The 144,179-nt window shown below is 34.4% G+C and overlaps 6 protein-coding genes across 13 annotated transcripts; 1 reads left to right on the plus strand and 5 right to left on the minus strand.

Moving 5' to 3' along the window:
- The first annotated feature begins 9,957 nt into the window (after positions 1-9,957).
- Positions 9,958-19,086, plus strand: TIM10 (Tim10/DDP family zinc finger protein). Its single transcript, XM_011626393.3, has 6 exons — positions 9,958-10,070; positions 10,719-10,767; positions 13,084-13,136; positions 14,966-15,004; positions 15,235-15,304; positions 18,700-19,086. Exons 2-6 carry the CDS (start codon positions 10,732-10,734, stop codon positions 18,748-18,750), a joined length of 249 nt encoding a protein of 82 aa, XP_011624695.1. The 5' UTR covers positions 9,958-10,070; positions 10,719-10,731; the 3' UTR covers positions 18,751-19,086.
- Positions 19,087-22,320: 3,234 nt separating this feature from the next.
- Positions 22,321-32,123, minus strand: LOC18437769 (serine/threonine-protein kinase BSK5). Its single transcript, XM_006847968.4, has 10 exons — positions 31,527-32,123; positions 31,032-31,252; positions 29,562-29,697; positions 28,843-28,976; positions 28,651-28,756; positions 27,557-27,642; positions 25,885-26,073; positions 24,999-25,163; positions 24,215-24,328; positions 22,321-22,762 (listed from the first exon to the last, which is right to left on the minus strand). Exons 1-10 carry the CDS (start codon positions 31,606-31,608, stop codon positions 22,508-22,510), a joined length of 1,488 nt encoding a protein of 495 aa, XP_006848031.1. The 5' UTR covers positions 31,609-32,123; the 3' UTR covers positions 22,321-22,507.
- Positions 32,124-52,175: 20,052 nt separating this feature from the next.
- On the minus strand, positions 52,176-62,840 carry ATIPCS1 (Inositol phosphorylceramide synthase 1). 3 transcript variants are annotated; one of them, XR_016060366.1, is made up of 13 exons: positions 61,732-62,840; positions 61,401-61,650; positions 61,188-61,277; positions 60,216-60,302; positions 59,952-60,020; positions 56,921-57,001; positions 55,148-55,219; positions 54,869-54,929; positions 54,670-54,772; positions 54,420-54,515; positions 53,604-53,674; positions 52,880-53,007; positions 52,176-52,529 (listed from the first exon to the last, which is right to left on the minus strand). XR_016060366.1 is itself a non-coding variant. In XM_011626392.3 (13 exons), exons 2-13 carry the CDS (start codon positions 61,431-61,433, stop codon positions 52,446-52,448), a joined length of 954 nt encoding a protein of 317 aa, XP_011624694.1. In that variant the 5' UTR covers positions 61,434-61,650; positions 61,732-62,840; the 3' UTR covers positions 52,176-52,445. The 3 variants fall into 3 exon arrangements, 2 of the variants coding, with proteins under 2 accessions (XP_011624694.1, XP_006848030.1); XM_011626392.3 differs by having other exon boundaries at positions 53,625-53,674; XM_006847967.4 differs by having other exon boundaries at positions 53,625-53,674; positions 61,401-62,840.
- Positions 62,841-82,909: 20,069 nt separating this feature from the next.
- LOC18440238 (uncharacterized) lies at positions 82,910-92,734 on the minus strand. The gene is made up of 3 exons (XM_088873386.1): positions 92,251-92,734; positions 90,907-91,287; positions 82,910-83,964 (listed from the first exon to the last, which is right to left on the minus strand). The coding sequence occupies exons 1-3, from the start codon at positions 92,539-92,541 to the stop codon at positions 83,341-83,343; spliced, it is 1,296 nt and encodes a 431-aa protein (XP_088729512.1). The 5' UTR covers positions 92,542-92,734; the 3' UTR covers positions 82,910-83,340.
- A 3,893-nt stretch (positions 92,735-96,627) lies between these two features.
- Positions 96,628-112,994, minus strand: LOC18440187 (dihydrolipoyllysine-residue succinyltransferase component of 2-oxoglutarate dehydrogenase complex 1, mitochondrial). 3 transcript variants are annotated; one of them, XM_088873385.1, is made up of 14 exons: positions 112,675-112,994; positions 111,753-111,813; positions 111,600-111,633; positions 111,242-111,312; positions 111,072-111,146; positions 110,924-110,979; positions 110,402-110,446; positions 109,862-110,143; positions 109,332-109,426; positions 109,067-109,157; positions 108,875-108,985; positions 99,443-99,637; positions 97,845-98,058; positions 96,628-97,043 (listed from the first exon to the last, which is right to left on the minus strand). In XM_088873385.1, the coding sequence occupies exons 1-13, from the start codon at positions 112,711-112,713 to the stop codon at positions 97,867-97,869; spliced, it is 1,347 nt and encodes a 448-aa protein (XP_088729511.1). In that variant the 5' UTR covers positions 112,714-112,994; the 3' UTR covers positions 96,628-97,043; positions 97,845-97,866. The 3 variants fall into 3 exon arrangements, with proteins under 3 accessions (XP_088729511.1, XP_020526617.1, XP_011625581.1); XM_020670958.2 differs by lacking the exon at positions 96,628-97,043 and adding an exon at positions 97,539-97,612; XM_011627279.3 differs by lacking the exon at positions 96,628-97,043 and adding an exon at positions 97,539-97,615.
- Positions 112,995-135,351: 22,357 nt separating this feature from the next.
- On the minus strand, positions 135,352-140,760 carry LOC18440188 (uncharacterized). 4 transcript variants are annotated; one of them, XM_020670955.2, is made up of 4 exons: positions 140,326-140,618; positions 138,543-138,634; positions 136,093-138,400; positions 135,352-135,936 (listed from the first exon to the last, which is right to left on the minus strand). In XM_020670955.2, the coding sequence occupies exons 3-4, from the start codon at positions 138,241-138,243 to the stop codon at positions 135,640-135,642; spliced, it is 2,448 nt and encodes an 815-aa protein (XP_020526614.1). In that variant the 5' UTR covers positions 138,244-138,400; positions 138,543-138,634; positions 140,326-140,618; the 3' UTR covers positions 135,352-135,639. The 4 variants fall into 4 exon arrangements, with proteins under 4 accessions (XP_020526614.1, XP_020526613.1, XP_006850403.2 ...); XM_020670954.2 differs by having other exon boundaries at positions 138,536-138,634; XM_006850340.4 differs by lacking the exon at positions 138,543-138,634 and having other exon boundaries at positions 140,326-140,760.
- Between the last annotated feature and the right edge of the window lie 3,419 nt (positions 140,761-144,179).

The raw sequence follows: 144,179 nt of genomic DNA on the forward strand, positions 1-144,179 counted from the left end.
TCCACTTGGACTCCTATATACCCCTTATAACTGTGACAAATACAACATGTTGAAACGTCATGTCAACGTTCCAATAGGGAGAGTAGGTGATGAATTGTTATTAACATTTGACATCCATTTAAAAAGCTTTCGGTACCTTAGAGCTAGCAATGAGATTAATAAATCCAAATATTGTCAAATTTAATTCTTTGTGATTCTTATATTTTAAATTTGTCTTATTTTAATCCTTTTCACCTGAAGAAATGATAAAATAGCGAAGTCCGTTGGGGTTCAGTGGGTCTGAACCTAGTTCATTTCGACCATGATCTGGACAGTTCAATGAAGCATAGGCCTGGCAATGAGCAACACGGCCTAAAAACAACTAAGGCATGGGCCACAAAATGCAGCTCGAGGGATGGCCACTAGAGCCAGATGATAGGATTCAATCCAGATATAGGCCAAGTTTGCAAAGGCCAGGCAAAGCCAAGGCTAGGTTTGAGATGAGGGCAGCCCGCATTGGCGCAGCCGAGCCCTTTTTCTTCTTATTGTTTTTATTTTGGTTACTTGTATTATATTTGGCCTGACCCAGCCCGAATAGGGCCAAGTTGGCCTTGTAGGGACTAGGGCCAAGCCCGTTGCCACCCCTAAAACACCCCATGGAGAAATTTCATCTCTAACTCTCCATATGGTCCAGATCTTGCCCCACTCACCAATGCCCCCCACAAAACAGCACCCATATGAATTGGGTTTATCTAAGCCTTATAGAAACATGGCATCAGGTATTTTTTTTTTTTTTTTTTGTTTGTTTCAAATCACTTGTTTTTATATGTTTTTTGTTTTTTTCAAGGACTGCATAGAGTGAAACTGTTTATCTTTGATGCAAGGAGGTCACAATTACTTATAGTTATTCAATGTAAAATCAGATAGCTTTGGTGTGTCATAAAGTTCAATAAAATTTTTTTTAAAGTTTGAACTTGGTCAATGGAATAAATGCAGCCATTCAATTTCACATTCAATGATCAAGATTAATTGTGATCACTTTATACCAAAGGTAACTAGTCTTATTGTATATATTTTTTTTTTTCCATGAAAAATATCTGTCTTTATATACATATATTAATTTGTGTTTAGAGATCCAACGCCACATGATCTGATCTTAATTAGATAGTTGGAAGTGAGCCAAAAATAATAGCATACATGTTGTATTTGTCAAGTCATATATTGTATAATACCATTATTGTCTTACACTCATCCATTCAATCGAGGCAAGAAGGCTCCATATCTCAAGACAACTATAAATTATATCTGCCTCAAGATAGAAAGCTCGCCCTTTTGTGATAGGGATTAATTAATCACTCTTGACCTTAAGGTTGTTATTTTGAAATGAGATAGCTCTAGCTTAAATTGGGTTAACATAGTTAGCTTAGATATGGACTAATGTGAGTAAAAAAAGTATTGAGAGGAGCCTTGTAGGAGGAAATCTATGCCTAAGAGCTAAGACTGACACTAAAGAAATCCTAGACTCATTATTTCTTTCCATGAAGAAATTTTCAACAGTTTGTGGTCCTACATACGAGTGTTTCAAAAATCTTCGTGGACCAAATTGGGATGCTGGCTGTTCCAAGTATCTAGGATTTTCAAAAAACTGCTTGTTGTCTCGAGAGAAAGATTTCTATACTTCACCTATAACATAGAAGATATATATTTCAATGAATGAGCCCCTCCAACCTTTGAGCTTGATCTTCTAGTACATTTGGCACATGTATAATGAAATCGTTTCATCAAATTTCTATAGGGTTCTTCATGGCTAGAAGAATCATGTGAGCGCATATTGTCTATTTCACTCCATCAGGTCCATAAACATTTTTAGGGCCAAATTTTTGGGTAATCTCCCAACCAACAAAAGCAAAGGAAAAAAAAAAGATTGCAAATGCCAGTGTCTTAACATAAGTGTCTTAACATAGACCATCCAATTTTTGGTCAAATAAGTATTTATGGAACTCAAAATCATGTCCCTTCTTTCTTTTCTTTTTTTTTCTCTTTTTTTTTTTTTAGTATTAGTCTAGTGATTCTATTGTAAAGTAAATTCTTTCAAGTTCAAAAAATTATCCGAAGTGGCTTTTTAGCCCGACGGAGTAAATGTACAATTTATTTCCATGAGAGTACTTGTAGAAAAGGGGGCTGGGGTTGTGGTGGTAGCACCCCTATACCCTAATCACCACGTTGTAGTATCATTCTCACCACAAACACCACCTTACTAATAACTTCAAAAAGCTAACTCTTAATCTACTTAAAAAAATATATAAGAGCTCCCCATTGAATTACCGAAAAAAATAAATAAATAAATAACAAAGTACTTGCACTTGCTCTCTATGGGGTCCCCTTTCCCTTTGAAGATGAGCTCCTTTTTTCAGTATAGTCTTAGGGGGTGATTGGGAGCCTTTTGTCTATATGTGCTTGGAAAGGACTTTGCAGCTGCTGTGGTGTTGCTGTTTAAGAGATCCTTTTTCTCCTAGATAGTGGTGTCCTTATGAACGGAGCCAAGAGCCCATACATAAACAAGCCCTAGGGCGTCAGCTCATAGGTGATGAGTCCAATCAAACAGACATTGATGTTATGGAGCTCTAACCTTTGGCACATGGACAAGAGAGTTCTTGTAATTTTGGAGTGGATCTTTTGGTTTGTTGAATTTTGGACAATTTCCCACAATATTGTACTCTCAAAAGCTTGAGTTTTTTTAGGGACAAAAAGTATACAGTAAGATTATGACCTCTCTCTGGTACAAGAAGTGCGCAATCACTTTTAGTTTGACCATTGAATGAGAAATTAGGGAGCTGAAGGTGTACCGTTGGTCGGGTTGAAAGCCTGAGAAGAAATTTTTTGAAATGTGTTATGTACCCTTAAATCTCCCTTCGTTAAAAAAAGAAGAATCGTTTCAAAAAATATGGTGGGAAGGTGCATAGAGCCATTTTTTTTGTCATTACGATGAGGTTGTTTGGTTGTGCACCTAAAAAGGAAGAGAAAGTATAAAAGATTATTTACTTCCAATAAAAAAACAATCATCCTTAGTTGTTAAATGTAAAATGATAATTGAAGGTTTTAAATGACCATACTCAAAGTCTAAGAAAACAATTTCTCGAACTTTTTGACATTCCCTTCGATGTCAATTTTCTTATCTGACAAGTTGGGGTGCTTGTAATCTTCTTATAGCAAAGGTAAACGGTCTTGTACCATATAGTCTCAAAAAATGAATCATGAATAACTCATAGTATGTTACAACTTACAAGTAAAAGGTGGTGTTCTTGTTGAATGTGTGGCTTTACAAAGCCTGCTAAATTTGCACTTGAAACACTGCTAAAAATTTCAAAAAGTCTATGTTGCTCTCAAGGTCTTCCTCCTGAACAGTGATTTCGCTGTGGAATGGAGATAAAAGGTAGACGATGGTGCCGATTGGGAGACTGGTTCTAAAAGGGTTTACTCGATTGTGTTTTATCGAGGATTATAGAGGTAACTCTATGTCCAAAAATCTGTAATGTAACTTTCATTGGTATAGTAAATTTCAGTTTGTCATACCATGGATGTAGTCCTTCTGAGATGAATCACATAAATATATGTGTTATTGTGGTGTGTGTGTGTTTTATGCTTTTTTTATCATATTATAGCTCGTGCTCTCTCCTGTTTTGTTTCTAGCTAGATTAGTACATGATCTTGGTGGGATCCAACCTTTAGGATTCTTGTTTTCACATCTAAGAGGGTTCTTAAATACTAACATGAATGATGTATGGAGAATTGAAATATACAACTAAAAAAAATCATTGCATGTGTCATTTTTAAGGGTACGATTGTATAGAGCCTAGGCTCTAAACAATCAAATTAGAGCCTACCTTTAAAAAGTGTCGAGAAATGTAGTTTCAATATTGGAAATCGTTGTGATAGCATTGAATATATTGTCATATTTATTTATAATGTTTAAAGCTTCAAAAATAGTGTACATCGATGTATCTATGAAAACTTGAAAATATTGAAAATTAATGGTCCAAAAATGTCTTACAAAATACATTATTTCTAACTTGCAATCTATTTTATTTCTCATGTCCATGCGTCTTGATGTCGAGATGATTAATTTGAAGATATTTGGGCATCAAAACAACCTCTTCTAGTGAAACTTTTTAGATAGGCTCAAATTTGATTGTTTAGAGCCTCAGTTCTATATAAACTTTTCCGTATTTTTAAAGCTCAAAATACATTTTTTTTACCCATGAAAATAAAGGTAGAGAAGATAGATGTGTTGAGTTTTTGCTCTTCATTCCATCTCTCAGATAATTTTGAAAAGGTCGAGGTGTGCAATCACACTCCCTAATCTCATCCTTTTATAAAAGGGAAAAAGTTTGTATAAGGGTCAGGCCCTAAAATATCAAATTAAGGCGAACCTCAAAATTTCAAAAATTCACTAGAAGAGGTTGTTTTGATGTTGAAAGTCTCTCAATTTGATCATCTCGACATCAAAATTTATGGACATGAGAAAAACTAGATTTTAAGTCTTAGACCGTCAATTTTCAAGATTTTCAAGTGTTCATAGATCTACTTGATCTACACTATTTTTTAATCTTTAAATTTTATAACTAAAGATGAAAATAAATTCAGACCATCAAAAAGATTTATGAAGTTTTTTTTTTCGTGATGATGTCTGGAACAAACTTCTATTTCTTCATGCAAGTAGTCAGTGTAGAGATATGGTCCTAGAGAGCTGGTTGTTTGGGAGATCAAGTCCCTTAGTAATAAAGAGTTTTCCGCATTTAGTGGGGTTTTTTTATCTTCCTATTGGTAGAAGGAGGGGCCAAATCGACCCCACGGTAGTACGTATCCTATAAAAGCTGTTATAATCATTATAAGTAAAATGACAACTCCAAGACACCAAACTAATTCCCCGGGACTCGAAGAACTTCCATAATATACTAAACCAACATGTTACGGCACTATTTAAAGGTGTCTCAGCCTTATACAAACCACACCCTTCTAAAAGTGCACTATAGACAAATTAAAAGAGGATGTATATTGTGCTCTTGTAGAGCATATATTATAATTATATTCCCTCGGTCAAAAGACTTGCTTGTGAGACTTTATTAATCATAAATTTTGAGAACAACATAAGAATCACTATAGAATTACTTTCAAAGGGCAAATAAAATTGAATTTTGAGTTTTCTAAGTCTTGGATCTCACCTTTCAAAAATTAAATGGTCTCCGTGTAATCTTGAGAAGTTATTTTTTTCAAATGCATGCAGTTATGGATCCTTGTTTTTTATTGAGGTTACTCTTATGGGTTAAACGTGTTACATTTTTAAAATTTGGGATCCTAAAATTACTCCTTGATTAGGGTCACCTGAGGGAGTAAATGGAAAGTATAATCCGGCAGGAGCATAAAATCTATCGGCGATTAAAAAGGCCCTACTTGGACATTTGGGGCATGCGGACCATATTCCATGGCACATTGCTGAGGTAATGCACTCACTTTGAAAGGATCCCACCAGCCACAAAATTAGGGTTGGCGTTTGGCTTGGGTTTATGGTGGTTGAATTGACCCGGGTCGAGGACTGGATCTAACTTTTGGACGTGCAAGTTGGATTTGGGTCGATAAGTATGGACCCTAGGTTAGGTTATGTCTTGGTCCAACCTTTATAAGTCGTTCAAGGTGGGCCAAACCCAACCCAATATATGTGCGCATGCATGCACACACACCTATCGCGACCAACTGGCTCCACCCTCAAACACTGTCATTTCGAGTTTAGATTGGGCCCGACCCAACCCATTAATATCCTACACAAAATACAACACCCTTTACTTCTTTAAATTAATATATCTTGACAAGACTTAATATTGATCGTTAAAAAGGATTGGGCTAACGCAAGGCCTAGGCATTGCAGAAAGCAGTACTACTGTGCTTTAAAACTATGTAAAAAGATGAAGTTTCAGTGCAATAAACCCCCTATAGTGGCCTGAAAATTCATGTGTGCTCCGGTTATGAAATATGGAACCTGAAAAATGGTGCAGACCTAATAGTTATATAAATTATAGAAAAGTATACAAAGAGACTATTTATTTTTTGTACAAGGAGGTCATAGCTATTCTTGTCCATCAAATTTCAAATCAAATGGTTGTTAGTATATTTGTGGCTAAACTCAAAACCTAACAAAAAATATATTGAACTTCGTGACATACCTCAAGCCATCCAATTGAACATTTAATGGCTAGGATTAATTGTAACCTCCATATACTAAAAATAAATAATCTCATAATATACAATCCCATAACATATTTTCCTCTAAAATAATATCGTTCAAACAATACCAATAAATATGGAGGGGACGTTGTTGTTTGAAAGTAGTTCTCTAAGATTGATTGGCTCCATGAATTTTGAAAGATTAGGTTATCAACACCTATTAACACTGATTCAGTTATGTTCTCAAGTTTTATGCCCACCAATTTATTCTCATATTTTTATTTTAGGAGAGACAAATCCTATCCAAACAAATTTTCATGCTTTTTTTTTTTAAAAAAAAGGGAATTTTCGTACTTTTTTTCTCTACAAACCATTCCACAATTCCTTATAATTTTATGTTTACAACAGCCAAACCCCATCAAAACAAAATTTTCATGTTTTCTTTTTCCTTAGAAATTACACCGTAGCTCCAAGGGAATATGGTGCACGGTACGTCCCACAAGCCCTTCGCCTCTGTCCAAACCAAGGGAGTATAGTATACGGATAGGTTAAAAAAAACGGATAGGTTAAAAAAACGGATTGGTAACTTGGATCGGCTACCCAAAAAAATATATTAGAACAGCGGATCGGTGATCTGAATGGGAGAATTGAGTGTCAGCCCAATAAAATTTTAAAAAATCACTGAAGTTTCTTAAAAATGACCTAATTTTTTATGTTTCCAAATAAAATTGGGGTATTGCATTGTAGATTTTCACTATTTTATTGAAAATATATAAATACTGAAAAGATGTTTCATACACGAGTATTTGTTGATCACTACATCCATTCCATAGTCAAATTGTAGTTTAAAAGAAAACCTATTACAATAAAAATGGATCGCTCGAACATAAATCTTTTTATTTTTATTTTTATAATCTCTATTATCAATTGTGATTGTAAACATATGGGATCTTGCCTCCTCGTTTCTTATTGTAAAGAAAAAAAAGTAAAAAAATTACAGGTGACAAACTTTCAATCGCCTAACAATTTTTGATCCAGATATGGTGATCCGATTCGAATCGTCGAATTTTAAAACCTTGGTATATGGTATATGCCGCACTAGCCCTCCATCACCATCCAAACCAGTGTTTGAAAAAACAGATCAAAAACCAATATGGGTTGGCATATTGGCAGTGGATCAACGATATGGTAGAGTGAATCGGTACGTTGGATCGGCCGTTTCTTTTATAGAACTAACTTATTATGTCTGAGAACCGGTCAGTTCTTAGGAAAAACCAACATGATCCCAATAGATGGTGAGAACTAGATTGGCCCACTAATTCTCAATTCCGGTCAGTTCTTAGGAAAAACCAACATGATCCCAATATATGGTGAGAACTAGATTGGCCCACTAATTCTCAATTCCGATCGAGCGACCCTGTATGGATCAACTTTTTTTAACACCCTACTCCTGCCCATTGATTGGATGGTGATGATCTTTAAAGGTATATTGAGTGCTATATAGCTCCTTTGAGAGCACGTTATACATTTACTTTTTTAGATGAAAGAACTAGTTGGGAGTATTTTTTCCATCTAAAATTTAAATCTATTTTCACCATTGAGTATTTTTAAAGAAAAATAAACAACTATTGTGTTTTTAAACATTTATAACTGGGCATCAAAAAAATGGATGGTCTCCTATTCAATCTTAAAACATTGTTATTTCAAGCACATATAGAATGCACTCAAATCTTTTATTTTTATTTTCTCTTTTAAGAGGCCGGTCACACGGTTGTAAATACTACGTCCCCTGAATAAGATTTTTACTGGATGGATGCATAAGGTCTTTCCTATTATCTTTCTAATTTATTTTCTTGTTCTCTATGAATAAGTTCCTAAAAGATACAAAAAGGATGGCAAACTCCAATCCATACAATGATATTCCAAAGAAAACCTTCTATGGTCATATTTCATAAGAGAAGTATATTTACTAGTATTATAGCCATCCAATCACTTGATTAGCGGTTTATAGTGATGCCCACGAGAAATCTCTATCATCATTGTCCATTAATAATTTGGATCTAGCTTGCACATATGACCACATAGGTTCTACTATCATATGGATCATAGCGCAGCACAAAACTTATACCTTTCAAGGATAATTCTCTCTATTAGGCGTCATTGAGAGTATGACTTTTGATATTACAGAATGATGGACCAATATTCATATAGCCGATTCCAAATCGTTGGGAAAAGATTCTTATGATGATGATGATGATGTTTAATCGGTATTTTTTTGTTTTTTTGTTTGGTAGTTGTTCTTCATGGAGTTTATTTTTGTTGTCCTAGCATTTTCTTGTCTCCGATTTTTGTTTTTTTGTCTTTTGATTGAATTCTGGTTAAATTCGATCTACTCAGGTTAATTTTTTGCGGTGTTAATGTTGCGATTAGGTAAATTTGTTGGCCTGATTGAATGTAGAGGTGAGTGGTTTTCAATTATGACAAGTAATTCCTTTTTTTTTAAGCTTAATTTAGTTGATAATTGGTGCTAAATTCTACTCAGATTAATGCTATATAATATCTGAAATAAATTTCATTAAATAATTCCGAGCAAACTCCATTTCACATAGTTTTTTAATGAATAGACGAAATATTTTAGTGTTAGGGAACCATAGGGATTTGGATTAACAAACGCCATTTCATAATTATTTTATTATTTTGTAACCATGGAACATTGGATCATTTGCAGTTCGGTAGATATTCGATCACTATGACTGGCACATGAGAACATTTGGATTTGAGAAAACCCTTTTAATTTTATATACAAAAAATTAATCAGTTTATGTGCCTTTTTTAAGCTAAACAAACTAATGCATAAACATACTTAGAAACTCTTTACATTTGAGTAAGTTTGACATAACTAGTTAAAATTTTTACAGTTAAGTTTGATATAACTGCCAAATAAAAAAACAAAAAACAAGAAAAACAGTTTGATGTGATGTAAGAACCGGACCGGACTAACCGGATCAAACTGAAAACGTAGAATATGTCGTTAGTTTAGTTCAAACTGTAAAAAGATGAACGGATTACTAATAACCCGTTCATGTTTTTTACAATTTGATCTAGAGTTTGAACAATGAACTGTATGGTTCATTGCAGGTGGAGCAGCCTGTAAGAACAGGAGGGGCCCTCTGGTCGAGTGCCGAACCAGTTAGTCCAATATTTACCGATAAAGTTTCTATAAGGCCTAGCTCTATGTAAAAAAAAAATGAAGCTTTTGGATGCTTTTGTATAGTGCCGAGGCTCTAAACAATCAGAGTAAAGCACACCTTCAAATAGTATTGAGGAATGTAGTTTCAATGTTAAAAATATTTGCGATAGCTTTAAATAATATTTTTATTTTTAATTATATAATTTAAAACTTTTAAAATAATGTAGATCAAGTAGATCTATGAAAATTTGAAAATCTAAAAAATTAACGGTCCAAAAATGTATTACAAGATGCACTATTTCTTAAACTTGAAATCCATTTTTTTGTTATACCCATGCATCTAGATGTCAATTTGAAGATATTTGGACACCAAAATAACCTCTTCTAGGGATTTTTGATGTTGGCTCTAATTTGATTGTTTAGAGCCTCAGCAATATATAAACTTTTTCATGAAAATACCTTCTTGTTTTTTTCTCATTTGGTCCTGCGTAAATCGTTCAGGGGTACTTCTGTCAATTATAGACAGGGAAGATTAGGGCTTTTAGAAAACGTAATTTTAGAGAGAGAGAGAGAGGGACCGAGCTCATTTGCGCTCTACCTATACTCCACAATACCTAGCGCTTTTTTCCGGCAACTTTCCACGACGAATAAGCCCATCAATCCGCCTCTGTTCGAAACCCAAGTAAGCATATTCAATCACTATTTTTGTTGTTTGATTTATTGTCGAAAAAAAAGGAAAAAATTCGGATTTTTTTTGTGGGTTTTTGCAAGAAATCTTGTAATGTGCCTTGAGTCTTAATATCCATTATGTTGGGGTGGTTTTTCATAGGCTTTTGCACATGAAAAATGCTTTTTCGTGAGTTTTTACATTGTTTTTTTACTCTCTCTTTCTAAAAGTCATTGCCATTTCTTCCAAACAAGAATTTTCCGTTTTTTTTTTTTGTTTTTGTTTTTTGTTTTGTTTTGTTTGTTTTGTTTTGTTTGTTTTTTTTTTTTTTTTTTTTTGTGTGTGTTTTGAATGATTTGAGTTCATAGTATTAGGGATATTTTGATTTAGGGATAGTTGGATGGGTGCTCTAATTAATATTCAGGATATTTTCTTTTGAAGCTTACTATTACGAGATTATGCTATTTATCATACTGATTTTTGTCCATGATAGAGGGCCAAGTTGGAACCTTTTTGTTCGTTGAATGGTGGAGATGATTATTATGTTGACTGTTATTCTATTCATATTATTTGTATCTTCCTTTGAGGTCTCTTGATACGTTGAAATTTAAGCTTGACTGTTCGAAGCTTTGCGATGATTTAGTTGTATTCTCCTTTTTGCAGCTGAAATCTTGCAATGTCGACTAATCCCACTGCATTGGAGAAGGAACAGGTTTGCCTGTCTATTTACATTCCTCAGTCTTAATTTTGTTCTTTTTGTCGAATAATGAATTGTCGTTAACACCTAAATGATTACTCAGTTGTAGATGAAATGCATCGAAAGTTATTGATGATAAATTAAATCTATGGAGATCCCATTCAGTGTACTTTGGAGCTATAGGCATAAACATAGAGCCCTTTTGCTTTTCTTTTTGAATTCTAGTTAGTATGTTGAGGATTGCTATAAAGCCACATTACAAAATATAAAATGGTGATAAGTGGCAATTTTAAACCATTGTTTAGCAATGAGCACGAAATTTCAGGCTGGATCTTTAAGTGGTATCTTTAACATTGTAGCACGTGGGTCTTTTAGAGATGACCTTCATGGCAGAACGGATCTCAAGATAACAGTTCCATATAGTCTTGTGAACCCCAACCAGTATGCTATTCTCTTTGATGATGTGCTTTATTTATCTTGGTTTTGGGCAGTTTTGCTCCTCTTGACTTGTATTAAATTTGTACAGTGCTTGTGAGGCTTAAACCTTGCAAAGTACATGTCAAAACTTCAGGACTATTATGTGATCTCCTTGATCTCTCAAACGCTTCTCTACTTGCCATCTTTTCTAATACTCAAAATTATTTCAATCAAAGGTAAAAGTATAAAACGACTACTAGATGGATTACAGAAGATCAAAACCAGACTACTGTTTCTGATATGATGCTTAGGAGGAAAGGACATCTATTTCTAACCTATAGGACAAGTTCTTATTTTGAACATTGAGGATGGCATACTAAATAATTACAAAATTTCTCATAAGAATTGAGGATGGCATCCCACAAGTCGGGTGCTCTACATGGCAAATGTTTATTCTGGAAACAAAAAAGAAATAAAAAAATGATGAAGGCTATCCACAAAACCGGGAACTCAACACCTTGTGATAGTCTTTGGTGTAGTCAGCTAGAGAAAGAAGAATAAAAAACCTGCAGAAAGATAGGCAGCTCTTAAAAAGAAGACGAGATAGAATGAAAAAGTAGGGAAAAGGAGTGGCAGGGAGAATACGAGAGAGTAAATTCGAGGTAATTAAACGAAGAGAAAGAGAAAGTTTGGGGGTATAGATAGAGGAGAGTGGGGAAGTTAAACAGAGAATAAGCCAATGAGATAAATTGATTAGAGAGAAAGTTAGAGAGAGTGAGATAGGTTGGGAGAATGAGTTAGAGATAGAGAGGAAAAGAGAGGTGTGGAGTAGAGAGCGATGGTTTAAAGATAACGAGAGATAAAGAGGGGTAAGAGAGAGAAGGATAGGAGTTATAGATGGTGGGAGAGAAAGAATTAGAGAGAGGGAAAGAGGTAGAAAGGTAGAGTGTAACTTGGAGTGAGATTTCCAAAAAAGAGAAGATTCGGAAATGACATAAACTCAGCAAAAATACAAGCAGAAGTTCAGAGGCTTCTTCCAGTAATGCTTGTGGCTCCTCCCTTACCAGCCCTATAGTGTGTGTGCCCTATAGGACAAGTTGAAAGTCATTGGGAAATCAGTAGATTTTATGTGCTATGGCATGAAATGATGACCAGCGATGGGGAGATGGTTGAATCCACCGTTGAGGTTCTCTCCTTCTCTGGTAGGTCTAACCCTCTCTCTCTTCATCTCCATCTCTTCATTTCATTGGCCAGTGCCAACCGATCAGAATTAACATATTCCACTGGATTATATTATATTTGTGAATGTTTCAATCTTGCTGGGGGCATTCTCATGCTGGCCCCTTAGTGATGGATGGAACTGTGTTGCCCAAACAGAATAGACCAGAATAAAAAAAAATTTGTGTCGTGATATTGACTAGGACTTAGTGCAGCATTGTCGGATTCACTTCACTTTGGTTATACCCAAACATAAAAAAATTTGGCTTTACTTTGGCCCTATCGACCGAAGTCTTTGGTTTGGGCCTCCAAACCAAAGTGAAGAGAAGCACATGCTGGCATTACGTGATATTTTAAAAATATGAGAAATTTATTGAAAACTTGATAGAAATGGCAAAATTTTTAAAATACTGGATATTTATATTGGAATATCCAAAAATGTTTCAGGAATAACTTATAAATATCGTTGTTATTGTTGTTGTTATTATTAAGAATAATATTATTAACATTATTTTTAGTGTCTCTGATCGACTCTCGCTTCAAAGATGTACTATTATTTAGTAATGTGAAGATGTTAGATCATGATTATTTGGAGACTTATGATGACGTTTTTAACTTAACAGTATATGCTTGCATGTACTGCCAATGTCTTTTGCTTACGAATCACCGGCCAATAAATAATGTGTTTGTGTCCAGATTTTTGGAATGGCAGAGAAGGAAATGGAATACAGGGTAGATCTGTTCAACCGGTAGGCTATCTTTATTATGGGTGTTCTGCTAATGCGTTGGAGATTTTTTTTATTCGTTAGCATTGACATCCCTTGTAGTATTATATGTTCCACATCATTGGAAGTCTTTACCACCATAGCTATATAATGAAAGGTTATATATACTGGAATTTTTCATCATTTATTTAGGGAGGGAAGGAGAGAGATCTGTTTGTGTAGTGTGTTCATGTTTGTGATCATGTGTATCTTTTGAGAGAGAGAGAGAGAGAGAGAGAGCAATCCGTGTGTGTAGTATGTTCATGTTTCTGATCATGTGTATTTTCTGAAAGAAAATAATGTATTATTTTGGATGTTTTGGGGGGATTTTGTTTTTATCTTCTGTTTTTGTTACTTGGAGGCCATGAACACCTTTCATACCTTTTACAATACTTATCTTCTTTTATCACTTTTCTTACTTTTATAGTGCATTTTTGGGCTGATGCAACACCTTACATGAGATTCAGGTACAAATTTACAAAAAATGTGAAATTGAGAGCATCTGAACAGGCTTGGATGTTCCTCTCATGTAACCGTCTTACATAATGCTCATTGAACATCTGTTTACTGTGTCTGCATTGGGTCTGAATTTGATGTGAAATGCTAATGGGATCAATGCAATCCACCACTCTTACAGAAGTTTGGAAAACTTCTACTCATAGAACGTTAATAACTTAATTAGTTTCTCCACTGGCTACTATGCCCATCATAGAGTATTATTTTCCAGGCAATGTCCAGAATTACCTTTTTTTCAAAGTGAAGTTCCCCCTACACATGGAATTTCTATACATACCATAGCTTAACTTAAATTCTGATATTTTCAAAATTTAAAGTAAACTGGACTACTGACCTATTACCTTATTATATGTTTGAATAAGTTAATTTGTTAACTTCTAAAATTGGTGTTTTCCTAAATCTCAATCCCATTATTTCACTGCTTGACTTGAATATACTGTAGAATGTTGTTTTGGTTTCGTCTGCAAAATATGTGACATTATTTGATAAATACCTTGTTACATCAATGGCTATTTCCGTTTTACTGATGAGATTCTTTTGGGGGGATCCCCATCTGAACCATGTTTTTGCTAATCCCACCCAAAACATTTGTGAGATGTGCTCGCTAGAATTCCACATACATACTGGGTGCATATGGGCATATGGCAAATACATGGGCACAAATTGCAATCCCCTTGTTTTTCTTTTTTTGATTGGTAAATGGCAATCACGCTGTTGTTCCCCTTGCTTGTTTCATTGATTATTAAGGCCACTTCATAATTGTTATATATAAATAATCTGATAGTTCTTTTTTCCGTACTGTTTGTATTTATGTTCTAATGGTTCCTATGTGATGTTTACCCACAGGATCAAATTGTACATCGGGTCCCATAGGCTTCACACATAGTTAGGGGGGTTTTTATTTGATCTGAAACTTTTCAAATCATATTTGGTTCACCTTTTGATCAATTTCCAAAAGATAAAAACGAATTACACTATACAACTTGTTCGTATTTGTTATGTTGAAATCATAGACAAGCACTTCCACTAGATGGGAGAAAACACATAGTGAGGGATCCTGAAATTCTTATGCTTCGTTTGTATTTGTTACATTTCATTCCTTGCCTACAACAGGCGTGACAGCCGTACTTCATCTAGGATCAATTTTATTTTTGATTACATCCATTTTAAGTACTATCGGTGTCGGAATCAGTTATTATTATTATCTTTTTTTGCTAACATGCTGAGGAATGTTGTTCCACCACGAAAAGAACTTTTATAGGTCTGATGATCTGATCTTCTTTTCTTGGTCACTGCAGGCTTACCCAGACTTGTTTCCACAAATGTATTGAGAAGAGGTATGGTTATATGGTTATTTCTGTTTTGAAGAATCTTTCTTCTTTATATCTATTATACAATTCAAGCATTTGGCTTAATGTGTTACGCCATTTTATATTTTATAGGCATTACTGCCATTTCGGCATGCCGAGTTGAGTTTCCATCTGCATGACATCATGGTTGTTAGAATGATTGAAGCAATCTTATGAATAAAATTGTATAAAAAACCTGTGATGGTTTTCTTTCTCAGGTACAAGGACTCTGAGCTGAATATGGGTGAGAATAGTTGCATTGACCGATGTGTCTCAAAGTATTGGCAGGTATTGTGTATTTTCAGTTTGCTTGTAAGCCTTGTCTTATATCAATCTTTTGGCTGGAGTAAATACTCATAATCAAATAGCTAAAAGAACATTTAGCTGCCTTCTAGCTGAAGGAATTACTCAAATTAATATCATTTGACTTCTATTAGCTGCAGATTAGCTTCAATATTTACTGGTTGTCAATGTTTGTGAAAATCAAAAAAAAATTTGTTGGAGAATCAAGTATGAATAAAATCAAGGGAAATTTACATTGCACTGCCCCACACTCTTTCCCCACACCGCCAACAATAATAATCATCATCAGAGTCTTTTCCGAACTATTTGGGGTAGGCTACACGAATTCTAGTCCGCTATTCTGCTCAATCAAAGTCATACCCTCAACGAGGCCATAAGTCCCTATTTCTTTTTCATTACTTTTAACTATGCCCTTTTGGGCCTACCTCATGCCCTTTTGTAAGCCTCCACTAGAACCAACTCGCACCTCCTAACAGGTGTTGTACTATGTTTGCGCTATATGGGGTCAGCCCACCTCAGTCTATTTTCTCTCATCATAGTGCCTATTGGAGTCATGCCTAAGTTATCATGAATGTATTCATTTTGAATCCTATCCCTTCTTGTCTTACCACTCATTGACTCCAACATCCTCATCTCAGCTGCATTTATCCTATTGTTGTGTTGTTTCTTGACAGCCCAACATTCTGTCTCATAAAGCAAAACTGGTCTCACAGTTGTCCAACAGAACTTCCCTTTGAGCTTCATTTGTATGTGCCAATCACATAAAACTCCAGTTGCATATCTTCAATTCACATAACCAACTTTAATTCTATGTGCGACGTCTTCCTCAATCTCTCTATTTTCCTAGACTATCAACCCAAGATATCAAAAGTGCGTTTTTCTTAGTATTTTTTGATCGTCAATATTAACTACTTTCTTGTCTCTACTCTTATTATAATTAAAACTTACATTCCATATACCCTTAGTCCTGCTAATTTTTAAATTCTAGAGCATCCCTCCAAAGTTCTAACTTTGTGTTGATGCCGGTTTGGGTCTCATTGATCAAAAACTATGTCGTACGCGAACAACATACACATGTTAACTCATCTTGTAAGTGCCTAGTTAAGTCGTCACAAAGAAGTATGGGCTCAACACTGACCTCTGATATAAATCTATTGTCACTGAAAAGTCACTTGTGTCTCTACTAGTTGTTCACATACTAGTTAGCGCTCCCTCATATATCTATTTCACCAAGTCGATATAGTATTTAGAGACTTTTTTTTTTTTTAACACCCACCAAATTCAATCTCGAGCTACTATATAATAAGCTTTCTCTATATCAATAAAGATGTGGAAGTATTTTTCCGTCGCCCTAAACTGCTCAATCAGTTGGTTAAGTAGGAAAATAGCCTCAATTGTTGACCTCCCTACATAAAACTGAATTGGTTTTCTGATACATTCGTTTCATGCTTTAGTTGTTTTTCAATTACTCTCTCCCATAGCTTTATAGTGTGGCTCATAAGTTTGATCCCTCGATAATTTATAAATTCTGTATATCTCCTTTGTTCTTGTAAATGGGTACCACAATACTTTTTTTCCATTCGTCTGACATTTTCTTTGTTCTCAACAACTTGTTGAACAGCTTGGTCAGCCAATCAATGCAAATCTCCTCCATGCACTTCCAAACTTCTATCGGAATATCATCTGGTCCTAAAGTATTTCTTATCGCCGTCCTCTTCAAAGCTTTTTTTCACTTCTGATATCCTAGTCCTACGAATGTATCTACGACCTCCGCCCTCATTTATTCCAACAATTCCTTCTACAATTTTTCCCATTATGTTCGTTATTTAATAATTTTTTTAAATAAGCTCTCCACCTTAAATAACTTTTTAAAATAAGCTCTCCATCTTTCATTGACCTCTTCATCCTTCTTCAAGACCCTTTGATTCTTACCTTAATACATTTAATATGGTCTAGATCCATACACTTCTTCTCTAATAATAATAATTACTAAATAGAAAATAAAAAGTGTAAAAAATGAAGTGTCAAAAAAATACCTCACCTAAGACAGCTACTGGTGGCCCCCAAGAAATACCTCACCTAAGAAAGCTACTGGTGGCCCCCAACTTTCCTAAAAGTCCTGCATTTAACATTCTTTTGATATGCGTCTGCTGGATCACATTAGAAAGGTGTTGGATGTTTCATGTCGCTTAGGTGTGAGGTGTATTTGGCACCTTATTTTGGTGGAGGGCGTGCTATGTAATTTCCTTAAAATCTATAATGAAATATCTCCCTATGCTGTAGTCTTTGGGCCTGTTTGTATGGTCGCCTGAATGATATCTATCTTACAACAATTCTAGATTACAGGAAAAACAAGTTTTGTTCTTTTTCTTTCTTTTTTCTTTCTTCCTCCTGTTATTTTTTAGCCACTGTCTGGCTGCGTTTTTATCAAAACCTGATTCTCAAAATGGTATGAAAACAAACGTGTTAAGAAAATGTTACCGCACAAGCAAGGTAGAAAAATAGCACAGTTCCCATTTAGGGCTCAATCAAGCAGGATCTTGTATATCAGAAATATCTTATGACAATAGTGTCATATGTCCAAGATAGGCACAAATGGGTAAATTATATTTCCCATGCACTTTGGCCTTGAAGATGCCTGTTAGTGATTGGCTGTCACTGATCTTGTACTTCAGTATCACCTTAAGGAGAGCATACTTAGTGATGATAAACCAACTATCGATTCTCTTGTGCATCCTACTTTTATCACATCAGCACTCTCCCTGTAGGCTCACATGCACATGCGTGCACACATATCCATAGTTATACATGTGTAGACACACATATTTATGGTTATACATATATATTTAACCACAGGCATTTTTACACAAATAAATACATAAGCTCTCAGACATACACATCCCTCATCCCGTTGTCTGTGTGCACGTGCTTACGCGCACAAATATTTGGGTATTGTACTTATTTGTTACTGGCGATTGGGGCTTATTCTCATTCGCCTGTTGTACTTTTGTCTGGGAAAAATTGGTCTAAAATCAAATTGCCGTTCATTTCCCGTTAAGAGAAACATTAGAAAGGCAAAGTATGGTAGAGAGCAATATAGGAATGGTAAATAAGATGAACATGAATTATTAGTTATCCTATCAGGAAGATGGATCCCACAACAATTTATGAATTTATGTTGTTATGCTCTTGTGCGTTCGTGCGTGTGTAGAGAGAGAGAGAGAGAGAGAGAGCATTGTGATTTTTTGCAGAGAGAGAGAGAGCATTGATGTGATTATTTGCCCAGAGAGAGAGTGAGCATTGTGATTTTTTGCCATCTTTGCAACTTGTTGGGAAGGCCATTATGGGCCAAACTAAACCTCGGTTGCATACATTTTCAGGTAACCAATTTGATAGGACAGCTGCTTGGTTCAAACAAGCCACCACTGTGAGCAAACCGTTGGTAGTTATGTCTTCTATGTTTCTCAGTATTAAAAAAGGCGCCCAAAGAACTGTAAAGAAAGCTGATTCAGTTTTTTTTGTTGGGCGTACCTGACCAATACAACCAGGTGAACGTTTTTGAGTTTTCATGTATCGGTTTATTTTCCGCCCTTTTTGTTTATTCTTAATATGCGGCTTGCAATAGCCCAGATCTTTGTGAAAGTCCACCACACAGGAAAAGGCGTATTACTTTCTAATTTTTAGCAACTCTTCTTCTTTCCGTTCATTACGGATGAGAATCAATGTTTAGATGGAATGAGAATTTAACTTGTGATTTTACCTATCAATGGCTAATATCCAAAGTAAAAAATATGTCAAATTTGACTGCTGATCCATTCATAGAAGCCAATAAATAATTGACCTAAGAATTGATGCTTCAATTAAATGTGTGAATTTAATCTATAGTTTTAACAAATCATGGTTACTTATCTATTGAACAAAAACCGTACAATAAGTTCACTAACCAAGAACATGTGCGTGGATTAGTACTAAAGCGAATAAAGGACAGTAAAACTAAAAAATGTTCGTTGAAATCGTTCATTTTATGTGCAAAAAGGGGTTTGAGAGTTAATAGGAGTTGCACTATTAATCACTGATCTCATTTTGGAAAAGTACGTAATGAGTGGTCATAAGTGAACATTTCATGTGAAATTGGGTTGTTGCATTGATTCCACTGAACAAAGTTCAAACATCAAAAAATTTTCTCTAACTTTGTGACATACTCAAGTTATGAGATGAGATTTTACATCGGATGGTTATAAGTAATCAAGTTATTGTGATCTCTTTATAGTAAAGGTAAATGGTTTCATTGTATACAATCTTTTTCCTGATAAAACGGGATGAATGCACACATAGGTAGGTGTATATGTGAAAGACTTTTGGGCATCATGGAAGAGACCGTTGCCCCCGCTTTCGTGAAATATGGAAGCCGCTCCTTCTATCCTCTTAGCACATAAGGGGCGGCTTGTAAAAACATACCCCATTTGATTTCAAATTTAAACCCCATTGGAGCAGCACTTCCATCTTGCGGCTTCCATCGGAATGTAACAAATGTGGGAGGGTATTTGGTGGAACATACATCTCCCCACTCGACCACACAGCAAAGAATCCCTACGTGTATGCTGTAAATCTACATATTCACAGCATGGGAAAGCTTTCTTTTTTAAGATATGTATGGGCACCCTATTCTATATCCATGAATTTGCAGATTTTGTATGGAGCGGTTCTTAATATCCATGAATTTGCAGATTTTGTATGGAGCAGTTCTTAGGGCCATTGCTTGACAACCTTGCCAGAAAACGCAATTCTCGCCCAAGTGTATCATCTGGCTGATTACGTACTTAAAAATCTATTTTTGCTTGACTATAGAGTTTAAAGCTTGAAAATAGTGTAAAATTTGGCAGATTTTCAACCACATGGATAGTTTTGAAACAAATAAGGTTTGCCAAAAGACATTCTTCTCCCTCGGGAGTAGCTGTCCCTTTACTCCATCAAGTAAAACCTCACTTAGATTTAGTTTTAGGACCCCCACATTTTGGGGATATAACCTCTTTAACAAAGATTAATCTCAATAAAAAATTTCCTAATTGCACTCTCTAAGTATGTGAAAAAAAAATGCCTCAAGATTTAATAAAAACAGGTTAATTTTTAGAGTGAGATCGAAAATTCAAATTTGAATTTTTTTTTTTTTTTTTTTTTTTTGAAGAATAATCATCTAATGATTACTAAAAGCAGTTACTAAAATTTCAGATTGAAAAAATTCTCCCAAGTAGGTCATCTAATCGAGGAAGTAGAAGTAAACTATCCTTCCGCTATCATAATACATGATCATGAGTTTTTAATGTTTGATATCGGTTTCCTTTTCAAATAGATGATCGTCAAAGATCAATCCGCAAGTTCTTTTTTTTTTTCTTGGGGCTAGAATTGTACTCTCTTACAAAATATGAGTGCTGCTTTATATCCACAAATGGAAAAAATAACTGAAATTTCCAAACCGAATTTGTAGACCACCAATAACGAATGCGGTCAATAACGATCTTACATCCACGAACCAATTCTAGCTTCCTTAATCATGTTTCATTTATGGAGAAGTGCTTTACGCATGGGGGAACGCATAACCACATTTGTGTCTCCCAAAGCATCACACATGAATGTAAAGTACTGGTCCACAAAAATCTAACAGTATCATATTTTTCTCAAATTTTTTAAAAATATATATATCATTTTTAGTTTTTAAGATTTATTTATTTTACATATTAACGATCTTAATGATCTCCATATTAAAAATATGTGACTAGTCCAAAAGCCATCTCAAAAATAGACTAGGACACATCCACATATGTGCTCTCAAAAATAGACTAGGACACATCCACATATGTGCCCTAGGACTCGTAAAAAATACCTCCATTTATAGATGAAAAGCTATCATTTGAAGGTCCCTCTCTTCAATTAAAATTAAATTTGAAGACCACCAAGAAGAGACCAACGTTTATGTTCCCTACAAGGTCCAAATTTTAGCTTGCTGAAGTGTGTTTCATTTTACATGAGAAGGTATCACTTGAAGTTGTCCTCCTTCAATTAGTTCTTTAAAGAAACAGAGCTAACTAATAGGTGCTGCGTGCCTTCCGGGGAGTAGCCAGGCCAATAGCAAGATAGCTTAGTGTGTAGCTTCTCTTTTCTCTTCTTCCTCGGTTTCAGTGGTCGGTGAGGGTAGGAAGGATGCTACTTGTGTTGTACTGGCAGCATTCGAAAGCAGGTGTATGGATGATGTTTACTTCATCAACCTTGCATGAGTGTACTCTTTTTTTTTCCGGTCAGATTCAGTTCCCATTGAATTGATCCAGCTAAAGCTCAGGAAAGTCCAAATTCGGGCTCTCCTGAATTGGGGTTGGGATATGGGTTTCCTTTGCCCTCTCATTCTGATGATAGATGGAACAAATAAATTTCCTAAAGGCTCACTTAAAACCGCTTTATGAGTGAGCGCTAAACTCACTTCAAACCTGTCTAGAATACAGGAATCTGTGCCGGCTAAGGGACAATCGACTTCCCCCAGGTCCAAATAGGGGGACATCAGAATCAGACTGGGGAGTTCTAATAAGAAAAACAATTTTTCCCATGACACAAGTGGTTCTAGGGTTTTTCGCCCAAGATCACCAAGCTCCCGGATCCAGTCCAACTAGGTTGGAGTCCCTGAATCAGACATGCTATTTCTTGAACAATTCTTAAAGCGGCTCAAATAGAAAATTCATGACTTCCCGAGAAAATAAACTGGCCAACTCTCGATTGAAAATAGGGAGGAAATACGGAATTAGTGAAACCTCTGGTCTTTTAACCCACAGCCAACAAACAGAAAATGATGGGCAAGACTTGGACGTCAAAAGAGAGAGAGAGCTCCAAAATCCTCCTCCCACAGATAGTTTAATCAACATTATCACTCAATCACAAATGCATCATTCAACAATCCAAGCACACCCCAATCCTACCCATAAACTTAACAGGCCAAGTAAATCACTCACCACCCCTCGAAGAACCACCACCGTTGGATTAAATGATGATAGGGAACCACAGAAGTAGCCAAAAAAGCCAAAAGGAAAAAAAAAAAGAAAAAAAAAAAAAAAAGGAAAACAAAAAAGATCATCCTGCAAATACTTTAAAGGGAAGAAAATTGAGAAACGAATACACAAGGAAATACAGAGAAGAAATAGAGAATTATACAATTGTGTTTCTACTGTTCTTTTTGGCCTCGAGAGCTGCACCATCCTTTAGGGTATCTTGTGCATCAGAGTCCATACCGAGGCTGAAGAGAGCAGCTGCTTGGAGATAGAAGGCAGTGGGCCACTCTGGAGAGACCACTTGGGCCTGCATGGCATCACCTAGGGCTTCCTGTGGCATGTCACTCATGAGGTACGATAGACAGCGTCGAGCAAAGATTGTCGGTGAAACCATGGTCCCGACATCAATGAACTGCAATAGAACCACAATCACAGAGCAGTATGGCCATTTATACAAATAAACTACAGTAAACTAAGGAAGAAAGAATGATAATGCATTATAAGACATAACTATGCACATGTAGTACAAGTTCAGAATTCTTGCACAGAGGGAATGGAAAAAGAAAGCAACACTGGAAACTCTGGAAACCACACGTCAAATCAATGCTTGAAATCTTGAAAATGCTGGTTATCAGGTGGTCAATTTCATCCCCACCAAAATATCCAAGCACTGGTACAAAGAGTCACCCTATATATCTTGTGCAAACGAAATTTTGGTTGTTGCTAATTTCCATAATATTTTGTCTAATCCGATGGCTGGCAACCTATATAGTTTCTGTGCTTGGAAAACACAATTTAGGTACTCCAAAGTTTTAGGGACTACCATAAAATTTTGTAAAAGTTACAAGCAACCAAGGAGTTCTGGAAAATGCCACATCAATCACCTAAGGCGATGACTTACTATAGTAAGCTCACAATAGAATGATTTTACAGAAAACACTCCATGATTTAGACTCCCAAACCCAGGTATGCATGAGCTCAGAAAGTACGCAGATGTCCTAAGACATGTGCAGGCAAATCCCACAAACTCCTAAATAAATATATAGCATGTATACTATGTTCTATGCACACAAAGAGCACACTAGCTCCCCTGGGCAAAAGACCCACTTACGAGGATTTTTTCGATCTTACAGCTAGATATGGGCCCAGCATCCCGGCCCAGCCAAGCCCTGAATAAGTATGGTTTGGACCAAAAATTGTGGCCCGAGCAGCAGTTGAGCCTAGACCTGGGCCACGATAGGGCTGGTGGCCTGACCCTTTATTTTCTCCCTTTTTACCCTAGGTTTATTATGCCCAGCCCAGCCCGGCCTGCGCTAGGCACATGGCCTCTTCGCCCTAGGCTGGCTAAGGCGGACCCAGGCCAGCCCTATAGGGACCAGGGCCACGCTAGCCCAGCCCAGTCCCAGCCCGTTGCCAGGCCTTCTTGATCTGAAAATTAGGGATCCATTGTAGAGTCACCAAATGACTGTTTTTCAAAAAATAAGAAAAAGGATTTCGCATTCCTAAACACCTAGATCTGATGGCCCAAAAGTTGGATTGTCCCTGTTCAATACTAGGATGTGATTTTTTTCAGGCAGACACAATATTTGTACTCAACTTTTACATGACTCTTTTCAAGCAGAGAAAATATGCATCGTGCTCCTGTGGGAGCACGAAATCTTCTCTGATAAATAAATAATGCCACACACTTGAGATTCTCAAAAAAGCACGAGTCCAAATCACTTAATCTAATGAAGTTGAACTTAGTTATTAAGTATATCATGAGAACAAGCCGGTAAACAAATTTAAACAAATTACAATCATTCACATGCCTCTCAAAAAATAAAAATGAACCTATAGATTGTTTTGTAGTGAAGGATTGAACCTGGGTATAGCAATCTATTGCCGTTCCAAACTCTTTGCTTCTGAAAGCAGCATCTCCTTGTTTCTTAGAATTTAATGTTTCCTGCATTTGGTTTGTCCACATTTGAAATGACAACTGCAAAACAAACGTGACAGAATGAACTACAATAAAAACAGACTATCATCAAACCATAGAATCCTGAAGTGTATCATAAATCTGAAATCAAAGGTATCCATGAATCTTCAATTTCACTAGGAAGCCTGGGAGTACATTACACATTTTGTGCCAATCACTCATGACACCTGCACCCAACAGTATATACCCATTTCCTCAGCAATCGCATACAAATATGGTATCATCTCTTCTTTTTTTTTCTAAATTTTGGTATGATGATTAAAATCATCTCCCAGTGTACATGTAATTCATATCAATTATTAAACCTTTTGGTTGATTAAACTATTAAAAAGTCCTGAAGGTTACTTATTGTTTTAGAGAGACAAAGCATGCAAAAGAAATATAGTTGTTTAAAAACTGTAAGAGGAATAACACAACATTCAGAAATTGAATGCCATTCTCATTAAAATCTTGGGGAGGCTCTCGATGGATGCAACAAAATGGCTTAGAAAGGCTCCAATTGTGTAATGATGATGGTAGATTTCTCTCCTAATCTCCATTATATGATGCTTAACATGGATACAGATTTATGAAAAGACACTTATTTGTGTAAGTCAAAACAAAAAAAAAGACACAGTTAGAGGAGACAAGTAGACTTCTGCAATGAAAGAAGCATAACCAGAATTCTAACCTCATTTGCTATTCCTTCATCATCCTTGTACCCAACCTTGTCCAATATCTCATGTATGGCGGTGAGATCAACTCTTGAGCAAGCTTCTCCAAGTGGAGACAGGGACAATGCCTGCAATGGAGATGCAACCCCATTTGGCAAACCCATCAAAACATAGGATGGAACCTACAAGTGAAAAGGACGGGCGTTAATGCTTCACACTTTTTGGCTAAAATCAAATATGATGTAATTTACACTTTTCAACAACCGAAAATGCCACCTTCTAATCAAACCATAACACTTTGGAAATAAAAGCATCCCAATTGACTGAAAATTTCCAACGTTCTTTTTCTTTATGCATGCAAATGCAGCGCAAATATAGAATAAAAAACTATTATGGCCTTGTACCAAGCATGCTCAAAGTCTCATGTCCATATACGCAACAAAACTAAACACAATATCACCATGTTTCATTTCTAGTGGCCAGATTCGACTTGTCTACACCAGACCAAGATGAGACTACATGCACCTCACAGAAACAGGTCCAACCGAAAAACAGAAGTATTGAACAACAAGTAGGGAGGAAAAGCAAGAAACACGATGACATGCAGAAAATGTTTCAAGAATTCATTGTAGGCAGATTAAGAAGAGATGATTAAAAGATGAAATGTTTGTTTTCCTAAGCATTACCCAGAGTTCTTGGGCGAATAATGCAATTTCCAAGGAAAAAAATGCTGATAATTTATATTAGAGAAGTTAGGTGTTGGTGCACAGCTGTCTGAGGAAAATGTAGCACATCTACTTCTTGTTGCTTCAAACTTTTTAATGGGTAATCTGGGCGAAAAATAATCAACATCTTGTTATGATTGTTCTAGTATCCTTTCTTTTCTTGTTTTTTTTTCTTTACCTCGGTTTCCTTTTGAAGGCAAGCCAGAGAAGCAACTAGTGATTTTACATTTGGCCTCTCACGGGCTTCATGCTGCAAACATCGTGAAGCTAAACGAACTAACTCAGTTCCATCATCATTTGAGAAATGGCCTTCCAGACAAGAGTCCATCAGCATCAGAAAATTTCTTCCCCGTATCAGGTCAAGAGCCTGTAAATAATATGCAAGTTGCCATCCTTACATTCAGAGCAAAAAAACAGAACAAATGTTCTTCATAACTTCACATGACTAGTAAATAGTGCATACAAAAGGGAAACCTAGAGTGAAACAACTAAAGGTACCGTGTAGAAAATGCATGTCACTAAATTGGAAAATTTTGCAGATACGGACAAATATTCATCAACTTTATAAAGAAGACAACACAGGTGCTTGAAATTTACTAAATGTAATTATCCGAATGGTTGATGGAACAAAAACATTCACAATTTTACTGAAATTAAATTAATACAATATAATTATCAACACGGGTGAGCCATCTTAGTGCTTATTTAGGGATTTTTGTATGGTAAGTTCTCATTGAAGGATAAAGTACTAAAAACACAATTTGCTATCACACTAATAAAACTAGAAGCTTTCTATGTGCTTTTTATAGTGAACTTTTCATTTAACACTAAAAGAGTATATATCAAGTTGCAGTACATGCAGACATAAATGCATAGATGTAAGGAAAAATTAGAGGGTGTATATCACAAGTAATGAACTAGCGGATAGCCATCCCCAAGAAACAGAATATCTCTACTCATGGCCTGTCTTTCACAGGAATTGGCATCCATGTTAGCCTCTACACGGACATGGTCAAAGGCGACCCTGACACTTACTAATAGCTAAAAACCCAGCCATATAATCTACACTCCCAATGGAGACATCTTTCAATGAGGCAATCTAATAACATTAGGTGAGTTTGCTCCCTTGCCAAGGACCATAAAGGACAATAAGAACATTCTAGATTGAAAGACCTCCACTCTACACATTTATTGAATTGCACTTCTTAGCAGGGCCTAAAAACAGTAACAAACTCCTGCAAGGCATCCCCTAAGGATCACTCAGCAACACTGGCACCAGGGAGAGAAACTAACAGAAGCAAGCTTGAATTCCATTTTAAAGACATAACCGATCATGTAGCAGTTCTAATTCCGCTCTTTTTTGTTTTTTAATAATAAGTAGAGACCAAGTAGGCTTGTTCTGCTGATTCTTCATTATTTGCATGAAAACAAGTTTGCATCAGCATAGTGGTAAATAATCTCATCTGATACAATTGGGATTGATGACCAAAGTTCAAAAAATTTGAAACATTTAAGTTGATAAATGAAAAATATTACTGATTGTTAGCAGATGAAGCAGATCCATTGTCTACCAATAATGCTCAATTTTGCAAAAGCAACAAACCAACCATACTCCCTGACTAAGCCAAGAAAGACTTGTAGATTGGAAACAATTAAGTATAAAATAGGGTGAATCCATTGATTATGAAACTCCAGGTATGGCTCAGACCAAAGTCAGTTCATAAAGCACAAATATGATGGAAATCAAAGAATTCTTGGCATATCTCTCACTATCAAATAAAGACAGAACTTAGAGCACATTTCCTTCACATATTAAAGAATTAAAAAAAAAAAGAAAAATCAGAACTTACATGGCTAGGAGGGATATGTTTTCCACTTAAAATATCAAGCAAGAGGGTGCCAAAGCTGTAGATTACACTTTCTGCTGTTACTCTTCCTGGCAACAGAAACAAAAAAAGAATCACCGCAAGTTTAAGCTTATGTGCAAGAATATTGACCAGCTCATGAATAATTAAATCCAGAAACAAGCATACACCACAAACAGCCTAGGGTCTAAAAAAAGCTACTTTCTTGGAAAAGGCACAAGTCATATCACCATTACCTCCAAACAAACATAACCCACAAATAGTGACAAAACAAATAGAAGAACGGTCAGATCAATTTAAACTTTAAAGTTTCTCAAAGGGCATGAATCAGAAATATAACGTATTAGTTTAACAATATTGACAAATCTCATTCCGAGAATTTCGCCTGATATTCTTTAAAAATTAATTTTTTCAAACAAAACAACAACCCCAGAGAACATCAAACAAAACTCTCTCTCTCTCTCTCTCTCTCTCTCCATTTGAGGAAAGAGAAAATGGAATTAGATTAAGGCCTTAGGGAGATTGTAGACTGCCTCATCAAATTACAAGATGAACAATGTTTGCTACAAAAAGAAAATGATTTGAATGTTTACAGGTTCAGATCTAGCCACCCATTAAATGAACAGAGCGTGCATCGACTGAATTCTAAAAACCACCTTCTAGGGTTTTTCTTAATTTCTTTTATGACCCTCATTGCCAAGTACAAAAGTGTGTGCAAAATTTGGGGCCAAACAAATGCCCCTACGGCCCCAAAAAAATGAGAAGGGTGGAAACTAATAGAGGTCTGCCTCCTCATTATCAGAACAATTAAAGGGAAGTCCCTTAATTGCCAAGAAACTATGAAGACCCAATTTATCAATGATATCAATCCAGACACATGCACAAAAATGACTGCCAAAACAAAGCTTTATACATACTAAGTCACCAAGCGACTGTTCATTTCAATATAAGTCACTAGCAATTTCTTTGCAGCAAAATACATGTTAGTCAATGATGACCTTATAGTAAATAATCTTCAGTATACACATCTATTATAAGAATTTATAGAACTCAGATTCACTGCTCTAAATATAGTGTACCAGTTCTCATGTACTCTGGGGGGGTGAAAGCCAAATTTGTACTGTAACTTTTGCCATCTCTACTGTTCTTCATAAGACCAAAGCAAGAGAGCCTAGGGTTGCCATCCTGTCAAAAACTTATCCCCCATAAGAAACTATGAAGACAAAGCAAGAACAATAAAAAAAATGGAATGATGACAATGAAAAGTGCACCTGGTCAAATAAGATTCTGTAAGCATTTAAGTCATGATATAGAGCCCTCCCTTTACTGCTACAATATTCCAGAGCTTGTGCTAAATGAAGAGAAACTCTCAACCTCATTGCCCATTTCATAGGCTGCACCTCCCCTGAATCATTCAAATGCCAGCCAACTAACATAAGAACCCAAACACAATTGTAGTCAACATTTTTCAGCAATTATCAAGAAGAGCATAAAACCAAAACTGGTGTGTCATGACAAACAATCACACGACAGTGTTCAAATGTTTTTCAATACGGCAACATAATAAGCTTAACAATTATCAGAGATTCATTGACATGGATACAATAAACCATGTCATAATGGTATCATGAACACCATGGCAATCACTATTCCCGATGAGAAACCCAAATGATTCAGAAGGGATGTTTGCCATATCAAAATATTGGAAAGGGGTACAATTTATCATAGGTGAATATTTTTGTAAATGCAATGTAGGTTTGTGCTTCTTTTGAATGGGGTTTGTACTTCATATGACTGGTCTTTTTCAGAAACAAAAGGTGAAACCCTACAAGTATTACAATTACAAAGGGAGAAAGATAGAGCATTTCCTTTTGAAGGAAGCTTAACCTTCTCTTCATCAGAAATTGAATCATCAAAGCATCAACATATCCCAAATTAGCACAATAAATTGGGTAGTGAAAGCATCATTTTGAATAAATTTAGAACTCACAATGAAAAAGGTGCTTTGCGAGGGTATCATTGGGCATATACTCAGCCACAAGCAATCTCTCGTCACCTTCACAACAACAACCAATAAGATTCGCCAACCTTTCATTGCGAAGCTGGCCAACAGACCTTGCCTCCTCCTGCAATTCTTATAAACCTAGTGAGTCAAACGAGCATGTAAATTTACTAATTCAAAAAACCACAAGGAGATAAAATATGCAGATGGTGTAAAAGTATATTATTCATCAACTTCATGTGAAAATTTTCTTTATAGTTCCTTTTATGAGGTATGTTTTCCATGATATAAAACAAACTGGATAATGATCACGTACATTGGTCTTCCATTGAATCTCATCCAAAAACTCTGAAAAAATTCTATACATGCTATTTATTCTCAATAATATATGCACATAAAACTAGGAGTTTTGAAGTGCTATAATTCCTTCATTAGAAGAAGTGAATCCAGAAAAACATAGTTGAAAGACGTCTGCCAGAAATTCAGCAATGGGATAACTAGTTGCGGAAAACATACCCCACCAAAACAGATCCATGAATTATGGATCAATGGTTCCAATATTCAATTTATAATAGTTTGATATACAACTTTAGCATCCAATAGCTTCACCAAGCAATTCAAATTTAATTATATTCAGATTCAACTTCAACATACATTTGACTGCAACTTCAAGTGAGGTTCAACACACAGTGGTAAGCCTTCAAGGAGTTCGAAAGCACCAACTAGTGCGCAGTAAGACTAGATTTCTTTACAAGGCATGCCCTCCGACGCTCCTTATTTCACATTCAAGTAGTTCAAAACAACCTGATTTTCACCGAAGCACCTTCTACTCAGGTTTTACGATGACAACCTAAGTTTTAGCAATGATTCACCTGGAATTCTTCCTTGTTAAGCATCAACTTCTCAATTCACAATCCTTGGTGGTTTTACTATCTAGATTTTCAATAATTATCCATTTAAAACATAATTTCTCAGATTAGCAAAGAAGCAGGGCAGAGGAAAAAAAAGATCTCGAGTTTAAGCTTTTTAGGCAAGTATATTTATTATAATTTTTTATTATTAACTGAAATATAAAATTTTTATTGTTAAATGGAATAGAAACTATATAATTTCGAGTACTTTTGAAAAGACATTTAGATAATCACAGAAGCACGACATTGAACAACAAGGGATCTCAAATTATATTGCCATTAAAGCGAAATCGACTGCACATCAGTTCACACAGTTACTAAAATAGTACCAGTAATCAATAAAAAAAAAAAGACAATTACCAAAATAATTTCATGTCTTCAAGGGAACCACAAAACCAGGAATGATCCAAGAACAAAAGTATCGGATTAAAGAGTTATCAGAAATAACAGATGGTAACAAAAGATTTGAGGGATCATCTAAAGACAACGAGAGGAAGAAAGTAATGCCTAAATCCTATCAAAAGTACTAATTGGAGGTAAGACTTACCATGAATTGGCGAGAATCAGGCCATGCCATTCTATTGAACCTTTTAATGGCGATCAGCCTATTGTTCTCCAAAGTTCCTCGATAAACAATATTAGGAGCCTTCTCTCCATGCTCTGAAACTATATTATCGGCTGAAAAACCAGAAGTTGCAGCTCTAAGCTGCTCAAATGAGTACTCACTGAAGCTAGGCAAATATTCTGAGTCATTCTTTCCACCATTTTCTGCAAAGAAAGGAAAAAAATCCACAACAGTAAGAAGAAACACACTATGATAATAAGTGAAACCCTGGTTTCTCCACAACTAAACTTGAATTGGAAGTGAAACCATGAAATAAGAACAGGAAAAAGAAGTACACTCAAAAAACTCTCAGCTCCTTCATTTGAAGCTTGGAAGTAGGAGCTACATTAAAGTAAGAACAATGACATGACGATGAACTAAACCCTAGCTCCGCATGAAAGGAGGAGTGAAGCTAGACTAGGAATCCTGACTTGTTACCTATATCAGAGGTCTCGAGCACAGCTGATTTGAGGTGCGAATGCCACCAACAAAAAGCAAATTTCGAGCACCTGCCGCCCATTATCTTGGATCTAGAGAGACAATATCAGCTGTTACACTTGCCAGTCCCACTGTACAAGCTCCAGCAAGTGTTCATGTGTTTTAGAGAGAGAAGATCAGCTGGTTCCTCAGCCAGAGCCACTGTAAAGGTCACTGCAAGTGTTCATGGATCTAGAGAGAGAGAAACCTGCATCTCTGTAAAATGAAGCTGAAAGAGTTCACGGATGTTGATCCCTGTGTTAGAAATGGGTACAAAAGAAGTGACAGGAAAGGTCACAGGTCATGGATCTCTGGATCCAATGCTTTATTTATGGTTATGTATATCAAAGCAAAACTCCCTTTCTGCTTTCTCTTTTTTATATCAGCTTTCTCTCTCTGCTTTCTCTGCGTCTTTCTCATCATTCCCCCCTTCATTCTGCCATTTTCTCTCTCTAAAATGCACACTCTCACTCACACACACTCATCATTCTTATCTCGTTTTCTTCATTGTCCCCCCTCTCTCTCTCTCTCTCTCTCTCTCTCTCTCATCATTCTCACGTTTTGTTTCTCTCTCTCTCTTCTATTTTAAAACTTTTTAATTCCTCTCTCACCCCTCCTTTTGCCGCGTTCTCAGCACTAGCCCACTCTGTGTATTTTCCCTGAATTAAGAAAGCGGTAGCGCCGATTTTTTCAGGCACCCCAAATATCTTGATTATTTTTCATAATTCCTAAAATACCCCAGTTCCAAAATACGCCTTCCCCCTGATTTCCAATTTCCATTAGGAATCGGGCCCGGGCTTGAGTGGTTAATTGACGTTAAGTGCTAGATGAATTTTGATTTTTAATTAATTAAAAATAAACTTCTAATTTTTTCATTTGAAAATACCGATAATTTTTAGGGCCAAAATATATTATACTCCCATAAAAATATATTGTCCATTTATTCCTTCATGGAAAACCTCATTTATAATTAGCTTGAACCCCAATTTTAGGGCTATAACCTCTTCAACCTATATATTAACCTCAATCAGAATTTCATTGCACTTTTTATGTCCTTGAAAAAATACTGTTTCGAAATTAAACTCAACTTTCAATTTGTTTTTCTTTTGAGAATACTCTTCTAATGATTCTTAAGTGGTTCCTGAAATTTCAAATTGAAATAATCCTCCCAAATAGGTCTTCTTACCGAGGGAGTAGAAGTAAACCATGCTTTCGAAAGAGCATAATATATGTGCTCATCTTCAAGTATTGATTTCATTTGGATTTCACGAATTTCTGGATCAAGTGAAATGCGATTAACGAATTCATGTCTATTATCTATTAAGTTTCTAATATTGTATATCATGCGGTGTGACCATTTGTATATCAACTATTTCATCTTTTAATTGTGTATTTTGATTTAATTTTAAAATACTCATCAAAATATACATAACCATGAGTTGAAATAAATAAAAACGATAAATTATAAGTTAAGTATGTTTTGATGACTTTTCTAAAATATATTTACACATAAGTGGTCACAACTCCTTACGAACGTTGACAACATAACCATGATACAACCACGTGGTTGTCACCATATTGTCAATTATGAAGCGGCGAGAGAGAGTATAAAAGGTGCAATTTTGGTGAGGCTGGCTTTATTATATTTGGTAAAGTTGTAATTTAAAATTGTATTGGAAAATACAATTTTACAATAAAAGATTTTTATGATGGCATATAAGTATATTTACTTCTAGGAATCATAAGGTGGTCACATTTAAATTTGACTATTGGATGAGAAATTAGATGGTTGTATTAATTCTAATGACCGAACTCAAACTTCAAAATAATTTTTTTTGAACTTTGTTGCTCACCCAAGCTATCAAATTTCATATCGAATGATTATAAGTAATTGTGACCTTTTTTTATCGAATGTAAATGATCTCAATGTATATAATTTCTTATTTTTTATGAAATTTGAAACTCCAAAAATTAAAAAAATCTGTTCAATTAAGAAAATAATTTATATAGAGCCTAGACAATCAAATTAGAGTCCACATCAAAAATTTTGCTAGAAAAGGTTGTGTTGATGCTCAAATATCTCAAATTGATAATCTCGACATGAAGATGCATATACATGAGAAAAAAAAAAATTTCAAGTTTGAAAATAGTGCATCTTGTGATGCATTTTGGGACCATCAATATTCAAGTTTTTATAAATTTACCGGATCTACACTATTTTTGAAGCTTTAAATTATATAATTAAATATAAAAATATATTTTAAAGCTATTACAAAGATTTCCAGTATTAAAATATACTTTATTTGGAGTGTTTAGAGCCTCGGCTCGACACAAACCGCACCCTTTTAGTTAATGGATACTTGAAAGGGGAATGCAAATGGACTCTCCGATGTCCGAGCAACGTGTCATTATGATTTTTAGAGTTTGCGATCTTTTTTCTTTCAAATCCTTCACAAGTGAGTGAGATTTGAGATGTGATTTCATAAAACCTTTGCCTGCAAACTACTTCCCAGTATTTAAATTTATCGGAGGGACACACTTCCTTCCCCACCTATTGATGAAACGACGATGGCTTTCTCAGACGCAAAAATCTATCTAGGGTTTTTATGGTTTTATGATGTAAAATACATAGAAATATATTTCTGCCATTGATTTATCTTTTTGCAGCTCTAAAAATACCCTATCTCATGATATGTGAGATACAAAAACCACCATTTTAAAATTTTAAAAATTTACTTCTCGATCACATAGAATTTAGATTATCGACGTCTGAATTTTGATCCAATATAAATGGATTTTGGAAGAGGGACGCATCGATAGAGTGGGCATTAGACCGAGACTGGGCTAAGCCCGGTCTAGCCCTAGCCCTCTTTGGGCTGGGAAAGAAAAAAAAAAAAATTTAAAAAAAGAAATGAAAAATGAAGACCGGTCCTGTCATGTCCTTGGCCTTGGCTAGGGCCCGATCCTCAAGCTCTCGTGGACCACCCCCAGCCCAGCCATCAAGTCACATTTTGTGGTTCAATTCCAAAATTATTAGGATTGTACCAAAAGGACGTGCTACCCGCCCCATTGCCACCTTTACTCACCAAAACCTTGCCCATTATGGGAAAAGGGCTTGGGTGGTGGTGTTAGAACCTCCCATGCCTTAGCTGCACATATCTTACCATTTAAAAAAAAGGTGTGGCTTGTATAAGGTGTCAATCTTTTGCTATTGACGTAAGGTGCACCTCAAAACTATGCCGAAAATATAATTTTGGTGCTGCAAAATCTTGTAATAATATGAAAATTTATTGTAGCCCCAATTATGAAATTTAAAGTTCCATAAATAGTGACAATCAAACAGATCTATGAGCACTTAAAAATAAATGGTCGAGACAATGTATTAAAAGATGAACTATTTTTAGGACTAAACATCATTTTTTTTTCATAACTATAAAACTTGAGGTCGAGATGATCGATTTGAGGGTTTTACAACATAAAAAAAACCTTTTTCGGGATTTTTTTTTGATGAAATAAGGTTGACACCTTATATAAAGGTTTTCTCTAAGGGACTGTATTCCTCATTAATTATACCAAAAAAAAAAAACTTGCACATTTTCAAATTCTCAAGCAGGGCATTTTTCCAATTTTTACATAATAAAGAGATGAGGGCTTTTGCATCAGTTGCAATATTTTCGGCGCAATCCCATTCTTTCGTGAAATTTTGGGATCCAGTTCCCACTCTTTCAAAGAATATAAAATCGGGTCAAAGGTTTCAAAGGGTTAATGTTTCGGGATCCGAGCTGTACATTAAACAATATGTATACGTGTGGGCTTCATAATTATTAAATCCAAAAGATTTTGTGCTCCCACGGGAGTAATAGTTTTATCTACTCTTTGAGTGAAACTCAATGCAGAAGTAATTTTAAGACCCACATGTAGCGTCTTTAACTGATAGACTAACTTTAATAAATAAAAAATACAAAAATCTAATTTTGTTAAAAAATAATACTTTAAAATTAAACAAGGAGCAATCTAATTTTGGTAAAAAAAAAAAAATATATCTTTAAAATTGGATAGGGACCATCCAATTCATGAAGTGTAAGATCTAAGTAAGGTCAAGAAATTTTTATTTTAAAATAATGATGTACTGATTATTGGATCTGTCTATAAAGTTAAGATTGGAAAATATTCTGAAATAAGTATTTTATTTGAAGGAACAATTGTATAGTATGAATAGACAGGAGCATAATATAGTTCCTCATACAAAGGAATCTGGGGGGTGGAAGGTGAATTAAAAAGGTTGAGAGAGGAAAATGGTGGAGTCCCCGTTTTGGAATGATTAGAGGCACCAACCCCAATGGAAACCTCGTTAAAATAGAAGAGATTGAAAGGCTACGCCTACTTTACTTTCTCTCTCTCTAAAAGTTCATTAGGAATGTACCGCTTTGGTTCTATGTGGCTTGCACTCTCTTTCTCTCTCTAAAGTTGATAAGGATAGGTCATGGCCTTCTTCTAATCTTGCAACATGCTTTTTTTTTCTCTCTCCATCTATATATATATATATATATATATATATATATATTGTTCAAAAGGTTAAAATATGTGGCTATTTTGGATCGATGCACGAAAAATTCAATCCGAATGGTTAATCCGATATGGGGCGATCAATTTGTTTAAGCGGACAAGTTTTGAGCGGTCAAAAAATTGTTAAAAAAATATAAAATATAAAAAAAATCAAATAAAATATAACAAATACATTTAAAGCTTGATTAAGCAAACCACATCTAAATAAAATAGAAAATTAATGAAAAAATGGATTTTAAAGAATTGATTTGTGTCCAAAAATATTGTTAAATTTTTTTAAAAAATATGATAAAGCGTAAAAATAAATATTAAAGACCAAAATTATTTCCAATTTTTGTCAAAATGATGAAAAACATTAAAAAATACATTACAAACAAAATCACTTATTTTTTGGGATTTTATATAGTTGTTTTTAAATTTTTTTTTTAAAAGACCAGGCATGTTCATCAAAACCGACCGAAACCGTAACCGGCTAGGGCCCACTTCCGATGGGCTTAGAATTTGAACCGCCCTATTTTTCCTACAATATTGGACTCATATCAATTCACCCCATAATCATAATTTTTATGATTTTTTTTCTTTTGGAAGTTTGTGATTTGATGTTATTTAACATCAATCAAGGTTTTAAAAATCAACAAACCGGACCCGAACTGGAAAATGAATCAAGAATCGTCAAGGCCGCCTAGTTCTACCTAAATATTAGGAGCAGACAGATTCTCCTGAGTAACTGGTTAGTTCTATGACAGAATTAACTCTTTGACAAAACCCACCAATTCAAATTTTATTATTGGTATTGAAAATTAATTTTAGAGCCATCACGAAAATTTCCGAAACGAATAATACGTTTGGAATGAGGATTTGATGTGAGACTTTATTTTGTAAAACCTAAGCCCTATAAAACTTCATCCATTTTTTAAACACTAGTCTGGCCACCATGCCATTGTTCCAATGTTAGTGTTCCCTCCACTCTCTGTCTATAGGTCCTATTATCCTCGAGATACCATGCCATTATCGTTCTCTGTGCTCCCACACTATTGCTCTCTGGATTGCCATATTTTTATACTAAAATAATAGTAGAATGTTTTATAATCATGTGAGAGCATATTATTTATTTAATCTTTGGATATAATCTACAAGCAATTTTAGATCCTAAATGTTGGAGATGTAACCACTTAGACCAATAGACTGAGATGTAACCTCTCGGACCAATAGACTAATTCTCAATGTATTTGAAAAAAATGGTTTGACGGGGCTGCAGTCCCATTAAAATAAATAAAGCCTCATAACTTATTCAAAATTGTAGTTCTTGGAAAAACTTTTACATCGATCATCTCCTTTTGAACATTATGGATGTGAAGAAAAATAAAGATTTTAAGTTCTAAAAATAACATATATCGTAACAAATTATCCATATCGTTTTATTTCGCTCTAAAAATTAAGTGTTCATAGATCTGCAAGATTTGTAATTTATTTAGTTTCAAAATTTATTGTCACTATTGGAAATTAATTTTAAAACCATCATGGAGATTTCCGTTGTTGAAAGTGTTTTCCGAACGAGGATTTAAGATGAGCCTTTATTTTGTTTTCATAAAGCCTAGGCTTTATAAAAACTTCATCCTAAAGAAAAAATAAGTCTCAAGATTGAACAGAGGCCACCCAATTATTTGAAGGTGAGATCTCAATATTTGAAGTCGGCTTTATTTTGTTTTCATAAATCCTAGGCTTTATAGAAACTTTATCCTAAAAAAAAAGAAGGAAGTCTCAAGATCGAACAGAAACCACCCAATTCTTTGAAGGTGAGATCTCAATATTAGAAAACTTCAAATTCAAATTTTCTATCATGAAAATAATCATCTAGTGATTCTTAAATAGCTTCTAAAATTTTAAATTAAAATTTTTTCCCAAGTAGATTTTCTCTCTGAGGGAGTGGATGGAGAATAGATGCTCCCACATAATCGGTAATGGTTTTTGAAAGTATACAACAAGACCATTTATATTTGTAAATTAAAGTCACAATTGATCTTTACTATTGGATGTAAAATTGGGCCGTTGTATCTTCCAATGACCATGACTAAAGTTCAAAATATTTTTTTTCAAACTTTATAATACATCCAAGCTGTCAGATTTCACGTCGGATAGTTATAAACAATTGTAACCTCCTTGTACCTAAAGTAAATGGTCTTATAATATACAATCCATTGAATATTGCACAACATGTTACTCCACTTTTACCGTGTCAAACTTTATTTAGTTTTTGGAAAAGTAGTTTACGCGACATCTCTGTAGATTTATGTCAATGCATCCCCCGAGGCATAAACCGTCCATCTATAGATGGATTTATGTGATGATCCCTCCAAGACAAAAGTAAAATCAATGGCTCAAATATTTCCTTCTACAGAATATATCATTTTTAGTTTTATTTTTACACAATGATCTCCATGTTTGAGATTGTATATTCTTTAAAAATCAGAGTCAAAATCTATTTAAAAATTTAAGTCATTAAGGGGGGCACATTTCTAAATATGAGTCCAAAAACTCATACAAACCGTGTCCTCAGTTTTTTTCACTCAATTTAGATCCAAATCACTGTTCTAACAACAAGATAAAAAATTGGTAAAAAACAAATGGGTGAAAATAGCAGGGTTAAAATTGCACGGGTAATGTACACGATCCGGAAGGCTTAATGATAATAATAATAATAATATAAAAAACAATTAAAATTGGTAAAAATTAAAAAAAGTAAAAGAAATCTTCAAAAGACAATAGAAAAAATATACAAAAGATAGATCATTGAAAAACTTGATTTATATTTTATACCATTAATATTTCAGAATAAAATACAAATAAAAAATTGGATCATAAGATAAGAGAAGTTCCCCAACTTATCTAAAAACAAATTTCCAAATAATTTTTATTTTTAACAATACCATTAATGGTTGAACCACGAGATCTGAAGTTCAAATCATACTGCTTAGTAACCTTTTCTTCTTCTTTTTTTGGGGTAATTCGGAGGGAAGACAAGCCCCTACCTTTCTTTTAGATAGATTAAGGAGTTAGTTTTTTTTTTAAAAAAAAGGTTTCGGTAAGTGGTGTTAGCAGGATTGAAAACCACAACATGATAACTAGGTATGGGGGTACTATCACCACACCCCAGCCCCTTTCCTACTGCTTAGTTACCTGAAACTGAAAGGAAAAGAATTTTGACACACGCACATATATATATATATATATATATATATATATATATATATATGTGTGTGTGTTTGTGTGTGTGTGTGTGTGTGTGTATGTGTGTGTGTGAAAAAGATTAAGTAAACCCATTAGCTCACAGGAAAAAATAAGCCCAATGACCAAGATTGAATTTGAGCCGATTTGATAATCACAGATATCTGGTAGTGTTTGAATTTTAATTTATTTTCTACAAATCCAAATTATTTTAAATTTTAGGCGTGTATTATTCTCATCAAGATGCACCTAATAAATATATAAAAATAACAATTCGTGAAAAAATAATTGACCAAAATACCCCTAAAATTTTTTGGGGCTATTTTGGTCAATTTATTTCATATAAAATATTTTTTTTTATATTTTTCATGTACACACGCTCCAAATTTCAAGTGATTTGGATTTGTAGAAAAAAAAAAATTCAAATTCAAATACTACCGGACATTCGTTATTGAATCTGAGCCGTTGGATTCATTTTTTCCTGTGAGCTAGTGGGCTCACCTTAGCATCTTCCATATAGCTCACCCGAGCATATATATATATATATATATATATATATATATATATATATATATATGATCAATGATCCAATGCAACAGTTGTATCATAGTATAATGTAAAAATACTTCTAAAAAACCATATTTGTGGTATTTGTATGATCCCAAATTTTACACACACACTCTCTTCATCTCAATAATCAATCCCCCCCAAAAAAAAAAGTTCAATTTGAACCTTAGATATGGTCAAAATGAATCCCCTCCAAAAACGAATCTAGACCATTCATTTTGTGAATTTCAAGATTTTAGCCTTTATAAACACAAAATCATTTTTTTCGTTTTTAACATTGTTCATTTAATGATAATAAAACCATCCAAAAAATTAGAAATGAAAAAAATTCTTCTAAGGCCTAGATCTAAGCATCTCACCAAAATGAACAGCCTATGTTAATTGGGCTAAAAAATCATTTTCTAGATCGTGTTTTCAATTTTTTATTTTTTTGTGATTATTCATTGGAATAAAAATAGTGTATATTTTAAAATTTGGATCAAACAAATGGCTGTAAGATAGTTTTTTAATGTTATTGTATCATATTACTATACAACCGTTGTACGAAATTATTGTTCTATCCATATATATATATATATATATATATATATATATATATAGATAGATGGATCGAGAGAGAGATATTTCCTGGGAGTGAAGGCCCACTAGCCATCTATAGGATGCCACTTTTGGGAACAAGGTGTGCTTAGCAGTGGGGAAAAGCATGTATCTTTTGGTTGTAAAGATTTGACGTGTGCTATCTTTTACAACTTTGGCCTTTGGTCTTAGGAACATGAAATCTGAATCTCTCTTTCCATGGTAGAATATCAATGGACACCCCATGTGTGTACCCTCCATGCTTGTTTTCCAAGCTAATAACGGCCCCATCTTCATTTTTATTTTGAAGCAGTTTCTCCAACAATAAAAAGACCAAGATAGCTAGTTTACTTTTGGTATTCTCCAAATCAATTCAATTGCGTAGAAAATCAATTCTAAAAGAGGAATTGGCATGCTAGGGTTCACCTTTCTTTTTGTTACTTGGAGGGGGACACAATGTTTCAGAGAGTGACAACCATTGAACAAATTCAAAGCTTCTCTCTCTCTCTCTCTCTCTCTCTCTGTCACAGCCTAGGAACTATGTGCAATTCATTCTCCATATTGTGTTTTCGTATTTCGCTTCTCTAAAAAATATGAAGGGTGTGATTTTGCATAAGGTTGCAACCTTAAACAATCATATAAGGTGTACCACCAAGTTTTATCATAAGAATAAATTTGGTGTAAAAAATTTCTTATGATGACTTGAGAATCCATTTTCATCTCTAATTATACAATGTTATACTAAAAAAATAGTTCAAATTAAGTAGATTTATAAACATATGAAAATCTTGAAAATAGACGGTTAAAATAATGTATTGCAAGATGTACTAGTTTTGAAATTCAAAATCTTTTTTTTTTTCATATTCATACACTTTGATATCAAGAAGATCAATTAAAAGGTTTTTCAACATGAAAACAACTTTTTACAATGGATTTTTTGGATGCACCTTAATTCTCTATTTTAAACATATAAATTTTTTCCAAATATAAATGATCCCTATGTTCAAAATAATTGTCCAAGCCTAGGAGCCATGTGCAATCATTCCCCAAATTGTGTTTTTGGGAATTTGTTCTAAGAGAAATATAACATGATCCCCATGTTCACAATAACAACAATAACCATGTTGATTATCGCCGTCCAATCAATGGTGGACGGGTGGACGATGATGGTAGAAGAGATGGACATATAATTAAATTGATAACATTTTTTGTGGGACCCATTCCCTTCCACTGTCGTTGAATCCATTCATAATATAGTGATAACTTCATGCTCACAGAGTTAGTATGACCAATGGAAAGTATTTTTTAGTCCAATTAATGTTAGATCGTTTAGTTTAATGAGATGCTTATATTTAAATTTTAAAAGGATTTTTTCTTTTCCAAATTTTTTAAATAGTTTTACTATCATTAAATTAACATTGTTAACAATGGAAAACAAATTTTGAATTCACAAATGCCTAGATCTTGAAATTCACCAAATGAATGGCCGAGATTCATTTGTTGGAGGGCACTCATTTTGACCATTTCAAATGTAAAAATTGAATTTTATTTACATTTTAATTGATTATTGGAATGTAGAGAGTGTGTGTGCAATATTCTAAAAATGTGGTTTATTATATTACAATGCACGCTGATGTGGAAGCATTCCCACACACACACACACACTTGTGGGAATGGAGGTTGGGACGTTATGTTGAGGCATCAGCCTTCCTAATCATCAATGCCCTAACTCCAGTGTTTCAAAGGTCGGCGAGTCGAATCGGACTCACCCGGTTCAACTCGAGAACCGACACACGCGTGTCGGTTCCACTGAAATACCGGGAATCGCCCGTGTCTAGAGAGAACCGAGCTATTCCCAACAGTGAATCGCTGAGTCAAGCCGGTTCCCAATAGTAAAACACGGGCAGCACAGTGTTTTTCACAGGATCCATGGTTTTTTGTCATTTTTTTTTATCATTTTTTATCTTTTTTAGCTTTGTAATCGAATCTTTCGGCCTTTATTTTAATCTTTCAGCCATTTCAGTCAATAAATTGTAGTATAATCATCGATTTTGACCACAAATATTTGAATCTGTGAAGAACAAAGCGTGAGTTTTAGGGATCCGCCATTTCTCAGATTTCAAGCAAAATAGGGCATCATTTTTTGTAAAATCTAAGAGTGATTGATCTTAAGAGTGTTGTTTAGAAGTTGTTATTCATAATTTGTGAGTATTTTGGATGATTACATATCATATTTGAATTTGAAGCCACGGGTGCAGGAAAAACAGGTAAGAACTGCAAGTTTTTTTTTTTTTTTGCCCCATTTTAATAATTTTATTCAATATTTTGGAAATAATGTGTCAATATTATAGGGTTTTGATTCTTTATAGTATTTTTTATCATCACATGTATTCAATTTGATCTGATTTATTCAATTTAAGGTTGATTTTCGAGAAAAAATGACTGATGTCTGTGAAGAACTGCATTTTTTTTTTTTTTTCGGCCATTCAATCGATATTACTCAATTATTTGCAAATAATGTGTTAAATTTATAGGTTTTTGCTTCCTTATAGTGTTGTTTATCATCACATGTATTCAATTTGATTTGATTTATTCAATTTGAGCTTGATTTTTTAGAAAAAATGACTGATATCTGTGAAGAACTGCGTTTTTTTTTTTTTTCCCGCCATTCAATTGATTTTACTCAATTATTTGTAAATAATGTGTTAATTTTATAGGGTTTTGATTCCTTATAATGTTGCTTATCATCACATGTATTCAAATTGATTTGATTTATTCAATTTGAGCTTGATTTTTTAGATGAAATGACTTATGTTAGGTAGGTCGGTGAAGAACTGCGTTTTTTTTTTTCTTTTCCTCCATTCAATTGATTTTATTCAAATTTTTGATAATAATGTGTTAATATTATAGGGCTTTGATTCCTTATAGTATTTTTTATCTTAACATGTATTCAATTTGATGTAATTTATTCTATTTGATGCGGATTTTCGAGTTGGAACGACTGATGTCAGGTGGGTCCGTGAAGAACTGTGTGTTTTTTTTAAAAAAAAATTTGATAATCGATTTATTCGAGAAATCATGATTTTTCTGAAAATTTTTGAAAATCCTGACAAGGTTTTGATTATCATGATGAATTCAACTGTATTTTTTATTTTTATTGTAAAAAATTGCATGTTGATAAATTATTGATGCAAAAATATACACATTAAATTTTTAATGCAAAAGTGTATTTTTTTTAATTTTAATGCATAAAATGTATGTATATGATTGATAAAGATTTTCGATTTTGAGCCACAGTTTTATGAAGAACAGTTAGGTTTTTTTTTTGGGAAATATCTTATTATCCCTTATTTTTAACTTCTACATCTCATCAGACCCATGAATTGAAAATATTACTTGTAAGCAAAATGACTCTATCTTTTCTATCTTCCAACCCCCTAAACCTTTTTTACCATGTATTATTAACATCAACAACTTATGAAATGACTTTATCTCTCTCTATCTAAAACTCCATCTCTCTCACATCATTGTCGCTCTCTCTCAAAACTCCGTCTCTCTCTAAAATCCAAACTACATCTCTCTCTCACACACATCATCGTCTCTCTTTTTAAATCTCCATCTCTATCTCTAAATCTCCATCTCTCTCTAAAACCCAAACCCCACCTCTCTCTCTCACATCATCATCTCTTTCTTAAAACTCCATCTCTCTCTCTCTCTCTAAAACCCAAACCCCATCTCTCTCACACACATGAGAAGGTGTATTTGTGTTCGAGCTCAAACTAAACCCTTTGGCTGGTAAACTCACCAAGAAGCGAAGAGGAGAGAGATGCAGTTTGAATAGGGTGTCACTTTAATGCTTGTTTGGGTTAAAAATTTATAGTCAAAGGGATCCAGAGGGTTGTAAGATAAAAAAGATAGAGACCTTTTACGTACAAATAATATTTTCAATTATTGGGTTTCTTGAGCTATGAAAGTTAAAACTAGGGGATAAGGAGATATTTTTCCCTTTTTTTTTCCTTCCAAACTACAAACATGAGACGAATTAAAGTACTATTATAAATTATTTTAGAGGGTTTTTTAAGGTGATACTGTAATTCAATTAATTTTGGGTATAATATCATCAAATAATAATAATAATAATAATAATCTAAAGGAAAAAAAATAATGGCATCAATAAAAAAAAAAGAGGAAGAAAATAATGTTATAAAAAAAAGGAAAAAAAGAGTTTTATTTTTTTCTTTAAAAAAAATAATATCATCAAAAAAAATAAAAGATAAAAGTAAAATAAACGATAATGCAACCAGTATTTATTGTCAAAAAGCAATTTATCCTCTAAAAATAAAATAACAGGAAGAAAATAATGTCATAAAAAATTAAAAATAAAATAAAGGATAATACAATAATTCGATATTGTAGTAGCCATTTTTTCATTGATTTAATCCATTCTTTATTGTAGTCCTTATATGATTATATATTTTATCCCTGATGATTCTATGATTTTTCTTTTATGTAATGCAAATTTAATGTTAACATACGTTTAAGCAGGGAAAGAACATCTCAATATTCGTAAATTAATGAAAAAAATGAAATAATAATATAGTACCATCATTTCTTATTGGATTCCTAAAAAACTACAGTTATAATGAATTTTAATAATTTTTTCAGATTTTTTTTTAAGACTTAATCCGACCGATTCGGCCTATTCTTGATCCGGATCGCCGATTCACCGATCTGGATGAGTTTTTGTCTGATCAAGCTCACCGATCCATTTTTTTTTAAACCACATGGTTAGTCGTACATGTAATGGCAATGTATATCGCGAAACTAGAAAGCCAGTAATAGTTCAGTTTTGGTTGAAGTGAATCCTAACCGAAAAGGATTCACTTTTTTTTATTGGTTTGTATTTGACTAGGGATGGCGACGAGTATGATCGGATCCGGAGGGACCCATACCTGAACTCCAAAAAAATTATGGGACTCAGACCTAGATCCGAAATTGGACCCAGATTTGAACCCGTCGACCCGATTGTAACCCAAACCAAAATTATATATATATATATATATATATATATATATATATATATATATATATATATATATATATATATATATATATATATATATATATATATATATATATGAGTAATGATCCTATATGACCCTTCCCCACCCATGTGTGCAGGACCCCAAAGGATCATCATTAAAATTGACATGGATCTCTAGAAAAATTATCACATAGGTGTGAGACTTGACTTTGGTAGAGATTTGTGTCAACTTTAATGGTGATCCTCCACACATAGGTGACAGAAGGTCCTATAAGATTATATATATATATATATATATATATATATATATATATATATAATTTAAATATTATAATTAAAAATATATAATTATATTCATTTAAATATTATATAAAAATATTATTTGAATAATATTTCTATTCAGGTTGGATCCACATGGACCTGGACCAGAACCTGAATAATGTTTGGGTCCAATATTTGAATCCAAATCCGACCCTCCAAATTCAATTTTTGGACCCATACCCAGACCAAAGTCGAGTCCCAAGTAAGTTGCCACCCCTATATTGACTAAAATAAACGAGTTGAAAAAAAATGTTATAGAGATGTATATTTGCATTTATATATCTTGTAACATGTGAATTTTCTCAACAAAATATCAAATATTGTAAAAAAAAAAAAGAAAAAGAAAAGAGTACATTTGCATTTATAGCGCAAAGGGATGCAAATAATGATAGAACACTTTATCGAAAGGAAACAACTGATGAACTATTTAACACCTCATCCCATACTTTCAATTTAATTTCAAACAACTCAAAATTAATTTCAAAATTTTCATTAAAGGACACAAATGGTGAATTAGAATTTCTAAGAGAGCTGCTATTCAATTTTGCCCTCATACGCTCTCTAATACCTCTCGAGGACACTCATTACTTTGATTTGAGCATCTGTCTCTTTTTTTAACAATATGCACCTCTTTTTTTTCTTTTTTTTGGTAATTCAATACGGAACGCAGCCTTCACCCGATTCTTCAAATAGTTTTTTAGGCTTGTTGAAAAATTGGATGGTAAAAGGAGGCAGTAGAATTTTTGTAATGAAGTTTTTTTTTAAAATACAAAGAGGGATGGTGAACATTCATGTTTTTAGCCACTTTGAAAGCGCTTTGTCGGAGTTGTATTTTCCCTTTATTAATAGGTAGCCCGGACAAAACAGCCATCAGATATTTACAAGAAAATCTCATTAGAGTTGCCTCAAAGTAGAAGAAAAAGTGTGCATGAGAGAGAAAATGGTAGAGAATTTTGGAAAGAGAAAATCGATTAAGAAAAAGTATGTTCGAATGGGAATATGAAATTCTTTTCCATAGAGAGAAAGGTGGCTCTTAAAAGTGGTGGTTCAAGTGGACAGTAGTAATTGTTCACCATATTATGAGGTTGTTGAAAACCCAATAGTCATATCATCAATACTCGTCAAGCGATTGGATTTGGCATTCAATTGTTGTGACCGCTACAACTGCTGCGCCAATTGTTCACCATATTATGAGGTTGTTGAAAACCCAATAGTCATATCATCAATAGTCGTCAAGCGTTGGATTTGGCATTCAATTGTTGTGACTGCTCCAACTGCTGCGACATGACAAATGGCTAGTTTTATAGCCGTTTGGATGTATCCATGTGGTCATTCAATATGCGGTCGGGGTGAGCCGCACCTCTATAAAGTGCACAGTACTCCTCAAGCATCCTCAAGCCCATGTACTTGGGCATCGCATGTTTCGTGTGCTCTGCACATATAACCTTACTCTCTCATTTTTTTTCCACTTTTGTCTCATTTAATTCTTCAATGTGGGGCTAAAACCCAATAATTTGTCCCTTCATATATTAAAAATTTCGGAAAGAATCATGTGAAAGCATATTATTTTGAAATACTATCTAGTATTTTTCAAAACAAAAAATACTAACACTTCAATATTTCAAAATAAAATAAAAAACGTAGGCAATTGTATATTATTTGTATACAATGAATGTATCTTTCAATTGAAACCTTTACTTAAATTATATTATAAATTCCATCAAGTACTATGATAACATATAGCTTTGAACCATGTTCCTTATCCAACAAACTATTGGTCATCATCATCATTTTAACTTTTTTCCAATTAATTAGGGTCGGCTATATGAATCCTGGTTCTCCATTCTGCTCTATTAAAGGTCATATCCTTATGAGATCATAAGTCCTATATCTTTTTGGACTACTTCCAACTACGTCTTTTTTAGCCTACCTTTTGCCATTTTCAGTCCTTCCACTTGAACTAATTCACACTTCCTAACAGGTGTTGTACTTGATCAGCGCCACATTTGGCCAGCCCACCTAAGTCTACTCTCTTTCGTTTTATCGCCTAGTCGTGCCATGTCTAAATTCTTTACCTTCTTGTCTTGTCACTCATCGCTATACTCATTCTATGGGTATACCAAACAAACTAGTAGTATAACTCATAAATAATATACATCTTCGGTGTCTTTAGCTTTCAGCATATTTTGAGCCTTATGCTTATGTCCCAACCACACAAGTGTTCCAAAGACAAGTCCCATCTTATTGGAAGGAACCCTACTTTCATGTTTATATGGGTGTGTCTAGTACTCCGAATAGTCATAGACATCATTAAGAGCTTAACTCAACATACTTATATACAAGTCATTAATAAACTTATCCATTGTATGGATTTTCTTAGAATGGATGCTTAGAATAAGTTTTTGTCTAGTAACTAAATCACTCACACGTGCAACCTATTATACCACATTGAACTTAGAATGTTGAGGTTACAAAAGACTAAGTTGGGCAGCTGCTATAAATGACTTATTTATTAACTCTAATACCATTCTCCTTAGCATGTTACCAATGTCATCCCTTGCAATGCCTTTTGTCAAAGGATCCCATATTTTCCTTTGACTCCACATATTCTAGGCTTACCATTTAATCTCTTATTAAAATTTTTAAAAGAGTCTACGCGCAATATGCCTGAATTTACTATTACATATATCATTACATTCTCGAGCAATAGGAACATTATTGTTACAATAAATTGTAATTGCCAGTATCGGTTTTGGCCATATTTTTAGGTCATATAAAATATCCTTAAATCATTATGCTTCTTCACAAGCAAAATCTAAAGCAATAAGTTCTTACTCTATTGTAGAATGCAAAATACAAGTTTGCCTAGTTGGCCCCCATAATACCACTTCCCTAACTAAAACAAATACCCATCTACATGTTGATAGTGATTCTTGGACTTTTATGTTTCAATTTGCATCACTGTATCTTCCAATACCTCGGGATAACCTACATAATACATGTTATAATTGATAATTTATTTCAAATAACTTAACACTCGAGAGATTGCTTCTTAATGCTCTTTACTATTGCAACTCGTATATCTACTAAATAATGCCCATGGCATATGCAACATTAGGTCTCATGCCACACGTTGCATGCATTAAACTACGAATAACTCTTACCCATTCTATTTGAAATGTACATTTTCTTTCATTTTATATGAGGGTCTATTGGCGTAAAGACCGGCTTTCTTTAAAAATTGGGTCCAAAAATCCATCTCAAAAATAGATTTTTAATAGTCGATTCATTTCTACATGAACTCATAACCATGTCCTTCAAAACATTGTTTATGTGGAAAAGGTTTCTCTGAGTTAGCCGACTCACCCATCCTAATCGGTCAACTTTCTAAATCTATTTTAGAGATAGATTTTGAATTCAAAATTTTGAGGAATGTATAATCTCATCGATGTTATGTGGTGACTTGGAATAAAAATAAGTTTTTTTAAAAGTAAAAATTTATTTATGTAACTTTAATACTGTTGATTTTAAAATTTTGTGGAGATGGGTGAATTCAGATGAAGTGAGACCAAGCGGTTTGGTAGCAGATGGCACAGAGCTGGGCTTCTTCCACATAGCAAAGCGCATCTAACGATATTGGTATAGACCTTTTATTTAACCCAGAGCAACACCTTCAAACCAGGGAGTCCAGCTTTATTATTATTACAGAAAATAAACAGCAAAACCCTCACTATTTTTAGCCTGCGTTCAATGGTAAAAAGCTCACTTAGCTCCCCTCTCTTGACAAAATAGGTCCTCCCTCTCTCTCAAAGAACATAAACATAAGAAGGCCCTAATATCCCTCTAAAGCTATAAGATGTTTAGCAGAATGTCCATTTACCCCTAGGGGAAAACCCTATTTAGAATTAATTATAAGACCTCAAAATTTATGGATGTAACCTCTTCAACCCATACATTAACTTCCATAAAAAGATTTCTCTAGTTGTACCCTCTATACACTTAAAAAAAAAAAAAGGAGCCTCAAAATTAAATAGACTCCAATTTTTCGATGGCAAGATCTAAGTGTTATGAACCTCTAATATCTTCTTTTTTTTTTTTCGAAAATTATTATCTAGTAATTCTTAAGCTGTGCGCAAAATTTCAGATTAAACAAATCCTCCCAAATAAGTGTTCTGACGAAGGGAGTCGAAGTAAACTATGCTCCCCAGGGAACATAGTACATGCGCCCTCACTAAAACTCCAACACTTCTCTCCCTATCATATATTAAACACATCTATCTCACTATGATATATTTACGAGTGGGAAATGGAAGGTACATGAAGCCTAACTCACCCTCTTCTTCCTGACCATACAGGCTCTAAGGAATAACTTTAGAAGGACCTATCAAGCAGGGAGGCCCAATATGAAGGCACGTAGGGGCTAATATCACTCCAGTCCAAACCTCCAAAACAGCTGTGTAAGAGAATAAAAAACTGCAACTCCATTGGAAAGGAAACTTGACATTGACCCAACCATGTACTTTATCACGCCTTTTTACCCCAATTATGCCAAACAAAATAGCTTGTGTTCTCACTTGAATTTTTCTTTTCTTGTTTTAAGCAGAATTCTATCTTTGGGGGACCGTACTCTGACAACGGGCAAAGCACTCAAACACCTGACCCTTGCGACCTTTGTCCACCCCTGTATTCTCTCCTCTGATGGACTTGCAAAACTAGGTGCGCACGGTAGTAGCTTAGTTATTGAGAAAATTTGAGCAGTAGGCGTTTACTGGTTGGTAGTTTGTTTCTTGTGTTTTTCATTTTTGGAGCTATAATTCTGCTGGATCTCATTTTTTGTACTAAATAAAAATGACTGTCCAAAAAAAAAAAAAAAAATAGTAAGAAAGAACTATATAATTTTCAAATTGCCTGTAATTAGCTAAAAAAATAAAGTTCTAAAGGATGTCTAATTAGAAATTTTGGATCAACCTAACTGGGTCCAAACCTAAATAATGGACCCGACGATAGGTCTGGTTTGGGTACAGCTTGAATCCCACCAAGACAGGGTCCACCCAACCCAACCAAGTATATATTAGTATACAATACAGATAAATATATATAAATGTTAATTATATAAAAATATTATTTCTATACATATAAATGTTAATTATATAAAAATATTACTTTTAGGTTTGATAGAGCTGCAGCCCTATCAAAATAAGCAAATCCTCCCCCTAATAACTCTTAAAAAATTGTAATTCAAGTGTTGAAAAGCCTTTAAATCAATCAACTCAGTTTGAACATTATGGTTGTGCAAAACTATTAGTAAGTTCAGATTCTAAAAACAGTATATGGTGCAACAAATCATTTAGACCATCCATTTCACCCTACAAATAAATGTTCAAAAATCAGCAAGATTCGTATCATTTTTTTCTGTTTCAAATTTTATTGTAGGTTTTAAAAATTAATTTTAGAGCCATTAGGACCTGAGTCTAGCTTGGGGTTATTTGGACCCACCACGACAGATCTGGGTCTGGCCACAACGGCAGGTCTAGGTCTAACTTAGAGCCCAAAGCCCAAACCCAAACTCAAACCCAAGCCCAAGCCCAAACCCAAACCCAAACCCAAACCCAAACCCAAACCCAACCTGACCCATTTACGGCCCTAGAGAAAAACAGTTCAATTGGGCAGCTTCTTAGGACTACGAAACCATGACCACCAGCTCCTGATATGTATATACACAACTAAACCACGCAACCGTGAAGTTTTAGTAAGGAACAGTTAAATCTCCACCATCTGTCATCAAGAAATGGATAGTGGATTACCCTGTACCCAGACACGCAACAGCATCTTACCTCATTAAAATTACGGGGGGGAGTGTGCATAGACCTTGGGCTCGACCAGTCAATTCCATAAGACCGGAGATTATTCCTAGCCCGTAATGATAAATATTCAGAGTCAATCTCCACTGTTCAAAAAACAGGCGACGAATGGTATTCCATGTACCATATCATATACCAAGGAAACATGCCATTCAAGAATAGGCTCAAGGAAGGAGTGGTTAGAGTAGCGAAGCATCACAACATGACGTCTCGAGTTTCATTCCTATCATGGGCAGATGCCCCTTTCTCCATTGAAATACCTCTACCAAAAAAAAAAAAAAAGGGTGTATGCTACTGTCATGGGCAGACGCCTCCTTCTCCACTGAAATACCTCCCCTTAAATACCCAAAAAAGAAGAAGAAGAAAAAGGGTGTGTGTATGCTATTCCACCCTAATCAGAACATCCATTTCACCAACACAAGAACCAAATAAGCAGAGGTCCAAGCAATGGAAACCAGGGAACATTCACTGCTTGCACAGGGGAATGCATTAATGAATTCTATAAACAAGCGAAAAGAAAACAGCTAATATTGAAGCCACAAATTAACTGCCTTGAGAAGCCTACAATGAGCAAGAAAATTAAAGAAATAAAAAAACCCATATCAAAATTCTATTTTCAATAAAATACAACTTGGGGGGAACAAAGCACTCATCTTTTTTGCTTTCAAACCAAGAATGATGAAACCATGCTGAGCCTTCAGTGCAAGATATATCCACAGGCTATACGCCACCATTCATCGCCATCTCAGTATGAACAGGTGTTCCATCTTCCATGTACTTTCCATTGATCTGTGGCCGCTGTCTCTGAAAAAAAAAACACATTGTTATAGCCTTAAAGAGATCTTATATTTTCTTAACTTATGCTTTGATAGGTCAATTGTTCACTAACTACATTCTCAATAATATGTTTGAACCTTACAGGATTTTGGTTTGATAAGTTTCATAAAAACCTTCCATAAAAGTAAAGACAAAAATCACAATACCCGGCCAATCTCAATTTACCAAAGAAGACATTTTGTCTGTTTGAAATTTATCTTCTATATATTGGTAAGATTTTCATCAAACGATAGAGATGAGTAGATACAATATACTTTGAAGCTCTCAACTGAATATAGAAATTATTCGAAAAAATACAAGATTCCAGCGTATCATACCCAATCTATGGAATCCCCAGTATTGCCATTCAAGAGCATGTGGAGCTCTTCCTTTGATTTGCTATCTTTATCCTTGCCATTAATGGGCAGCAACGATGAAGAATTCCCACCCATTCTATCTGTCAATTCTGCAATTTTGGAACGAACAGGTAACAGTTACTAGCCATAACAACTTTAACCGAACAATAGTAGCCAAATTGCACATTATGTCAGAAATTAAGAGGAAAGGAGATGATAAAAACGACAAAAATGAGATGCTAAAGACGACATTTGAATATTAACTACTATCATGGCATGTTAAAGCTTTTATATTTCTTTTTCCTGTTTTGTCAATTTTTTTGATAACTTGTCGGGTTGAAGTTTATGATTATGCTGATATGAAAAAGGGGTATCTACAACATTCGCAAAATGTGGGATAGGTGGGAAGGAAACTGTATATCTCATATTGAAAAGAAAAGTTTTTGCAGGTAAATCATGGGTAAGAATGGTCTGTATCACTCTTATTTCCAGAACAAAATGGGATCATCAAAGCATATTAATTCCAAGATAAAAAAAGGGTATTTGAGAAATTTAAATACAGGGGTGAAAATACAAATTTAAAATGTATAGTTACAATAGTATGTGCAAATCCTGAGCAAAATCTCATTTTTATCATCAGAATTAGTTTATTAGCAACTCAAAAGTAGATTAGAGTTTATTAAGTAAAAATATAGATGAAACATACAATTGTCAGTTATGCACAGACCTTCGGGCAGTTGCCTATCCACAAAGTAGACCACCAAATTCACCGTGTACCTATGGTCCAAAAAAGAGTTAAATGCCAAACAGTCAAAATCACATGCAACTTGCAGCAAAAGTAAAATAACTTGGGGAGTGTTTACAAAACAGGCGGGTCAACTCCGAAACGCCCGATTGGACTCAAACGCAGCGGGGTATCGGGCGACTTGCCCAAGTCATAAACCAGCAAGACAACTAAGAATTGCCTGGGTTGCCCAAAATGCATTTTTTAATTTTATTTTTTCATTTTGATTTTGATTTATGATTCCTATACCATGAATTACTTTTTTGATTTTGAATACCTGATCTAATATATTTTTCTCTAATTTTTAGCCATTATTTCTTCTTCTTTTCTTTTTTTTTAAATATCGGTTGAGTAGCTCAGGTCTCCTCGCTGAGTCAGCTCGGCCGACTCGAACCCAGCGATGCAGCCGGTTCGGGTCCCCAAGCCAGAACACAACTTGAGAAGTATACCATAATCCCTTAGAGAACACCTATGTACCATAATCCAATAGAGACTAGCATAAATGGTGATCCAACTGGATGTCCACTGCCTGTTTCTGAATCTGATGATAAACAGTGGAGATTAGCTGCAGTGGGGCCCATAGGGAGATTCACTCAGGCAAAGTTAATATCCATAACCTGTTGCTGGTAATCAACAGTGGCTGCTTACTTTGGTTCACCATACACCATACTCCATTGGATGACATGTTTAACCAAGTAAATTTTACTTCTCTTTTCTCTAGTTCTCTCTTTTATTTACCATGCAACCACAATGTCGACCGTGTAATGCTTGCGTGAAGCGATAATCAGGAGACTCTGGATTACAGCTACCAACCAAGCAAGTTGCTTAATAATCCTGCAGCACAGGCCCAAAATTTTGGAAAGCTTCAGCCATAGTGAATTGAGCATAATGGGAAGACAAGAAAACTCTACACAACACATGTACATAGATAGAGATAAAAATCGATATGCAGATGTGGCAATATTTTGTAAAAAGACCTAGAGTTCACCTTTTAGTCCCATACTTTTGATAAGTGAGCACAAAAACAAGAGTGAAGATCATATGTGATGAGAATATTAGATCACCACAGCCATAGATCACACCCCGAGGAACTGCACCCAAAAGGCAGAAAGCCGATTATCACATCTAACAGGTGCACATAATATAAAGTAAAATTTGCTAAAAGCGAAATAATGTTGTGAGCTTACAATTAATTAATAGAACTTCCATCACACTATCAGGTCGAGGTAATCTGGCAAGTTTGGATCCCTACATATAAATAAAAAAACAACGCAAAAATTATCGGAATTAAGAATAATCAAACTAAAGGGTGCACAGAATGGGATTTAAAAAAGATGGGATTCATTTCTCCAGAAACAATAATGAGAAGTAAAAAGGAATAAAGACTGATCTCCATAACAGAAAATCATAGAGGATGAGAACTACAAAATAAAAAGAATTAACATAGCATCCACATATATACATGCCTCACGACAGTGATAGTTGGGTCCTGGAAGCTGAGTTGCCATAAATGTAATAATTCTGAGAATTTGACATACCTGCCATAAGAAAGAAAATTTATCAAAACCAATAAATCTATCAATAAACTTAAATCAATGGCATATATCATAAAGATCATCCAATTCTAATTGTCAAAGCAGTACAAAACATGCACCGCACAAGAAAAAGAATGGGTCAAAATAAATATCTTTTAAGGGCACGACACTCGTGGGTAAAACATTAAAAGAGTAGGGTATTCCAGTTCCCTCGTTTAAATGATGGGCAAAGAGAAATAAGATACAATTAAGCACCCACTAAACCACGCTGATTTAATGTTAGACTTCCTATTACAGACATCCTGGTTTCCTTCCCAAGTCATCTTTAGGATCACAATTAGAGTGGTGTTGCCCGTTTTGGAAGCACCAGCCCATTGCAGATGGGCCAACCAGCAGCCCGCCTTGAGGGGCCGGGGACTGAAGGGGGGGGAGAGAGAGAGTTTTAGCAGGGAACGGGAGGGGCAAGATGACTTTCATCTCTTGGGTGCATATCAATGAAGGGGCTAACAGGGCTGACTACAGGGAATCTTTTAAGGTACTTGTGGTTAATGAATCAGGTGACACTGTCAGGACGGTAATCTTTGATGGTACTCACAAGAAATCCAAGGGCAGCCTATGTAAGGTTAAGTTGTTTAAGCAGTAAATTCAACAGAGGCAAAGGTGCACGCATATCTTTGTTAGTGGATTAGCAGTTATGTACTAGTATCCTTTCGTGGTCCTTTCGGGGTTCCTATAACTGTGGATTCCTGACTGAGGTGCTAACCTAGAAAGAAGTTCTGGTACTCCTGTTTATCATAGCCATTTATTTTTTGTTAAAAGCACAATCATGTTCACCTACCAAAATTAAATTCCTCGTATTCTGGAGCAAATTAAAGAGATTTCCGATAGTCTTCATAACAAAATAACCTTAAGAAGAATGGGATACCCTACACGATTCTATGCACAACAAGAAATATCTATGAATACACACCACCTTATAAGCCTAGCCCCCAGCTTTAGTCCACTCACTGTCTAGTCAATAAAACAAAAAAGGGTGACTATTTGATATGTTAAAAAACTGCTCAAAGCCTTTAAGTTCTTCGCAGGAGTGCTTCCATCAAGTAAACACTAAGCTTAAGGTGCTCAGGTACTCGTAGAAATACAAACACATGCGCACAGAATGACGATACGACTAGGCTTTTCTACAAAATCCAGGTCACAGATATCAATATGAGCATCCTATCTAATACATGGATAAATCCATATTATATTTAAAGTGACATAAATATATGCATATAAGCATCCAACGCATCACTACATATGTCTACCGCAACAATATGCATAATACTTTTTATTCATTAAACTTAAGTATGTCATTTTATATTTACAAGTATTCATTTTTTATTCATTAAAAATAAGTATGTCATTTTATATTTACAAGTATTCACTTTATATTCATTAAAAATAAGTATGTCATTTTATATTTACAGGTATCCTAGCAGCACCCAATACTCGTATTGGTTGCCTACATGATATGCCACTGGCACGTTAAAGCAGTAGGTATTTAAAAATGTGCACATCGTCGCAAAGTTCTGGCAGTGACAGGGCCAAAAGGAACCCATCTTTCTATTCCAGAAACCAAAGAAAATCTTAAGAACTAAAAAAGCAATTATGATGCTAGAAAAGTACAATCAAAATCACTGAAATGGGTACAACGGAACTTACAACTAGAAATGCCAAAACCCTGCACCATAAAAGAACTGTGTAGAATCTCTTGCTGTGGAACACAAAAGGATAAAAACTCCACTGCAACAGAAAGAAACACATTAGAGAAATGGTGACAGGTAAACACAGATTATGCCAAAGATGAGAAATGAAAATAAAAGAAAAGGCGAGATAGTGAGATTATCTAATCCTCACAAAGTTCATAGCAGCTACAAGAGATAGCACACATGATTGATATTAGTTCCACGTCAGTAGTTCTAACAGTTCAACATGGTAGTAGATGTGAAAAGGCCAACAGAATACCAAGATTCCTACCATTTGGACCAAAAAATAAATAACCAGCACCCAACCAAAGGTAATAAAACATACAGTAAAGAAAAGAGAAGAAAATCAACTTAAAATCATACATACAACCACTTTCAATCTTCTTCTTTTTTCCTTTTGAGTTTTACAACCAATTGTATCTTAATCTGCTTTTTTGAAAATTACATCTTATTAGGTTTCAAATTCAATGTTTCCACAATAATAATTAGGTGAATGGGCTAGACTGAAATTTACATTACTACGCTAAGAATTTGCTTACCGTTGTTCATAAAAAGAATTTGTTTATAATCACAATAAGAATTTACAAAAAAATCAGTAATATAAATTAAAGTAATAAACTAACAAATGATCGTGCAAACTCGAGCAGCAGTTCACTGAGAATGACACTTTTTCCAGTTGCGCAAAAGTTAAAACCATTAAATGAATCTAGAACTTCACCTGTAACAGTTAACATCTATATCAGAATCATTCATACGACAAAAATAAAAACAAAAATACAGACTATACATTATTAAGAATCAATAAAGCTTGATACATCTCTTCACAGCTACCCAACCTCTCCATCCACCTAGATACCCATCTTAAAACATAATCCAAGGTATTTTGAATTCTAATACTTGAAACAGCAGTAAGGGCTCCATGAACATCAATTAAAGTGGTCAACTACAAGGTCTAAAATTATCAACAATCAAGGATAATATAATGCGATTTACGGTGTGCATTTTCCAATCCATTCAACACCATGCAGTCTTCAGTAAAATGGGAGAATGCTGCTAACTCATACGAAGGAAGAGCACCTATCGAGTAAAAATACTGGAGTTTCAACCAGTTCCCATTATGCCATCCACACTGTTCAATGACTCGCAACTGGTTCTGAAAAATAACCATCAAGTATCAAGAAACAAATGAGAGCAGATGTAAGCAAGCCAACTTCAAATAAATCCCACCTGCCCAAAGGTATCCAGAAAGATTTTATCCAATTTTCACAACATTATAGGTAGAAGGCCGGTGAGTCCCACTTTGATTTAAATGATTCAATCATTCATCAACCAGCTAATGACCCCAATTGATTGGGAAAAGGTTATGGTGATGACGATCAAGACCAGCTAATGCTATCACTGAAAGCCCACAAAACAGTGAGTGCAGCATGACTGACGTCAAGATTTAAACTCCATGGCAAGCAGCTGCTCCTGATCGTCCTCTTGAGCTGCTTCACTAAACACACATTAGAACTAGCACCTCTAGGTCAACCAGTGAGTTATGAGGAAAAAAAAATCCATGTTCAACTTTCATTCTTGCAAATGTGCAAGTGCAACACCCAATGAAAGAGCTCTGCAGATCAGGATATACATGACCACATCACATAAAATCAAACACTTTTGGGCGCTCCTTCTGAGTAAACTAGACAGCGCCACAAATTTCAAGATGGAAGCTCCACTTAATTATAGCGCTGAATACATCCAGCAACTAATACAAAAACTTCTTCAACTCCAAAGCCACAAAATGGAAGGTGCATACTCTTAATTCATTATTAAGTACTTCTGACAACTAAATCTATTAGGCTACCTTACTTCCCTTGCCATGCATCTCCAAACTGGTCCAACACCTATATGCTTAGGCATTCTTTAGAAATTTTCATTCCACACATTCCCTCAGCTAAGACATCATTAATAGAATTGTTTACTTCAACTCCTCCAAAATCAACACAATTGATACTAAGAACAATGAAGCTATTACCATCTACCGTCATAAGGATTAATGATCAGCCATTACCCTGATAATATCTTCACAGACCCAAGCATCTGGTTTTAAGGGCCCCGCTTGGACGTCCTTGTATCCATATCCAAGCTCTATCTTTCCATGCTCTTATGGGCAAAAGAATGCAAAAAATTTCAAATCAAGAGTAACATAAAATATAACACACCATGGATTAAAGCTAACAGAACTCGTGAAAACATTGCCAAGAATAAGTTTCATTTTGCCACTGATGATTATTGATAGACTAGAATTACCACTATATATCCTCTTCATAGTTCTAAATGTCGATTCCTCATCCCCTCCAACCAAAACCCCCCCATCCCAAAAAAAATCATTGACATCTACTTCTCCTCTCTTAACTAGGTCACAGTCGCAGCAGCTATAGTCACAAGACCTTCCCACAATCACATTGTAAAGACTTGATCAATTATTACTTATAACAAGTTTTCACAGGGTCTTGGTGTGGATTATTTGTACCCAGAAAACAAATTGGGGATAAATTCACAACTATCATCATAAAACAACCACACATCAATTTATGTGAAATGCAAAGGAAAAAAAATGAAATCAGGCGATGCTGATTCATGACACCCACAGAACCTCTTCATGAATTTTAATCATCAAAACAAGGAATCAATACTGCTCAAGATGTCAATCCATTTTCGATAATTTAGTCAACAAACTTTAATGATATGGGACACTCTAATCCCCAATTTTCTATTTAGTCAATTTTAACAGCATGTAGAAGAGCCAACCTGTGCGTTACCTATTTGTAGAGCTCCTATCTTGAAGGTGGAAGTTTTCGTAATAATATAACATACTTTTATGATATATGCACATGTCAACTTCACTCAAAAAAGAAAAGATAATTAACTTAATAAAATCAATCTTCAAAAACAAAATAGAAACAAAATTTCCTGAAATTTAAGGAGAGAAGATGTGTACTTACCAAGAAGAAGGACAAAAAGATGAAAGTAAACAGAGTTTCACTGATGTACGCTTTGTTCTGCCCAAGTTCCTGAGAAATAAAAGCACAGTATGCCTCATTATAAAAAACATGCACAAGAGCACTACCATAACCATTTTTTTAACCATAACCATAAAATAAATAACAAATGAAAGAATGAAATGATTGGGAAAACATAAACAAAAAAAAAACCAGAGAGAGGGAGAGAGACATAAGTAAAACAAAGCCCAGAGAATTAGAACTCACTGGCAGGAAAATAAACCCAACATCTTGAAGAGTGGGTCCAGGTTGATGCAAATAATGAACTCCTCTTGCAGCCAATCCATGAAGATACTGCAGTAATAGAAAATCCAATATGATGGTCATTCTCTACATCTCATCAAAGAAGCATCAGTTTACTACATTTAAGATGCAAAGGAATAGAGAGCATTGAAAAAACACAATTCAAGACGATGTACCATTCTGAGAAATCAAATTCAAGTTATCAGTAAGAAACAAAAAAAACAACAATGAAATAACAGTTTTGATATTATATAGAGTACCCAAAAAACTTCCAATAACAAGAAACATTCACATCATCAATATATAACACTAACAGTGATTTATAGGATTGCAGCAGAGGAAATCCACATTACTTGATATGTAACCATCGTTGTAAGCAAACAGGAAAGCATGCAATCAAGTAGATGGAGTTTCATTAGGTGGTTAAGATCAGTGGAAACCAGAACATGTAAAATGTGGACTAAACGAAATTTTATTTATCCCTCCTGCAGTTGAAGCATACCGCCCATCAGAATACGGATCGTTTCTCCTGTGGTAGGATTTCACACGAAATAGCATCAGAATCTCTCTCTCACACATAGGGGTTGGATGTGCGATCAGGTGAACATAATACTCCAGTGATCAATTTTTCATTACCAATATAAACTAATGAATCTATGTGTCAAAACATGGTATCATGAATAAACACTGAATCCATCAAATATTAAAGTCCACCTAAGGAGTATGTGCAAAGCAAAATCAGGGATTAGGATTGACATGACAGTATTACCCAGAGGAATTTGACAAATGCCTTTCTGACCTTTCATATCATTTAATCTCTGCTTTAATCTATGGCACGATACCTTGCATTCCTTCTAGTTGTACTCTTATCCTTCAGAAAATAAAAGGAAGAGAAAGAAAGCCAAGGAAAACAAAAAAGAGTGAGCTAAAGGAAACCTGGAAAATAAGCCCTAGGAGAATGTACTTCCACTTCTCGGCCAGGAGATTCAGTTCCACAAAAGTCTCCATTAAGATCCTCCTCCATAGCTGCTACCAAATACTCACTGTCTCAATACACGAAGAAAAAGAAGTCGAGACGCCCAAAAATTCAGATAAAAAGGGGGGGGAGAGGGAGAAGTGAATGTGCAAAATCATAGCTTAAAGCAAAACCTTTGAAGCTTCGCAAGCAATGTAAAGCGTCATGTCTATGTATGCATATCACTGCCATAGTACTTCAAAAGCCCGATGGTAAAGGAAACATCCTTTTCCCCAAATCTCGAGCCAAATTCATCAAAAACATTACCAGAAACTGCTTTTCCCTTGGAAATAAACCGTGTTCTCAGAGTGGCTCTTCAGAAACACGTCTTTTGATTCCCTGTTTCTCTCAAACTAAGCTTGATCACCTTTTGTTTAATGTCACCTGAAACAATATTGATTCAGCAACTACTCCGTAACCTAATTTCCCAAAAAGAAAGGAAAGAAAACTTCGCGATGGATTTACATGAAATATTTGAAGAAGCTGCTCATTGGATCACTTTCATATACTTCCATCCAAATATCGGATATAAATCCCAATCTGAATAAAAATCCTTCAAAAATCCAACGATTACACCAAAATCGATGCGAATATCACTTTCACAAGCCGTATCCTCTCAAAATCAAGGTGAAAATCAATCTTTTGACCCTGCTTCCTGGCAAAATCACGGTAAGAATCACTCGTTTGACCTTTTTTCTCTTGCAGAATACCTTTGATAACCAATCCACGCAAAGAAACCGTCCTGTTACCCGTAAATCGTTATCCCATCACAGAGAATGGCGTCTGTAAAAAAGTTAATTCTAAGAGGCTTTCTCAGAGCATTAAGAGAGTTAAACTGTGCAACCGCGAGATTTAATATCAAAGAAACCGCTCTCCACCAATCAGTTACCAGATACCGGCCAACCCTTTCTCAGCGACTTCCTCTATCAAGAAATGCGAAATTTCCTTTCTCTCTCTAAAAATCTCTCCCCTAAATGTCTTTTCCGTGCCTAAAAAGGCAATATTCTTTACAATCGGGGGCTTTATATCGGTTTACCCTACTTTCGGTTCCCTTACACACGGATTCCCCACTGATATACAGAGTAGGAGAGGGCTTCAAAACCAGGACAGCAAGAGAGAGAAGTAGCGCGTTTGCAGCGCGTTTGCAGCGCGTAGGGATGACGACGAACCCAAAGACAGAAAGTGTATGTGACAATGACACAGAGGGTTAGTGAGAGAGAGGCGCAGAGGGAGAAAGAAATCGGTAAAAATAGAAGAGGGGTAGAGAGAGAAACAGAGCGGCAAAAAAGAGAACGTAGAAAGATAAAAAAAAGGGGGTTTAGAGAAAGAGAGTGCTTCAATGAGGGGGAAGGCGATGAGGGGGAAAATGGTAGAGAGAGAGAAGGGAGGCAAATATTCCGGTGTTTTTAATGCTCTGAGGTAACTCGCAACTCCCACGGCTTCTCTGATATTCCGCAACAGTTATTCAATGGCAGCCTCAGGGTGGCGCGATGAACATGGCCCCTTCTCTCTCTAAAATCTTGGCGCTCTCTCTCTCTAGAATGTTGGGCGCTCGCTCCTCCGGCCTTACACCTGCGAAAACTGAGAAAGGTCCTTCACGTGCGACTTATAGAATCGAGGTTACCCCGGGGTTAATTAATAAAACGGTCGTTTTCGAGGGTCTTAGCCGGCGTTGTACGCCGGCTTAACCGGCTAAAGCCGGCTCATTTCAGTTAGGACTTCAGAATTTGGAGTTTGACTAGAGACTCACAAGAGAGACAGGGGACAAAAGGAGAAACGTCAAAGATAAAGAAAGCAAAACAAAACGACGGGAAGTGGACTACACTTCAGGAGGGAATTAGAGAGAATTTACTTAAAAAAGCTGAAAAATAGTATAAGGTGGTCATAATTAATTTTAACTTTCAGATGTGAAATTAGTATACTGTATTTATTTCAATGATGAAGCTCAAACGGCAAATTTCGCATTGGATGAATATAAGTAAGGGTTATGTTAAGGTGTTTTGGAGTAATTTATTATTCTATTCAACAAATTTTAGACATTTCTATACATTTGTTTTGTACATATCGAGTATTTTTTAATAAAGGTATTTTTTATTATTAGGAAGGATATGATGTCATCTATATGGGATGTAATATCACCCACATGGAGTACACTAGTGACATTTAATGGTGTATGTGGGTGAAGTTATACTTCATGTAGATGACGTCACACCCCTCCTATTGGTAAAAAAATGTTGCTACAAAATACATAAAAATAATAATTAAGAGAGAGAATAATTAGCAAAAGGGTGCGGTTTGTATAGAACATAAGCTCTAAACAATCAAATTAGAGCTTACCTTAAAATAGTGTCGAGAAATATGGTTTTAATGCTGAAAATCTTTGTGATAGTCTTAAAATATATTTTCATCCTTAATTATAAAATTTAAAGCTTAAAACATAATGTAAATCGAGCAGATCTATAAAAACTTGAAAAATTGACGTTCAAAAAAAGTATTACAGGATGCATTATTTTCAAAACTTGAAATCCATCTTTTTCTCATGTCCATGCATCTTGATGTAGAGATGATCAATTTGATGATATTTAGGTATCAAAACAACCTCTTCTAGTGAAACTTTCGACGTGGACTCTAATTTGATCATTTAGAGCAAAATGACCAGGAGATGAAATTCAAGGATTTGAGAGGGCGAGGAGAGAAAATCCAAGGGAGAACTTGGAGAAAGGGTTAGTGGTGGATAGTCATGATGAATTATATATAAATTATGTGTTTGTAGGGGTGGCAATGGGCCTGACTAAACTTGTGACCAAATTTTGAACCCGAATAATATTTGGGTTAGGGTCTGGGTCTGAGTCCAGCTGAACGCGATCTACACCTATAATCATCGGGTATATGATGGCATTCATGTGTCTTTAGGCACACTTTAGACGTTCATAATAAAAAAATTTAATAACATTTACAATATTATTAGCAAAAAAAAGAAGTTCATAATCATAGGGTATATGATGGTAGAAAAAAAAAGGCAAAAAAGCTTATAGCCATAAGGTGGCAATGGGGCTTATCAGACCCAGGAGCCGACAAGTCCAGGTGCGAGTCCAATTTTGGACCTAAATACTATTTGAGTCCAAGTCGAGATCTAGCAGGTCCTGACCCGTACCCGACATGTTGCCACCCCTATGTGTTTGTGGCTTGATTGTGCAAGAGCATTTTGTACATTAACTCCATCAGGAAGATAGCTACTTGGAGATTTTTTTTCCTATAAATTATTGGGATCAGCATAAGAATCACTACATGATTATATATAAAAATGAAGTAGATTATGTTTTCCTCAAGAGTCAGATCGTGCACTTAAAAAAGCAGTTGTCCTTGTTCAATCAAGCACATAGTGCATCATTTCACATTTGTATCTTGAGGTTGATCTCCGATTCAAGAGGTTACATCCCAAAAAAAAAATCTGTAGCTCAAAACATCTTGCAAAGAGGTATCTTGACCTCTGGGGGCCTAACCAAAGCACCATTGGCTATTTTGAGATCCAGTTTTACCCAATAGAAGTAATGGATAGTATGCTCCACAAGAGCATTAAATCATTTTACAAAATTTATAATATAATTATCTATAGAACTGGAAAATACGCTAGCATATTACACGAGGTGAACGAGGTGCTAATAGAAAGAACAAGAGCAATGATTTAGTACGGAGAGCGTGACGCCCATGTGAATGAATATAGGTAGTGTTATCAGGATTGGACTGGTAACTAAATTAGTGTCGGATCTAGTTCAATCATAATTGATCGGTCCAATTATATGAAAATGAATTTTAAAAACGTCGAAAATATATGAATAACAACTTAAAATATAAAATATATGAGAAAAAAATTCGTGATTTTTTTTGGCTAATCGAATTATAGTTGAAACCAACCACTTTGACTGGGAAGTACCCGGTTTTTTACCATACTTGATTTCTACTTTAGACCAAATTGGCCATGCTTGTACCGATCTATATCCCAACCAATTCCAATTACAATACAGAGATGAGAGATGCTTTAAACAAGAGGGGAAAGTAAAAGATAAGGGAAAATATTTATATAAGATTGACATTTTAAGTTGTAGAATTAAAGTATACTTAAAAACTCCATCAGAAAAGGCTATTTCTACATTGGAAATAGTCACAATGAATCTTATTTATTAGATATAAAATTGGGTGGCTGCATTTATTTCACTGATCAAGCTCAAATTTCAAAATAAAATTTTCTCAATTTTGTTGTGCACCCAAACAATCAAAATTTACGTCGAATGGTTATAACTTATAAATAATTGTAACCATTTTGTATCAAAGGTAAATTGTATCATTGAAAAAATATGAATATATATATATATAAATAAATAAAATAAAATAAATAGTATCATTGAATAGATATAAAACATAAATAAAAAGTGAAGAATAGAGAGAGAGCGTCTTCGGATTTGAACGTAGGAGAGCTGCTAACTTCAGTTATTTGCAGCGATTGTGGCGGCTTTTGCAACGGACTGATGACGTAGAACACACTGAATCATCGTCGAATACAAAAGACCTCAACTTATTTTTCCATTCTTCACTATAAGTTGTGAGCCAAATAGAAAGGAGAAACAACGCACATACCCTTAAACTTATTCTAAATGGCTTTGCACGCTACCTTTTAAATATCCGGTGCCGACAAGCAATTCTAGAAACTAGTTTACTGTTAAACCATCATTCCGTCGTCTAGATTTAGGGGAGTAGATATCCATAGATCCCAGCCGTCCCTCGATTGAATCATCTATTGGCAAACTGTTTAGCTTTTTGAAGGCATTAATAGGGTGATATTAATGGTGGGAATGAAAACCACATTGAGGTGATTAGAGTCTGAATTGCGACTCCTACGACTTTAGCCACTTCCAAAAAGTGATAAGTTAGTAGGGATTTAGGTCCTACCTTTAGAAAAATAGACTCAGTGACCTCATCATGAGGCAATACTATGGCCATGCCCATTCCATTCTCTTCATTTATGTATGCTTAAAGGAGTATATGAAAATTTGGAAACAACCAACTTGAATAGGGTTTGAGTTTGAGTTAGATAGTGTGCCTCAAAAAGATCCAAAAGCTGGATTAGATTTCAGTTTGACTTGGGTAGTGTGCCTCAAACAGTTTCAAAAACTGGACTGGATTTTGAACCTCTAGGTCCAACTCGAAGGGTCTCGAGATGAACATTATTGTCATTTGCATTGCACAGACAAATGAAAAGACTTAAAAAATCAAGTAAGAAAATTTCTGTCCAGAATGATCATTCTTAGTTCTAACTTGGAAAATTCTAAAAAAAAATCAATTACATTTAGAAGTTAGAATAAAAAGATAATAAAAATAATATTTTAAAACCCAATGATCTAGATCATAAATCGCCTATTTAGATAAAATGTAGTAGGGGATCCAAATCCATTCCCCCTCAAATGCTCCTAGTTTTTTTTTTTTTTTTAACTTAATTTCCAATTCAGAATATTCAAATCCTAATCCAGATCATTAGAATAGGCAAGCAGTCCGGTCCTCATTTTAAAACATTTAAGGCGTCTGAAAAATTCAAAGTGCAATCCTAAGTTTTACACCTAAAAATGGCGAAAAAGCCAATTAGTAGAAAGATAATCGCTCTTTCAGTCAAAACGCAACGCTTCGTCCTTTGTTCGGTTTATTTTAATTCATGGGTCAATTTAAATTTCGGGCTTTGTAGCATAGAAAACTAGGAACATAAGGCGCACTCTCTGGCATCAATGACAGAAATGCCCCTCGGGATTCGGGTTTCCCGTGGCCAGCGCTGCGGCCTTTAGTCATTCTCGAAGGGACCAATGGAACCCTCCTTTCTTAAAACCTTCGTCGTACCGTAATCATTTCTCCGAAACTGAAATTGAAACCGAGACGGGAGCGAAATTTCGACTAATTATTAGAGCAAAAAAAGCCAGACCTGTTAATGGCCGACATCCAGGTCGCTCCATTGTTTCACAACCCAGTCATTTCCATCCCGAATCTGATATGGAATTGGCAAGTACCAAACAGGTTTTAGGAAGTTATTTGTACGGAATAGTGATCCCATCCGGAATTAGCGTGAGCCAGTGATTTAAAAAATGGAATGTGACTCCGATCAGGCCCCCTAAAAATCGGTTTGGTTTGGTGAATCAACCGTGTATATTGTCATTTTACTATTTGAAAAAAACACTAAATTAGCAAAAAAACACAAAAAAATCATGAACTAGCCAAAAATTAGTCTATATCGGTAAATCGTTGGTCCGTATCACCATTTTACTTTAAAGAATCATCATTTTATTGTGTGGAAGAGTCGTTCCCTTCTAGATTTGATACTTTTTTTATATATATGCAAAACTAGAATGGGGTGTGACTGATTTTTTAATTGAATCGAGCGATTTTGTGTTGACCTGACGTTTTTTAAAATACTGGTGCAAAATGTGACCGACGGTTAGGGTATAGCCAAATTGGGCCTGACTTGCTCTATCCCTTCTCCTTTTATTTTTTTTATTTTTTTATTTTTATTTTTTTTATTTTTATTTTTTTTGAGTTTACTAGCCTAGACCCAAATAGAACTAGAAAAAAATTGGGCTAAGGTCCCCTTTGTTGGGTTGGGCTTGACCTGGCCCATAAGGACTACAGCAAGGCTAAGACCAGGTTTGAGTTGATTATAAGACCCCAATTTTTAATTTTTTATCTAATATATTTTTAGGTCTTCTCTTAGATGCTACCTCTATATACTCCTATTATATTTTTCTACTATTATTCTAGAATCACCGATCCTAACCAGTTCAATTACATGTGGAGTGGACCAATTCGAGCTTTGAAACAGTCCTCAGGTCGCTTGCCTCGCCCATTCCCCGAAATATTCCACCACCAAACAAGGCTTCGTCACTGCTCGAAATCTCCCAGACGTACCGATATTTCGCCGAAACTTTACTGAAACGATCTAGCTCAGACGGTCAAACTTCGAGTGGATGCGTCACTCAGGTTCGAAGACACGCATCTTCATGAATCCGATTTCCCGGGACCCACATGGCCCTTTCTCTCTCTAAAAGTAGAGAGAGAAAGAGAGGAGAGAGAAATCTCCCTCTCCCTATTAACCCTAGACCGCTTAACGGCAAAGGGGTGCGATTCGAATGTACGAAAAACCACGTGGCACCACATGGGTGGACAGGACGGAGTGGACCCGATCTTTGTGGCAGACAGCCTGTCACATGTTGGTGTCACGTTTCCCTCCCTCTCTCTCTCTATCTTTGAGGTAGCCTACACGTGTGTTTAAACGTCTCACGTGCTTGTGGTCCTATTTATCTTATGGATTTTGAAATTTAAAATTTGAAACCACCCATTTGTATTTGTGGCGAATTTTACTCTTCTAAGATCTTGGGGGAATTGAAGTTTGAACTTTTTTAAATTTGAATTTTGATTCATGGGCCAAACCCAAAGTGAATTATCTCCAAAATTTTACCATTGAGGGAAAAACAAAAATTGTCTCCAAAAAATTGAATTAATCCAATAAGGATAAAGTCCTCTCCCCAAAATAGATGTTAATAATTTATTACAATATTTTAAGGGCTTGTTTAAGTGGCTTTTTATTTTTATCAGGTATAAATTATTTTATCTTAAATTAATATGCCTATACTGCAGGTAACATTATTTTATTAGTTGTTCTATGCATATGTTATTTTTTGTTAGGTAGATAAGTGGGGAATACAAGTCCTTACTTGTTTTAGAAATAGTTAATGGTTTTTTAATGCATAAGTGGGAATGGAAACCTAGATTGGTTGTATATAACATTGTTTAATTATATTATTAGTTTTATCCATTTTCAGCTTTTTTTTCCAGCTACTTCTAGCTAAAAACTTGTGCTTTTGAACCAATGACTTTGAACAAAGTAAAAACAACTTCCTAAAAAGATAAACTTATATATAAATTTGCCTATAAGTCTATCTCGTGCAGCTTGCTAACTTTATAATGGACATTGCTGAACATCAAATAGTTAATTTAGGATTGATAATTATGAATAAAAACAAAGGCTTTTTTATAATTCTCATAGTAAAATGACCTTAAAACATGTAAGAAAATTGAAAGCAAAGTTAGTAATTTGAATTTGAAGATAAATGTGCTATTTACCTATAAATAGTAATAAAATCTCAACAATGTACATGAATTGGATAGTGACTATTGAAATCTTCATATTCATATACATATGAATTGTCAACTTTGTCCTCTGTAAATTCTATACTATATTTAGTCTTTTATTTTGTATATTCCAAACTCATATTTATTAACCTCAATAAACATTTATTATATATAAATAATAATAGATAATTATGTGGTATATATAAATTTATTCTATAATAAATATTTATTTAGTTTATAATAGTCTTGGTAATTATCCAATGAGGTCTTACTTAAAACTTCCGGCCCATAAAATCTCGATAGCAAGAAAATTTTGATGAGGAATTTCCAAGAAAGCTTTTTTTAAAATTATGGTTACGAATACACAAGGGGGAATGTTTTATTGATGTAATGTATACACTAAAACTACCGTATTAAAGGTGACCATTAAATGTAAAATCATATTATTGATTAAGCTTAAATCTAAAAGAAATTTCTCAAACTTGGTGATACACCTCAAACTTTATAATTGCAAAGCTTAGGTAGATTGCTTATACTAATTATAAACAATCTTAAAAATATACAATCTCAATTTTTTTATCATGGTAATAAATAACATTCAAAAAAAGAAGGACAAAGTTCATATAGAACTGAGGCTCTAAACAATCACATTAAAGCACTCCTAAAAAATTTCCTTAGAAGAGGTTGTTTTGATGTCTAAATATCATCAAGATGCATGGACATAAGAAAAAAATGGATTTTAAGTTTGAGAAATAGTTCATCTTGTAATACGTTTTTGGATTGTTAATTTTCAAGTTTTCATGGATCCACTCAATCTACACTAATTTTGAAGGTTCAAATTTTATAATTAAAGATAAAAATATATTTTAAAGCTATCACAAAGATTTCCAGTATTAAAACCACATTTCTCAACATTATTTGAATATGCGTTTTACTTTGATTGTTTAAAGTCTTCACTATACACGAACCGCAGCCAAGAAAGAAAGCTTGTATCTCCCCCCGTCCCCCCCTCTCTCAATGTCATTCTCTCATACACAAGTTTCTCTCTCTCTCTCTGAATGTTACTCTCTCATTCACAATCTTGCATAGGCTGCTCTCTCTCTCTCTCTCTCTCTCATGCATAGACTTAAACAAAAGTAAAAACGAGTTTAGGTGCACAGTCCGTGTTGACAGTAACTTTGGATAATTTTCTTTTTTTTTCGAATGTTCAAAACTTTGGACAATTCTTCACTCTTTCATTCGAACCTTCTGAGACATTAAGGTAAACTCTTGATCCACCAAGAGAAAAAAAAAAAAATCTCTCTCTCTCTCTATAGTATTGGAAGGAACCAGAAGAAGAAGAAAAAGAAAAAAATCCTTTTTTACATACACATTGTTCACACACCATCTTTTCCTAGATGAAATCGTATAATATGTTTCTTGTTAACATGTATCAATCATGTTCTTGGATCTCTATCACATATCCATATATTCTCATCGATTTTAGCCCTCTTTTTTTGTACTTTTTAAAAGTTTGCAACTCTTTGAAAACACCTTCAAAGAACATGCTATTATTGAAGCCTAGCTGTTAAATTTTTTGCAATTGAATATTTATTTTTCATTCGAATTCATCAGAGTACGTCCAAATGTTTCAGTGATTTTCGTCCTTGGGAAGTCATGTAGGACATTTAAGTCTTAAAAGGGTCACTTACAAGTGGGTGCATTTTAGTATAACTTTATCAAAAAGATAAGGTTACGAGGGGCCAGCGGTGGCAATGGACCCAGGTCCAGGTAATAGGTCCAAAAATTGGACCCGATGAGTCGGGTCCGGGTCTAAATCTTGGTCTTGAACACTATTCGAGCCCGAGTCTGGTAATATTTTTGGGTCCCAATATATGAAATACATTTAAATATTGTTAACTACATAGATATTTTAATTTTTAGGTGAGGTCCAATCGGGTCTGTGTCCCACACTATATTTCGGGTTAGGATCCGGATCTAGGTATGGTGAATTCAGGTCCGGATCCCATATCATTTTTTTGGGTCCCGTTGCCAACCCTACCCGGACCCTCCGAACTTTATCCTTTTTATGAATTGAGGACCCCTAACTACTCTACATGACATGTATATTCATCTTTGCCTCGGAAAAATTGAATTTATGACATGTATATTCATCTTTGCTTCGGAAAAATTGAATTTAGAGCTTTAAAACAGTTTCATATCTTCAATTGAAATGGATGATGATGATGAATTGAAATGCATAGAGTGAAAAAATTTAGAGAACAATATTCGTGTAAAAGTTTCCACACCGGAAGGATGTATGTTTTATTTATAATTGCTATATACTCATCTTTGATTGACTCAATCAAAGATGTGATTATAATAAATCTGTACTGATAAGAATAAGACTACCATCCGAAGAAATTACAATATATCGTGTTCATCTTTATCGTGATTATATCTTTCTAGATCATTATTATTTCCTAGATCTATCAATCTCTAGATCATTATCATCATTCTTAATATATAGACCGGATAAAAAGTTGAGATTGTGGTCTAGATGAATCACTTATAGGACTTCACATGATCTTGGAGGATAAGAGTTCAGGATTGCAGAGCTTTGGGTCATCACATATCAGAAATCATGGAGAAATGAGGTGTGGTTGTAGTCCAAAGCAGCACTACTACTTTCATTTTAGAAATGGGAAATGAAATCTATAATGAGAAATGGTGGTCTAATTAGAGAAAGGAACTTGGAAAATGTGACTTATTTAGAGAAAGAATTGAAGTCACAATTTGAAACTGATCAAAGTGATTCATGGTACATGCAAATTCAGGGTTATTAGGAGCATGTCTCTAACAAAAATGGTTTGTTTCTGGTATGCTTCTGGCATTAGGCTGGCCCTGGACCTGCGCCAAGCTAGTCACGACCATTATTTAGATCATTCTTCGCAAACTCGGCCCGCCAAACCAGAACCGGGCATTGGCCAATGTGGTTTTGGGTGGTCTGGCCGAGTATTTAAAACAATATAAAAAAACTGGAACCAGGCATTGATCAATTTGGTTTTGGGTGGTTTTGGTGGTAGCGCCGAGTGTTTAAAAGAAAATAAAAAAACATATAAAATCCCCAAAAATAAAGGATTTATTTGTAAGATGTTTTTAAATATTTTGTTATCATTTTGGCAAAGATTGAAAAATGTTTTGGCCATGAATATTTATTTTTACATGTTCCCCATCTTTTTCAAAAAATTTCTCAAATACTCATGGGCACAAATGGATTGTTTGAGAAATGTATTTTTTTTCCCAATTCTTTTCAACTTCATTTGGAGCTGCTTTCTTTAATCAAGCATTAAATATATTTTTTATATTTTTTGGATTTTTTTCGTAATTCTTCTATTTTTTAAACACTTTTTGAACCCGTCAAGACTTGTTCGGTTAGGTCAGTTGAAACGGCTGGCTTATCGGTTACTCGGACCTTGCCCTTGGCTGATTTCTGAAGCCGGTTCAAATTTTTGGAACACTGATTTAGATTTAGCCAGGCCGGGCCGAGAACCGGTTGGCTGAAGCCTTGGCTTTGCCAGGATGGGCCAGCTGGGGCCTAGTTCCAGGTCTGGGTCCTTTGAGAAGGGATAAAATAAAGTGAAAAAATTCTGTCAGGTGACGTGAATTGAATTATTGCAATTGCTCTGAGGCCTTCCTCTCATGTGACATGAATCATTTCTATTACTTCCTGTTAGGTGACAAGAATCATTTCAGTTACTTTCAAACCTCAGAGAATTACAGGGTTAACATGAATCATTTTAAATTTCAATTACTTTGAGACCCTATGATGGTATGGTTGACTTTTTTGTCACTTCGAAATCTTATTCCAATATCAATAGTCAGTACAATAAAGAGCAAGCTAAAGCCAAAAGAGAAATAAAGTGAAAGTTCAGAGCAAATCCTATGGGAAACTACATCATGCTATAGAGACAAGCTGACACTGTCCACTTTCATGACGAATAGTTGAGATACCTATTTTTTTTTCTTAATTGTTTTTCAGCGTATATAATTTCCCTTTTGAACCCCTGGGATGATGTTCGCAAAAGAAAATTTGGTGATTTATTTATGGGTCCTTCAATCTAGGTTGTTAGCCTTATACTATTCTATAGGTATTTATTTATGGGTACTTCAATCTAGGTTGTTAGCCTTATACTTTTCTATAGGTTTATAAAATCATTTTCTTTCTGAGAAAGTATAGAATGAAACCATTTACATTTGATACAAAATGGTCACATTAATCTTGATTTTAATGGCCACCTTGTATCTAAAGCAAATGGTCTCATTGTATGCGATCCTTTTCTTTTATTATTGGTTATGTAAAGTTATATATAACGGTATTGCCTAATAGAGTGCCATGAACATAGAAGTATTTATCTCAACCATCAGTATAGATGATGAGTGGTGGATGGTATTGAGAGTCATTGCCGACTCTCGCACATGCCGGAAGGACGGGCCAGCGGGAACGGCAAACGTCACACAAGATCATTTGTGGACTAACATGAAAATAATGAATTATTAGGGTTATTTTTGAGAGTTAATAGAAAGTTATATTATGATAAGGATGAGGGATCACCTAAAGTAAAGCTTAGGTAAACCAACCACATTGCCTTATCCTATTGGTAGTGTGGTGGTAAGTGAGGTACAGGTCTACATATTAGTTGTACGAAGATAAGGTTTATAGTGTAGTAGGAATAGATTTTGTTTGTATAAATATGAATATGTATATGTATAGCGTGGGCCACTGGACGTGGCGATTTGTGCAGGGCATTGGGTATTGATATGAGTTGTAGAGCTCAAGAGAGAGAGAGAGGCGTTTGTGTTTTTGAATAGTTTTTGTATTCTATTTTTTATTGTGCATGGAGTATTCTCTCCACTGATTTTGTGTGTGAGATTTCTGATGTGTACGTGGTTTGTTTGTGCGTTTCCAATTATGCACAAAGTGTCGTTGCGAGCGTGAATTTTTTTGCTGCACGACTCAACAGATAGCCAACATATAATTCCACATTATCTGTATCATCACACAAATTCTGATCCGTTATTTTGCTGCTATTAAGCGTTATACTCTTAGTGATGCTATAAGTACGTAAATTATTTATCATTATTTTCAACCATATCCTTTGAATCCACCTTTTACTATTTTTTAGCCTTACACTTGAACTAACTCACAGGCGTTGTATGGGTCTACGCCACACATGACCAACCACTCTCTCATTTTATCGCCATTTTTTAGCCTTCCACTTGAACTAACTCATAGGTGTTGTACGGGGTTTGTGCCACACATGACTAGCCACCTAGGTTTGCTCCCTCTCATCTTATCACCTATTGGTGCTGCACCTAAATTTTTCCAAATAGATTCATTACGAATTCTACTCTTTCTTTTCTTGCCACTCATCCATCTCAACATCTTCCTTCTTGCTACACTCATTCATTCTATGGCTGTATTGTTTTTTGACTGCCCAACATTTCGTCCAATAGGGCAAAAAACTTATCTCACAGGTGTCTTATAGATCTTGCCATTCAACTTCATTGATATGTGACGATCGCATAAAATTCTGATCGCACTACTTCACCCACCCAGCTCTAATTCTACGTGAAATATCTTCCTCAATTTTTTTATTTTCTTGGATTATTGACCCAAAAGTACAATCTTTTTACTATTTCCTGACTGTTTGCATTCTAGGGTATCCGTCCAAAATTCTAACTCAAAATTGTGTATCCTATACTTCCCTGAATAATTTCGAGGATGTGTGGTGGATAGATTGTATCCTATGCTTCCCCAAACTCAGATTCGTTGATTTGTGATTGTGTTTCATGCACCCGTTTAGCTTTAATAAATAGACCAAAACACTCCACGCTCCGTGATCAAGCCAAGGGTTCTCAATGTAATTGCTTTGTACCATTCCATTCGACCATAATAACATTGTCATCAAAGGGCTTTCACTTAGGCAAAATATTTCATACTCCCATGGGAGTATACTATTCATTACTCTCTCAAGCAAACCCAATCTAAGAATGCTTATAGGACATCAAAATTTGGGGATGCAACATTTTCAATCGACAGACTAATCTCAATAAATAAAAATAAAAATCAAATTGTAGCCTATATGCCCTTGAAAAAAAAAAAAATGTCTCAAGATTAAACATAATCCCTCCAATTTTAGAAGGATGAAATCTAAGTTTGTTTTTCAACTTTATTATTTTTTAATTTTTTAGATGTTTTTCAAGTTTTCAAATTTCCTCCAAGTAAGTTTTCTGATCGAGAGAGTAGATATAGATTCTTCTCCCAAGGGCTTTCTACATGTTTAGTTCTACACTTGTAAATGAGGTTCTAGTACCCAACTGGATCGGAAATCTTCAGTCCCACTTGAAACGCCCAATACCAATTTTTTTTTTAGCTGAGTTTTTTTTTTTTTTTTTAATCAATGTTTAACAGTTCAGCCGGTATGGATCACTAATATGGATCGATTACAAGTTTTTGTGGCTCTCAAGATATATTCATGCTCTTGAGCACAATGAATACCAAATTAAAAATTGTTGTAACGTTGCGGTTGCGGTTGCAGTTTCTAGCCTTGTATTGAGAAAAGCGGCCACATAATGAGCCCGTGTAGTGTACCGACAAAAATATACATTTACTCCTTCGGGCAAAGACCCAGTCAGAAAGATGCCTAAGTCGAAGATTTAGGGATCAATTTTTTAAGGGTGCAGTTGGCAAACGGATGCATCCGTAGCTGTAGAGGTAAGGTCCGCCTTCAAATTTTATCATGATATATAATTTTGATGTAAATTGTTATTAGGATTATCTCAAAATCTATTTTTATATCTAATTATAAAATTTTAAATTTTAAAAATAGTTAAAATCAAGTAGATCTATAAACATATGATAATCTTGAAAATGGACGGTGTAGATAATATGTTGTAAAATGCACTATTTTTTAGAATTAAAATCTTTTTATTTTTCATGGTCATACATTTTGATGTCGAGATGATCAATCAAAGGGTTTTTCAACATTAAAACTACCTTTTCCGATGGATTTTTGAGGTGCATCCATAGCTATAGAAGTAAGGTTGAAACCTTATATAAACTTTTTCCATTTTTGAATCACCAAATGAGTATTTCTTAAAGGGTGGTTTGTATAGAGCCTAGGCTCTAAACAATCAAATTAGAGCCTACCTTCACATAGTGACAAGAAATGTGGTGTCAATATGGGAAATATTTGTTATAGCTTTAAAATTTATTTTTATCTTTATTTATAAAGTTTAAAGCTTCAAAGATAGTGTCAATCAACAGATCTATGAAAACTTGAAAATCTTGAAAATTGACGGTAAAAAAACGAGTTATAAAATACACTATTTTCAAAACTTGAAATCCATTTTTTTCTCATGTCCATGCGTCTTGATGTCGAGATGATCGATTTGAGGATATTTGGGCATCAAAACAAACTCTTTTAGTGAAAATTTTGACGTAGGCTCAAATTTAAATGTTTACAACCTCGGCTCTATATAAACATTTCCCTTTTCTAAAGGAAAGTAAAATTTATTGGGAGTTTTTAATCACCAGCCATCCAAAGACTAAACGGTGTTTCTTCGGTCTTAGAAAATGTACATGATTCTTATCTCTTTATTCCTTTATTTATTTTTTCTTTTAATTGTGGGGGAAATGATTTGGTCGCGAGGAAGTTGTATCCCCAACATTTGAGAATTTTCCTTGGAAGTAAATGCCGCATATGCTCCCGGGAGCATAGAAAATGTTGGATAATAATCATGTGTGTCTATCCATGTATGCTCATGTAAATGCATATTATACTTAGTTTTATTTGTAAAATATTGAGAAATAGGAGCAAAGATCCTAATCTTTGTCTTCTTCTTCTTTTTCTTCTTTTTTTTTTTGACAAATATCAAAGATCCCAATCTTACTCGATTGTTTTGATTGACGGCTTTTCAGGAAAATAAAAAATGCTATGAGACCATTTATGTTTTTTGTACAAGTCATGTGGCATCCATCCAACAGATGAAATTATGTCATAACATTTTTAGAATTTTTGTTTTGAATTTTGTGCCCACATCCTCAACCACCCCCATTTTATATCTAATTGTTGATATACCTTGCATCACAAGTAAATAGCCTAAATTTATAATACCCATTTCCATGTTCATTCGGAACGCATCAATACCCATGCCAAATGATTTCTTGCTCCCACGGGAGCAAACTGCCTATTTTATCTATCTAGCAAAAACTATGCTAGGGATATTTTTCAGATCCCAATTTTTGGGGATGTATCCTCTATAAATCACAGATCAATTCCAAAAAAAAAAAAAAAAATTAAAATTCGAACACACACTCTATGGGCTTGAAAAAAATGACTTCCCAAAGTTGAATGTGCGCCATCCAATTTTAGACCAGCAAGATCTAAGGGTTAGAGGGATGAAAATCCTTTTTTAAAAAAAAAAAAAAAACAATAATGTCATGATATTTAAATGGGTCCCTAATTTTCTGATCAATTTTTTTTTCAATTCCGCCCTTGGGAACAAATAGACAATTTGCTCCTGCAGGACGATAAGTATATGCAGTCAAAACCAATTATAATCATGTGACTTATACAAAGGATATGGTTTCCTCGGTTTTGTGTATTGGCAAATGTATTGTTTGCCACGGCACATGCTTCCCTCAATATTGTTGTTTAGAAATGACAGTTGAACGGTTGGACAAATTGTTGGATTGTGTGTACATCTCGCTAAAGCACATGCCTAACCCAAATATGTTATATTTATGTTTTTTTTTTAATCTTTCAAAAAGGGAAGGCATTCTACAAGTGTTTAAAAAATTAGCCCTAGAGTTGGCCACCACCCCATGTTCCGAGTCAAACTAGCCAAATTGGCAAGTCATCTTAGATGATTTCACCAATTGTTTTTTGAGAAAAACATATAAATGAACCCTAAAAACTTTAAACCATATTAGGTACCTCAAATCATTCTAAAAGTAATTTCTCTTGTTTTTTTTTTTTGGTAGTTCAATGGGGATGGGATCTTCTACTTGCGGTAGAAATAGAACTAACGTTATGTTGTCCTTAAGCCCATTCTTATGAAAGAAATATGGTTTGTACATTGAAATTTTTTAATATAATTTTTGGGTGAATAGGGCTAAGTCCCAGTTTCGGGAGGCTCACGGGCCAGTCGCCTAAGTGTTCCTGGTTGAACCAAGAAAAATGGCCTGTCTTGTCTGATTTTAAAACCCTAAATTGCACAATGAATGTAGTTTATAACCAGTAAACAACACACCGTATTTGGGCTAGTCGAGTTCACTATGGCCCATAAGGTATTCGTGCCTATCCTAAGTCGTATTTGGGCTGGGTACCCCTCTTCTTATTTTTTTTTTTTTTTTCCTGTTTTCACCAAAAAAAACCAAGGGAAATGGTTTTTTTTTGCAAATTTTAATCCATTTTCCAGCCCCATTTTGCTTGATTTGGACACAAATTAATTCATCTTAGACTAACAAACTGGCTTTTGGTAAAATAATGTATTCCCAACTCCCCCAACTCTCCGAACCAAATCATCCTACAGTTGATTCGAAATGTTGGTATTAGAGCCCTCTAAAAGAGCAACTTATTGGATCGAAATTTCAAATACAAGGACATGGATTCTATGCGGTCAGCCCGCATATTGTAGAAATGCGGGTTTGACAAAAAATATATATTTTAAATATAATTTGTTCTTAATTTTTAGAGAATATATAGTATTTAACATAGAGATCATAAATAAGAAAATAAAATAAAATAAATAATAGCTATATTAAGAAAACATTTGGACCGTTAGCTACAATTGTTTTTAGATGGACCACCTATTTACATCCATCTTTAAGATGGATGCTTTATACCTTTGGACCGCATATTGTAGAAGGGAAAGCTTTCTATGTTCCCCCTACAATATAGAAGTTCTATGTTCTCCCTTATCCAACCGTCTATTTCTGAATGGAGGGCTAAGATTGCCCCAATTACATTGTCACATCTCTACACTGTTTTATTTTTAATTTTTTTCTATAAACTGTTTTGACACCAAATTTTGGACATCCATTCCTATATTAAACGCGCACTAAAAAAAATATAAAAAACATATTTTTAATAAATAAAATGACCAAAATACCCCTAAAAGTTTCAAGGGGTATTTTGGTCATTATTTTTAATCTAAAAATTATTGTTAATATTTTTTATAGGTGCGTACCAATGAGAAGATGACACGTACCAAATTTCATATTAAAAAAAATTGTATTAAAAAAACTAAAAATAAAATACTTTGAGATGTCGGATCTAAGATAAAACGGTGAGTAACTCCCTTGATAAAAAATAGACGGCTGGATGATAGGGGGAACATAGAACTTCTATATTGTAACGGAACATAAAAAGCTTTCCCATTGTAGAAATGCGGTCCTATATGAAACAATTTTCCATACAAAAACCAGAGTTAAATTTTTGTACCCAAAATTAAAGACCTCTGAATTCTCTCTCGTTTTCTAATCAAATGTGCTCGAATTTGTCCTAAAATGTTTCTATCAAATGGATATACAAAAGCCCTAGCATTTTTTAATCAAAACAAGATATCTCCAATTTCGATGTTTTTCCTTTTTTTTTTTTTTTCCATCTTTTAGAAAAAAATTGGTTTTTACTCTATTATTTATTTTACGACCAAATAAAAATAAATTTAATTTGGAATAAATACCTTTATCATTTTTACAATTTCCTCTGTTTTTTTTTTTTGTCCCAGTCAACCACGTACCCAACACGGTTGTTTGACAGTGGAACGGAGGAATAATTCAACAGCAAAAGGTTGATCTTTTATGATAGGAGTAATGCGTCCGTTAGTTTACTGTTTATTAAGAATGCAACGCATCTACATTAACAAAATCGATTGCTCAATTTGTATTCTGAATTTCACATCGCTTTGGTCTTATTGGATATCTTTGTCATGTTTGAAATATCAAAAATGGCATATATCTTTATGGGGGAGTTATTTCATGTCACTATGTCATTATGTGGATTGCCATGGTAAATCATGCAAAGCTTTGCTCTCTTTGCTCATTATGGTTAAAAATTTCTTTGCTCATTCTGGTAAAAAATTTCTGACATTTTGAGCTGGTGAAGCATTGATTATTTCCTTTACACATGTTTACCGTGAGGTTAATGAGCGCAGACTGGCTAGCTAAACATGGGAGTTCTTTATCTTTTTTTTATGTTTCTAAGGTTTGGATGTCTACTTTGAAATATGTTGCTCTCGAATCATTACTAATAAAATTATTGACTTTGTCCCAAAAAAAAAAGTATACTAACAATATTTATAGAAAATTATATTTTTAGTATTTATATGACTCCAAAAATTACACATGCCCTCTCTTCACCCCAAAATCAATTCTAAAAAAAATAAAGCTCAATTTACACCCTAATATGGTCAAAATGAGTCCCTCTCCAATAATTAATCTAGATCATGAATTTGTGAATTTTAATATCTAGGCTTTTATGAAATCAAAAATATTTTTTCTTTAATAACATTGTTCATTTAATCATAATCAAGCCATATAAAAAAATTGGAAATGAAAAAAATTCTTCTAAAACCTAGATTTAAGTATTTTACCAATATAAACAGCCTATACTAATTGAGCTAAAACAACACTTTCTAGACTGTGTTTTCAAATTATATCTCTTTTGTGATTTTTCATTGGAATGAAAAGAGTATATATTGAAAATTAGGGTGAAACAAATAGCCCTAACATGATTTTTGAAGATTGTTTCATTATATTACTATACAATTGTTGCATGAAATCACTCCAATCTTTAAAGGACACATATTTGGTGAGTATGCCAACTCATCTCATGTCTCCGTCCTAATTTATGATACAAAAACACGTTCCAATTTTTGTACATCTATTTTTGCCTCAAATCCATCAACTTGGTGCTTAAAAGACAATGCAGATTTGTTGATCTTTGAAGAATTAAAAGAACGGTCCAAAACCTTACACGATGGACTATTTTTAATATTTATAAAGGGAAAAGTTTTTATGCTTTCCCTACTACATAGAAGTTCTATCCTCTCCGTACCATCCAATCGTTCAATTTTGATGAAGAGAGCCACTCATTGTTTGTTCTTAGATCCGACGTCTCAAAGTATTTTATTTTTAGCTTTTTTTAAACAAATTATATGAATATGAAATTTGGTATGTGACATCTTCTCATTGGGGTGCACCTATAAAAAATATTTTAAAATAATTTTTTGATAAATTATAATGACCAAAATACCCTTTAAATCTTTCAGGGGTATTTTGAACATTTTATTTTATTGAAAATATTGTTTTTATCTTTTCGCTAGTGCGAGATTAATAGAAGAATGGACGTCCAAAATTTGGTGTCAAATTAGTTTATAGAGAAAAATTTACAAATAAAATAGTGTAGAACTGTGACATTGTGATTGGAGCAATCTTAGCCCTCCATTCAGAATAGACGGCTGGATAAGGGGAAGAATAGAACTTCTATACTGTAGAGGAAGCATAGAAAGCTTGCCCATTTCTAAATACATGATCGTGGTGCCTTGACAACAGACTTACAAAAATTTTGGATTGAAAATCCATCTTTAAGAATAATTTTTTTTCCAAACCTGTTAAACAAATGTGTAATCGTAAAAAGGAATTGCCAATAGTGTCTACAACAAACTCTAAAACCATTTGACATCAAATGGACTCCTTGGAGATTTATTCCTTTGTTAAGGGGATACAACCAAGTCATCTATCAACTCCGTTCATTTGGTGCTAGATTTGTAGGAGGTTTTCAAATTTGGGATTTATTAGGGTCTTGTCATATTTCAAATTTGTTACTATATGATATCTTGAGGAATCCATATTTTGAGATGGAGATTGTATACGATAAGACCATTTACCTATGTTATAAGCACATCACAAACATCTTTAGTCATTCAATTTTAAATTGGGCAGCTTGAGTGCGTCAAGCATTTTAAAATTTTTTTTTTTGAACTTTGAACCTAGTAAATAACATGCTCACAACCACTCAATTTGAAATTTGCTAGATAAAAGTGATTGTAACCTTTACGTACAAAAAAATAAGTGATCTAAGAAGAGTATACTTTTACTTTGAAAAGAGTAGAGAGGATATAACATGTTCCCAATAATACTGTACAACAACATACAAGAGTGATACTTGTGAAGATCTTTTTGATCTAAAATTTTTGGATTATCTAACCATTGCCATATGATTATTGTCAAGAAAAATGATTCTGATTTTGAGTTCTTAAATATTTCAATCTTGCCCTCCAAAAATTGAATGATTCCTATTCCTATTCAATCTTGGAGTATTTTTTTTTATGCCCTCCAAATTTTTTTTTTTTAAGTTTTAAAATTTATAATTAGAGATGAAAAATATATTTGAAGGTTATCACAAAGATTTTCAGTGTTGAAACCATATTTTTCGACACTATTTGAAAGTGCGCTTTACTTTGATTGTTTAAAGCCTAAGCTCGATACAAACCCCACCCTTTGGTGTAAACATCATCGTACTTTTAGGCCCTGAGACAATCCGATATCAACAACGGATGGCCGAAGAGTGTCATTCCTCGCCTCAAAGCTTTCAGCTCAGTTGTCCAGTTTTTTACATCAGACGGTGTGAAGTGCTATTAGTATCTTGCTTGAAACCAAACGGGTAGTATCGCAAAACTCTTTTAACGGTAACGGTGTGGCATGCTACCGAGTCCACCCGAACCATCTCCGATTCGAAGAACTCTTGGCATATGTACACACAGGGGAAAGACCTCCCTTCACTCTTTACATCTTTTAGAACCCGAAAACCCTCTTCCCCTCTTCTCTTTCGCCTGCCCCCTCCTCTTCCACTTCCATCGTCAATCTTCATCTTCCTCATCTGTTGAATCTTGATGGTTCCGGGCCCCATTTTCCGGTGCCACGATCCTCGCTGACTTGCTTCTCCCAAGTGTTGTGCCTCTCGCGCCCCCGCCTCCTCCCACCACCACATCGTACGAGTCTTGTTCTTTGCGTAAATCTGCAGGAGGAAGGAAACAGTCTCCTGAGAGCCCCCAAATATTGAAATCCACTTCCTCTATACTCCATGTCTCCTCCATCCTAGTCCTGCTGTGCGTGGTGGATGTTTCACCGTACCGCAATAGGGAGACCACAGTTCGACCGGAGTGAGCTATGGCAATGCCATCAATTAGCCTATAGTCGTCGATTAACGATTCCATGCTAGTTTCCCAGTAACTCTCATCACCACTGTTGGCTTTGATTCTTAGCAGGTGGCAGTCTTCGAACTGACAGAGAAGGCCAGTGCGCTGGCTGAAGTAGCCCCACACCGTGTGACGCATTATCTCCACACTACTACTGCTTCTGGATTTGAGGGTGCCAGCGCCCACCTCTAGCTTCAGGATGAAGCAGTCTTCGTTATTTATCATCTTTTCCCCGATGCACACCGCGTTGGAGAAGAGGTTGGCGGCCGACCGCGGGTCGAGGCCCTGTGAGCCACATCAGTGGATTCACCCAACAGAACCATGTTATCTCTATCTTTACTAGAGGAAAGCATACTGGAATATCTGATTATATTTGAATTGACATAAACAATAACTATGTTCTCTGTTTCTGTTATGGGAAAGTATACTGTAGTACTTGTTTGTTAGTAATACTCCACTTGAAATCTGTCGAAGATTTCGATGGACGTTGAGCCAAACAATGATGCCCCCAACCATTGGTAAATATACATGCATGATATAAACAAGTACTGAGTAATGCTATATAGATAAGGGATTGTAGACTGTGAGATTGTTTGGAAGTCATAATTATAGTCAATAGATGTTAAATTGGATAGCTTGGGATATATCACAAAGTTGGAGGGTTTTTTTTTTTTGAGTTCAATGACACATTTACAACTATCCCATTTAAAATTTATCCCATTCCTTGAGGGAATCAATGATCTAGGCCGAGTCAAACAGTTTGCTGATGCTTGCCGTGAACTAGTATGTAGAACTGTATTGGAACAATTCCGATTCAGATTAGGGATTCCCTACATGGATTGATGGGGTTTGAATCACTGCTTTATAGTTTGTTACAATCCAACTTTTTTTTTTTTTCTATATTTCTTTTTTTTTTTTTTTGCTTCCAATCAATTTAAGTTAGATATGGCCATTGTTTCAAAACTCGACGCTCCGAATTAGGAATTACTGATATGATATAGGAACTAGTTGGGACTGAACCAGTTCTGAAAAGGTATTGGTCTTGGCCTATTCCCCCCCTAAACCCCCTCTTTTATTTTTAATTTTTTCATTTTATTTTTAAGCTTATGTATTATTTTTTTAAGTTCCCCCTAATTCCCCAGTCGATAAATCTCTATTTGATGTTTTATTTTTATTTTTAAATACTTGTTAGATCACCGATTCAAATTGATTCTAATTAATTTGGATCGCCAATCCAACGATTCGAGATGAATATGAGGGGTAAACGATCCACCGCAAGTTTTGAAACACTAGATAAAATAGTTTTTATGTTAATTACCAGTAGATTTAGATGAAGAAAGATGAGTTGAGGGAAAGTTTAGAAAAACAGGGCCGAAGAAGAGTGACTTGCAAGTGAAAATTATGACGCCATAAATTATTGGGGACACTTTCTATGTGACCCCAACAACCTATAAGTTATATGGGATCTCAGTTCTCAGCCATTTGATCTAAAACGAATGGCTACGATTGTTCATACCACAATGGCACGCCAAACATTGGTTTTTTTTTTTTTTTTTTTATACAAAAATTTTTTGAATGAAATTTTGGGCATCCCTTCATAAAATTAGGGCGAACCTAGAAAAAATAAAAAATAAATATTTCCCAAAAAATAAACAACCAAAATGGCCCTAAAATTTTGAGGAGTATTCTAATAATTTTTCTTCTTAAAAAATAATTGTTTTTTATTTTCATCATGTGCGCCTTGTTTGATCTAGGCATACGCCAAATTTTGGCTTAAAATGATTTATAGAATAAAAATTAAAAATAAAAAACTCTGAGCCATATGATCAAGATCTAACGGTTAAAAACTAGCTTGTCACATTGTAACTCAAACCATCTCAGCCATATACTCAAATCTGACAGTTGAGATCAAGAGTCACATATAATACATATATGGTTAGACATTTCCCTAAATTATTCCCCGTTATATATAGGGCCACTTGGACCGAATCCTCATCACGTCATGGATTGGGGATCCATAACTTGGATCTTCACGATCTCAAAAGGCAAAAAGGGCGAAGAATTTGGAGCCCATAATATGTTACATTGTTTTATCTGGACCATCCATTTCTATAATTAAAAATCTGATCTGGATGGGAATAGATTTACATATTCTTTTGGAATGGTTTTTTAAGCGGCCAAATGCATCCATCTCATACCTCACTTTGTATGGATCCAAAAGTTTAACAAATTATATAAAAGAAAAAATTTATATAAGGCTGCAACATTGCAACGTGGAGCAATTGATGCACCTTAAAAATCTATGGAAAACGGTTTAAAATTTTATAATTAAATATAAAAATATATTTAAAATAATCCTAAAAATATTTTACACTAAAATTATATACCACGATAAAATTTAAAGGCGCACCTCACCTCAACGGCTACGGATGCAGCATCCGTACGCCAACTACACCCTTCTAGAAATCATCCCACACCAATAGGTTGACAGTTACGGCGGCGAATAGGTCTCACTATCATTAGCTGAATTACATGAGTGTTTGGTGCCACATGTCAATACATGTCGATTTAAATTGAGCTTATTTTATCTTAAATTTATCTCGCGTCCCACTCCCATCATATATGATATTAAAAACATTATATATACTTAAAAATATGGCAAACTTTAGTGCCTCCCCCATGTAAGCTATACATGACCGCTATTCCCCGTCGTTTCATTTAAATGCACAATTAGGATAGCTTCGGTCACAAATTTTTAGTCATAAATTTGTTTATCAGTGTCTACTCTTGTTCATACAGCTCAAAGTGTTTTATATTTATAACTAATTTTGACATAAAATTGCGCATGCTCGCTTCTCTAAAAATAATATTTCAAAACAATAAAGGACCAAATACTACTATAAAGTTACATCGGTCTTCTTATTTTATCTGAAATTTTTTATGTTTTCTGTGCTTAGTAAGAAGTGGGCATACCCCAAATTTAATGTTAAAATCTTTTATAAAAGTTTAAAAATAAATACTGCTAGGTGTGATTTTGTGATTGAAGCTATCTTTACCATCCGTTCAGATCAGATGATTGACAATAGCAATCACATGTGTTTTACACATTGGTATAGTAACATGTAAAATTTTTCTAAAAATATAGTATTTCATTTATAAATAATAATTATATAGACATATCTAATAGTACCAGCATTTTTAAGTCAACGTACTCGACATATTCGATGCTTAAAAACACTGATAGATGCCAGTATTTATAAGGTACAGTTTATACAAGGCCGACGCTCTAAATAATCAAAGTAAAGTGCAACTTCAAATAGTATTGAAAAATATGGTTTCATTATTAGAAATCTTTGTGATAGCCTTAAAATATATTTTTTATCTATAATTATAAGATTTAAAGCATTAAAATTTGTGTACATCGAACAGATCTATAAAAACTTGAAAATATTGGAATTTGACGGTCCAAATATGCATTATAAGACGCACTATTTCCAAAACTTGAAATCTAAATTTTTTCTCATGTCCATGCATCTTAAGGTTGAGATGATCAATTTGAGGATATTTAGGCATAAAAACAACCTGTTCCAGTAAAATTTTTGAGGTGCGCCCTAATTTGATTGTTTAGAGCCTCACTATTATATAACTTTTTTCCATATTTATATAATATTGCATATATCTATCAAAACATATTTTTCCTAGATAGTCTATTCATCTTAGAGTTGGCAAAGGGTAAGCCCGCTATGGCCCTGACATAAAGAACAAAAAGCAAATTAAAGAAATAAGGGGCTTAGCCAAGGCCAAGCTGGCTTGGTTTGGCCCGGCCAACCTAGCTTGGCCCTAGCTGGGCCCGACTCTTGTGCCACCATAGCTCGGTCGTGGCACAACCAAACCCTCAGGCCATGTTTTGTGGTCCAAGTCCTTGTTTTTTTTTTATTTTGGGCAATTCAATGGGAAAGACACACCCCTATCCATTTTTTTAAGTACATTAGTTGTTAGCTTTTTTAAGGTATTAGTCGGGGGAATGAAAACCACAACGATCAGGTCCTCTTGTTTCTAGTATACTTGTTCCTCTACTACATTTTTATACTACATTTTCTATGGAAGCGACTACGCAATATTTATAGGTGGGTGAAAATAAACAGCATTTTTGCCCGCATGTTTGGTTCCGTCCGATTTTTTTGGACGGTGTGAATTAAAAGAATGCAACAGACATAACAAATCTGCGACAATATTTTTTCACGCCATTCAAACACGGACAACAACCACGGCTACCGTAGATCCATGGTCGGGCGAAACATTATTCAATTTTGCTTTTAAGAGTTTTACATTTGGGAAAGCTTTCTATGTTTTCCCACTAACATAGAAGTTCCATCCTCCCCCTACTATCCAGCCGTCCATTTTTTATCAAGAGAGTCACTCACCGTTTGATCTTAAATCTGACGTCTCAAAGTATTTTATTTTTATATTTTTTAATACAAATTTTCTGAATATGAAATTTGGTAGGTGCCATCTTCTCAATGGGGCCCACCTATAAAAAATATTAAGAATGATTTTTTGATAAAATGAATGATCAAAATACCCCTTAAATTTTTTTGAAGTATTTTGATCATTTTATTTTATTAAAAATATTTTTTTTATATTTTTCTTTCGTAACGAGTTTAATAAAGGAAGAGACGTCCAAAATTTGGTGTGGGAAACCATATTGTACGGAAAACATAGAAAGCTACTACACTCAAATTGATCTAACTTGAGAACCCCGAAAAATTCGAGATCCAGTCCTGAAATATTGGACCCGTAGATTTCGGCGAAATTAGTTAGACGAGCCAGGAAAGCACATGACTTTCAAGATAGCTGTACATCTCATGGACGGCTGAGATTGAATCCTATTTTTTCAGGTTCAGTTGTCTGACAGCAAAGAGACGGTTTTTGAAAGCGTCAGAGTAGGAAGATTGGGTTGAAATGCAAGCAACCACCATAAAAACCATAAAAAGCAAAAGAAAAAGTAAAAAAAAGTAAAAAGAAATAAAGACTTAAAAAGAAGGGTAGGGCAAAGCTCATTGCTTTATTGCTTTCATACTAAGCATCGATTTCCAAAAATTTCGTGTTGTATTTTATTGTCTTTAACTTTTTACTTTGTTAATTCATTTTTGAAATATTTGCAACTAAATAAAATTTTAATTGTATCTTAATTTCCTTTTTTTCTTTTTTATATAAACTTTTAGTATTTTAAATTAAAAAGCTTAAAAATAAAAAAATAGAATAGTTGGGAATCCAGCAATTCTTTCTAGTAGGACCGCCCTTGTTGAGTAACTCGCCTCATTTCGCTTTGAACCAAAACAAGTCCCAAAGCTAGACAAAGATTAGCCTATATACCCAAATTTTCCTATCCAAAGCGGTTGTATGATGTGGCAATCATATTTGTATAAGTAAGATTACAATATTTTATACAATTTATTTTAGTTGAACGATATAGATTTATCACGTCTTTGAACGTAATATAAACAAAAAATGTCTTTTAAAATAAAATCAAATCGAAACCATTAAAATAAAAATGAAGTAGATTATTGCAATCTTACTTCTATAAATAAAATTACAACCTTGTATCAATTTTCGAGTTTTAAGTCCTAATGTGGATGCAGTAACTACCAGGGTCTGTCTTCAATAAGAGAACAAAAATGTACCACATAAAGCCATAACTCGTACTGCATTCAACATCATCAATAACTAGTGACATAAGTCGACTAAAGAGAGAGTTGGTTTTAGAGAGAGGAAAAGAGGCACCAAGCCACCAACTCGACTACAAGAGGAGAGAGAATTTAAGGTGAAAATTAGTTAAATTACTTTTTTGACAGGGTCAATATTGTTACTGCTCTACCCATCATCTATAACCGATTCCAACCAAGAAATAGAGAGAAAAAAATAAAACCAAGAGCGAGAGAGAGCAGAGAGAGAAAGGTACCAAACTTGTAGGGAGCTCCTTGTGGTTTAGGTCATCTTTTAAAAACATCACATAATTCTAGACTAAAATCCATTCAAAAGCAAGAAATAGTGAGAGATAAAGTATAACCAAAAACAAATAGGGGTTTAAAACATCGCATAATTCTTGACTAAAGTCTATTCAAAAGCAAGATAGGGGTTTGGTCTTATAGAGAGAGAAGCAGATGGGTAGTAGAGTTTAGTTATCAATATTAGATCGGACCACTCAATTTGATAATTCATATTGTCAGTGCCTTAACAAGTCCGATAGAAGCAAAACAAATTTTCGAGTGAAAATTGGTCAAAATAAGTATCTAACCAACCGGTTTTAGTGGGTTTAACTATCTGAAAGTTTTTTATAATATATTTTTTATTTTCTCATTTTAATTTTATTTTATTAAAATTTAATCTAACCATTTTGACTAGTGGTTAAACCAATTCTAATTGGGCCAGTTTCCTCGTTGATTACGTGGCTAGTCTGATCTCAAATCATTATTGATAACTATGCTTTTGAGAAATCATACGGTAGAGAGCTCGGGGTGGTATTGGGGTACTAGAAAAATCGTACAATTTGTAGAGTAATTTACGTATGGATTTTAAAAAAAAAAAAAATTTAAATATAAAATGGCTCTATTTATAGGTGAAAATTACAAAGAAGATCGATTATTATTATTTTTTTTTTATCAAAACTGGTCCTCAGTTTTAAATTTTTTTTTTAAAAAGTTCCTTGTATAGTAGGGCATTGCCCTAAAACTTGGGACACTGGCCTACTAATGAAAAAATCTTAAAAAAAAAGTATATATTTTTAAAATTCTGACCAAAGATTCCATCCACAAAAGGGAGGCCAATTTTTTTTATAATTTCTACCTATAAATAGAGTATTTCGTATTTTAGAAAAAATTTTAACGACGCTACGTAAATCACACTATTTTGGAACGAGAATCAAATAGAAAGCAAAAGAAGGGGGACAAAAGTAAAACCCAGAGAGAGAGAAAGAGAGAGAGAGGTAGCTGGAATATTTAGAGAGAGAGAGAGAGAGAGAGGGAGGGCGGTGTCGCTCGGACATTTAAAGAGATGAGAGTAGTAAAGATATCGTATATTTCCTTTAGAGATATCATAACATTATAATTGATTGAAATCAATAAATTAAGAAAGTAAAAAGCATGAGAGAGAGAGAGAGAGAGTAGTAGAGTGTAGAGAGAGAGAGAGAGAGAGTAGTAGAGTGTAGAAAGAGAAAGAGGTAGGAACCTGGAGGGAACGTCGGAGTGGTCTTGGGGGTCCTCTAGAGGCGTGGGACTGGTGCCAAGGCGTCTGCCTCCATGCTACCTTCCCATCACTCCCTGCACTGATCTTGCACCCAGACACCACCAGCTCAAGGCACCAAAGGTCAGGGTTCTTTTGCCACAAAACAAACGCACCAACCTCCCCCAAAATGCCATTGCCATTGCCTCCTTTGCTGTTATTCGTCGCCGCTGCCGCCGCCTTCACGACGCGATCGCCGGTGTGGAATTCTGACGCCAACATCCTCACCTTGCCGACGGCGTACATGCTGTGGACCGAGTTCAGCACCGCCTGTCCACCGGTGGCCGCGATGTATTGCTGCACTATATACTTCGCGGTCGATACCTCCTGAATTGTCCAAATATAAATTCAAAAATTTAAAAAGCGAGAAGATGAGAGACACATTGGTCTTCATTTCGAACATTAAAGAAAAAAAGAAGAAGAAATAAGTCTTGATTTATTCAATTGAAACCCATGGATATGCAGGTTTTGATTACTTGATAAAAGATGAAAACCCAACCTTTTTTTTTTTTCTAGAAATGTGGTTTCTAAATAAAATTTCATGTAGAAAATGTAACATTGGGAGAAATGTGAAATTCCTTATTGGCCCAAGTGATGAACTTGTGTCATTTTCCTTGTAAATTATATTCTATGGAAAATTGCTACAAACATTTTTGACCAAATTGGTAGAGAAACTAATTGAAACCATTATTTCTAAGATTTATTTATTTTTAGAAAACTGACTAATTCTCACAATGTAGGCGGTAAGCGGAAACGGAGAAAAACCAAATTTGAAAATTTTATTTTGAAAAATAAAATAAAATAAAGATAAACATAAAGAAAAACACTATCATATGAAAAAAGAAAAAGGAAATTAAAAAGAACTACAAACATGAATTCATTCATAAATTAAGGCCAAGGAGAGGCAAATTAATGTATAAAGATCTAGAGGGGAGGAAAATTTTAACAAATTAGTGAAAATTTGACAATTTAATGCATTGCATGTCAATTTAGAGAGAGAGAGAGAGAGACAGAGAGAGAGAGGCAAATTCGATATATTAAAGCTTTATATGCAGATTAGTAGAGAGAAACAGGCAAAAAAACCTAGAGAACTCACAATGGGGGGTGATCCTTTTAAAATTCAGAGAGAGAAACGAGAGAAAAAAACACAGAGCTCACAATGGGGTGATCCATATGAATCTAGAGAGAGAAAGAAGCAAAAAAATACGAAGAACTCACAATGGGGTAATCTATATGAATCTAGAGAAAGAAAGAAGCAAAAAAAAAAAAAAAAAAAAACGAAGAGCTCACAATGGGGTGATCCTTGATGGAGTGATTGGGAGGTGGGTCACTGTGCACAGGCAATGGAATGAGAGGAGCTCCAATAACATTGAGGAGGAGCTGCAAATCCGTGCTTCTCCCTCCAAACAATGGCCTCTGCTCTCCACCACCAGGTGCATGTGCCCTCATCCAAGCCCTCATATTTTGCCATGAATTCAATCCCCTTGGCGATGAATTCCCAAACATTTCTTCAGGGATTGGCACCTCAAGCACCGTGTCAAGCCCATCTTCTCGGTCGAAGTTTGGGCATAGTTTCCTCATGGGAAACCCCCACTTTCTCTCTCTACCTCTTTCTCTCTCTACGTCTGTCTCCTCTCTCTCTCTCTACAGAATGCCTCTCTCTCTCTCTCTATAATTGCTTTGGCACCAAAGGTTTTCCCCTCTATTCCCTTGCGATTTGGGGACGTGGGGTTCCCCCCCTTTGTCGTGGTCGTGCGGGCACGCTCTCTCTCTCTCTCTAAATGGTTTTCTCTTCTCCCTATAAGACCAGTCAATGGACGGTGGAGATGTTGATGCGGAATGGGATTCGAGAATCTAAGCCGTTGGTTGTGTGGAGGCATCTGCTTGTAGTACGGATGCGATGAACCCGACCAACGGCTGACAGGTTTGGAAATTGGGCCGTCGGCTTTACCACCATTCTTATTACCATTGTTATTATTAGTAGCAGTTTCTTAAAATCCATGCATTTCCAGTCATGCTCCTCACGTTCTCTCTTTTAATTTCGCTACCCTCTTTCATTTTATTCTTTTTCATAAATTTATATAAGATTGCAACTCTAGAATATAGAATTAAGGCGCACCTATAAAATCTATCGTAAAAAGCTATTTTGAAGTTTAAGAATCATCTAATTGATCATCTCGATATTGGGATGTATGATTGTGAAAAATAAAATAAATTTTGAGTCTCAAAAATCATGTATCTTGTAACATATTATTTAGATCGTCTATTTTCAATACTTTCATACATTTATAAATTTGGTTGATTTGAACAATTTTTGGAGTTTTAATCTTTATAATTAAAGATAAAAATAGAGTCTCGCACCCTCCTATGAGATTTTGACACTATAACTACATCTCATAATGAAGTTTAAGCTTGCACCTTAATTTGATTGCAACCTTATACAAACCCCACCTTTTTCTTCTTTTTTTAAAAAGGATCTAGCTAAGGATTTTCGAATTAAGGTTCTCTCTCGCACATTAAGGTTCTTTCTCTCACACTCTTTTCTGAATTAAGGTTCTCTCTCTCATACTCTTTTTCGAATTAAGGTTCTCTCTCTCAAATTCCATTGACAGCTGATTTCTCTTACTCTATTATTTTTCAAATAATAGAGTATATGCTCCCTTATTCCCTCCCTCACTAAATTCCACTGTAGAGGGAGAGAATAAAGAAGCTCCTCGGCACGGTTTGTAAAGAGCCGAGGCTCTAAATAATCAAAATAAATAGCACTTTCAAATAGCGTCAAGAAATGTAGTTTTAATATTAGAAATCTTTGTGATAGTCTTAAAACATATATTTATCTTTAATTATAAAATTTAAAAATTTTAAAAATACGCATTGAGCATATCTATGAAAATCTTGAAGATTGACAGTCCAAAAATGTATTACAAGATGCATTATTTTTAAAACTAGAAATCTATTTTTTTGTCATTTCCATACATCTTGATGTAGAGATGATCAATTTGAAGATATTTGGGCATCAAAACAACCTCTTCTAATGGAATTTTTGGGGCACGCTCTAATTTGATTGTTTAGAGCCTCGGCTCTATATAAACTTTTTCCTTTAGGTTACTCTCGTTTGATATATTTGATAATGTATGTATGACCTCTCTTTAGGATCACCCGACATACACACCACTATTAGGATGACCCAACATAGTGGGTTGTTGATCTTAGAATATTACATTTCAGATAGGAATTTGGGTGTCTCGCCATGAGATTTTAGTTTCCAATCCCTTTTCATGAAATATTTTTCCGGTTTCCTTTGCGACCTAATTTGACATACAAAAAACCCAAAAGAAAACTTCAATAAAATACCCGCACCATGTGCCATAATTTTCAACAAATTTCGGCGAACATTCCGTCAATCCCGCTGCTCTAAGCGTGTGAATGCCGTTAGTTACAGCTGACCAAACTCAGCAACAAAAATTTAACGAAATTTCGCCGAAATTTTGGATTCTCTAGGTCTCGACCCAAAGAAAACTGCAGTTTTTTTTGGTAGAGAGAGGTGGCAGGAGGAGGATATTTTCTAGGTTGGGCAGCGAAAGATTGCCGAAATTGTTGCCGAAAAATACTCAAAAGAGACATTCTAGCGGGACCCATGGGACATGGAGCGTAGTGCTCTGGACATGCGGCTTCTAAATATGTCCATGTCGATGTAAGTACTCTCATCAGTTCTTTCTATATTGATGCCCATCTCTAGAGAGAGATAGAGCGCCATCTCTCTAGAGTCTAGAGAGAATATCTCTCTTGTCTCTCTAAAGATAAGAGAGTCTTTAGAGAGAGAAATATGACTTTTAAGTTCTCACATCACCATCAGCTCTTTCTTTGTATATCAAGCATTTCTCTGAAATGAGAGTAATTTGAGCCTCCCTCTCATCTCTCTAAGGATAAGAGAGTCTTTAGAGAGAGAATGTCTTTTGTTTGGATGATGAGCTATGTATTTTTCTCTCAAGAATGATGGAGAATCTTTGAGATGAGTCACCTGAGCTATGTATATTTCTCTCTAAAAAGAAGGAGAATCTTTGAGATGAGTCACCTCAAAAATGGAGGTACACATGATAATATTTCTAAATTCTCATACTTACATGCTTTTCATCTTAAAGATCACGTTACTAACTTTGCCCAAATAACGAAACGAATAGAGAGAGAGAGAGAGAGAGAGAGAGAGAGAGAGTTTTTCAGTGCTTTGTATGATAGAGATGAAGTCACGTCCACATTAAAAAGAAGGGTGTGGGCCGCGACTTCACGATGTTTGATAAAACCGCATCACAAAAGTTCAAAAGAAAATGCGGCTCCGGTGCTTGAAAGTCAAACTCTTGTAATGGCCTGCAAATCTATTCTAACACTATAAACCCTTGTAATGACCTGCAAAACCATTGCTATCCATCACTGTGAAATTTGAAGTTCAAACAATGGTACAGACATAAGGGATATGTGTTACGCTTGAAAGAAATGGTCCAAAAATACTTTTATAGGATTGATCAATTTTTTTTTCCTTGACAATGTTCGTGACTTTTTATTGATATCTCAAAGGGTTACAAAAAAGAACTACAAGACACTCAAAACACCATCAGCAATTGGTAAACCAGAAAGAGAAACCCCTTTTTAAAGTTTTCAATATCCATAATTGTTGAAGTCCAGACTAATATTGCAGGTTTTAGGGTGCGACTTTATAAAGCCGTGAGACTACAAGATACTCTACCCTAGAAAAAGGCATCCACCCTCATTTAGAGAGAGACTCTCACCTCCAGACTGAAAAGAAAGTTTGGACATGTATCCAATACTAATACTTTTTAACATTAAAGAAACACGTTACCCTTCCAATATGTGAGCTTAGGACCTCTAGCAAAAGGAACAGGGATTGAATTCTCGTGGAAAAAACGAAGAAGAGAATTCTTGTACCAAAATTGGCTTACTTTGTGAACAAGGCATTGGTGTTTATAGACATAGGGGTTTGTGCCAATCCAGAGGGCATGTGATGACTGATGGGGCATGCCTCGGATCCATTACAATCGTAAGCCAAAAGTGAGTGTAACAATGGTGCTAGAGATGCCTCGGATCCATTACAATCCTAAGCCAAAAGTGATTGTGACAGTGGTGCGAGAGACTGAGAGAGACGTAATAAAATACTTTATTATGTCATTTTTCTGTCATAAAATATTTTTCTTACATCAACTTATCCATCCGAAAAAGGACTTCGATTGATCCATAACATGAGGGGGTGGCGAGTATAAAGTTACAATGCTTCCGGTAGAAATAAGATTCTAATACTCCGTTTTAAATAAAGGAAAATAATTTGATAGTGCTGCAGCCCCATAAAAGAAAATAAACCCTCACTTCAAAAGTTATTGAATATTGCAGTTTTGGTGTAGAAATTTATGATTGCCGAAAGTGTAAGAATGGGCCTTTACTTTGTTTTCATAAAGCCTAACCCCATAGAAACTGCATCCTTTAAAAAAAGATATAGATTTGACATAGCTATTAAGAAAATGTCAAGATGGCGCCTTTTAACATGATGTCCAACCTACCCCATTCAAATAAGATAGTACAAATTACTACAGCCTTGCCTCTACAAATAAGGTTGTAGTCTAATATGCACTTTTTCCTTAATAAAATCTCTGGGCAGGGTTTTGGTTTTCAGATGCACACATATAAGCGTGTATTCTCTATTATCTCAACCACCTCGACTTATACAAAAAATAAATTTCAAACCTTAAAAATTATCCATCATTTACCTTTCCTTGTTTTTGGAAAGTCTATTTCAACTTCTCAAAGGTCATCAGATCTATACTATTCATGGAGTACAAAATTAATAGATTTGCACCAATTCAGACATGAGGTGAATATGGGTTGCAGCGAAGACTAGGAATGGCGTATTCCGCCGACTCGCTGTAAAGTTTTTGATACTTGCAAGAGAAGGCGGGCAACTTCCATCAGCGGCCAAACAAGAGTCAATGTGAAATAACCACTAGAATGGACTAATAAGAAGCCCCAAAAGTCCTTGGTTCAGAGTGAGACATCACGTTTATTCTGGCAAACCAGGACTGAGGGAAAAGAAAACAAGGCAAGACAATGAGAGAGGAGAGAGAGATATCCACTTCGAGTTTTACTTTGCCCGAGCAAAATCCAAACGAAATATAACTTCTCTCCTTTCAATTTCTTTACTGCTGACGTCTCAGTTTTTTCCTCAAAAACTTTCACAAAATCTAAAGAGTATATGAAGTTGCAGAGACTATGCCACATTGCCGTTACAAGGTTTCACATAAAAAATATTCAAAGGCTAACTCCATCCTACGTTAATTTGCTTAAACCCTAATCAGGTTTTAAGCAACAATACTGATAATATAGAGGAAGTAAAACAAACCATCAACATTTGGCAGAGGAAACAGTCATCCTTGGCTGTATTAGTCATTAACAGAGCTCAAAGCTCAAAACAAAAAAAAAGTTTTCGAACTTTGAAGTGCACGACTAGATCTCACATGTTACAATACCAATTAAGCAAAAGTTGATGGGAAGAGGAGGCTGAGAGTGTAAACATATTTTGAAGTAAAGGCTCTGCATGCCTTTTATTACTTAGATTCAAACTCACATATTCATGCACACACTCAAAAAACTGCTGTGGAAACAACAAAACAAATGTTTCCCAAAGTTAGAAAGTAACACTATTTACCCCCAAAATGAAGGCATCAGAACATAGACGAAAATTGACCAAAATTATTTTTCTTCTGTAGTATACCGCCAATCAGGGAAATATTGCAGGAATAGATGAAGAAAAACATACAAAAATTTGATTGTAGAAAATACGATAATTTATGCTTTAGAAGCATAAAACTGAAGAGACTCACCAGGCTTCCTTTGAAGAGACTTTCAAATGTCAAGAAGAAGCCTTCGAGGGTCCTCCACAACATCTTTGATGCGCCTCAAAAAGTAGACAGCCTCTCTTCCATCAATGAGACGATGGTCATATGTGAGTGCAACATACATCATGGGCCTCGGAACCACGTTACCACCCACATACATTGGACGAGTCACGATTGAGTGCATACCCAATATTGCCGACTGCAACAACAGATTATGTTTGGAATTCATTGATTATTTTGAGGTGTCCTTAAGTATAATAGGAATCGTTGAGAAAGATCTCAATCTTTGATTTGAATCATTCAAAATTTCTTTGCAATCGAAACAAAAAAATAGATGGAAATAAATTGCGCCCAATAGGATTTGAACCTATACCAAAGGTTTAGAAGACCTATGTCCTATCCACTAGACAATGGACGCTTTTGATTCTGATTCTCTTCTGTCCCTCCCATTCCTCTTTTCCCATCATCTCTTTGAATAAAAACATAACCCAATTGATTGTATTCCATGCGGGAATCTTATGGAATAAAGATGTTTTTGACGGGATTATATACTATAAGCCCATTTACTTTTGATACAAAGTGGTCACTATGATTCTTATACCTTGGATTTGAAATCTGACAGATTGAAGTATGCCACAAAATTCAAGAAATTTTATTTTGAACTTTGGGCCCAATCAATTACACTTTCCAAACCACCCGATTTTATATCTAACAGTCAATAATACTTGTGGTCTACTATACCAAAAATACATGGTCTCACTGTATACACAATTCTTCTTTGACCCTATATACTAGCATTTTTTTAAGCATAACAGCCCCAATATCAAATAGGCTAAGCCCAGAGGGGGGTGCGTTAACCACACCCCCTTTGACTCTTGACTTCTCAACATACTTTACAAAGGAACTTTAGTTTATAGAATTAAACTTTTGGCCCCAGAGTTTTCAAATATATAGGGGTGGTTCTTAGCTCCTTCACATTTCCCATTCTGATCTAATCTCCCAACCAATTGCATCTCAGGAGGAGAGTAGATCCTATCACTCCAAGGAGCTCTTCACAGGGAACAACCTTACAGGTGACACCTTCCTCCCTCCCTCCCTCCCTCCCTCCCTCTCTCTCTCTCTCTCTGGCCTTGCAAAGCCCGCCAGGGAGAACCAGAGGGGTGATGAGATAGAGAGAGAGGTGGAGTACTTTTATCATTTGGATTATGTAACCTTATTTTTGCTCAGAATGCCCATATCTTGACAATGGATCTTTTACAATGAGTGCACTCCATTTTTCCGACAACAATTCACACCCCTCCCAAGTTGTCATATGTGAAAAGCAATGGCCACTTGGCTAGAGTGTGTTGTGTGTCTGTTTCAAAGTCCCTCAATTTGTTCACGGACTTTCAGTGGAGCAATGACACACCCCAGCTATTTCTTTTCACATCTCACAGCTTGGAACGTGAGGTGTACTGACTTAAAAAGGCAGTGCACTCAATGTATAGCGTACACTTCCCTTAGATCGAAAACCAAAAAATGCTTAGGTAATCCAAATAAAATCACAAATTTGAACGTTTAAAAGCAATGATAAAATAGCATACTTGTGGAGGGTTGATGATGGGCGTGCTCAATAAACTTCCATATACACCACCATTAGAAATGGTAAATGAGCCTCCAGCCATATCATCAATGGATATTGAGCCATCATTTGCTTTCTTAGCAAGAGTGTTAATCTCCTTTTCTATTTCAGCAAAGTTCATTTTGTCTGCTTCACGAATTACTGGAACAACAAGACCCTGTACAGATAATGAGATGAGCAATTTAGAATTTCATTGAAAACAAGAGCTTCCTTCCCAATCAATTTTTCCTCTAGAGACAAAGAGTACATAAGGCGCCACACTACTCGCTACATCATGAGAGGAGGGGGGTAGAGCTATGAATACAGTATAGTTATAGTTCTTTCTATTCTTTCTTTTGAGGTTTCGGCCCGCCAAATCTCTTTCTTAGCGATTTGAAAGGGGAACGTCTCGCTCCTAATCACTCATTTGCATTGTGCAGTCAAGAGGAGGAACGACGACGAACAAATTGCAATTGCTACAGTATCGAAGTAACACATGAGCCGATTAGTGGTCGCCCAAAAAGAGTCAAGAAAAGATTACTACCTAATATAAACCTGGGCATCAGAAACGGAGTTTATATTCATTTTATTTTCCTTTACAATTCCACTAAAACACCACCGTCATCTGAATAATTGGCCTCAACTTGGGAGGAAGAACCAGTAATAGGCTCTAAACCATCCGTTTTGGCTCTACATTTGTTCGAAGGAGATGCTTAGCCAATTCTATGCACTAGTAAAAAAAGTGGGATGCTGTATTTAAGATGGGTTTCACATCGAATAAACCTCGTAATCATAAGAAAGTGTGTTTTTTACTTTTTTTAGCTAAGGACCTAGCAAAACAAAAATTGTAAAGAGTTCCTCCAGAATTCACTTCCGTCCCCCGTTCCCCCCCCCCCCAGCCCCCCACAGAAAAAAAAAAAAAAAAAGAAAAAGAAAAAAAAAAGAAGGGTAAAGGTTTAGTCTCATTTGGCTCAAGTAGTCTTCCCACAAAAAGGGGTTCTCGCTCCCAAATTTTACGTACAACGCTTATCAGTTTCAGAAGTGATGTAAGCAGTTTCATGAATAAATATGGTGGTCAAATAATTATAAGATTTAAGACCTCAATGAGACTTCATCCAGTTATGATTCAATAAACTTGCTAGCAGCCAATATATGTCATATTAAAAAAGTACACCCATATAAACCTAGAGAATTGTTGATCATATATTCAAGTTGTCTACCTCATCTCATTTATTTACCGTATTGGATTTACCCAGTTGCCTTGGGAAATAAACTTAGTGTTCATACCCAGCAGAGCCAACAAAGAAACACAGGTATGTAGCTGTGGGCCACACTCTTTCGTAGCAGTGGGAACAAGCCTATTCCCAATAGTTGGAATGCAAATGGAACCCCAGTTTATGAGACGGCCTGCTCTTTCCAACTCAAGCAAAAGTCAGCACCCAATGCATGACTTAAGGGGCGAAGTGCAATACAATAGAACTGATAAACTTCCGAGTTTCTTTTATAGTGCACAGTGCTGATTTAGCAAGTATGAAGAATGTTTTAACTCAAATATCACTTAAATTTTACTTCTGGTTCTTGGGACCAATGTAGGGATCATATTGTGCTATTGTTTAAGTCAATACTGAGGGTTAGACAACAGAAGCAAAAGAAAGCTCATGGGGGGAGATGTTCAAGTTTTCTTTCACACCTTCAACTTTGGACACCCACATAAAGTTTATTCATAATGGTGTAAATGGATTTTACCATGTGGGGGAGTTGTTAAAAGAATATGTGAATACTGATGTAACCCAAGCACAGATATGGCAAAACGTGTCAAACGCATCTAGAAGTGTCAGACACAGTAACTCCAAAACAAAGACACAGGGCTTAATAGAAAATAATAAATAAGTATATATTTAAAAGGGTAAGAAAATTAGAAATAGGGTTTTTTCTACGAGATAAACCATCTGATATGGTTTTCTTAAGTCATTGGGTGTTTAAGGTCAAAAACTTTTCGAGAAACACTAGCCCTTCACCTTTACCTTTTGAACAGGACAATATGACAACATTGCCTCCCCCCCCCCCCCCCCGGCCCCCCCCCCCCCCCCCCCCGGCCCCCCCCTCTTCCCCGGTTTTCAGTGACAATAGGTTGAACAACTAGTATGATTTAGCTCAATCTATCTTTTATAAACATTAAATTTAACGTAAAAAAAGAGCTTCCATAGATTTTTTTAAAACAAAGATTTCAGCCAAGTTTGTCCAATTTTGAAAAATTAATTTTTTGGCAATCGATAGTCGAGCTTCAAGAAAACTTGATTCTGAGCCTATTTTTGTGTTCTTGATCCAATCATAAGCTTGATTCTTGCAATAAAAACACAAAAAACTGGGATTTGAGCTTTCAAATTTGGATTTTTTTATTCATGCAAAGTTTTAAAGAGATCAGATTTCCTAGATTCGGATTCCAAGGTTGGAACCCAAAACTAGATTAGGGGTTTCGATTGGGATTTTGAGTGAGGAAGCTTTCAAAAGGATTTGTACTGGCAGGGAGGATTGGGGGATCAGCCCTAAAAATTTGGATATGTAACATTTTTCCAATTTAAATTTATAAAATTAATTTATATTTGACTAAATCAATTATAGTTGATTTACAATTCATTTTGTAAATACATTTTAATTTTTTGCTAATTATTCTATTTTGCCTGGTTTCAATTTGTTTTTCAGTTTTTCTGATTCTTTTTCTAGCCAACAGCGTCACTTTTTTGTATTTTATATCTTATACACATTCTGATATAGTATTTTTACAATTTTTTAAGAAATTGTCTGTTTTTCACAATTTCTTGAAATATGCATGCATGTGCACGCACATAGGCATATATATGAAGAAGGCAGACTTTAAAAACCCATCAGACAAGGTTGTTCTGACAATGAAAAACCCCTCACATTGATCATCTGAACCTCGAAACGTATGGATATTAAAAAAAAAGATTTCAAGTCCTAAAAAAGGTATATATTGTAACCAGTGGTTTAAAAAACGGATCGGTGCCCCGAATCGGACACCCAAAAAACCCATCCGGATGGGTGAATCGGCGATCCGGATCGAAAATCGGCCGAATCGGTCGGATTAAGCCTTAGAAAAAATCAAAAACAATTTATTAAAATTCATTATAAATGTTGTTTTTTTAGAATCCAATAGGAAATGAGGGTACTACCACATTAACTTTCATTTTTTCATAATATGCGAATCTTGAGATGTTCTTTTCCTGTATAAACTTATGTTAACCATTAAATTTACATCAAGCAGAAGAAAAATTATAATGGCTGAAGTATATAATCATACATGGACTACAATAAAGAATGGTTTAAATCGATGAAAAAATGCCCACCAAAATCTCGAATTGGCGGAGAACCCTAATCCGTTAAAAAATAAATATTATTATTACAACCTAACTAACTATAATCCAAAATTATTACAACCTAACTAACTATAATCCAAAATTATTATAACCTAACTAACTATAATATTATATACTAAAATTGAAATTGTTGGTTTACATTTTATAGTTATTTTATTATACAAATAATAACAAATCCAAAATATCTTATAATATCATCTAATTTAAAATGTATTATTGACAACTGTAAGAAAACAAAAAGAAAATTACATAATTTATAATGCAAATAAATTAAAATAAAAGATTTGGTTGTCAATGTAGAATTAAATTCTAAAGTGGTATGAGTTAGTGTTATTTTTCTCTCTTAAAATATCCTCTAAACTAATTTTTTAATATTCAATAAGCTAGAACTAATATTATTTTTTGTTTTTTTAATATCCTATGAGCTAGTACTAATTTTTAATTTCAATTAACTACTCAATTGATTATTAATTATATAATAAAATAATCCCGTGAGATAATAGCCTAATAGAATTTTTATGTTTTATTTGGGTAGGTAAATTTAAATTTTTTTGGTGAAAGATAGGGGTGGTGAGCACCTAATTATTATTATTATTAATAATTTTTTCCTTTTTTTTATCATATAATTTAATTACTACCATCGGATGTACATTCTTCTTATTCATGATGGGCATATACCGTCGGGGACTAATATGTTAAAACCAATGTTTGAAAACTCGTCGAGTCAAACAGGACTCGCCCGGTTCGATAGGGTAATCGGCACCCCATGCCGGTTTCACCAAATAACGCTAAAACGCCCGTGTCTAGAGAAAACCAAACGATTCGGATTAGTGAATCGCCCAGTGATGTCATGATTCGCGTGTCGCTACAGTAAACTCACGCCCCGTGACATTATCATTTACGCGTCGCTATAGTGTTTTCAATCTTTTTTATTTTTCATTTAGATAATAACTTTTTTTCAATTATTTTTATTTTTCAATTAAAAATTCAAATTATATGCCCCTACCTGCTTGTGTCAAGCTTACGTCAGGGTACTGACTTACCCACTTCACTTCCACGTAGCCTACTAGCATCAGTCGTTAAGAAAGGTTGTTGTCTTGCTTCTTTCATACAGCCCTTTCATCCCACATCTCTTCGATGTGGGACAATTATATATGTATTTTTGCTTTATTCAACTCACGTGAAGGTTCATGCACTTTAATCTCACGTCTCTTTCCTTTTTAAGTTTTAAATTTTAACATATTAGCCCACGATGGTGTACCCCAACGATGTATGCCCATCATGAATAAGAAGAATGTACGGCCGATGGTAGTAATTAAATTATATGAAAAAAATTTTTTTATTAAAAATAATAATTAGGTGCTCACCACCCCTATCTTTCATCAAAAAAATTTAAATTTACCTACCCAAATAAAAAATAAAAATTCTATTAGGCTATTATCTCATGGGATTATTTTATTATATAATTAATAATTAATTGAGTAATTAATTGAGATTAAAAATTAATACTAGCTCATAGGATATTAAAGAAACAAAAACTAATATTAGTTCTAATTTATTGAATATTAAAAAATATTAGTTTAGAGGATATTTTAAGACAGAAAAATAACACTAACTCATACCACTTTAGAATTTAATTCTACATTGACAACCAAATCTTTTATTTTACATATTTTAATTTATTTGCATTATAAATTATGTAATGTACTATTTTTTCTTACAGTTGTCAATAATACATTTTAAATTAGATGATATTATAAGATATTTTGGATTTGTTATTATTTGTGTAATAAATAACTATAAAAATGTAAACCTACAATTTCAATTTTAGTATATAATATTATAGTTAGTTAGGTTATAATAATTTTGGATTACGGTTAGTTAAGTTGTAATAATTTGAGTTTTGTTTTTTTTAACAGATTACGGTTCTCTGCCAATTCGATATTTTGGTGGCCATTTTTTCATCGATTTAAACCATTCTTTATTGTAGTCTATGTATGATTATATACTTCATCCATTATAATTCTATAATTTTTCTTCTGTTTGATGTAAATTTAATGGTTAACATAAGTTCATACAGGGAAAGAAGATTCGCATATTATGAAAAAAATGAAAGTTAATATGGTAGTACCCTCATTTCTTATTGGATTCTTAAAAAACAACATTTATAATGAATTTTAATAATTTTTTTGGATTTTTTCTAAGGCCCAATCCGATCGATTCGGCTGATTTTCGATCCGAATCGCCGATTAACCGATCCGGATAGGTTTTTGGGGTGCCCGATCTGGAGCAACAATCCGTTTTTTAAAACACGGGTTAAAACTTAAAACTTAAAAGGAACGAGACGTGGGATTAAAGCGCATGAACCCTCACGTGAGTTGAATAAAGCACAAGTACATATATAATTATCCTACATCGAAGAGATGTGGGATGAAATGGTTGTATAAAAGAAGCAAGAAAACAAGTTTTATTAACGGCTGATGTTGGTAGGCTACGTGGAAGTGAGGTGGGTAAGTCTGTACTCTGACGTAAGCATGATACAAGCAGATTGGGCAGGGGCATATAATTTGAATTTTAAATTGAAAACTAAAAAAACACTGAAAAAAATTATTACCTAACTGAAAAATAAAAAAAACTAAAACCACTGTAGCGACACGTGAATGATGATATCACGAGGCGTGTGTTACTGTAACGACATGCAAATCATGATGTCACTGGGTGATTCACTGTTCTGAATCGCCATGTTCTCTCCATACACGGGCGTTTTAGCATTATTTGGTGGAACCAGCACGGGGGTGCCGATTCTCATGTCGAACCGAGCCAATCCGGTTCGACTCGGTGAGTTTTCAAACACTGCTTGTAACACATTATTTGGACCGCCCATTTTCAAGATTTTAAAGTGTTTATAGATCTACTCGATTAACACCATTTTGGAGCTTTAAATTTCATAATTAGGGGTAGAAATAGATTTTCATCCCACCTAAGAGGTTTCAGCACCGGAATTGTATCTTCTGATAGGGTTAGGAGGTGCCCAATGCACCTTTTCCTATAAAATACAATAGGTTACATCTAGAAAGAAGAGGGAATGTCAAAATTACTCCAGTAGCCCCTTTATTTATTTTAACTATAAAATGAGCAAGGGCATGGCATTTTTGTCATTGGAAGAGTATTATTGATATTTTCACTAACGACAAAGGAATTATATTAATATAAGTACCAAGAGAATCACTACATAACAATTCCCTTTGCATGACAATTCCTACTCATTTATTCCTACTCATTTATAGCCATGAAATGAAAAAAAGGGCAATTAAAGTATGTTTGCCAGTTCCACACTCCTGTCCAAACTATAGTATTCATGGAGTGTTAGCCACAAAAAACCTCTATGTATGTATGTATGTAACATGCCATGAGACCCCATAGGTTAGATATAGAAAGGGGTGTGAACTGCCAATATTACTTTAACTACCCTTTCATTAGTATAAAAATGAGTAAGGGCACTTTTATCATTAGAAATGGCAGTATTGATATTTGTACTAAAAGACAAGGTATTATTGTCATCTCGAGAATGGCAGATTTGAAATATTCACTAAAGGACAAAGGCATTTAGACTAATAAAGTACTGGAACTTCATAACTAACCTTGTCTTTAGTAAAAACACCTTTTCAATGACAAAAATGCCCTTACTCATTTTTATGAACAATGAATAATTGAAGGGGCAACCACAACAATTTTAATGGATCACAACCTTTTCTAATGTGACCTTGAGGATTTTATAAGGTGTTAATAAAAACCCATATATATATATATATATATATATATATATATATATATATATATATATATATATATATATATATATATCTAGAGAGAGAGCATTGATATAATGCAACGGTTGTATTATAGTATAATGCAATGACACTTCTAGAAAACCATGTTTGTGGTATATGTATGACCCCAAATTTTGCACACACACTCTCTTCATCTCAATGATCAATCATCAAAAAAAAAAAATTCAATTTGAACCCTAGATATCGTCAAAATGAGTCCCCTCCAAAAACTTATCTAGGCCATTCATTTTGCGAATTTCAAGATCTTAGCCTTTCTAAACTCAAAATCATTTTTTTATTTTTTAACATTGTTCATCTAATGATAATAAATCCATCCGAAAAAATTGGAAATGAAAAAATCCTTCTAAGGCTTAGATCTAAGCATCTCACCAAAATGAACGGCCTATGTTAATTGGGCTAAAAAAATACTTTCTAGATTGTGTTTTCAATTTTTTTTTTTTTGTGATTGTTCATTAGAATGAAGAGAGTGTATATTTCAAATTTTGAATCAAACAAGCCATAAGATGGTTTTTTAAGATTGTTGCATCATATTACTATACAGCAGTTGCATGAAATCATTGCCCATATATATATATATATATATATATATATATATATGGGTTACTCTAGGATACACCATACTAATGGTGAAACTAGAATCTGCTATTCCAAAAATTTTGACCATAAAATACCCTTACATGGTCAAATTTGACTTTTTACTATAAATATTTCACGTATTTTAAAAAGCGTGTTTTGGTCTTTTTAAAATCCCTACAAAAGTCAATTTCAAATTCAAACAGATTCTTTTGACTCTTTTAATGATGATTGGACATTAAAGGTAAGTAAAGTTTACAAAAATGAGCTTCTCAAAATTTTCAAGTAAGCCATTGTTAATATACTTTGTTCTATTTGTAAGGGTATTTGATGTCAAAAATGTTGGAGTAGCAAATTCTAAATTCACCATTAGTGTGGTGTATTCTAGAATAACCCTATATATATATATATATATATGCACTTGAAGAATCCAACACTTCATACCCACACCAAATACCACCTGTACTCGTATCGTATCCATGCACATAAGATACTAGATACTCTTAGGGTACTTCTGAATATACATAATAACATAAGGACAAAATAACAAATTTATGCAGTATAATTATGACATGTCCAAAGTAAAATATACAAGGACAAGGTTTCTATGCGGCCAGCCCGCATATTGTAGAAATGCGGGCTTGGCAATAAATATATGTTTTAAATATAATATGATCTTAATTTTTAGAGAATATATAATCTTCAACAAAAAAAATTGAAAACTAGAAATAATAATTATATTAAAAAAACATTTGGACCATTAGTTACACTTGTTTTTAGATGGACCACCTATTTGCGTCCACCTTTAAGATGGATGCTTTATACCTCTGGGCTGTATATTGTAGAAATTGGTCCAGCCCGCATGAAACAATTTTCCAATATATAATATCATATCTCTAAATGAACTATGGATGTTTTAGAACATGAAATATTATATAGTTGAAGTACAATAGGAAAAGAATATCAACATAAAAAAGATATATGTGATTCTTTTTTACTAGGAAAAGCATATTTTTATCCATGTCACCACAGCGAATATTCTTGCAAAGACGCTGCGTTTGACAAGCAACCCACTTCTTTTGATTGGCATAAGCAAACCCCATTATATCTTTATTTAAATAAATAAATAAATGAGCCACTGCCAGCAATCATTAGAAACAAGGAGTTCAATTTGGGGAACAAAAGATATTCCACAATCTCGACCTGCCTTTTATGTTCATGCAAAGAATATCATGACAAGAATTTGTGGACAACAACTTAAAACCATAAGAGAAGTATATGATGCTTCGATATGTTGATTAAACTTGCCTGGTAATGAAGTCAAAAAACTATAAGGAACACTAAAACTCTATTCGATGATCATTTCTATTTTGTGTTGGCCAATATAATCTTGCCACCAAAATAAATTAAATAACACACATGAACGATTCGTGGCAGAAAATATTTTTTTTCTTTTTCTTTATCAAGAAAGTACTCCAAATCTTGAAAGTAAAGAGCAACTAAAAGGGATGGTTAATGACAAACATAAGAAGTGCCAAAAGGCAGAATATATTCCAACTCTCCAAAGTAAAGCAACTAAAATGGACAGTGACAAACCTTGGGAGTACCAACAGCAATACTGATATCAATGTACTCTCGGTAAATGATATCATCACCATCAATGACAGCGTTGATTATAGGCTGATTCTGGAGCCCACTAACAGCAGCCTAAAACAATGTGAGAGACAATGTGAGAGACATGACAAGTGCAGCACAACTGCTCGTAAATTCCAGAGGAAACAAATATACCTTAATAAACCCTGACATGAGTCCTAACTTTACACCATGTTTCTCCACAAAAGCATCCTTATACTGAGCACGAAGTTGCATCAAATTTGTCCTGCAGCATATAGAAAAATCAGTGCTTTGAAATCAATCATAATACAATGATGGCAAAATAACAAATAAAGTATGTGCGAATCCACAACACTATAGTGGTTAAAAGCACTATAATGAATTGAGAAAAATTAATCAATCAAAATCAACTACTGATGACAGTGAACAGTTGGCTCACATGTCAACTTCATTGAATGTTGTGAGCATGGCAAAAGTATTTTGTGAATCCTTCAAACGCGTAGCAACACGTTTCCTCAGCCTTGTCATAGGAACCTGAAATCACATACATACAAATTACTTATCCAAAGACAATTGAAAACAAGGATATCCATATGAGTGTTTCTAAGGAGTCGGGACATAGCAATTATAAAGCAAGGTCCAATTCTGATTTCTGAAATCATAAATCAACTCTCAACACAAAATGTCTTACTCAATTCTGAAATAAGGATGTTAAAAAAGGCTTTTAGATCTGAACCTGAGTGGGAAAAATAAAAAGAAGGCAGGTATCATATCTTAGGTTTCATAGGTAAGTGAAGGTATAATTGTCCACATGCAAAGAACACTACAGCCATTTAAGTTTGGATCAAGGGAAGTTAAGCCAAAAATTTGAATGACATGCAATAAACTTGTTCTTTCTCATAGTTTAATCCTTTCTAAAATATGACAACAATGAATATGTCAAAACATAAGTGCGAGATTTGCACTTACTCGTCTTTCTCTTTCCTTTGGAGGAAGCTGGGGTTCTGAGGGTGAGGATCTAGAAGGTGCAGGAGTGGGTGGTTTAGGCTTTACTTTGGCAGCTTCCTCGGTAGGCTTCTTCTTCTCAGCTGGCTCCTTCTCTACCGGGGCCAACGGCTTAGGAGCCTCTTTGGTTGGCTTCTCTTTGGTGGCTGGCTTCTCATCTGATGGTGCTACGGATGCAGTACCAGATCTAGAAATTACAGCAATCGTGGTCCCTGGTACTACTGTATCACCTTCCTTGGCTACAAGCTACAAAGCATTACATGTTCCAAAAAAATATTATAGATCTATCACATTAAAAGAGCACAACATTATCAAATAAACAGAAGAAAGATACAGTCATTGGCTAATACTAGCGATAGCACAGTGAACTGGTTAAGACTATAGATATAGTTAACTTTTGGGCTTGTGCATGTAAGGTTTTGACAATTGCAACATTACATCCAAAGTTTGAATCCCGCTGCTGAAATACCCAAAAAAAAGTAAAAAGACAGCAGAGGTACTTACCTTTTCAATAACTCCAGCTTCGGGACTAGCAACGTCAATGGTGACCTGACAATAAAGAAACAAGCAGATAGGTTTTTAAAGATAAAGAAGTCCCAACTTGATACAAACAAATGAAACAATTTATTTTCAGGGAACTAGTAGGATTTTTGGGAATGGGTGGTTTTTTTGGGAACAACTGGGAATAGTCTAACGCAAAGTAACTAACATTATTACAACTCGCTAAGGTATGATACTTGGGTGGGACCAGGAATAGCATGAATGACATCTATGAAGCCCTTCTACAGCACACCACACTTATCATGAAGTGTGAGAGAGGGAGAGAGATGAGACATCAGAGGGCCCTCAAGTGTACCTTATCAATATTCAAAGGAATAGAATGACAAACCTTACAAAGTTCACTCCTTATCCAAAGTCCTTTCGTAAGCAATATCATCTTTACCTATGTGTGTATGTAAGCACACAGGTGTGTGTGCAAGAGAGAGAGAGAGAGATGGTGAGACACCAGTGAAGCCTTGAATGTACCTTATCGGTTTCAATTTGAGCAATCGTCTCATCAACTTCCACACGGTCACCGGGTTCTGCACACGAGAACAAGAACCAGAGCCCCCACAACAGATTATGAAGCCATATTGTTAATAAATTGCACAAGAAACAACAAGAAGTAACTTACTCTTCAGGAAAGTTGCCAGTGTGCCATCACTAATTGATTCACCCATAAACGGGACAACCGCTTCAACGAAGTCACCTGCAATTATAAGTGGCAAAGAATCCATAACACTCATCAGTATGTAGTTAGTGTTGAGAAAGTAGAGAAAAAGAAGACCAGCACAGAGAGGCCACCGCTATCTGATGAGAATGTCCGACTCCATGCATGAAATGGACTTTCCTTCTGAAACAATATGTGAACGTCCCTGAATAGCAAAACCCATTTTAAGGTTTCAGAGACCCACAATGCAAAATGTCAAATTCAGTATATTTTTTAAATAATTAGCATATAAAACACCACCAAACAACTAATAAAAAACAATCCCATCAAAGAGGAAAATCTGATACAAAATTACAAACCAATTGAAAAGCAATAAAAGCAAGTTAGACTGCAAAAGAACCACCACCTAATAGACGTTTGGAAAACTAAATTGTGCAAACATCTGTCAGAAAATTTATCAGATAAACCAAGGTAATCATGTCATCTGCTTACCTCGCCGTTCTATTACCAATCGTACCATGCCCATCTGAAACAACACTCAAATTTTGGAAAAATTAGCCTTTTCCAATTGAATAAAAGTATTAAATTAGGAAGCATTATCATTATGATGAATGGAAACGACAAAAAAACGACGATTAAAAACACCTGCCAAAATGCGAGAACCAATAGTCCGGGCCTGTGCATATCTTCTCACAAATAGCAGTCTCTGTACATGTATTAATATGGTGAGAAGATATACATAACTAATTCTAAACACAGGCACCCAACAAACTATTTTTTGACAAGAAACATCCAACATAATATGCTTAACAATAAAAGATATGAGCATGCACCTGGGGTGGTATTAATTAAGTTGAATGATAAAAGTAAGATGGATGTGATATTGGTCAAAAAGCAACAATGAAATGATAAACAACATAATAAATCGAAATTGTTATAAACATTTGGCATTCATTTGCAGGGTTAGCTCATCTTGCTGATTTTGCTACTCAGAAAATGAATATCCTTTGAATGAACCTCTGAATCTCATGTTAAATAGTTTTACCATTATGAAACCTCTTAGATGACCATCTAAATCTCATGTAGCGTAGAGGTCAAACCATTATGAAACCTAAAAATCCAGAGGCAACCCTAATTTTACAATACAGCCAAAAACTGAGGACCAATAAAGAGAGGGCACAGAAAGAAGGTTTTCCATTGTTTAAACCGAACAATAGAAACTCTATAGAAAATAAATGCTAACTTATATTATATGCTTGAATCTCTGAAAGTGCTCATAGCAAGAAATAACTGCAAAATAGTGGAGATTCAGTAATCAAATGCCATATGTGTTGTCCAAATACAAATTTTAAAAATCGTATCTGTGACAGGAAATAATACATCGATCCCAATTGTTGAACCAAGAAACAGAAATTCCTCCACAGTATTGGGAAAAAAAAAGAAGAACGAACCAGATCACAGCGAGCAAAATTTGCGCCAAAACCCAAGGTCAGGAGGAAAAAAACCCCAAGGCATGAAATCTTAGCTTAGAATGGAGAAAACCAGAAAAGAGAGGGCAAGGCATTACCGTAACAGGCCTTCGCATGAGACGAGCTAGAGACGCCATTTCTCTGCAATTTCAAGCTCCGAGCTTAGACAGAAAAGAGTTCCCTAGGTTTTCGGGTTAGCGGAAGAGAGAAATGGAGCGAGAGCGATGGTGGCGGCCTAATGCGACCAAAATGGACTTCTAGAGAGAGAAACAGAATGAAGTTTAAAGATCTTCTCTCTCTCAAATGAAGGTGAGCAGTAGATGATGGAAGGAGTCTTCCATGGATTTTTAAACTCGACTAAAAAACCCTACTTTTTCATGTTTTTCCGTTCTACGGCCTAAAGTTCCCTCTGGTTCTCGAAAAAGTGGCACGCTCTCTCGACCCTTTTGGGGGGCAATCCTCTCTCTCTTCTTTCTCTCTCCTCTTTGTCTCTCATGGACACGCGTGCCCGACTCGCTTTCTGACTCTCTCTAGTTAAATTTGGGACGAAACTATACTTTCCAGCCCCAGGCTTGAGCCCGGCTTTGTGGGCCTAAGAGGACCTAGAGTAAGTGTGGCCTTGGGTCCGGTGCCTCGCTTGGCCCCGACTTCAAATAAAATATTTATGTATTTAACAATATTTAATTATATTTCATAAATTTGGACTAACAAAATATTACCGAATCGAAACTCAAATAAACCAACCTACAAGGTCTAATTTTTGGACCCTAACCCAAATCAGATCTACCCCTCGGGTCCAGGTCCATTGCAGACCTAGTCTTATTGTGACTAGGCCAGACATAATAGATCCAAAAAGAAAAAAGAAGTTTGTAAGAAAAAAAGAAGAGTTGTAATGCCATGCTATGGCTCTTCCCCAGGCCTTAACCATGGTGTCTCAGCCTTGGCCAGGCTCTCAAAGCCACATTTTGTCTCCTCGGCATAGTTCCATAACTGGGCTGGTCCGACCCAGTTTCAGCTTGGGGTTAGCCCCCCTCTCTTTTCACATCAAACCAATAACATTTCGTAGAAACAAGGGGGACACTTCTCCACGACCTTCAAATATCGAGCTTTCGAGGTTAAAGTCAAGAGCGTCCAAGAACTTGGCGGCATGATAATTGTTTAAAACCCGGCGATTTTCAATTCCCAATGTTAATCGGTTCTGAGTTGATATGGCCCTACCCGCTTGCGCACTAATATTTTTTTATATTATTATTTTATTTTTAATTTATTTAATATTTTTTTAGATCCTCTCTAAATTCACACTCCTTAAACCCTTATATTAATCCTTTATATTGTTTTAAAAGTTTATATAAGTGTGAAGCACTAAACAATCAAATTAGAGTGCACCTCAAATTTTTTACTAGAATAGGTTGTTTTGATTCTCAAATATCCTTAAATTGGTCATCTCAATCTCAAGATGCATGGACATGAGAAAAAAATGGATTTCAAATTTTGAAAATTGTACATCTTATAATGTATTTTTGGACCATCAATTTTCAAGATTTTCAAGTTTTCACATATCTGCTCCATCTATACTATTTTCAAAGCTTTAAATTTTATACTTATAGATAAATATATATTTTAAGGCTATCACAAAGATTTTCCGTAGTGAAACCACATTTTTTTTTATAGAATGTGCATTTTACTTTGTTTGTTCAGAGCATCGGCCTTATACAAGTCGCACTCCTTTATTTATTGATAGTTTATGGATCACTAGTTCGGACCGATCTAGGCCTGATCTCAATCATCAATTCAATAATCTGACACAGATATGTGGGTGAAGGATCCACCCCTCCCATCCGAATTTTAAATATCATTCCTAAAAAGTCCCTCACTATCCATACAAACAAGATTAATGAAAACCTTATTTGAAAATAACCCTAAAATGGCTAGAAAATTGTCCCAAACAATGTTTGGACCTATATAGGAAAATCGAACTGGAACGGTTAAACTGGACATGTACTCGAAAGCGGTTCAACCGGCCTAACTGGTAAATTGGTTGGTTCAATCGTTCTAACCGGGCAAGTCCCGAGTGGTCAAAAAAATATAATAAAATATGAAAAATATATTTAAAGAATGATTAAACAAAGCACATCCAAATAAAGTTTAATATTAATGAAAAAAATGGATTTTAACGAATCGTTCTGTGCCCAAGGGTATTTTAAAATTTTTCAAAAAAGATGGCAAAATGTAAAAATAAGTATTAATAGCCAAAAAATTTCCAATCTTTGTTATAATGATAAAAACATTAAAAAATACATTACAAATAAAATTCCTTATTTTTTAGGATTCTATATAATTTTTTTATGTTTTCTAAATACTCGGCCAGTCATCAAAACCGGACAAAACTAAAACTGGGCAGTAGCCGATTCCAATCTAACCAGGTGCTTACCGGTTTGATCACCTTCTTACATTGGTTTGGACTTATTATTCTTCTTGATAGACCTCCTAGGGTTTATATCCTCCAAGAATGCATGAGAATTACAAGGAATATGATACTTGTTACTTTGCTCACTTGATGTACTTTGCACAACATCATGAACCCCGGCTACCGGCATTTATATGCCTTTCTAAGCAAAATAAACCAATGGTACACGGTACTTCATGCCTAATCTTAGCCTGTAAAGTGTAAATATGAAAATGTCTCGAGACTTTTTCTTCTAGCAAATTTTGGTAAAATGAGTAGATAATGTTTGAATTCTTAATTCTATCTTATTGTGATTGTACTTGGTTATTTAATGGGTGTGGTTTGTATAAGGCTACAACCTTATATAATTAAAGTAAGGTGTATCTCTAAATTTTATCATAAGATGTAACTTTGGTGTAAAAAATTATTAGGATGGCTTGGGAATTCATTTTCATCTCTAATTATAAAATTCTAAACTCTAAACACGGTTCAAATCAAGTAGATCTAAATTTTGGAAATGGACGACCTAGATAATGTGCTACAGGATGCATTATTTTTAAGATTCGAATTTTTGTTGCCCATATTCATAAATTTCGATGTCAAAATTATCATTTAGAGAGTTTCCAAACATCATAACATCATTTTCTGATAGATTTTTTAGGTGCACTTTAATTCTACATTTTAAGGCTACAAGGCCACATGATAAATGCACAATGGTTATATGACATGTTTCTTACACAAATTGGAAGAAAGTTTTATATGTGTGAAAACATAAATGTTCTAAAATCTCGAGAACATTGAGTATCTAGAAGTTATGTTGTATCTATAACTCCTGAAGCTTAATTTCCCTAGAACACTATTATCTCTAGCCCACATCAATACTGCCTTGTTTGAACAAATCAATTATTTAAGAAAAAGCCCCATTTCCATGCCCACACTAATGAATAAAATGGCAATGCTGGTTCACTCCACTGGTCAGTAATGGGCTCGTAATGTTCACACGACAAGAGCAGAGAAGAACAAAGGAATCCCCTTCATCATGTGCTTTCTTATAACCAGCGTGTCGGGACTCTCTGCTTAGTAACCTGAGTGTGTATATATATATATATGAAAAATGTTGAGATTAGCCCATTAGCTCATATGAATATATGAGCCCAATGGTTTAGATTGAATCTGGGCTGATCTAATGATCACGATCTCATTTCGTATTTTAATTTCAATTTTTTTATACGAATCCAAATAACTTAAAATTTTAAGCGTGTGTTCTTAAAAAATGGTTGAATCTAATAAAAATATCAAAAAAACAATTTGTAATAAATAAATTAACCAAAATACCCCTGAAAAGTTTCAGTAGTATCTTGGTCAACTTAATTTTTGCAAATTATTTTTTAAATATTTTTATTAGGTGCTCTTGATGAGAAGAATCGATGCCTCCAATTTCAAGTTATTTGGGTTTGTAGAAAAAAAAATTAAAATTCAAACGAAATGTGGTCGTGACCGTCTGATTGGCCCAGATTCAATCTCGACCGTTGGGCTCATATATTTATATGAGCTAGTGGGCTAATATTAACACTTATATATATATATATATATATATATATATATATATATATATATATATATATATATATATATATATATATAGACAGAGAGAGAGAGACTCTAAACTATCAAATTAGAACATGCAGAGAGAGAGAGAGAGAGAGAGAGAGAGAGAGAGAGAGAGAGAGAGAGAGAGAGAGAGACGAGGCTCTAAACCGTCAAATTAGAACCCATTTAAAAAATTTCACTAGAAGAGGTGGTTTTGATGCTCAAATTGATCATCTCGACATCAAGACGCATGGACATGAGGAACAATTGGATTTCAAGTTTTGAAAATTATACATCTTATAATGTATTTTTTGGACATCAATTTTCAAGATTTTCAAGTTTTCAAATATCTGTTTGATCTATGCTATTTTAAAAAACTTTATAATTAAAGATGAAAATATATTTTAAGGTCATCACAAAGATTTCCAATATTAAAACCACATTTCTCGATATTATTTGAAGGTGAGCTTTATTTTGATTGTTTAGAGCCTTGGCTTTGTACAAACCACACCATATATATATATATATATATATATATATATATATATATATATATAGCAGAAGAGGATACAAAGATCGTAGGCAATAATGAAAGAGAGTAATAGACAAAAAACATATAATTCATATATAGAAACAAAGAGTCAGTATAAGGCACTTACATGGATACTAGTAGATAGCCAGAAGATGTACAGAGAAGCACGTTCTTACAAAGCACACAACACTCTTACAAAGTACTCAACCTAAGACTCTTAAGAAGAATTCTGCAACTTTTCTTCTTAAGAGTCTTATGTTGAGTGTTTTGTAAGAGTGTGTTGTGTGCATTGTAAGAACGTGCTTCTCTGTAAATCTTTTGGCTATCTACTACTATCCATGTAAGTGCCTTACCCTGGCTCTTTGTTTCTATATATGAACTATATGTCTTTTGTCTATTACTCTATTTTATTATTGTCTACCATCTTTGTATCCTCTTACGCTATTTTTTGGTATCAGAGCCAAGTTATATTTAGTAGTAAACTGAACTTATTTACACATTTAAATCTGATCAAAATCCCTACAAGTCGCTGTGACCCAAAGACCACCGTAAGCTAGGAAGGCCGTAAGGTGCAGGGACTGTTAAGATTAAAATGGTAAATCTATTCAGAACATTGTTGAGTAGAACCGCCTCTACTAGTAATACTCTAACGGTAAACAATAGGGAGAAAATTATTATAAATAATATAGAAAACAATTATAAAACTGGAATATTTCGAAGGTCCCTACTAATGATATATACAAAAAAGAACATTTCAATTTAAGAGTAGTTTTTCAATAAAAACCATTGAAGAAATTATTTCTGTTATGGAAAACCAAGATAGCTTCCAACTCTTATCTACAAAAATGATCAAAGATCGTATTAAAAAGGGTTTTAACTATTTCCATATATGTCTTGTACAAATAGATGTAAAACCGTTAACCAGAACTGGTTTAAATAATTCGGTTTTACTTTGTTTAAGCGATAGTAGACATAGAATCTTTAATGACTCTCTTTTATGAATTGTTGAATCAAGTGCAATGGATATATATACTTTAACTGTTTATCAAATTTTTATGTGTCCTTACCTGATCCAAACTTATTGAAAGTTTTGACTCTTAACCTTAAAACCTAAGGTTTTGATATGGATCCTGGATCTCAGAATTTGGCCTTTGTTTATAGAATTTACGATAGAGTTATGAATAATCTTTGTCCTAATGCAAGACAAATGGATAAAAAAAGGACAAACAATGTTTTTCCAAACCAACATAGAAAAATCCAATTTGGTTATACCAAAATCCATATCTTAGAAGCAAGTAGATTTACTTGAAAATTGGTCTCTGCAATCTGAGACCCGTTTACCAACTCCTGAAAATATTGAGCCAGAACAAATTATAGAATATCCTATTGGAGAAATAGAAATTCAATTTTCATATTCCAAAAGAACAAGGATAAGTATTTCAAATACTGTCTTTTCGAATATGGTTCCGAGAATTCCTTCTAGAATTCCTCCTAGAAGTTCAACTTCTTCTACACCTCAATCTAATTATGAAATGGGTCATAATGATAGAATTATTCTTGAAAGTTTAAGGAAATCAAAGAACCAGGTTCAACACCCAATCTATACCGTGAATACCCCCAGCTCTTCCCAAACTGAGCAAGAAGAACTTACTATGTCTGAATTCGATTTTGAAATTCTGAAAATCCAAACTCAAGATGACTTTACCATAAATAAAGAATGGGTTAAAAAAGATTTTCTCTCTGATGAAAATAAACAAATAAGAGAATGGTTCCTTTAAGAATTTAATAAAAGATTAAAAGAAATTTTTCATATAAAATTTAATAAATTCATGTTATAACATAAAACAAATATAAAATTTTTCAAATGGCTAAGGTATATACTTAAAAAGGAAGGAATAAAATACCCAGAATTTCAAATAAATACCCAGTTTAATACTGTCCAAAATACTTTTTAAACTTTTCATGCAGTTAAAGGAGAAAGCATTGAAGCTATCCATCCTCCTGAAACTAGCTTACAGTTGAAAGGAGAAAAACAATAAATAAAAGCCTCACCTTTTAAAATTGGACCAAAAGATTATGAGAACCAGATGGCTAAACACCCTAATATATACCATTACACTGAGGGAGATGCAGTTAATACCCTAATATATACCATTACACTTCATTTTGTGGGAAGTACGAGTCTGAGGATTTACTTTCAAACTTACGTTGCCCAACTCTCTCACATTTTAAATGGTATAAAGATGTATTTTACTACAGACTGCTATCCAGAGAAGACAGTAAATCTGATCATTGGAACGAAAAATTCATTGCTGGACTTCTTAATCTTTTTGCTAAAAAGGTTAAGATAAGATTAAAAAATAAGCATGGAGGGATTATTCTTTATTCCTTATATACCCTTGGAGAACTCTCAGCAGAAATCTGTGCTGAAGGTCTTGCATTATGCACAGACATAAAATTGAAGAGACAATTAGAAAAACAGATAATGATGGGGAAAAAAGAATTAGGCGACTTTTGTGAGCAATTTGGGTTTAATACTTTACCAACTTCTAAACCTACTCACAAATAAAAATATAGAGACTCTAGAAATTCTAGGTCTAATTATAAGAAAGAAAGGAAAAACACTTTTTTTTAAAAATTCTTACATGATCACTCTTTTAAACAAAAGGGGAAAAGAGAAATACCAGTCTGTTACAACTGTGGGAAAGTATGACATTATAAAAATAAATGCAGAGTAAAAAAGAAAATAAATCCTTTTGAAATAGACCTTGAGATCAAAAAGCAGTTATTTGAAATTTTATTAATTGAAAGGGATGAGTCTGAGGAATCTTCTGACTCTGATGAAGAACTACTTATCAGAGAAATAAATGATGAAGATTTAATTTTTTCAAGTTCAGACTCTGAAATAGATTATGAAAAAAACCCTAATATATACTGTCATGTGGTTTCTTAAATACACTCACAAAAGAAGAAATTCTAATAATTGATTTAATTGATAAAATAAGTGATCCCGAGGCTAAACGAGAAGCCTTTATGCATTATATCAATATGAACAAATAACCTTCTAGTTCTTCTAAACCTTCTCTTGTCCCTACTAGAGAAGATTATAGTTTTACAGATATCCTAAAAAGAGTTCAAAATAAAACTCAAGTCCACAAAGAACCTATAATTCCTTATTTAAAAAATGAAATAAATGAAGTTTGAAATAAACTTATAACTCTAAAAACCATAGTACAAATTCTAGAAATGGCAGCCACTAAAGAAGTAAGTGGTAATGAGAATGCTGAAGAAGAATTTAATGATCTCATACGTGATTATAATCACAATCTTTTACCACCCGAAATTGAAGATACACTCCCAAAAGTAATAAATGACCCACAAACTGCAAATAACTGTAATATGTTGAGAAAGTTACATGATTATAAATATGTAAACCTCCTGGATAAAGTAATAACCCAAATATGGTTTACCATTGTTAAAATAGTAGTGCAAAAGAAATACACTTTTCAGGCCACCGCTCTTATAGATTTAGTAGCAAATCTAAATTGCATAAATAAAGGTTTAGTTCCAACCAAATATTTTAGCAAAACAATACAGGTGTTAGACATCATTACATAAACAATGACTCGGAAATAGCATATTCAAAATTTAAGATACATACAATTATTTCTTATAGAGACTGGGGTTTCAACCCTTTAAAACCAAAGGTATTGAATACCAAAGGATTTAAAATTAAATCCTATCATTATTCGAATATATTAAGGCATGTGATGAAGTATTTGCCTACCAAAATACTAAACATATACACAGCTGGTACGTACAGTTTAAAAGAACTGAAATAACATAATTCCCAAATTGGTTTAAAAGTTGGTTCCTATTATGGGGATCAATATGCTAGATACTACCTGAAAAATTGCAAGTATCACTGAGAAAATTATCTCATTATAACCTTTTTCAAACTAAAATAAGGTTTCTTGGACACAATATCTTTCAAGGAAGAATAATCCCTATTGATAGGGCAATATAATTTCCTTCTAAATTTCCTGATATCATTAAAGATAAAAGAGAATTACAAAGATTTCTAGGATGTCTAAACTACATCTCAAATTTTTATAAAGATTTGACTTTGGATGCTAAACCTTTATTCCAAAGGTTAAAAAAGAACCCCCCAGATTTGACTCATGAACACACCATGGCAGTTAAAAAATTAAAACTTAAAGCCAAAGAATTACCCTGTTTAGCCCTTTCTGACCCTACAACTTTCAAAGTAATTGAGACAAATGCCTCTGAACTTGAGTTAGGAGGAATTCTAAAAACAAAAAATCCAAGATGATAAGCAACTTACACACTTTACATCTAAAGCTTGGAACCCATCTCAACATAAATATTCTACTGTTAAAAAAGAAGTTTTAGCAATAATCCATTGTGTGATAAAATTTCAAAGTGATTTGCTTAACAAAAAATTTCTTATCCGAACTTATTGCAAATCCGCCAAAGACATTTTAGAAAAAGATGTAAAAAAACCTAGTCGCAAAACAAATTTTTGCCAGATGACAAAGAATTCTATCTTCTTTTCACGTTCAAGGAAAACATAATCATCTGCCTGACTTCTTGACTTGAGAATTTTTACAGGGAGGGAAGGAGAAGCCAACATCAACCAATGGATATAGTTCCTAGCCCAGGAAAGACCCTGACTTCAAATAGTTCTAGCTCAGGAAAACACCTGGCTTCAAATAGTTTCAGCTCAGGAAAAACCCTGACTTCCTTATATACCCCAAATGCTTTAATAAGAAAGCAAGTTCAGGAGATTGAGATATCTACCCAACAATCCCCTTTGAGCACCAATAATCCAAACCAAAAACTCCATTTCTCGAAACAACATATATACCGCTGATCATAATGAAGGACATGAAGTAAAATTTGACTTCATTGATAAACCTAAAGTTCATGAAATAAATAACATTAAAAAAAAATCTCTACTAAAGAGAAATTCCTCTTCTATCTGAAAGAAGAAGTTAAACATAAGATTATTAATGAAAAATTAACTTTACCTCAAATACAAGGTAAAATTAATAATTTCAAACAAATGTTAGAAATAGAAGTTGTGCTGACATTCCTAATGCCTTTTGGAATAGGAAGCAGCATATCGTAGAACTTCCTTACGAATATGGCTTTTAATGAACAGAAAATTCCTACTAAAACCAGACCTATACAAATGAACAGTAGGCTCCTGAAGATTTGTAAAACTGAGATACAAGAACTTCTTGATAAGAACCTTATTAGGAAAAGTTCTTCACCTTAGAGCTGTGCAGCTTTTTATGTGGAAAAAGCTTCAGAAATTGAAAGATGAGCACATCGACTTGTCATAAATTATAAGCCTTTAAATAAAACACTAAGATGGATCCGTTATCATATCCCAAATAAAAAAGATATTTTAGACAGACTTGTCAATGCCTGTATTTTCTCTAAATTTGATTTGAACTCAGGGTATTGGCAAATCCAAATAATATAAAAGATCGGTATAGAACAACATTTAATATTCATTTCGAACATTATGAGCGGAATGTGATGCCTTTCGGGTTTAAAAATGCCCCTTCAGAATTTCAAAATATTATGAATGATGTTTAATATTTGACCAGCATTGGAGACATCTGAATATCATATATATATATATATATATATATATATATATATATATATAAAATTGTGAGTAGATAAATTGTGTAATTCTAAAATTTTTATTCTATTTTTTAACTGTTGTATTTCTATCTTTACTTCATTTATGTCTTGTTTTAACTCAGAAATAAAAGGTTCTTTTTGGATAGTGATGTGTTGGTTACTTACTCTTTACATAATAGCTGCAAAATTATATTCATTTGGTGTTTTGACTATAGGAGGTGGTTTTGGTTTTGTTTTTGCGAGATTAATAATCTTCTGCTACTATAATGGTTACTAGTACAAACCATTTCTGTGTAATGACTCTATCAATGAGATTGACAGAAGTAGGACTATCATTTGTCAGAATTGGTTTGCTTTCTAACGATTCTGAAATATCCATTCTAGGAGAGAAATGAGCATATGTTGTAACTAGATGGTTGAATTCTAATTCATCTGTATCAGAATTGTGAGTAAATAAATTATTAGCTGCAAAGAGCTGTAATGCAAGTAAGAGTGGTGTATCGTCGTTGGCGACGTATGGCCCCCCTTGCAAAAATTCACGGGTAAGAAAATCAGGCAAGGAATGAGAAGAACCATGCAAATGTTCAATGGTGACAGTGAAAGCAGAAAAAATCGCTTGCCAACGAGCAAATATTTGTTTGGAAACAAGATTTTGAACATCTTTTTGCAGAATATCTTTGGCTGCTTTGCAGTCAGTGCGAATAAGAAATCTTTGAATGAGAATATGGCTTTGAAATTTAGTTACACAATGAACAATGACAAGAAGTTCCTTTTTTACCATAGAGTAATATATATATATATATATATATATATATATATATATATATATATATATATATATATATATATATATATATATATATATATATATATATATATATCCTCAAAGGATCACCATTAAATTTTGACATAGATCTCTAGAAAAGCTATCACATGTGTGTGGGATTTGAGTGAATGGGTTTATAGATAACATTTCTCGAGATCTGTGTCAAAATTTAATGGTAATCCTTTGAGGTCTTACTCACATGGGTGTGCGAGGGTCTCATAGTATATATATATATATATACCTTACCTCCACTACCTGAGCCAGACGATATTCCTTACGGTGTACAATTGTTTTTGCAAAATACTTATACCAATATGAATATGAATACATCTCAAAGTAAATCTCATGGGAAACAACGAATGGACTTAGTACCTTGTACTATACCTGGGCCTCTTATGCCCAGTTCTCATTCCTTACCAATTACACCTATGTCACCTATGAGGTCGACGAATGTGCCAGAATACTTTATCCAGACTCCTCAGTCAAGTCCAATACATACTCCTAGTCCTGCATTCACTCAAGCTGCTTACCAAAATAGACAAACCTCCTCTGTTCCAAAATCAGTTTATATCGAGACGACATTTCTGGTCGATATACCAATATGCGATAAGCATATCAACATCGACCCAAATAAATTAGCTCCCTTGTATCTAGCCAACCACTTGAACCCTTTGAATGGAGTCAAAACCCGTGAATGGTATGAAGCAATATTAATGGAAACCGATTCAGTTTCCATTGTCCATTTTTACCAAGGTAATACTAAATTATATGTATATTCTAAATTACAAATTAAAAAGTTATTATCGTATGAAGATTGGGGATGTAACCCCATGCAAGGCAAAAAATTATCCAATCCTGAGTTCCAATATAAATACTATAAGTATGCTGAGTACATTGAGGCCTGGCACAAGGTCTTTGCATATCAAAATCCCAATAATACTCATTCATGGTATATCCAGTTCAAATTCCCTATCTTGGAACGATTCCCAAGCTGGTTTCGATATTGGTTCCTGCTATGGGGATCACATACTCAGATTTTACCATACGTATTCCAAGCCTTCCAAGACAACTTTGCTATCCATAATACTTGTACTGCTCAGGATGATTATCATTTGTATTTTATGGCCATTTACCAAATTTCGTGGATCCTTAAATGGGATTATACCCTTTCTGAAAATAATACAAACAATTTTGAATATATCCCTCGACTTGGTAAAACTATTAAAACAAAATGGTGGGATATCTACAGTACCGATCCCTCCACATTCACACTCAAACGAATACCCCCTCCATGTGAAACACTTCATCCTTAAGAAAATAATACTGTCAGTCTTCCTACTTTTTCTTCATATCTAAAGAAAATGCGTCTCTCACACCCCAATGCCACTTTAGAAGAACTAGAAGAACACCTTCTTCACATCTTCGCAGCACCAAATACAGGACCAACTACTTCAGAAGAAATTGTACAGCCAGGCAACCCGCTTCTCGAAGATTTCAGCCAGAAACCCGATGCGTAGCCCAGCCCGATCTCATAAAGTTGATATGACCTCACTTTCATAAAGCCGACAACGACAAGACACCTCCACAGTAAAGATTCCCCTTTTTCACTACTTTTGCTGATATGACTAATTTGGAGTCACATCAAGGCCACAATATAGATTCCTTCTTCATCCACGTGTCCTTTCCTCATGACTCGCCGCTCGCACGTACGACCTCTACCGACACACGGAAGATACTCCATCCCTATCACTACTGCACGGCCACATCCTTAGGCACCCACGCGTCTTTCTTCGTGACGTCACTCCGTGATACAACTTCATCCTTATCTCTTCTCAGCCATTCACCGATACACAAGGTTCCTTCGCCGCTAAGGCATCCAGCTTCGCCTATATATACCTCCGCCCTTCTCCAGGAAGAGACAGACTTCGTCAAGGAAACCACTGAAGGAACATCAGAAGCTCTCATACTCTCGCATAAGCTCTCATCCTCTTCTCCTCTTTTCTACTTTGTTCTTCTCTACTTCTGTAGATAGTAGGTTAGTTTTATATAGTTGCCATCAAGCCGTCTGTACATCGTCAAAAGTCGGTAACTTCTGTATTTCCTTATGATTTCATAATGTGTGATTGTAATATATCTACCTTACCTTCCTACTATCCCTCTGAATGGAAACAGTTTGCAAGTCTTTGTATATGCAATCAGTAAGTAGCACTGCTATTCGACTTTCATCTTTTTAATAAAGGTATTATGCAATTCAAACTTGTTTTTACATTTAAAATTCGTGACCATACGCACACTTCGTGGATTGTATTTGATGTATCTTGGCTTTCTGCTCTGATTCTATTTAGTACTTTTCTTTATTATGTTACAATTCTACAAAAATTAATCACTTATAACTCTACAATCTTTACATATTTATGGTAAACAGTTTAGGGTAGATCTTGGCCCGAAATTGGTATCAGAGCCACACCCTGTTTAGAGCATTAATAGTTGACACTAGTTACTATATCAAAAGAAACTTACTAAATTAATCCATTAGAGAAAGTTGGTCCGAGCATAGAGGTTAGAGATGCTCAGACACCCTGTCTAAAAGACCGTTAAGGCCAAGAGAGCCGCTGAGGTCAAAGAGACATAAGAGGTAGTCACAGAGGACAGTCTAGATAACACTCATCCGCAACCTAATAATGGAAAAATTTATTAAGAATTTATCAGATAAAACAACAAGTTTAACTAATAGTACTCTAAGAATTAAAAATAAAGAAGAAATTATTATAAATGATATAGAAGCCCAAATTCAAAATTGGAACATACCAAAGGTTCCAATATCTGATGTTTATAAAAGAGGTACTTTTGATCTTAAAATGGGATATCCCATCAAAACGGTAGAACAAACGCTATCTGTTACAAGTAACCAAGATGATTTCCAATTATTATCTAATAAGATATTACAAGTTCATAAAACAAAAAATTATAAATATCTTCATATAGGTTTAATTCAAATTGCAGTTAAACCCTTAACTCGTTTAGGACTTAATAATTCTATCTTAGTATTCCTACGTGACATCAGGCATAATAGATTTTCTGACTCATTACTTGGAATGGTTGAATCTAGTTTATGTAGTGAACCTATTTATTTTAATTGTTTTTTAATTATTATGTATCACTTACAGATCCAAATATCTTAAATGTTTTATCTTTAAACTTAAAAACCCAAGAATTTGATACGATGATAGGCTCCCAAAATATAGCCATTGTCTATCGCATTTATTACAAAGTTATGCATACACTATGTCCCAATGTACTTCAAGTAGACACAAGAGGACAAACTATATTTTTCCAAACCAATATAGAAAAATCCAATACCATCATACCAAAAACAATATTTTGGTCATATATTATCTTACCAGAATCATGGTTCATTCATAATGAAAACCAACCATCCCAAACATCTATACAAAATATTCCAGATAAAATAATAGAACATACAGATGGAAATATTGAGATCCAATTTACAAATAATAGAGCTACTATTGCTACTGCTATAGTAGACACAATAGACAATATATCTGTGTCCAAATTTTCTCCAACAATTGAACCACCACCACAATCTGTACAATCTGTTACCACATATAGTCCACATCTATATGAACCTTCCATCCAAATCTACTACTCATCGTAGACCACAAATTGATGGACTGATAAGAACATCAGATAACATTATTATTCCTCAATATAAACAGGCTCAACAAGAACTTGATGAATCTGAATTCCTCCAAGTTTTACAAATCGAAGAAGAATTCAATAACCAAGTTATAATTAATGATTATTTATCCGTTTAAAATACATGTATAAGAGAATGGTATCTTGATACTTTTGAACCAAAGTTAATATCTTTATTTCATAAAAAATATAACAAATTCCGTAAACAAGGAAACAAAAGTACATGTTTCTTCACATGGTTAAAAGACATCTTAACCCAAAACTATATTCTTATACCAGAATTTAATCTTCAAACACTTGAATCCCAATTTACTGTCTTCAATACAACAGAGGGAAAACCGATTACTTCTATCCATCCTCCTGAGAAAAGTCTAAAAATCAAAGGAGCATCATCTAAAACTCCTACAGATACTGATAATGAGGAAGAAGAATCAACTTCTCAAACACAAATTGTCCTTTATGAAACGATAACTACTCCTTATAAATTAAACAATGCAAATATGTCCCATATGGAATTTCTTCCCCATATAATTGAACAAAACAATTATACTAATCTTTATCTTCAAACCCTTGGAAAACAAACAATTTGGATCGAGAATTTATTAGCTCCTTCTCCCACACTATAAAGTGAACCTAAGAAAATACTTTTTAAACCTCATCTTGAGATGAATAAAGACAAATTCCATATAGGAGACGATAATAAAACCCTTATGGATCTCAGTTAATAGCCAAATTATCCAATTTAGAACTCAAAGAACCAAAGGAGAAAATTATTGAAAAAAGTTCTGTAGATAAAGGAAAAAGGAAAATTCCAGTCCATGATACTGACTCTTCAAGAAGAAGACCCTGAACCTCAAATTAGAAATACTTTGACAAATATGCAAAAAGCCTTTACTGAACATAGTATTTCTCCAGATAGTATCCATCGAATTAATTATAGCAAAAATTGACAACCTATAAATGCTAGACCATATTATCAAAGACCAACCCCTGTTGACATACAACCTGAAGAAGATCTCGTCAGTCATACATCAACTTATACTGGTCGAATCATCATTAATTAGAGTATCGATGGGATTTTAGACCATCAAATATTAGATACTATGCGACATATGACAATGTACGCATCAGCATGTCAAATGGCTGGAAGCCATGATCAATAAATAGCCAAAGCCATAGTGTCAGGATTTACTGGATGGCTTCGAGGATGGTGGGATTTCCACCTTAATGACCAAACGAAACAACAAATTTTAATGAATACTTGTAAATGGACAATAAAGAATGAACATAACCAGGATGTCCTATATACTGAAAGTGATGCTGTTAATACTTTGATATATACTATTGCCTTACATTTTATAGGAAATACTGCTATCTTAGCAGCACAAACTGCTGACCTGTTATCAAATATTAGATGTCCTATATTATCCCATTATAAATGGTATAAAGACATCTTTTTTTCTCGTTTACTTATACGAGAAGATAGCCATTTAGATCATTAGAAAGAAAAATTCGTAACAGGTTTACCCTATTTATTTGCTGAAAAAGTAAAAGAACGTTTAAAAAGCAAACATGGTGGTACAATCATCTATTCTCAATATACTTTAGGAGAATTATCTGCAGAAATATGTGCTGAAGGATTAGCCTTATGAAATTAAAGAAACAAATCAATAAACAAAATATAAGTGGCAAAAAAGAATTAGGTGATTTTTGTGAACAGTTCGGTTACCATATTGACAAAAACAAACCCCATAAATTATACAAATTAAATAAACGGAGAAAACATAAACATAGAACTGATCAAAGACAGGATAAAACCCAAAACTCTCCTAAAAAGAAAAATAAATTTGCAAAACGATTTGTCTCTAAAACATCTCAACAAAAGGATAAAAAACTACCAGTCTGCTATAAGTGTGGAAAAGTTGGCCATTATAAAAGCTAATATAAAGTCAAAAAGAAAATAGCAGCGTTAATATTAGATGAACAAATTAGAAATAAAATATATGATATCATCCAAATATACGATTCTCCATCCAGTTCAGACTCAGATACTACTTCATCCAGTAGTAATACATCCTTTCTCGGTAATATCCATGATGACGATCTTTATTGGTCAACTACAACTAGTAGTTCAGAAGATGATGAAGAATTATGTAAATGTCCTATCACTACTTCTAATATTCATATTTTGACAAAAGAAGACAATCTCATTTTAGATATAAGTCAGCATGAAGCTTATAAAAAAGAACCGACTATTGCTGACCTCAAAAAAGAAGTAAATACCGTAAAATTAGAAGTTGCTCAATTAAAAACTAGGATACAAATTCTCGAACTTCAAAATGCAACACCCGGAATAGATACTGATACAGATTCTAATGAATTTGATCACTTGATCAAAACATATCATCCAAAACATAGAGCTAAATATGAGTCATCTACTAGTAAATCTGTAAATGTTTTGAATAAAGTTATTATACAAAAATGGTTCGTCTTAGTAACAATAGTCATAAATGATGAATATGAATTTCAATCTTTAGCATTAGTAGATTCAGGAGCTGATCTCAACTGCTTAAATGAATGACTAGTTCCTACAAAATATTTTGATAAAACAACACAAATCTTGAATACTGCTGATGGAAGTATATTATTTATTAAATACAAACTCTCAAATGCTAAAATCTGTAATGAGGGCCATTGCTTCCCAACTACTTTCTTAATGGTCAAAGGACTCAGCCAAGCTGTAATCCTTGGAGTGCCTTTTCTCACTCTTTTATATCCTATGAAGATTACTCAGACATGAATTGAAACTAGGATTCATGACACACTTATTAAATTCGAATTTCTTGATAAACCCAAAATCAAAGAAATCAATACGGTTAAAAATCATATCAAACAAAAAGAAGAGTTTTTAGGATCATTACAACTTGAAATCAAACACAAAATTGTTATGGAAAAACTCTAATCTGAAGATGTGATACAAAAAATACAACTACTCAAAAGTCGTATTGAACAAGAAATATGCCATGAATTACCAATTGCTTTCTGGAACATAAAACAACACATTGTTGGATTACCATATGAACCCGATTTTAGTGAAACAAAAATTCCAACAAAAGCTAGACCTATCCAAATGAATACTGAATTACTCCAAACATGTCATAATGAAATTAAAGATCTACTTCAAAAGAAGCTTATTTGTCCAAGTTTATCACCATGGAGTTCCTTTGCTTTTTATGTCAATAAAAATGCCGAACAAGAACGTGGAGTTCCACGATTAGTCATAAATTATAAGCCTCTCAATAAAGTCTTACAATGGATTAGATATCATATTCCCAATAAAAAAGATTTATTAGATAGATTATTACATGCTATCATCTTCTCAAAATTTGATTTAAAATCAGGATTCTGGCAAATACAGATAAAAGGAGAAGATAAATATAAAACAGCTTTTAATGTTCCACTCGGACAGTATGAATGGAATGTAATGCCTTTTGGCCTAAAAAATGCTCCATCTGAATTTCAGAAATCATGAATGATGTATTTAATCCCTACTACAAATTTATGATTGTGTATATTGATGATGTTTTAGTCTTTTCTGATTCATTAGATCAACATTTCAAACATCTTCATACTTTTATCAATACTATCAAACATGCTGGTTTAGTAGTTTCTGCAAAAAAACTCAATCTGTTCCAAACCAAAATCCGATTTCTAGGACATAACATTAATCAATGAACAATTATCCCAATTGATAGATCAATTTTATTTGCTGATATATTCCCCGATAAAATATTAGACAAAACTGAATTACAAAGGTTTCTAGGATGTCTTAATTATATTAGTAATTTCTATCAAAATCTTGCCATAGACGCCAAACCTTTATATGATATGTTAAAAAAGAATCCTCCACCATGAACTGAGATCCATACTTTGGCTGTTCAACGTCTTAAACTTAAAGCCAAAGAATTACCTTGCTTAACACTACCTAATCCTACTGCTTTTAAAATTATTGAAAGCGATGCCTCAGAATTAAGCCTCGACGGTATACTAAAACAAAAATGTGAGTCCACCGAACAATTAATTCGTTTTACTTCAAAAGCATGGAATCCTACACAAAAGAATTATTCCACTGTGAAAAAAGAATTACTTGCTATAATACATTGTGTCACTAAATTTCAAAGTGATGTTTTGAATCATCATTTTCTCATCCGAACTGACTGTAAAGCTGGTAAGGATATTCTGCAAAAGGATGTTCACATTCTTGTTTCTAAACAAATCTTTGCCCGCTGGCAAGCTATTTTATCTGCTTTTGATTTTTCTATTAACCATCTTCACGGCTTTTCTAATTTCTTACCTGATTTCCTTACTCGTGAATTTTTGCAGGGTATATATATATATATATATATATATATATATATATATATATATATATATATATATATATATATATATATATATAGAGGGAAAGCATATAATGAGATCATTTACCTTTGCTACAAGGTCAAAAGGATTTTTCTTGAACTTTGTGACACATCCAAACTATCAGATTTCACATCGGATGGTTGTAACTAATTATGATCTTCCTTTTCCAAAGGTAAATGGTCTCATTGTATACAATCCCATATATATATATATATATATATATATATATATATATATATACCCATATTCCAATGGCCTAGATTGAATCTGGGCCATTATGTTACCGATCTGACGCTCACAGATGTCCGATATTGTTTGAATTTCAACTTTTTTCTAAAAATCTAAATCACTTGAATTTTTTGACGTATGTTTATCTCATAAAGGTGTAACGAATAAAAATATATATAAAAAAATTCTCAAATAAAAATTGACCAAAATACCTCCCGAAGCTTTTTCGGTGGTATTTTGGTCAATTTATTTCATGTAAACTTTTTTTTTTGATCTTTTTTTATAGATTTTCTTATTTTTGAAAAACACACGCCTAAAATTTCAAGTGATTTGGATTTGTAGAAAAAAAAATTAAAATGCAAACACTATCAGACATCCGTGATAGTTAGATTGGCCCAAATTCAATATAGGTCGTGGGCGTTTACTGTAGCAATACACACTTGGGTGCAGATGATATTTTTCATATATATATATATATATATATATATATATATATATATAGAGCAATGATCCAATGCAATAGTTGTATCATAGTATAATGCAACGATACTTCTAGAAAACCATATTTGTGGTATTTTTATGATCTCAAATTTTACACACACACTCTCCACACTCTCTTCATCTCAATAATCAATTTGAACCCTAGATATGGTCAAAATGAGTCACCTCCAAAAATGAATCTAGACCATTCATTTTGTGAATTTAAAGATCTTAGCCTTTATAAATTCAAAATCATTTTTTCCTTTTTTAACATTGTTCATCTAATGATAATAAAGCCATCCAAAAATTTAGAAATGAAAAAATCCTTCTAAAGCCTAGATCTAAGCATCTCACCAAAATGAATGGTCTATGTTAATTGAGTTAAAAAAATACTTTCTAGGATGTGTTTTCAATTTTTTCTTTTTTTTTATGTTTGTTCATTAGAATAAAAAGAGTGTATATTTCAAACTTTGGATCAAACAAATGGCCATAAGATGGTTTTTTAAGGTTGTTGCATCATATTATTATACAACAGTTGCATGAAATCATTGTTCATATATATATGTATATGGAAGATACTACAAAATGGCTAAAGGAAAAAATGAACAGTGATTTCGCCTACCGTCATCACCAGCCAAAGTTCATCGCACGGTTACAATTTTTAGATAGTGTTTTATTTTCATTTTTTTTTTTTTACAAATTAGAATGATTTGAAATTTGAAATATATGCTCATAAAAAATAGACAAATCTAATAAAAATATCAAAAAAATATTTTATATGAAATAAATTGACCAAAATACATTTGAAATATTTCAAGGGTATTTTGGTCAATTTTATTTCAAGAACTTTTTTTTTATATATTTTTATTAGGTGTGCCTTACTAACATGTACACATGCTCCAAATTTCAAATCATTCGGATTTGTAGAAAACAAATGAAAAATAAAACACTACCGGACAATTATGATTGTGCGATGAACTTTGAACGGTGATGAGAGTAGGTAAAATCACTGTTAATTTTCGCCTATGGGCGTTGGGAATAATTTTCATATATATGGAAATTATTCTCAACGCCCATAGGTGAAAATAAATAGTGATATTGTCTATACTCATCACCGTCCAAAGTTCATCGCACGGTTACAGTTGTCCGGTAATGTTTCATTTTTCATTTTTTTTTCTACAAATCGGAATGATTTGAAATTTGGAGCGTGTGTTTATCAAAAATAGGAGAGTCTAATAAAAATAATAATTCATAACATATAAATTAATCAACATACCCCTAATAATTTACGGGGGTATTTTGATCAATTTATATTTTGTAAAATATTTTTTTCATATTTTTATTAGATGTGCTTCACTAAGATGCACACACACTCCAAATTTCATATCATCTAATTTATATATATAAGATGCGGTTTTAAAAATTGGTTCAACCCTTGAAAGTGGCCCCAAGTGGAACTGGTTTGGATAGGCCTAATTGACGATCCAACAGAATCAAGAAAAAAAAAGAAAAAACAAAAGTTGAAAAAAAAAAGAAAAAAATTTGTGTAGGACCAAAGGTGAACGTTTGAGTTAGATCTATTTTTTTAAATTCATATTAGGGATGATAAAAACTAAGGAGATTCGAGCCCATTTCCGATTTTGCAAGGGAAACGACAGTGTTCATGACTTATTCCGATCCGCGTTGGCTATTTTTTATAACACTGGATGCAACAATGGACTGCAATATCTTTATTTATTTCTGTGACAAGTAACTGAAGAGTATACGTAAGGAGTAGACAATCAATCGATTGATATTAACATGATTTGGGAGAGTCGTCTCATTGAATGAATGATATGCAACAGGACGGCTTTGCCATACGAAAGTTTTTTATTTCAAAATAAGAAAGAGAATAACACTATAAATATAATAGTTAATTTATTCTTATTTGTTAATACCACTATAAATATAATAGTTGATTTATTCTTATTTGTGCATGTTCCTTGTGTTAGAGCTTTTTCTTTAGCATATTGTTTTGTATGGGTCTATTTCTCGTTTTTTCACTATTTTACAAATCTTTGCATAAATGACAATATATTGGGACACTTACGATTGATTTTTGTTCCGTATCACAATATGAAATGAATCACATCATTTGTATAGAGCCTAGGCTCTAAATGAAAAGTAGAGCACACCTTCAATTAGTGTCGAGAAACATAGTTTCAATACTAGAAATCATTATGATAGCCTTAAAATATATTTTTATATCTAATTATAGAATTTAAAGCTTCAAAAATAATGTAGATCGAATAGATCTATGAAAAATTGAAAATCTTGAAAATTGACAGTAAAGTATTCATATGCGATGCCAACTGCCCAGATTGTGAAAATAAAATAAAGGATGACGTTTCTGTAAGTCCAAAGTTCGATGAAAATAAAATAAAGCCTCACCTCAAATCTTCATCCGAAAAGTACTTTCGGCTACTGAAATCTCTAAAATCGAATTTTAACATCAACAATAAATTTTAAACTAAAAAATTGGTACAAATCTTGCAGATCTACAAACACTTATATTTAAAACAAGATGGATGTAGATAATTTGTTACAATATACACTATGTTTAGAGATTCAAATCCTAATTTTTTTTCACAACCATAATGTTCAAATCGAGATGATCAATACAAAGGTTTTCGAATGCGTGACTTGCAATTTTCGATGAGTGATGAGGTGAGGATTTGCTGATTTTGATACGGCTGCAGCTCTATCAAACTACTTTCCTAAAATAAAACTAGGCCATGCAGCTTATACTACTCCAAAGGCTGGGTGGCCTATCTCATCTTCTTCCTTTTCTAACACACCTATGATCTGAATTCAGATGGGTAAAACATATAGAGCTTTCTTTGACCTCTTTGAGATGCAACAAGATATAGTATCAATACAAAGGCTTATTTCACTTTACAAAGGTAACTATATCCATATATTATTACCCATTTATCAAAAAAGCAAAAAAAAAAGAATAGAAAAAGGTAATTTTTATCAAAAAAGAAAATAAAAAAAGAATACAAAAAGGTAATTCTATACTGCAAATTCAAAAGCAGACCTCAGAGATCCAATCATAGGACTCTTGCTTACCTGTTCATGGGCAGGTAGGCTCTGGTCTGCTATTAGACCCTCCCAACAGGAGAGAGAGGGGGATCAGGAATGTAGCTTAAGTGGATTTCTCTCTGATCTTTTTGGGTGTCCATGGCTATGTATTCCTTTAAATATGGTGAGGATTCAGGTAGAGCCTTCTCTTTATGAGGGCCCCAATTTTCGGAGAAACAGGCAGGTTTTCTACAATGCAGGAGGGCTACACAAATGGAGAAAACCTGCAATGGGGTAAGGAATTTGTCGTAATCAATCATGTATAGTCCATTGCGAATGGCTCCCATGCTTATCGCTGGTCTATTTCCTTGAGAGCCCTAGATAGATGTAACAGAAATTAGGATGTGAGTTCAATTGTTTTTACGGGGAGAGAAAGAGATAGAGGGAGAGATGAACACAACTGATAAGAAATAGTTGAGGAAAAAACATAAGGAAAAAAGAAAAGAAACAAATAATTCACATAAAAGGCATACCCGTATGAAAAGATCAACTGGAAAACCTGTATCTGAACCATGGCTCCCCTGGATGGAGGTTACATCCTCACTATGAGGATGTTGTTCACACAAAATAGTAAGAGAGCACCCCATGTCCCAACCTCCACAATCACATGATCCACCCGTTCTCCACCGTTCAATCAGAGACGAGGGCTTATTACTTTCCTCTTCATTTGGTATACCATGCGCATCACTTGGAAGTATGACTTCAATACTTGATACAGGTTGTTTCTCTCTCTCTAGTTCACAATCTCTCTCATCAACTACGGCCTTATTTTCACTCCTGAGGATTTCTCTCTCCTCCAATGGGACCTTAATAACCATGGCTGCAAGTTCACTATAAGGATGAAACTGATAATGGGTCTCCAAGAAATCAGAAGAATCCGTCTTGCTAGACGTCTTACCAACCGGATTTCCCAGTTTTGTGTATTCAAAACTAGTGCTGTATAAAACAAACTCCCTCACAACAAAATGATTGAGAGATCCATGAGCATGGTTACGTGATTGCAAGAAACAGGAAACCTCCATTTGACCCACCATGTTAGAGGCTTGGACATGATTGTTTTGCTTTTTCCCCTGGTTAATCCATACTCCACTGTTCCTCTTCTTGATGTCAGTGAAAGAATGGAAGGTGTATAACCAGTCACAGGAATCCTTTTCAGAAGTAAGGATTTTCCTTCCAACTGATGCAAGAAAACTTCTGTCACCATTCAAGGAAAATGTATAGAAGGGCATGCCATTTTGGTACAGGCATTGAAGAAAAGCGTGTACCATCAAGTCAGAGGTGTTCTTCTCACTCTGCCAGGACCCTTTGAAATCATTGGTAGAAAGGCTTTTAGAGAGACGAAATCCCTTTTTCATGGTTTTTTGGTTACAAGATTTCGATCTCACGGTTGAAGGCTGTTCAGCTGCTTTACATTCTGTAAAGAATGAACTGTGAAGATTTTTAGGCTTTGTTCTGTCCTTAGAAATATTGCTCGACTTTACTAATGGCTCTATCATTCTCGTGAAAGAACTGAATCGAGTTTTTGAGCATGTTTTCTCTTTATCCACAGGCAAACTATCTCCACCATTTGGTTCTTCTGGTCTAGCTGTTGCTTGATTTTGGGTTTCAGATCTTGGATTCAAATATCGGAAGCCTAGTCCTTCTCTAAAACTAAAGCTTTTGGGCCTTGCACTCAACTGATCACTCGTTTCATAGTCGTGTGATGGACTGCCAAGAGTCTTCACTTCTCTCTCTTTACAATTTGATCCATTGCTACCTTTCATCTCTCTAGAATTTGATCCACTGCTACATTGAACATCTGAGAGCAAAGAATCCCTTTCCACAGCATTGCTTACAATGGTATCTTGCTTTGAATCTTCAGTCTCTAATGTTTCCTCCTTTTGAGAACTATGCTCTATGTTTTTACTGCTAATGGCTTGGTCTCTTTCCTGGTTCTGGGAATTTATATTTGACATTTGTTCTGAACTAACCGAACCATGATGAGCTACATTTTGGTTAGATGTGTTCTGATCTGAGCTCAGACTTTGGGCCCTAATAGCAGATAAAAGGGTATGAAGTGAATTTGAAGAATCAATTGACGCTCTCCTTTTCCTTGCAAGTGAGCTTTTGCCACTTTCGTGAGGTTGGGTAGACGTGTTAACCGTTTTAAAGGATATAGTATCAACGTTTCTTTGACCAGGCCCCTGTTTTTGGGTCTCTTTCCAATTTTCGAGACGTTTCCAGTCAAGAACTCCAAAGTTTAAAGCCTTCTCCTGCAAGCTGCTTCCACCTTCCTTGCACTGAAGATAGCATGGGAGATTAGACATATATTTGACTATCTCTTCGGCCTCATTGGCCTTTGCATCACGTCTCTCTCTGTGGTTCTTGTGCTTTTCTGATGATTTAGATGGAATTGAACCCTCTCTCTTACCATGTATATTGGGATCTGAGGTGCCACACTTATCTATCAACCTTGAACTTCTCCTTCCTCTCGGGGATCTTGTTTGAGTTTTGGTTGATGATTTAGGGGGGTGATAGATTGGACTTTTCCTCCCTCCAACATGAAATCCTACTCTTTCACTCTCTAAATGATCCATATTAACATGGTCTGCTTTTATCTCAGATGGCATATCCCTAGAGTCCATTGATAGGATTGTCAAGGTTCCTTCTATTTATGGGTCCCAATTTCTTTGGATTTTGATGCATGATTCTGAAAAATTTATGCTTGTCTAAGACATATGCACTTCTTTCTGGCTTTCACATCCTCTGCTCACATCTATTCTTGCATATATCGTCATACAGCTGAAGAATAAATCAAAACCAAAAGTTAACAATTGAATTAGAAGTTGGAAAAAATTGCCTACACCGAAATAACTTTTTTGTTAAGTATATCATAGTCCAATGGACTATAGAATACGACACCCCAATGCTGCATACGCTGTACATTCCATTTTGTTAGGTTTGGGTGAGTGGCCATTGCTCATGTCCTTGGTATAAAGACCAATCCAGATCACCATCTCATCCCCCAGCCCCGACCTCCAAAAAAAAAGAACAAGGAAAATAATATGAATGTAGTGTTTAAACATTCCAATTGCTGAGTCGAGCAAGTTTAATTTGAAGGAGGAAGCTCTCGAGCCTGCTTCCAAAATAATTCTGAAAAAATGAAATTCAAATCCAATTTCTCTAAAAAAATTTAGAGGAATACAATTGCTCTAAAATTTTACCACAATATTTCAACAAAACTAGATTAAACTGCATACCGAGGTTCACAACCTCGGCTTGGGTGCTGGACTTGGGTCTTGCCAGAGCTAAGTAACTCGTGTGAGTCCAGGTGGACTTGCACAAGTAGTGTACATGGCCAAAAAAGCCATAAAAACATAGAAAACGTTTGTTAAAAATAAAATAAAAATAGTAATAATAAATCAAAAGAACATAAAAAGTCCAATTAAGATGGAAAAAAAATTATAAAACATAGATTTAGAAAAATTGATTTATAACTGAAGACATTTCATAAAAATCCAAAAAAAAGAGAAAATATAAAAATAGGGCAAACGAAAAGAAAATCTTACAAATCATAATAATAAGCATCCAAATTACATATAAATATTCATACATTGATTTTTTATGATTTATTTTTTTAATTATCCTGAGTTTTGCCCAACTACACAGCTCGGCAAGGGGCCGTCCACTCAGACTTGGCCGAGTTTTGGATCACGGCTATATACATAGATATTTTGAGAGAAAACTCAAGAAATAGTTCACATCAGTAAATATTGATAATTATTGACAGATAAATACAGGTAATTATAGGAAATTTAGTAGTTTCAATAAATTGACAAGGTGAAAATACAATTAAGGAGCATTTATCCAATGCTAAATGCTAAACTATAACTCAAAAGGAAACAAAGTAGTGCTAATAAAGGCTACAGAAAGTCACCAATTCATAGCAATACCAGTAATAATGACAAATGAAGCATCACAAGGACTAATTTTCAGGTATGAATGTGCAATTAACTTCAATAAAAATTCCAGAAAAAATGCTGCAATTAGTATTTACCAATGAATTTAAACAGTGTGCATGTTGAAACTCTGGCATATCTAGTTAAGTATATTTTCAAGCAAAATATGTATCAAGGAAGCAGGCATTATCCTATTATAACTCCATCAAAAGAAGAAGAAGGAAAATAAGGATTCAAATCAATCAGAAGAAAAAAGAGCAAGAAGCCAAACTATCAAATTTAAACTTCAAAGATAATTTACAGCAACATTCCTTCATGAAGATAAGAAAAAAAAAAGCAGCAATTGAAAATTGAAATGCCAAAATTCAGCAACCATAAGAGCTAGATCTAATAAACTTGCCAATCATTTAAAACTCAAACTATCTAATTGTATAAAAAATGCAAGTTAATCCATTTACAGTCTAAAATTATATCCAGAAAATGCAATTCTTTTAGAAGGAAAATTGCAAGTTAATCCATTTACAGTCTAAAATTATATCCAGAAAATGCAATTCTTTTAGAAGGAAAATTGCAGCTCGATCGAGGTACTTAACCAAAAATCATAAGAAATCCTTAGGGCGTGCCCATTTTTTGATAATGGAGTCATGCTATCTATGAACATTCCTGTCCGCCCTCATTTTAGACCTTAAATCAAGGTCTAAAGCCATGAATGAAAAGTTAAGCGAGAGAAAAAGCCCCAAACTTTAGAGAGAGAAAGACGAAACTTACCAGACACTCTCTTGAGAGAAAACAGAAGAATGTAGAAACTTTGAAAGCCAGTAACTGCTGAGGATTGTGAAACGAAGCCTAATTTCGCACACAATTCAAGCGTACACTAAAAGAAAAGAAAGGAAGCCTGAGAGATTGAGATAGAGACTTAAAGAGAGAGAAAGAGGGAGTAAACAAGAAGTAACGAAGAAGTAAGACAGACAGAGAATCGGATTATAGAGAGAGAGAATCGGATTTTAGAGAGAACCAGTTTTCTTCACAGTAGAGGACGAAGAAGAAGAACACGGCCCCGTGCTCTGAGAACGCCTTTTGCCCTTATGTAAAGTACTCTTTATCCATTCATTGGATAATATGACCTTAAGATCCCTGGCTTTTTTTTTTGAAAAGAAGAGCGAACTTCAGGGGCATTCAAAACTATAAATGATTGTTTTGCCCTTGCATCCAATTAAAGGGCGTGGGAGAAATACATTGTGGAAATCAAGGCCCGAGTGATTAAGTGAAATAAGAGAGGAGAGAGGAGGAGAGAGTAATACAAAAATATAAAAAAAATTAAATATTTTCTTAATGATTCAAAAATTGCCTATAGCACCTTATTTAATTGAGAGGTTGGGAATTCTGGATTTGGAAGACCAAGAATTCCCGTCCCCCAATTTGACCAGTCCGACACAAAATTGCTAGACTATCTTAATCTTTTGTTTTTTTTACTTCTTGTTAAATGTAGCCAACACCAATGTCAGACACTAAATAAACTTCTTCGGCCTTTCTTTGTTAGTAATGAAACAAATAATAAAATAAAGTTCATGGAAAGCACACCTACAAAGCCCCCAAAATGGAGAGAATACTGCGGCCACGTGAGGGTACCTTTGTCCTCCGTAAAAGATACTTGTTTGGATATTTAAGCAATTCCGTGAAAAGGAAAGGGCTTTATAGTCATGCCCATCCATCTTCGTAAATCATATTAAGAAAAGACGAGGAGCGGGCTACAAAGAGCGCCGCAGGCCTAAGAAAAAGGGTGGGAGTGGGACCCACCGCTTAGACGCTGCCAGACTTCCAGTGACTGTGTCGGGTGGGCCCCACAAATCATACCAAATCAGCAAGGGGAGTGTTTCTTGGATGGCCATGACAATGCCCTTTGTTCTACAGAATATTTCCAAATAGCCAATCTCGTCTTTCCCTCCATAAACATAACCCTGCTACCATCCCTGTGTACTGGTTTCTAAGATGGGGTGCGTCAATAGGAGTGCAGGAAAAATCGGGCGGGATTTTATTTGTAACGTATTTTTTAATAATTTTTATCATTTTGAAAAAGATTGACAATTGATTCGATCATTAATACTTATTTTTATATTTTTTATTTGAAAACTTTAAAAAATACCTTTTATTACAAATTGATTTTTTTAAATTCATTTTCATGATCAATTTTTAATTTCATTTTGGATGTGCTTTGTTTAATCATTATTTAAATATATTTTTCATATTTTGTTAGATTTTTTTGTATTTATTACTTTTTTAACACTTTTTTACTCCTTGATATTTGCTTGGTTAGACCGGTTGACTCAGTTCGTTTACCGATTTGGCTAGTTGAACCACTTCCGGCCCCATATCTGGTTAATCATTCCGATTCAATTTTTACTACATTAGTCTAAAGTAGTCCTATCGGAGCAGGACGTACATGTACTCCATGTGATAAATGACTTCCACAAGAAGACTTCCGCCATTTGAAACTCTAGAATCCACTTTAGGCTAAAAAATAAAAAATGATTTTCTAAATACTTAGGTGCATTGTTTTAAAATCCCATGGTTTGGATTGGAAATCATCGATCTAGATTGAAAATCGGTCCAGACGGACCATCTTCCTTGTTGGATCCAGGAATTAGTCCAATTCTTGTAGGATTGCTTATTTTTTCAGCTACGATCTAGGTGATTCTGTTTAGGAAATGCATGATCTGGGTTAGACAGATTGCCTAGTTCCCATAGGTTTTTTTAACTTTTTCAACTTTTTATTTTTTATTTTATGAACCTGTAGCGATTCCTTGTTTGGATGAGGAGTCGCCCAGGACCAAATGTGTTATGGATGGTATCGGTTTTAACCTGATTGCCCCTAAAACCCCTTTCATTTATTTATTTTTTAATCTTAGCTAATGTTTTTTTGGTTTCCCTTAATTGCCCCTAAAACCCCCTTCATTTATTTATTTATTAATCTTAGCTAATGTTTTTTGGGTTTCCCCTAATTTTCCCTAAAACCCCCTTTATTTATTTTTTAATCTTAGCTAATGTTTTTTGGTTTTCCCTAAATCCCCAGCTCCAAAAACCCTAATTTTTATTTTTAGTATTTCTTTTTGGATCACCTAGTCGGGTTTTTCCATAATGTCCATCCCGAGGTCCGGCACAAATATGTGGGGTGAATGATCCACCCCTATTTGTCTTGGTTTGAAACACTATTATGGACCAATTCTCACACAAGAGAATTGATCGGATTTGTTGATTTGAACCAGATTTCTAGAAGTACAGTTCACCCAGCTAATCTAGATTGTTAAATAGCTTAGATCCGACCATTCAATAATGGAATGGTCTAAGATTAAACTTGGGACATTACCTTTTTCTGATACATAGGGAGAGGGGATCAGCTTAAACTTAGGACACTACCTTGTTCTGATACGTAGGGAGAGGTTAGATCCCCTACGGGATGTGGTACATATCATACATTCACCTCCCGAGTAAAACCAGTCTGAAAGGTTTTGTAAGTTTATTTGTGCCACCCTCTTCGACATGGTGACCAATTATTGTATGCGGATATAACCTCTTCAACACGGTGACCAATCATTTTTGTCCATTTCAAATTGGGTGATTATGAGCATGACCAAATTCAAAGTTCCAAAATAATTTATTTGTTTTGCCTCAAGAAATAAATGAATAGTATACTCCTGCGGGAGTAGGATATCTTTTGGCTGCATCCCATGTGCGCATAAAAAGTAACGCGCTAAGGCTAAACAAATATTAAGAACTCAAGCGTCAAATTTCTTTTCCTGAAAATACTCATCTGGTGCAAAATTTCATGTCAAAAAGCTCCCCTTAAGTAGGTCATTTGTCTAAGGGAATAAGTACATGGCGTGCTACAATTGGTTAGGCTTAATATAGGCTCCTGAATCATAGAGTGCTTTCTCTTCTGAAATGGAGGACTCTTGAGTTCTTCTACTCCATGGTGATAGAGAAAAGGTGTTCTAACCAGCCACCACTCAAAGAAAAAGTAGTGCTTTCAAGGGGTTCCTATGTTATAATGCCAGTGCTGCTGTTGTGTAGAGAGAGAGAGAGAGAGAGAGAGAGAGAGAGAGAGAGAGAGGTGTTGAAAACCACGAATTGGGGACGGGACTTGGCCGGCGCCTGGGCCAAGTAACTCGGGACGGGTCCGTGTTACTCTCTCCGAATCGGATCGGGTTTAAAAGGTGTTAAAGAAATAAAAAATGTTAAAAGAAAATAAGAAAATATGTTTAGAGTAAAATTAAACAAAACACATCTAAATGAAGTTAGAAAAATAATGAAAGAATAAATTTTGAAAAAATCAATTTGTTATTGGGTTATTTTAGAAATAATAAAAAAGAGAAAATATAAAAATAAGCATTCATTGTCATAACACTTTCCAATACTTGTCAAAATGATTAAAAATATAAAAAAATATTGCAACTAATTTTTTTTAGTTTTTGAAATTTTTTCAAGTTCCCCAAGTTAATCACCTAACCCGGGGATACTCAGCTTTGTCAAGACGGTGACTTCAAGTTACTGGGGCAAATTCGAGTTCGCTCGTCCTGGTTTTCTAACAGAGAGATAGAGAGAGAGAGCCTTTCTAAAGAGAGAGG

This window comes from Amborella trichopoda, chromosome 8, assembly GCF_054954075.1.
Source record: "Amborella trichopoda isolate Santa Cruz 75 chromosome 8, AtrichopodaSantaCruz75HAP2 v2.0, whole genome shotgun sequence".
NCBI lineage: Eukaryota > Viridiplantae > Streptophyta > Magnoliopsida > Amborellales > Amborellaceae > Amborella > Amborella trichopoda.

Bases quoted from the DNA above. Each gene is read 5' to 3' on its own strand.
- TIM10 (XM_011626393.3), top strand. From the start codon at position 10,732: ATGTCGACTAATCCCACTGCATTGGAGAAGGAACAG. The intron at 10,768-13,083 runs GTTTGCCTGTCT...GTTTGTGTCCAG, and splicing joins CTGCATTGGAGAAGGAACAG to ATTTTTGGAATGGCAGAGAA. The intron at 15,305-18,699 runs GTATTGTGTATT...ATACATTTTCAG, and splicing joins GTGTCTCAAAGTATTGGCAG to GTAACCAATTTGATAGGACA.
- LOC18437769 (XM_006847968.4), bottom strand. From the start codon at position 31,608: ATGGGCGGCAGGTGCTCGAAATTTGCTTTTTGTTGGTGGCATTCGCAC. The intron at 28,977-29,561 runs GTGAGTTCTAAA...TGAATGATTCAG, and splicing joins CGCAAAGCACCTTTTTCATT to GGGAGGTGCAGCCTATGAAA. The intron at 27,643-28,650 runs GTACACTATATT...TTCTGTTGCCAG, and splicing joins CCCAGAGTACATGAGAACTG to GAAGAGTAACAGCAGAAAGT.
- ATIPCS1 (XM_011626392.3), bottom strand. From the start codon at position 61,433: ATGACGCTTTACATTGCTTGCGAAGCTTCAAAG. The intron at 60,021-60,215 runs GTGAGTTCTAAT...TTTATTTCTCAG, and splicing joins TTGGGTTTATTTTCCTGCCA to GAACTTGGGCAGAACAAAGC. The intron at 54,930-55,147 runs GCATGTATATAT...ATTTATATGTAG, and splicing joins CCAACTATCACTGTCGTGAG to GGATCCAAACTTGCCAGATT.
- LOC18440238 (XM_088873386.1), bottom strand. From the start codon at position 92,541: ATGAGGAAACTATGCCCAAACTTCGACCGAGAAGATGGGCTTGACACG. The intron at 91,288-92,250 runs GTGAGCTCTTCG...TGGACAATTCAG, and splicing joins CCATCAAGGATCACCCCATT to GAGGTATCGACCGCGAAGTA. The intron at 83,965-90,906 runs GTTCCTACCTCT...TGTGGCTCACAG, and splicing joins CACTCCGACGTTCCCTCCAG to GGCCTCGACCCGCGGTCGGC.
- LOC18440187 (XM_088873385.1), bottom strand. From the start codon at position 112,713: ATGGCGTCTCTAGCTCGTCTCATGCGAAGGCCTGTTACG. The intron at 109,427-109,861 runs GTAAGTGCAAAT...ATGTGATTTCAG, and splicing joins CAAAGGAAAGAGAAAGACGA to GTTCCTATGACAAGGCTGAG. The intron at 99,638-108,874 runs GTTTGTCACTGT...TTATCTGTACAG, and splicing joins TTGCTGTTGGTACTCCCAAG to GGTCTTGTTGTTCCAGTAAT.
- LOC18440188 (XM_006850340.4), bottom strand. From the start codon at position 138,243: ATGGACTCTAGGGATATGCCATCTGAGATAAAAGCAGACCATGTTAAT. The intron at 135,937-136,092 runs GTATGCCTTTTA...ACATCTATCTAG, and splicing joins CAGTTGATCTTTTCATACGG to GGCTCTCAAGGAAATAGACC.